Here is a 144,179-nt window from a genome sequence, read left to right as displayed (position 1 = left end):
AGTCAACCCATTTTATTTCGGTAAATATAGATTATAATGCTGAACAATTGGCTAAAGTTTATGTGAAAGAGATAGTGAGGTTGCACGGGGTGCCCCTTTCTATCATTTCAGACCATGGTACCCAATTCACATCCATGTTTTGGAGGAAATTGCATGATAAATTGGGCACACAACTCACTTTTAGTACAACCTTCCACCCATAGAAAGGCGGGCAGTCGGAGAGGACTATTCAAGTATTAGAAGACATGTTGAGGGCATGTGTGCTTGATTTTGGAGGGCATTGGGATAAATTCATACTATTGTGTGAGTTCTCCTATAATAATAGTTATCACTCCAGCATTGATATGACACCATTTGAGGCACTCTATGGAAGGGGATATAAATCACCCATATGATGGTTTGAGACTGGAGATGTGAAACCTTTGAGTGTAGATTTAGTGAAGGATGTTCAAGATAAGGTGAGGAGTATTCAAGATAAGCTTCTAGCAGCCCAGAGTAGGCAAAAGAAGTACACAGATCATAAGGTAAGAGACATGGCGTTTCAATCCGGTGAAATTATTCTTCTTAAGGTATCACCCATGAAAGGGGTGATGAGATTTGGTAAGAAGGGTACGTTAAGTCCTAGAGTCCATTTGAGATTCTTGAATATGTGGGACCGATAGCGTAGAGATTGACTTTACCTCCAAATCTATCGGGTGTTCATTCGGTATTTCATGTATCCATGTTGAAGAAGTATTATGGTGACGGGGATTATATCATTAAGTGGGACTCAATTATGTTAGACAAGGACCTCAAATATGAGGATGAATTGGTTGCAATTCTTGATCGTGATATGTGTAAGTTGAGGACCAAGGAGATTAAGTCCGTGAAAGTTCAATGGAAGCATCGTCTAGTTGAGGAAGCTACTTGGGAAACCGAGAGGGACATGCGAGACAAGTATCCCCAACTGTTCGTCGATTCAGGTACTACTTCATTCCTTCCTTAGCCTATTTTTCCTAAGTTTTGTCACTCGGGGACGAGTGATGGGTAAATTGATATCTATTGTAACGACATGTTCCCGTCGTTATAGAAAAGTCAATGGGGGAAAATTTGGGCCGAATTTTTTTTTTGTTGTATTTGGATTTTCCTAACCTTGTCCAGATTTGGATGAAATCGGATTCCTTGAGGTGTAGGGAAATCTGGTAACAATCGGGTGAAGTAATTATGTTATTGATTACATGAGTAGTTAGATAACTCGTTGAAGAATCCGTATGACTTTACGAAATTGAATTCGGGTGTGTAGAATTCCCAGAATCGATCTGGGCGTAAAGGGTATTTTCTGAGCGTCGTTGGTTAGATGTGTGTTATGAAATGAGAATCTTGGAATTCTTGAAATAACTCTCTGTCTCGCGTAACCTGCTTTGGCACTGAGTTTTGCCGCTCTGGCGGGATCACTACAGCGGGGTGACGACCGTTATGGCGGGCTCGACGCGAATTAAAGTCGTTAATAAACCCCTAAACGTCCTCATTATGCACTTTTCGAATTTTAGAGCGAAGGAACGAACCCCAGGCGACTCCTACTCATTTTTCACCATTCTTGAGGCTAAAGGTAAGCTTTTCACTTCCTAAATTCATTTTTCGATCCGTAGAATGTAATAGAATGGGTGAATATTGATGGGGGAGGTTTTGTTATAGATTCTATGGTGAAAACAACCCTAAATTGGATAATTGGGATCGTGGGTTTGATCTAGGGTTCATAAAATTGTTAGTAATTCAGGTAATTAGTGATTTCTTTTTGATTCCCGTATTATATTGATTGTTTGTAGACCAAGAACAAGTGGAACGAATTCGGAAAGGGAAGAATCAAGTTTCTTAGGGTTTCAAGCTTGTTTCGAGGTAGGTGATGGTTGTGATTCTATGATTGTGTGATGTATGCTTGTTTTTGCTTCATTATGATACTTGTATATGTATGAATGTTGCAATGTTGATCATACTTGTTGTAAATGAGATAGATGAATGATGATTGCCATGAATTCATGATTTAAATGTATGATCTTGATGATATACTTGTGATTGTGATGTGTTGAATGGATCGGTTGCCACGTTCCGTCATAACTAACTTGGATCGGTTGCCACATTCCGGCATAACTATGGGATCGATTGCCACATTCCGGCATAACTATGGGATCGGTTGCCACGTTCCGACATAATTATGAGATCGGATACCACGTTCCGGTATGCTAACTGTTTGGGTTTGGGTTCCATGAGAGGACCAATGATTTGATATAAATGTGAAGTTGTTCGTTGTTCGAAAATGTTGATAATATTGTATGTGTTGATATATATGCATGTGATTATAATGTTGTCTTGACTTGCTTATGTTGCACTAGTGGGATAGCCTCGTGATCCTACCAGTACACTGTGATTGTGTAATGATACTGCACTTGCTCTTATTTTTATTGAGTACAGGACATTTTCAAGCGGCTATTGACAAACCTCGCTTAGAAGATTAGTAGTCATCTCAAATTCAAGGGTGAACCAATTTTTCCGAGCTGCCATGAATTCTCTTTCTGTCTATGTCTACATTTCGGACTTAGACTAGTTCTTTAGATGCTTCTTATGTTAGTTGGGTTGTACCCATTTCTTGTTTAGACTTGGTGATTGTTAGTAGTTTTGGTACATTGACTTTCAGGTTCTAGGTAGTATTTTCGCATTTGTTTAGTTGTTAAACTTTTGTTGGATTTTATGGAACTCCCTATTTGTTTTTTAGCCTTTAACTTGCTTCCATAACTTAAATGTCTTAGTTTTGGTTAGTTCTTGGTTTGGGTTGTAGTAGTGGTTCTCCCACCGGATTGTTAGTGTGAGTGCCAATCACGACGGTCTGGGTTGTGACACTAATTGCCGCTAAAAATACATATTTAACGGCAATTGAGCAATTGCCATTAATTAATTACCGCTAAGGATCATTTTTTTTTAATGTAGTGAATACAAATAGATTATATTGATTGTGGACCATTTTATTTACGACCCTATCAATTGGCTTCATTTGTCAAAGGATGCCGTTAGCATTAATGTCATAGCTTGAAAATTATATAGAGGAAACATGTGGGTTAAGCGTAAACTACGTCAAAATTTAATGTATTCTCTTTCAAGTAGTAGTAATTCCCCCATCTAAATGAAGGGGTCTAAACGCTATACTTCTTAAAGTTACGTACTGAAAAGAGAAGGAAAGAAAAAATAAAAAGGAAACACAGAAAATAGTTTTGTCTAAGTCAATTATTTTATATTTACTTCAAGGGTTAAAGGGTTAAAAACATACATAAAATTATTTCACTTTATTGAATTTTCTACTTGAATTATTAAAAGTATGAGTTTTCTACTTGAACTATCATCCACCAGTTAGTGAAACACACCTAGATGTTGAGTAGACCAAATGTTTGTCTAAAAATACTTCTAGGCACGTTTGCCCATAAAATTTTCATCCACAGTCATATATAATATCTTTATTTTCTGACAAATTATCTTTTAAATTATATTTTTAATTGACTTCTTTAAAATTCTAAACTCTCCCCTTTCAAGTAGGAAATATCAATTCCACGACAAACACGAGACCACATCTAAGAAGGTGGAGAATATGGTGATAGTTTAACCTTTTAACCTAATATTAATTTATTTAGATTTGACATGGTGAAATTATTTCTTTGCATTGACTTTTTAAAATCAATTAATGGGTGTATTTTTTAAAATAAACTTAATTTGTTGGATATGTTCTGAATAAGTCTATTGAAAAATTATTTATTCATAAAATGCATTATTTGTTGATAATTTTTATACCAAATATCCATTGACGAAACTTCAACAATGATAATGGTGAAGAAGGTATAGTTGTATAGCTAAATGAGAAGAAAGAAAGAGGAGAAAAAATGCAAGTTAAAAAAAAAAGGCAATAATTCACGCTCTCAAAGAGAGTGAAATACACTCTCTTTGCCAACTCAACACTTAAGGAGTTATTTATACCATTTTATAGTAATCCAAGGGGGTAATATGGTTCCGTGAAATATAAGTGTGTAATTGAAAATTCGGTAATAGGCTGTGGGTCATTTGACTATTCAATGTTTGAAAATACTTAATATAATAGTTAAATGGTTAGCAAAACATCTGAGAAAGTACTAAAAACTAACTAACTTTGCCTGTCTATGGAACCTCTAATGTCTAAAGATAGGTGATGGGACAAGATCCACGAAACCTTAAAATACGACTAAAACCAAACAATAAACTGAAGTCCTCCGAAAGCAAAGAGGTCTCACCAAAAGTTGACAAGCGCATGATGTGATCTTAATGAATGTATGTTGATGATCCTAAGTACATTGGCTATACGAGTATGTAATAAGGTTGAATAAAATAAATAATTGAACTGAAGGGCTGAAAGCAACTCAACTGAATCAATATATGAATATGAAGTGAAAATCATTTAAACTTTACAATAAGATATGCAGTAAAAACAATATGAAAATAATATACTTTACTCTGTTGGGGAGTTTCTCTTATCGACAACCATCACTATAAGCCTAGCGATGATACAATGTTTCACCTACGTTAAAAGGGTCATCCTATACTTTACCGGAGTATAAGATGCTAACTATTACTATAGAGCCATCCAATAACTCTTCTTGAGGCAGAGAGGAGTCGTCCGAAAGTCGGTTCGATCTTATCCTATGCTGGCTAGGTAGTTTTGTGGGGTTCCGAGTTAAAAATAGACTCTTACCCAAATTGATGTTCGATACTACTCCAAGAATGATCAATATCAATTTGCTCAATAGTCCTTTGAGAGAACTTACTTTACATTACTTTCACTTTTCTTTGCTGAAGTACTTTTCATAAAATCAATTATACTTTTTCTCTTTCTGAACTGTCAAATAGTACATATGAAACCATTCATATCATTTTCTTTAAAAATTCATTTCAAAACATGCATTTAAAATGTATACTTTCAAACTCACCTTTTAAGTTCAAAATCGTTTATAAGAACTCTCATATATTAATCTTTATAAAAAAAATAGGGTTCATGTGATATGAAGCATGAACAACAATTTAGAATTCAATATGCATAACAAAAATCAAAATCTCAACGGTTAAGAAATTGAAACTCATAATAAGAAACACAACTGAATTCAGATTTCGAGAAAATTGGGGATAGAATTCTAAACATACCGTTTCACTGACTGAATTAAGATGTAGGGTGTAACTCTTTCTACGACTCATAGAAGTGATTCTTAAGTCACTGACTCAAAATACTTTGTTGTAGTTGTCACGATCCAAACTGAGTCATGAGTGACATTCACACTTAAAAACCAATGAATTCAACTCCAACTAATATTTATCATTCAACTTACAAAATACTAATCATAATGCGGAAGCTTAAATCTTATCAGTGTAAGAAACACAAATCCATTAAAGTCTACTTTATGTCATTCCCAAAACCTGAAAGCCATCGCATCAAGGACATCTAATCTTCAAATACTAAGTCTAAGAGTATTAAAGACACCAAAATAAAAGAATAAAATAGTTTATGTCTGAAAACTAAGGACAACATGCCATGACCAAGAGAATCCAACACGAGCTTGAATGAATAGCTCACCCTGGAACATGATATGCTGGAGACTGGCTAGAGCTGAGGGAAAGTCGAAGTCGTTGGTACACTCGTTGCACTCCACAAACTAAAAACAAAGAAAAACACAAGTAGGGCTCAGTACAGGGCAGCATGTACTGAGTAGATATCATTGGTTGACTCAAAATAGTAACTAATATGCATAAAGTAATAGTATAAAATCAACTATAGCACTTAGCGGGTGATAAATAACAAACAACATGAACAAGTGACAACTGAAGCAAGTACGTAATCAATCACAATATCAAGCACACACACGAGGACTCATGCCTCCACACCACGCTCGTTTGGGAAATGAGTTCTTTGAGATTGAGTACATTAAGTTAATTCAATATGTTTTCCTCTTTAATGTTACAGTGTTGGAACGTGACACTCTTATCCAATAATATCGTGTTGAAACGTGACACCCTGATCCAATAATACATTGTCTGAACGTGACACCCCGATCCAATAATACCGTGTCGAAATGTGACACCCCGATCAAATAATACCATGTCGAAACGTGATACCCCGATCCAATAATACCATGCCGGAACGTGACACCCGATCCAATAATATCGTTAATTTATCATTTATTATCACCACTTTTCACTTCATTAACAATAATTCATCAAGCCTTCTTTATTCAATGCATCACTTTGATAGAGAGGGTTTCATATTATAAATCTCACGGTCTCAGGATTTCAGACCAATCACTACACAACCACACAATCAAGTACATAGAGAACTTCACAATATCACTCAATGCATATCAATCACTATTAACAGTCTATCTATCACATAGAATAAACCATAACCTACCTCCACCGAAGAACCGAAGTCAAGCAAGCTACTTTTCCAAAGCTTTTCCTTTCCTCAATGCCTCCAAATGTTTACAATCTATTAAACATGCATAATTCATAAGTAAACGAGTCTATAGACACCCATGTTACAATATGTCTAGCCTAGACCCGAAAATTCATCCAATTCTATAATCAATTTTCCTAAAGTTCAAGCCTAAGGGTAAACCTTAATTCCTTCAATTAGCCTAACTTTAATGGTATTCGAATTATACAATACACCTAATATTTAATTATCTATTTCCATAATTTAAAACTTAAATTATAATGTGATAACTAAATAAATTATCTAAGGACGAACATCGAACAGGTGACAAACTAACATATTCCAATGTTTCCAATGTAGGCGTTATTCCACTCTAGTTATTAACCTAAATCATTATCCAATGACAGGGCAATCATTGTCTAATGATTGGCCGCATGAGAGCCATCCAATTCTTTACCCAATTTCCAATTTCCTTACCTTACCACTGACTTGTTTCCAACTTTTCTTATTCAACCCTTTTTATTCTCTTTACAACCAACATTATGACACACTAATTAAAATATGGCCCGAATATCTACACGAATTCACATGAATTTCATCACAGCAACGAATTGCATCGACAGTAACATACACGCCTAGTACTAGGCTTTCATCTTTGTACCCCAATATTATAATAATAATAACAATAATACGATCCCTATCAATATATCAAATACACAACTTTAAGCTTGATTACCTGATGGAACAATCGCTTCGTGATTGCTGCAGGTATGATTCCTCGCCTAAACCCTTATTCTTTCTACAAAACATTTACTCCCTAATTATTATATAAGAACAACTATAAAAGTGTGAAAATGGCCCACTATAAATTTTAATGTTATCTTCTTTAACCACCAACTAAAGTAATTATTAAAACTATCGATCCCACTAAATTCATAAATATAGTTACGAATAGTCCAAAATACTCATTTAAAATCTACCGGAATATTTTATGAAATAAAAAGTTCTAGTACTCAAAACGACCAAATGGGACGTTACAGTAGTAGTCTCTGGTAAAACAGTCATAACATTTTACTCTGAACTCAAAATGAGGCAAACTTGGTGGCGTTGGAAAGATGACTAATAAAACTTCAATTTCATAGGTAATGGGCCACCAAAATCATTATGTGCTGAGCAATATAATTATTTGAAGTTGACCTAAGTAGAATCTTGTATCAAAACTTAATTGGTGAGGAAGCTTTCAACTCAACTTTGTATTAGGGGATTCTAGTGACCTTAATTCATATCTCCCTCACTAAATAATTGACATTAACACCTAAGAGAAATTTAAGAATACTTGATACGACCTTATATGCAAAAGAAGAATGGTTCAGATCTTAACTTAGAAATTTTCGAGGTGTTACAGTTAATTCCAAATGTGACAAGTAAAAGTGAACCTAGAGCATATGAATATATTGGTTTTCTAGCTCTTTACTACTCCTAGTTCTTAACATTTAAGAATTTATCAGGATATTAAAAGTAATTTCATTTTGGATAATGACTTTCATAATAATATCACATCAAGAAGCTATTAATTTAAATAAACAATTATTTTATCTTTATCATCTTCCATCTGATTATGAGTCCGTTTGAATTGACTTAAAAATAGTTTTTAAGTCAAAAATAAAAAAGTCAAACTGAAATGACTTTTAAGTCAAAAATAAAAAATCAAACTGAAATGACTTTTAAGTCAATAAAATACAAAGTAGGGGGAGACCTACTTTTGATTTTTGACTTATTTTAAGCCATTTAAACTTATTTTAGGTCATTTTTGACCTTGCTAAACACTTCCTCATTTATTTTGTGTCATTTTTGTCTTATTTCAAGTTATTTTGTATATTTGCTGAACACTTCTAGAAGTCAAAACTGACTTAAAAATAAGTTTGACTAACTTTTAAGTCAATCCAAACACTCTTTATATCTTCTTGATTGAAACTAGAAAAAGTGCAATTTTAATTATCTCTCTGACAGTTGCTTATTGGGCTCTTGTCACATTTTACACATAAATGATCATGAAGGCAAAGCTAATATTTAGAAAAGAACTTGTCCTATCTTAAATTTTAAGAAGAGATAGTGTCAAACATTTAAAAGATAAGAAACAAAAGAAAAAAAGAGAAAACCATGTACATGAACAACTAATAAATGAAAAAAGGATAATTGAAGCTTGTACGAACGCATTAGAGCATCACATCCTCAAAATAAAAAAATCATAGAAACTATAAAGTAGCTAAACTTTTTTTTTCTGTGTCATTTATGAATTAGGACTTAGGTTAGCTAGTGGCTAAACAAACTTATATCCATATAAATAATATTTCATTGTAAATAATTTTGGCCACTCATCTAATATAAATAATATTTCCTTGTAAACAATATTGGTCATTCTTTAATTAAACTTTGTATTAGTCATGCAGACTACAAGTTTCTCCCAATTCAACATTCCATCGATCGTATGGGCCTCACCTCCCCCTACAACCACCATGCTCCGTCGCAAAACCACCTCATCGCGGAGGTTATCTCTGCTCTACGCAGTGGCTTCATCCGCATCTCGCCACCAGGTTACTCACTCAATGCCACCAGAAAAATTGGAAATTTTTAAGTCATTAGAATCTTGGGTCTCAAAAAATGTCCTCCCACTCCGCATGCCCGTAGAAAAATGTTGGCAGCCCATTGAGTTTCTTCCTGACCCATCTCAAGGGACCGAACAATTCGAAGAAGAGGTTCGGGCCCTAAGGCAACGAGTTTTAGGGCTTTCGGATGAATACTTTGTTATGCTTGTGGGTAATATGCTAACTGAGGATGCTTTGCCTACCTATCAGACCGCGATTAATACATTTGATGGAGTACGCGATGAGACTGGATCCAGCCCGTGTCCATGGGCAATTTGGACTCGGGCATGGTCCGCTGAGGAGAATCGACATGGTGATCTGCTACGAACTTATCTTTATCTTTCAGGGAGAGTGGATATGTTGATGGTCGAGAAAACACTACAATACTCTATTGGAGCTGGAATTGTAAGTGTTGCTCTGAACATTTTTATAAAATTATTTATTTAAGATAGACCTATATATAACATATAACCTAAATAATGCAATAAATAAGTTGAATGAAACCACCAAATATATTGCACTACTCCTAAAAGAAGTAACGAACATTCATTAAATATTTAATTTATTACCCTTTTGTTCCAAAATAATAATCCATCCGTTCAATTTTACATGTCATTTATTTCTAAGAGATTAACTTGTGTGCACTGACTACTGTGTAAAGTGTTTTACACCATCAGGTAAGTTAATCGATCTGTATGTTAATCTCTATTTCTAAAGAGTTTAAGATTTGTGGACGGTCAATGTATAAGATTTTCTACACCATTAGGTAATTTTTAAGATAAACATGGTAACTTAATTATGTAATTATTAAAATATCTTTTTTAATATAATTATAATTACAGTAAAATATAGTAAATGAAAATTGAGTCCTCTTTTCTTCTCTAACCAAAATTAATTCATATTTATCTTCTTAATTAATCAAGTTTATTTGTTTTCTACATTTGATTTTTTTTTTTCATCAGAAGTAATTTTCAATGCCACAAATAATTTCTTAATTGTCATTGTTTTTTCTTTTGAAATTTTGACAAAGTCATTATCTGTACACACAAGAAGAAGAATTAAAAAAAGTAGCAACTTATTATTATGATATGCAATATTACGATATCCCAAATATCCTAAAGATAAAAAAGTTGATAACAATATAATCACTAATACAAATATAATTACTATCCCTGAGAAAATTCACAAACAAGAAAACATGTTTTTTACTGAAAATAATTGAAAGATCAATACAACGAAGATGCAAAACTAAAAAAAATAGAACAAGAAGATAAAGAGATAGAACAAAAAAAAATCAGATTTAGAAAACCAAATAAACTTGGTTAATTAAGAAGACAACTATGAATTAATTTTGGTTAGAGAAGAAAGAGGACTCAACTTTCCCTTGCTATATTTTACAGTAATTATAATTGTATTCAAAAAGATATTTTATTAATTACTTAGAGCATGTTTGGCATTGCTGCTAAAAATTACTTATTTTTAGAAGCACTTTTTTTAAATAGCTTTTTAAAAAAGTGCTTTTGAAAAATAATAATTTGTGTTTGGTTAATTCATTTGAAAAGTGCTTTTGATAAGCAAATCGTGTTGGACTATTAGAATTTTTTTAATGAAAATATGCATATTCAAATTTTCAATCAATATTATACATAAATTAATTAAATATTAACATAATGACTTAAATATAATTCAAAAAATCAAGAAAAATAAATTTAAAAACTATACCACAAATTAAACCACTATATACAAAAAATTCACAACAAAAATAAATAAAATTCTTCATATTTTTAATCCTACAAAATGATGTTACATTTATTTTTGATTCTGTAAAATAAGACGTAAAATAATATATAAAATATAAAAGAGAAAATACATCATTACCCCATTCAACTATAACACTTCTTTTAATAAGACACTCAAACTTAACTAATTTAAAAGTGGTAAAAGTATCACATTTTTCAGTTAATCTCACCTATAAGAAAGAAAGTGAATACACACACCAACTATTACCTACCACGTGTCAGTTATTTTTAATTTTTATTTTCATTTATTTCTTATTTATTTTTTTAAAACAAAAATTCCCTCCTCTTCTTCAAAAGTATGTTGGACGACTGTAAATCCAACCTTTTCTCCTCTTCGCTGCCGCCGGCACCACTGCTACAACACCATTTCAATCATTTAATTTTCTATCATCCAATCAAAATTAATTTTTTTTAAAAAAAAAACTATCAACTCAATGGCATTGTAGAAGCAAATTTTTTTTCTCTTTTCTCCATGATTAATCTTTTTATTTTATTTTATGTACTTTGCCTTTATATTTTTACACAAAATCAAAATGTGTTGCAGAGAATGAAACTCTCTCCCTAACTCAAATACTCTCTCTGACTCAAAGATACCCAACGATTCTGCCTCCATCGTAGCCTCCAATTTCTCCGGCGCTTTTCTTATTGGCCTTTTTTGATCTTTCTCTGTCAGCTCACCCCGCTTTCATCTCTTTGTCTTTTCAATAATCTCACTAATTTTGGTCTCCCTCAGAAGTCCCCTTGGTAACCTCAGTCTACTGGGTGAAGAAGATAAAACGATAAGAATAATTGAAAAATTACGATAAAATAAATAGAGTAAAAAGAAACTAATATTTTTAATTAAATAAAATAATATTTTTTTGCTTATCTCACTCGCTAGTGGCGAGTGAAATACACTCTATGTGCCATGTAGGATCAAAAGGAGGTAATAAATTCACTTTGAACAAGAATAATGGGGTATCAGGACCTTTTCATAGTTGAATGGGTAATTATGTATTTTCTCAATATAAAATAATAATAATAATAATAATAGTATATAAACAAAAAATAAAAAAAAATAAAAAAAAATTCTTGTATGAAACTTAAGCAAATTTATGATATATGTTAATTAATTAATATGGGATATATTGGTAAATATGTATATATGGGAGGGATATTTTAGTCTTCAAGAAAATAATTTTTTGCTTCTACTTTTTTTAAGAAGGAGAAATTTTTAGCTTCTTCCCAACATCAGAAAAACTGTTTTTGCTTTCATTTAAAAGCAGTTTTGAGAATTTGCCAAACACTATTTATTTTTTTTTAAAAAAAGTGCTTTTATCGAAAAAATATTTTTGGCCTCCCAACAGCAATGTCAAACAGACTCTTAATCAAGTTACCATATTTATCTTAAAAATTACCTAATGGTGTAGAAAATCTTATATACTAATTGTGTACAAAACTTAAACTTTTTTCTAAAATAGATTTTTATTTTTATTTGTCACTTTTGACATATCAATAAAAAACAATTTTTTTTTTCATGTTTTACCCTCAACATCAAATACTTACTCCCTCTGTTCCTATTTAGTTGTCCACTTTAGAAATGATACATATATCAAGGCAACAATGATTAGCATAGTGAAGTTACAATTTTACCCTTATAGTACAAATTTACAATTCCAAAATAAATTTACTCAAGATAACTAGTCAATGCTCTGGGAAGTTCATAAGTTTATATTTATGACAACTTTTCACTTCAAAATTACAGCCACTTCTTTGAATTCAAGTGAAATAAATTGGAGGGAAACAACATACACTTTTACAATATGCTTAATTTTTCCCTTCGAATTGAATGCTTCTATTCGATCTTCATCTTTCCTTTATAAATTTTTGACTTCAATAATTTTTGGATCTTCAATCAATATAAGTGAGTCTTCTACTTTGATAGGATTATTAGTTGAAACTTCAAGTTTATTTCTATCTATTTTTTTTAGTAAAAAAATTGTTCAAAATATTTACTCATAAATTAACGAATTATTTTTTGGGTAACTTAAAGGATTATGTAACTCTCCAAGTATAATAAATGTATTGTCTGGTTCCAAAAATGATGAATTACAACTTAGAAATTTTCAAGAAGTTTAAATGAGGGTATAGTAAGAAATTTTTTTTTGTCCTTTCTTGATTTGTCAAAATGGAAAAGTAAATAGGGACAACTAAAAGAGGAAATATGGACAAGTAAATAGGGACAGAGGGAGTATTTTTCAAGACATCATTTAATAGGGGATAGTTTAGTAAAATACCGACATCATTAATTATTTTTTTAATGGGTATGTCAAGTCAAAATATGACAAGTAAGAATGAATGAAGAAAGTAATTAATGTTTTTAGTTTAGGCACACCACTTAATTAAGTATATTTTATTTATTTCTATGAAATTACCATCGCCAAAAGGCTGGGTCTTTGGCTTAAGGGGGTAGGCTTGCCCATTCAATCTAAGAAACTACACATTTCTAAAAATGAAAAGTGTTTTTATTAACTTAACTCTAAATAAGGAGTGTTAATAAATTTTAAGGGAAGAGGGTCTGATATACCTCACAACTTTGTCATTTAGAGCTGATATACTCTTCGTTATGAAAGTGGCTCATATATACCCCTACTTATATACAAATGACTCACATAGACCTTTTTCCTCTAACGAAAATGAAAAATTAATTTTAGTTTAATTTTTTATTATTTAAAAAAAAAACATATAATCCAATATGAGTATATTTTAATCCTCCTCAAACATATATATTTTTTTGACTTTTTTTTGGTTTCAATGACTAATTTAAATTTATTATTTTGATGGTCAAATTTATTTATGTTTCACTAATATTCTTGTATAACTTATTATAGATGACCAAATTTTTTTCTTTAAATAAATTTAAATTACAATATAGACAAAAAAAAATAGTTTAAAATAATAATATAGCCACAAAAAATAGTTTTAATTATTTTTTCTTTACACTAAGGAATGAAAGAAAAAAAATAAAATAAGAATAAGAAACTCAAATAATTATAATAAAAGAAGTCAAAAAATAATTTATGTATGAAAAAGTTTAAAATATACCTTGAACTTTGCTAGAAGAATCATTTATACCCCTAAATAATTTTTAAGAAAATTAAAAGTCATAATATAAATTTAACACTAATTTTTTCACTTCCGTTAAATGAAGGGTATATGTGAGCTCATTTTGTAACGATAAAGGTATATGTGAGCCGTTTGTATAACGGTAAGGATATATATGAGCCACTTTCATAACGAGGGACATATCAACTCCAAATGACAAAGTTGAGAGGTATATCAGACCCTTTTCCCTTAAATTCAAAGACCGCTCATTCCAAATTCAGTCGAAAGTCTTTGAATTTGGAATATTAAAGTTTGTGTATTAAAATCATATAAAAAGCAATTCCCTGCAAATTTTTGAAAAATACATATATTATAAATATAAATTGTCTATCACGTTTGCATCTTAGGACGTCGGTGCAGAGAACAATCCATACATGGGCTTTGTGTACACATCATTTCAAGAGCGAGCCACATTTCTAACGCATGGTAATATGGCTAGGCTAGCTATAGAAGGCGGAGACCCCGTGCTAGCACGTATATGTGGAACCATTGCAGCGGATGAAAAGCGTCATGAGAATGCCTACACAAGAATTATAGAGAAGTTGCTAGAAGTGGACCCAAACACGACTATGATAGCCATTGCGAATATGATGAAGAAGAGAATTACTATGCCGTTGCACCTCATGTATGATGGGCAAGATCCGAATATATTTGAGCACTTTTCTGCCATTTCCCAAAACCAAGGCGTCTACACATCTCGTGATTATGCTGAAATATTAGAATGTTTCATAACAAGATGGGAATTGGAAAAGCTTGAAGGCTTGACAGGGGAGGTGAGGCGTGCACAAGATTTTGTGTGCGGACTTCCACGTAAGATTAGGAAGTTGGAAAATCGAGCCAAAAAATTAGAATCACGTTCGGCGAAATTTAGTTGGATTTTTAACAAGCAAGTGAATGTTTAGATGTATTGATTTGTAATAAAGATGTAAAACTAAAATGTATCCTTTTACTTTTTACTCGTTACTAATAATAATAGTCTTTTTGGCTAATCTACTAAAAAATGAACTTGTCTTTAGTGAATAGTGGTTTGTATTTAGCTAAATTATTTTTGAGAAGTACTTTTATTAGTAGTTTGTGTTTGGTCAATATTTTAAGTGTTTTTAAATTTCAAATTACGAAAAATATAAATACTACTAATTAATTCGATAAATATAAAATTTTGATATGAGTAATCTTGTTCTAAAAGAATTATAAGTATTTATATTTGGAAGAACCTATATGTTTGTCAGACTTCAATAAAAATATTGAAAATCAGGGAAAACAAAGCTTGAAAAAATATGCTATAAGGAAGGAAAAGGAAATTGATGGTAGTAAAAGGGCCAAATTCGTCAAGACACGCAAATTATTTTTATAGGGAGCAACTGTATGCCTGTAACATACTTTTGTCAAAAAAAAAAAAAAAAAACTGATCTATTTTAATATTATTACAAAAATGCCCCAATACCAGAGACAAAGCAAAGGACATGCAAGCGCTTGAAGCTTTTATAAAAGATGCTTAGTTATTTTGTCATAAGAAAACTAATCGTTTGATAGAGTGTATTAAAAAAAAAAATATATGTATTAGCTTGTGTATTACTAGATCTGTTTGATATTCTTTTTCAATCTATGTATAATTAGTTATACACTCTATTGTGTATTAAAGTGTGCATTGCTAATACCATGAATTTCTAGGTATTAGCAACGCAATGATTTTAATGCATGCATTAACATGATAAAAGACTCAATTGCTCCTCAAAACCTTTTTTTACATTTTTTTTCCACTATAGTAGCGGAGGGTATTTTTGTAAATATTTTTTTATGCAATGCATGCTATTTCTAATGCATCAAACCAAACAAATCACTAAAATAATCTACGTATAATTAATGCAAGCATAACTAATAAATACATTGCTAATACAAGCATTATTAATACACTATATTTAACAGTGTTCTTATACACTCTGCCAAATGACTCAAAGACTTTTATGCTTATAGCTAAGCGTGGCAACGAGACCTGAACCGAGACTGACCGGAATCGGGCACGATGGGCCGGAATCGTACCTGAACCAGGAAGGACTGGAACTGGTAATTTGGGGAAAAAAATATGTATACCCGTCCCGGACCGGTAACGGACCGGACCGGAAACCGGGTCCCAACGGCTATATTTAAAAAGAATAAATTATTAAAATTAAAAAAAATTAGGAACATTACTCAAATAATATTAAAACTTTTATAATTTTAAAGTTAAAAATTTATACTTTTAAAAGTTTTAAATACAAACTTTAAAAGTATAAAAGTTTAAATTTCACACTTTAAAAGTTTGAAAATTTAAATTCAAACTTTAAAACTATAAAAGTTTAAATTTTACACTTTAAAAGTTTGAAAATTTAAATTCAAACTTTAAAACTATAAAAGTTTAAATTTTACACTTTAAAAGTTTGAAAATTTAAATTCAAACTTTAAAACTATAAAAGTTTAAATTTCACCCTTTAAAAGTTTGAAAATTCAAATTCAAACTTTAAAACTATAAAACTATAAAAGTTTAAATTTCACCCTTTAAAAGTTTAAATTTCACACTTTAAAAGTTTGAAAATTTAAATTTAAGACAATAATAAAAAAAAATAAGGCGAATAGCCTATACTTTTATTAATATTAATTAATTAGTACAAGTTGAGTAACAAAATATTGTTTGAATTAGGCCTCGAATTATCATACTCATACTAATAGACATTTAAATTTAATAGTTCATACTATCTAGGAAATCTTTTTTAAAATCATTTAACATTTCTCTAGTAACATGCTCTGGAATTGGTTGATTAGATAGTTCCTCCATTGCATCAATGCCGTCGTCACTAAAATCTTGCATTATATCATCAACGTCATTTTCAAATTTGGTCGGTAAAGATGGACGGCCATAACTCCTTCTCTCGCCATTAATCCAATCTCTAAATAGTACCGATATCTCCAAGCTATCTGCTGCTAATGAATATCTATGCTCTGCAATTTGAAATTTTGCTACAGTAAAAGCGCCTTCCGAAGCTACTAAAGATGCTTGAATAGCTAACACATCTCGAGCAACCGGTTGAAGTTTTGAAAATCCCTGGCCGCGATTGCTCCACCATTCTAGAAGATCAATAGTAGTAGGTTCTGTATTTTGATTAATATATGCATCAAAATCATTTCTATCATTATGAGAAAGTTGAAGATAACAATCTATCATATCATCAAGATCAGTTTCATTATATCTACTCCTAGAACTTTGAGGCTCTTCATTACATACTACATTCATTCTATTAGAATTATACAAGTCATACAATTTTCTAACTTCAATTTTTATACTATCTTTAACATCTTGACAACTAGGTGTTTCATCATCTTCACAATCAATACCCACATTAAAATATATTTTATCAATCATTCGTGATGCACCTTCATCTTTGTAATGTGAGTTTAATAAACAAGCGGTTAAATAAATTTGAGGAATAGGAATTAAGTATTATTTAAATTTTTCAATCATTTTCTTAACAGATTCTTCAAATCTTAGTTTATTTTTGAATTTTTAAAATTTACTAGAAATAGCACAAATATTAGGTAAAACAGAGTAAATAGTTGGATAATAAAGTGCATATATTTTTTTTGTAGTTAAATAAAAAACTTTTAAGAATTCTATAAGTTCTTTTACGTCATTCCAATCATTATCATCAAGTCTATATGTCATATTTGAATTATGAGCATTCCAAACCATTTGAAAAAGTTTCCTATATTCATAAGCGACTTCAAGCATTTCATATAAAGAATTCCATCTAATACACACTGATTTTGGAATTTTTCTAGGTAGAAGATTAAATTCACGACAACGATTTTTAAAATCTCTACATCTAGACTTAACTTGACATTTAAAAATAAAATGACATGCAGTTTCAACTTTTATGCAACCATCATTGTACATTGCTATACCATCTTTAACAATCAAATTATATATGTGTGCAACACACCTAATATGAAAGCCATTAATATAAATAGGGCAAAGAGACGGTTTTAGTATTTCAACAGCAGATCTATTATTAGAAGCATTATCTAAGGTGACACTACTTATTTGATCACAAATTTCATAATTTTGTAAAACATCTATAATTGTTTGAGCTATATAACTAACGATTTTATGCATTTCACAACATTTATAACCTAAAATTCTTTTTTGCAAAGTCCAATTTTCATCAATCAAATGTACAGTAATAGTGAAATAATCATTACCATTTACACTACGGCCCATATCAAAAGTAATAGCTATTTTACAATTATTATAATAAAATAAACAACGAAGATATTAAAAATGTTGAGCTTGATAATCAAAGATAACCTTTTTAATTTTATTTCTAGTAAAACCTTAAAATGTGGATTATACACAATTTGAATATAATGAATAAAATCGGGATTTTTAGCAAAACTAAATGGCAAACCCATAACAACAATTATTTTAGCTAATTCTTCAAGATCTTTTTCTCTACTATATGACCGTTGTATACTAGAGCCAGAAACATTAGAAGGATTTAATTGTGTTTGGACCATATTAGAGGCCCCCACTCCTACAGTTTCAGGAAGGGTGGTACAATTCTTTTTAGCTTCGTCTACAGCTTTAGCATGCGAAAATTCATTTATACAACATGACATTAAATGATTACTCAAATGTCCCGTCCCACCCTATTTTTCTACAGTTTTATGATTCATTCTATGTTTACATTTATTACAAATAGCTTGTGTTTTATCTTCATTCTGAGTCATAAATTGCCACACAACTGATTTTTAGCGCGTTCTACCTTAGGCCTAGGATGCACGGGGCGAACAGGAGCAGGACAACGACAAGAGCCGGGGAAGAGAGACTGGGAATGGGAGTAATAGCCGTAACTGGCTCAGTTTCATCATCATCATATTCATCAATATTATTATCAAAACTATCAATATAAATTAACATCATCATGTTCATCATCTTCAGGTAATTCCTCATCAAAATTCCCAAACCTTCTTTGTAATTGTTCATGATAAGGATCTAATTCACTATTACTATCAATATTAAAAACAGTTTCATTAACATGCGTATAATCATCCGTATTTATTCTTAATTGAGAAATTTTGTTAGTTTTAGATTTAGAAGTACTACCGGGTTTTTTTTTTTCTTGGATTTTGAGGTAGATAAATTAGTGAACGAATTAACTACAGTTGTTTTACCCTTTTCAATAATGTTTTTACCGAAATCCATATTCAAATATAAAAAGTGAGTAAATTATATATAATACGGAAATGTAATGCAAAGTTTTAAACAAAGAAATAACTAAATAAGTAGAGACTAGAGTCTAATTACTCACAAAATAAATAATTAAATGCAAACAAATAAATAACTAAATGAAAAGTGAGTTGGAACGAATGTACCAAACGTCTACTTAAAAAAATAGACGTGTATGCCGAAAATTGAAAGTTGAATTTTGAAGCTCCAATTTCCAAAGACCAAATTCGTAATTTTAATTTTAATGAGAGATTAGAGAGTGAGACTTTTGAGAATTGTTGAGAGAGTAGAAGATAATATTTTTGTGAGTGAAAAGAATGAAGGATTTGGGGTATTTATAGTTAAAAAAAAGGATGAAAATATAGTTTTTAGAAGGTTGGGGTGTTAAAAAAAGTTTGACGGGGTAGGGGGTGTTTTTGGGGAGTTGTGGGGGTAAAAGAGCCGTTGTGGGGCCCAAAAGATGTTGGCCAACGGCTCCTACAACGGCTAATTGCAATTTTTTTTTTTTTTAAAAAACACCGGACTGGACCGGGACAGAAACAGGGACTAATCGATAAATTTCGATTTTCGTCCCGTTACCCCTCTAAACCCGCTACTAACCGGACCTAACCAGTACAAGCCGGAATCGAGACGGAACCGGTAACGGCACCTCCTGGTTCCGTTGCCAGACTTACTTATAGCACAAGCATACAATGCAACAACATTAATGAAATAACTAATATGCTTTAAAATCGAGAAAATACATAATAAAAAATAATTCTGAGCTTGACAGCATAACTTACTTTAGCACTTAAACTACATAGACGTTTATTTACCCCCTAATTTCATTTCGTGTGAATTTAATACCATCTTAACAGATGACGTGCCAAAGATTTTCTTAATATTTTTCTTTTATAACCCCAAAAGGACATAATAAAGAAGGGCTACTGGTAATGAAACCAACATCCCAAATATAACCCTGCAAAACCAGAGAATAAAGTCATTTCAAAATTATATCTTTTATTTTGAAACTAAAGAATATTGATAATGCAAGGGCAGATAGGTATTTAAAAAATTGATTTATAAAGAGAAGTTTGACGATGTCAATGATTTTCATCCATTAATTATATACTCTATTAACTAAACTTTGACTAAAGACTTTTCATTCTTGAATCTTAGATGCAAAAAATGTCAAACTTAGTAATTTTCATAAATCTCAAACCCACCAAATTTTATTTCAAATGATAAAAGGTAAACTTCACACATGGAGTATCATTTATTTATCTATGTATTATGTTGTTGTTGTTGTTATTATTATTGAGGATAATATGTTTCTAGTAGTTGGGTTCATCTATATAAAGAGAAGAGGGCAGACAAATTAAGATTAAATTGTTTAAATATTTTACGTTGCCTCCGTTACACCTGAGGGCATTTTTGGCCCATTTCACAAATAGTCAAGCATAAATGGACCAAAGTATAAATAAAGGGCATTTTTTATCATTTCATTTAGTATAAAGACATTTTTGACTTTTTTTTACCCTAAAATATATAGTAACATATTTCTAATATAAAGGAGGCCAAAACACATATTTTAATAAATTGATGTTAGATGTGTTAAATGTTGGGTTTTAAAAGGTGTGAATGGAAAATGAAGAGTTGCGACTTTTATGAAGAGTTGCGACTTTTATGAAGAGTTGCGACTTTTATGAAAAGTTGCGACTTTGATGAAAAGTTGCGACTTTTATGAAAAGTTGCGACTTTTATGAAAAGTTGTGACTTTTATGAAAGGTGGTGACCTTTCCGAAAGATTGTGACTTTTCCAAAGGTTTGTGACCTTTCCGGTAAGGCACAATAAAAACCTTTTCACACTACCCTTTGTTTTCTATAAATTGAGAAATTTCCTCTCATTTTAAATATAGAATTTTTCTGGACTTCTTCTACTACTAAATCTAGTATTCTAAGTGTACTTTACTACCGTTGAGTGGCTCGCTGACACCAGCGTTTTGGGTATCAATACACTGGTGATTGAGATCATTCTATCCTGGGAGGACATATTCCAAATCAAACCTCGGATACTAGAGGGGAATAATTTCCTTAAGGGGACACTGTGCATTCAGTGGGCTTGATCTTCTTTCTGTTTTTCCAGATTCTGGTATGTGTTACAGATTTTAGATTTGTGAATTAATTTATGTTCTTTTGTTCTTCACTGGTTCATTAAACTTTGGTAACTTCGTGTTTCTGCAAAGTTTGTTGGAATCAGTAAGATTCTTTAAACACAGATTGACAACAATTCTTCTTTAAGAAAAAATAATATTTCGTATATTTTATCAAATTTGTTTCTGATTCTAGTTTCTCTACTAGTTTTAATTTTCTAGTTGTGAAAATGTTCTTAAACTTTATTGTGTCTTACCAAGTTCTTCAAAGTTTTGTTCTAAGTATCTTGGGAATACAAGACGAAAAACAATAATTATATATCATAATCGCAATAAAAATTTATCAATAACTAAGGAATCGAAAGTAATTAAGATGAACTTACCCTGTACTTAGTATGTCTTAGTATGTCTGGATGCAACCCATATTCTCTAGCGAAGACGAATGGAACGATTCTTTGTGGAAGAGCTGCCTAAATATTCGGTATAGAATTAAAATTTTATTTCCTATAGTTATCTTAATTTATTTAAACTTATAATATATGATAAAACTAGTTATTTCATTATATGTTGATGGTTGAGAAGACACTACAATACTTGATTGGAGCTGGAATAGTAAGGCTTCTTCTGAAAATCTTTATATATTCATCCTTCTTTTTTATTTAGTTAAATACTGTACACAGTTTTTTTTTTTTTAAATACAATAACACCAGATAACTAAAAGATGCCATAAATAAGTTAAATATATATATATATATATATATATATGAAAGTTGAAACCACCAAATATATGATATTTCTTTGCACTGGACAAGTAAAAAAAAAAGAAAAAAAAAGTATTGAATAGATAACCAAAATTAATAATATTGTTATAGTAAATGAAGCATGATAAATAAAGATATGCTAGATGAGAGTTACACATTAAATTAAATAAGCTTGAAGTATTTGTACGTTATTCATACTTAGTATACGTGCCAGCGCATTGCGCGGATAATATAAAGAATTATTAATCATATATATAATAATGACCTATTTCAATATATATCATTTCTCATTTTTTTAATCAAAACTTTTTTTGTTATCTATTTCTTAAATGCAATAGAATTAAATCTCCATGAAATTGAAGAAGAAATCACGTGATCATTTGATAACTTGTACAATATACTTGCTTTTGTTTATTACTACATTATTAACTACTTAATATCATGACATTATCGACTAAATTTTGATTATACATATATTCCTCCTAAAATATTAACAACTAATTTTTCTTTAATTAAATCTGTTATTTAAAAAAAAAAAAAAAACCACAAATCTCTTGTAATTTTTTTAACTGTCATTGTTAAAAATTAGTTTTTTGTTTTCTTTACATTACATTTACATCACCCTATTTTTAAAAATAATTATATACTTTTTAAAAATAATGAAATAGATGTCAATAAAGATAAGTATTCTACATATGATAAAAATAAGAATTCAAAATAACATAAACATTAGCCACATGTATAATCATTTAGATTTTAAAAAATGAAAAAAAGTTAAATTAATTGTGGTAACTATATTTAAAAAGATGATGTTAAATAAAATACTTAATACTATTGCAAATCCTATTAAATTTTTTAAAAATAAGTATAAAGAACCAAAACTAAATCCTATTGTATATTTTCGTGATTTTTCTAGTGGATTATATTAGGATTTTTTTGATTTTTTTAATCTTTTAATTAATTTATTTATTTTCCATGTTCCCATTATTTTTAGTATGTAGTTTACAGGAATATCCATCTTCATTTTTATAATTTTATTTAAGACTAAATAAAGAATATTAATTTCTAGTGTTTGTTATTTGGAGCGAAGATAAATGAATCATTGTGTTCCTATGATTTAGTAGAAGAGATTGCCCACATATTTAAAATTTGCCTTAATAATCTTAAAAATCAATTGCAGTAACAAATGGAGATAAATTAATTAATTTATAATCATAAGAGATAAAAATAAAAAAATCATACAATTTTCATCCATTTTAAATATTTAATTAAATGATTTTCAAACTAAAAATTCAAGAACAATTGTAGCGGGAACACGTGACTATATATATATATATATATATATTATTTATTGGATTTCAAAATGAAAATCGATGATCAAATACAATTATACTCTTTAAGAGTATTTTTATAGTTATTATTTTTATTCAATAATAGAGTGACACTTTAAATATGTGTAAATAATAAATTTTGTTGATTTTTTTATGCAAGTATTTTCACCTATTTTTATAGTATTGCTGGGATTAAAATAAAATAAAATGTGCAATATATAAATATCATTTTTTTGAAACTTTTTTGAATTACACCAAGGAGCATCAAATGTTGTCAATTTTTTTTTTTTAACTCCATACTCTAAAATGCAACAAACTTCAAAATTTAGTATCTTCACTCATAATTTGTATATTTTTTCTGATCTAATTTTCTTATACACAAAATACATTATAAATAAGATATAAATATAGATAAACAAATAAAGTAGATATTTAAATGCTTATGAGACAAAAATAGATAATAAGATGTAATAAATAAACAATACATACCAGAGTACAAATTGAATTATATTTGAGAGAGAAAGTAAGTAGTTTATTTCTAATTTTTATTTTTAATATCACAACTTCAATGTATTTGTGAATATTTCCTCAATCGATGTGTTTGATCATCTTCATATGAGATTTAAAGAGAAAGTTAAAAGATGAAGAAGTAAAAAAAAAGAAGAAAAAAGCTTGTATTAGATAGATTACCATAAAATCATAATTGTTAAGTTACTTTTCCTCATAAAATAATTCATCCTTGATTCTGAATATCTACTATATCATGCAAAATATGCGAAAAAATTTAACATTGAAGAACACAATTTATTATATTTTGAAAGTAATTGTATTATGATAATGATGAAAATGATAAACTTTAACACTGAAATATTAGTTATGAGTTTAAAGTTTTGTGTTTTATCATTATTGGATAAATTTTTATGCCGTCTAGTCCATTGTGATTCAAGCAAGTCTCCATCCTCAATATATCTTCAATATATATTGCATACAGAATGACCTCAAATATTCATACAATATATCTAGAATCTAACAAAAAATTAACAAAATTTCTGATTATAACTGAATTATCCTCAATTGAGACCGTAACTAAATCATACTTATCAAAAACGATCTCTTCACACGAGTAGAGCGACACATATATGCATGTCCAAAACACTGCTTACTCTGCACAAGAATGTTGGTGACTTCTTTGTGTTGCCTTACCATTGCAATTTTGCAATTTAGTGTGAGTTTGATTAGTATGTAGAATGTAGATGCCAGTTTTTTGAAAAAACTTTTTAATTGAATTTATTTATTTTTTTTATAAAAATTTAAAGATAAAGTGTACATGAGCAGTTGAGTAGTTTTAGGTAACCACTTTCAAATTCAAATAAAAAATAACCACTTTGTCATGTTATCCTTTTTTTTTTTCTACGTAGGTTAATTTGAATTTTTCTGTGTTTTCCATTTTTTTTATCCGTGTTTTCCATTCTGTTTTTGTAATTTTATTTTAAAATTTTTCTATGTTCTCATTTTAAATATATATATTTATAAGATTTTTATTTAATTATTATAATTTTATTTTTATGTTTTTACCGTGTTTTCATTCTATGTTTGCAATATTTTTATTTTCAACTTTATTATGTTTCCAATTTTTTATTTTTATATATATATATATATATATATATATATATATATTATACTAAACGTTTATTAATGAAGATCATCAAACTTGGTGGGAATTTTTTTTACCGTATTTAATATATATTCATTAAACTAAATGTACAGTTAAAATATCATCAAACTTTGTGGGAAATTTTTTTACCGTATTTAAGTTATAACTTTTAAAAAAAAAAAATTAAAAACAGTTTTCCAGTTACATGGGACTAATTTTCAATACTATTTTTAAATTATTTATATTTAATTATTTTAAAATTCGATTTTTTTGGTGCTGACACGTAGGCATTTTTTCATCTCCTATTATAGATTTTTAAATTAATTAATTTTGATAATTCATAAACTATAACTTCTACTGTTATAAAATTTATTTTTAAAAAAATTAGACAGTTAGCATTTTATTAGGATCAAACATATTTATATCTAATTTATTAAAAAAAAGAAATCAATACAACAGTTTTAACGTAAACATTTTTAAAATGATTTCTAATTTGTTTTTAAATTTTTTTTTGTTTTTTAAATTGTTATTTATTATTTAATATTTATACTAATTTTGTGGTGCTGACACATAGGCGTTTTTTCTTCTCCTATTATATATAAATAGATTATTATATGACCGTTAAATAATGACGTTATTCTTTTTTGAATATTGTTTTACCATTTTTTTAACCTGGTTTAAATGAGAATAAATAATCGACAGAGACCTATGGTCATCCAATTTTGAGTCTACCACACAAAAAATATTATTTATCATCATACATATGTATTAAATTCATTCAACTTTAAGATTATCACACATAATTCACTTTTTTATTTTTTGATACTTAAAAGTTATTTTACTTTAAAATTTATCGCACAAAAGACAAATGAAGCAATATATTTAAGGAGGTTTATGGAATTTCTCAGACACAAAGTAACTTATTTTGTAATATGGTGTCATATTTCTGGTACATAATATATAAAAAATGTTCAAGTGATATTTATTTTATAGTTAACTAAGTCAAATTAAGTTGAATAACTTTTATATGAGCAGTAATTATTTTACCATGTAATAAGTAGTTTTTGAAGTTGAAAATACTATAGTCAGCGTTACGGTTGCATGCAACTTCTTATAATTGTCATGTATTTTTGAAAATTCTTTGCATATGTTAGGACATTGGATTAGAGAACAATCCGTATTTGGGCTATGTATACGCATCATTTCAAGAGCGAGCTACGTGTTCGTCACATGGAAATATGGCTAGGCTAGCTATAAAAGGCGGAGACCCCATGCTAGCACATATATGTGGAACCATTGCCGCAGACGAGAAGCAACATGAACATGTCTACACAAGAATTGTTGAGAAGTTACTAGAAGTGGACCCAAATGCGACTATGCTAGCTATTGCACACATGATGAAGAAGAAAATCATAATGCCAATGCATCTCATTTATGATGGGCAAGATCCAAATATATTTGAGCACTTTTCTGCCATCGGTGAAAGACAAGGAATTTACACATCTCGACATTATGCTGAAATATTAGAATTTTTATAACACGATGGAAATTGGAAAAACTTGAAGGCTTGATTGGCGAGGCAAGGCGTGCACAGGATTATGTGTGTGGACTTCCACCTAGGGTTAGGAAATTGGAAAGTAGAGCCAAGAAAATAGAGCCACGTCAAGTGAAGTTTAGTTGGATCTTTAACAAACAAGTGAGTGCTTAGATGAATTGATTTGTCATAAACAGAGGCAAACCCAGGATTTGAAGACTCTGGATGCACTAATATTATCTTAATTTAAGCATTAGCGAAACTTTCAAAGGTCAAGGTGGATTTGTTCTACCGAATGATCATGGGTTTGAATCTCTTATTTAGCAATTTAATGTTATAAATAATCCCCCTTTAAATCCAAAACTTATAATAAAAACAGTAAAATATGGCTCAAACCTAGGTTGCAAGAGAGGACGCACTCCTTTACCAGCAGTACCAAGTGTCATCTTATGCTTTCCATGAGGGCATTGTTACTTATATTTAGTTTCTGTCAGTTTCTCAAGATAAATATTCATATATATATAATTTTTTCGAAAATTAACGGATGCACGTGGATCCCTATCTATACATGTGGGTCCACCTATGATCATAAAGACGTAAAACAAAAGCTTAATTATCCTTTCACTGATAATCTTTTTCGCTAAGCTGGTAAATTAAACTTATTTTGAGACATATATACTTCTTATAAAATATAGTTTAGTAAGTGTTCGAGAGAACAATAATATGTAATTGATTAAATCATTTGAGAAGGGCTTTTAAGTATTAGTTTGTATTTAACAATATTTTAAAAAAGTAATTTTAGATGTCAAATTGCGAAAAACATAGTTACCACTAATTAATTTGGTAAGTATGAATTTTTTGTTTGAATAATCTTGTCATAAAAAAATTAAAAGCACCTATATATTCAAGAATTTTTTTTTTTTGAGCGAGATACAACCAACAAAAATTGCACGAGAATTCACCAACTTTTTAACATGTGGATTGTGGCCTAATTTGTCCTTCAAATATGTACAAGAAATCAAAAGGAAAGAGAATATAAGTTTTGAGTGGAAATTAAAAAGAAATTGTGGGTCCACACCAAATTCCATTAAATATATTACTACTCCCTTCATTCCATATTAATTGAATTTTTGAGGTGTTTCACACTCTTTAAGAAAAGTAAATTAAGACATAAATTGAACATAGTTTTCCATTTTTATCCTTATTAATTATTGTTAATTTTATTGAAGTCATCATATTGAAAATCCAAATGAAGGGTAAAATTGGAAGAACACTCTAAAAGTAATCTTGAAAACTGAACAATTAAGTTAATTTGAAAAATGTAAAATGACTCAAAAATTCAATTAATATGGAGTGGAGGGAGTAGTAAATTATTGGATTAAATGTGCATTGTGGCGCTCAATTGTCACTCATTCCAACAAGAATTCTAGCACTCCTTTCTGACTTAAATGTGCATTGTGGGGATCAATTTATATTGAGATTTATAAAATTCAATATCACGCTTATTTAATAAATGAATAGTTTGTTCTGACGAGTTTAACGCCAAAGATTGCTCAGTTGTTTTAATCAACTGTTTATTTGAGATTTTATCAAACCAACCATAATCATAAATAGTTTTTATATTTACTTTTGGAATAGTCCATTTGTTTAAGAAATCAAGGTTTTGAGGTATATTTACCTCTTCTAATCGAGTACTTTTAATATCTTCTTGATCCATAAAAGAGAGAATATATCTATGCCGAAATTCTTCACATCAATTATATATATATACACAATATTATTATTATTATTATTAATTATGATTATGATTATGATTATGATTATGATTATTATTATGATTATTATTATGATTATTATTATTATTATGATTATGATTATTATTATTATTATTATTATTATATTATATTATTATTATTATTATTATTATTATTATTATTATTATTATTATTATTATTATTATTATTATTATTATTGATTATTATTATTATTATGATTATGATTATTATTATTATTATGATTATTATTATTATTATTATTATTATTATTATTATTATTATTATGATTATGATTATTATTATTATTATGATTATGATTATTATTATTATTATTATGATTATTATTATTATTATTATTATTATTATTATTATGATTATTATTATTATTATTATTATTATGATTATTATTATTATTATGATTATGATTATGATTATTATTATTATGATTATGATTATGATTATGATGATGATGATGATGATGATGATGATGATGATGATGATGATGATGATGATGATAATTATTATGATTATGATTATGATTATGAACTTACCTAGTACTTAGTATGTCTGGATGCAACCCATATTCTCTAGCGAAGACGAATGGAGCGATTCTTTGGGGAAGAGCTGCCTGAATATTAGGTATAAAATTAAATTTTCTATTTCCTATAGTTATCTTAATTTATTTAAACTTATAATATATGATAAAATAGAGTTGTTTTTTTCAAACCAAAATATTGCATTTTCAAATGAAAAAAAATGAAAATTCTCTACAACTAAAAGCTTTGAGTTCATGCATGCTCTGAAAAATGTTATTACAAACTTCAATAATTAACATCATGGTGCACGAATTGAACCACTAAACATGTAATTAAGTGTAAATATAATGTCCAAAACTTTTATGTCATATGATTGTTTGAATTAAATTTGATAACGGTATTATTATCAATGTTCAATTTAGAAAGAATTAAGTAACATATATTGTTAATGAGTTTAACTAATGTGCACCAGTAATGGAAAAAAAATTTACATTATTATGTCAAGAAAAAAAACTTAATAGTAGAATTTCTATAGTGAGTACACACAATTTAATCGTAAACAGTCATGCTATATTTATATATATTGTAATAGGTAATTATTTGCCTTCAAAATTACAAAGCTTATTTTTTTTTTATAAATATTTATCTATGAATATTTTTTTAGTGACCTGATAATTACCTGTACAATTGCGGTATGAAGTCGAACTCCTTTAAGTCCAACGGCAATAGAAGCGGCTGACATTACTAGAGGTCCACCTATAAATCCTATGGCCATCCCTATTGTTGCCATCTTAGTACCACACGCAATTATTTGAGGTTGAAGTGCCATGAACAACCCTATAAAAATACCATACACATATTGAATATAATGTTACGTTGCTAGGCTAGTACGGCTCGCTTGGCTCTTCGAGCAATTACTTACTAGTTATTTCATTGGGGTACGTAAATTTTGGTAATTATGTGACATACCTAAACTGAGCATTGCCATCCCAAGGCCTGCATCTGAAATTATTTTAATGGAATATTTTACCAAACTTGGCATCCCCACATTCCATCTTGCTCAAAAAGTTAGGCATCTTTGTTAGTAAGTACTCTATGATTCAAGGAAAGTAAAAGACTTTTTTTTTTCCTTTTCTGAAGATAGTACTAAAGTTTAGTCCCTCTATTTGACTTCTGAAGAGGTTGAACCATCATTTAAACTTTAACATCATTAAAATGACCCTTTATGGAGTACAATGCCAACAACCAGTAAAAAATTATATTAGTATATTATATTAACCAAAAGAATTAAATTACCTTCATTAAGTTTCAAAATTACATGGTAATATATTAAGAAGTACTATGTTTCAATTTGTTCGTCTGCTTTTAATTTGACACAATATATAAATGTGGTAATATATAAATGTGGGATTATTCTAACAAAATATAAACTTGTGGGTCAACTTTTGTATTTAAAAAATCTCAAATCATTATATGAAATTTCCAAATCATAATTTTTGGAGAATATGGTATTTCATCCATATAAATAGGATTTTCTTGTAAGCAATATATGTCACTCATCTAATAACACTCTTTAGCATTAAACTTTGTATTAGTCATGATGCAGACTACCTTATCACGGAGTCACCTCCCCCTGCAACCACCATGCACCGTCGCAAAACCACCTTATCTCCGGTCCTTGCGGTGGCTTCACCCGCAACTTCTCCATCACGCCACCAGGTCACACACTCAATGCCACCAGAAAAATTGGAAATCTTTAAGTCATTAGAACCTTGGGTTTCCGAAAACGTCCTCCCACTCTGCAAGCCCGTAGAGAAATGTTGGCAGCCCATTGAGTTTCTCCCTGACCCATCTCAAGGGCCCGAACAATTCGAAGAAGAGGTTCGGGCCCTAAGGCAACGAGTTTTAGGGCTTTCGGATGAGTACTTTGTTATGCTTGTGGGTAATATGCTAACTGAGGATGCTTTGCCTACTTATCAAACCGTAATTAATACGTGGGATGGAGTACACGATGAAACTGGATCTAGCCCGTGTCCATGGGTAATATGGATACGGGCATGGACAGCTGAGGAGAATCGACATGGCGATTTGCTACGGACCTATCTTTATCTTTCGGGGGAGAGTGGATATGTTGATGGTTGAGAAGACACTACAATACTTGATTGGAGCTGGAATAGTAAGGCTTCTTCTGAAAATCTTTATATATTCATCCTTCTTTTTTATTTAGTTAAATACTGTACACAGTTTTTTTAAAAAAATACAATAACACCAGATAGCTAAAAGATGCCATAAATAAGTTAAATATATGAAAGTTGAAACCACCAAATATATGATATTTCTTTGCACTGGACAAGTAAAAAAAATGAAAAAAAGTATTGAATAGATAACCAAAATTAATAATATTGTTATAGTAAATGAAGCATGATAAATAAAGATATGCTAGATGAGAGTTACACATTAAATTAAATAAGCAAGTATTTGTACGTTATTCATATTATTATATGACCTTTAAATAACGACGTTATTCTTTTTTGAATATTGTTTTACCATTTTTTTAACCTGGTTTAAATGAGAATAAATAATTGACAGAGACCTATGGTCATCCAATTTTGAGTCTACCACACAAAAAATATTATTTATCATCATACATATGTATTAAATTCATTCAACTTTAAGATTATCACACATAATTCACTTTTTTATTTTTTGATACTTAAAAGTTATTTTACTTTAAAATTTATCGCACAAAAGACAAATGAAGCAAAATATTTAAGGAGGTTTATGGAATTTCTCAGACACAAAGTAACTTATTTTGTAATATGGTGTCATATTTCTGGTACATAATATATAAAAAATGTTCAAGTGATATTTATTTTATAGTTAACTAAGTCAAATTAAGTTGAATAACTTTTATATGAGCGGTAATTATTTTACCATGTAATAAGTAGTTTTTGAAGTTGAAAATACTATAGTCAGCGTTACGGTTGCATGCAACTTCTTATAATTGTCATGTATTTTTGAAAATTCTTTGCATATGTTAGGACATTGGATTAGAGAACAATCCGTATTTGGGCTATGTATACGGATCATTTCAAGAGCGAGCTACGTGTTCGTCACATGGAAATATGGCTAGGCTAGCTATAAAAGGTGGAGACCCCATGCTAGCACGTATATGTGGAACCATTGCCGCAGACGAGAAGCGACATGAACATGTCTACACAAGAATTGTTGAGAAGTTACTAGAAGTGGACCCAAATGCGACTATGCTAGCTATTGCACACATGATGAAGAAGAAAATCATAATGCCAATCCATCTCATTTATGATGGGCAAGATCCAAATATATTTGAGCACTTTTCTGCCATCGGTGAAAGACAAGGGATTTACACATCTCGGCTTTATGCTGAAATATTAGAATTTTTTATAACACGATGGAAATTGGAAAAAACTTGAAGGCTTGATTGGCGAGGCAAGGCGTGCACAGGATTATGTGTGTGGACTTCCACCTAGGGTTAGGAAGTTGGAAAGTAGAGCCAAGAAAATAGAGCCACGTCAAGTGAAGTTTAGTTGGATCTTTAACAAACAAGTGAGTGCTTAGATGAATTGATTTGTCATAAACAGAGGCAAACCCAGGATTTGAAGACTCTGGATGCACCGATATTATCTTACTTTAAGCATTAGCGAAACTTTCAAAGGTCAAGGTGGGTTTGTTCTACTGAATGATCATGTGTTTGAATATCTTATTTAGCAATTTAATGTTATAAATAATCCCCCTTTAAATCCAAAACTTATAATAAAAACAGTAAAATATGGTTCTTGGGCTCAAACCTAGGTTGCGAGAGAGGATGCACTGCCTTTACCAGCAGTACCAAGTGTCATCTTATGCTTTCCATGAGGGCATTGTTACTTATATTTAGTTTCTGCCAGTTTCTCAAGATAAATATTCATATATATATAATTTTTTCAAAAATTAACGGATACACGTGGATCCCTATCTATACATGTGGGTCCACCTATGATCATAAAGACGTAAAACAAAAGCTTAATTATCCTTTCACTAATAATCTTTTTCGCTAAGCTGGTAAAATAAACTTATTTTGAGACATATATACTTCTTATAAAATATAGTTTAGTAAGTGTTCGAGAGAACAATAATATGTAACTGATTAAATCATTTGAGAAGGGCTTTTAAGTATTAGTTTGTATTTAACAATATTTTTAAAAAGTAATTTTAGATGTTAAATTACGAAAAACATAGTTACCACTAATTAATTTAGTAAGTATGAATTTTTTATTTGAATAATCTTGTCATAAAAAAATTAAAAGCACCTATATATTCAGGGAAAAAAAATTGAGCGAGATACAACCAACAAAAATTGCACGAGGATTCAATAACTTTTTAACATGTGGATTGTGGCCCAATTTGTCCTTCAAATATGTACAAGAAATCAAAAGGATAGAGAATATAAGTTTTGAGTGAAAATTAAAAAGAAAATGTGGGTCCACACCAAATTTCATTAAATATATTACTACTCCCTTCATTCCATATTAATTGAATTTTTAAGGTGTTTCACACTCTTTAAGAAAAGTAAATTAAGACATAAATTGAACATAGTTTTTCATTTTTACCCTTATTAATTATTGTTAAATTTATTGAAGTCATCCTATTGAAAATCCAAATGAAGGGTAAAATTGGAAGAACACTCTAAAAGTAATCTTGAAAACTGAACAATTAAGTTAATTTGAAAAATGTAAAATGACTCAAAAATTCAATTAATATGAAATGGAGGGAGTAGTAAATTATTGGATTAAATGTGCATTGTGGGGATCAATTGTCACTCATTCCAACAAGAATTCTAGCACTCCTTTCTAACTTTCTTCTTCTTCTTGAACATCAAAAAAAAATAAAAATTACATTCTTTTCCAGCAAATTAATTTCAATAAAAAGTCAAAGATGCATGTTCAACTATTGAAATTAAACATGCAATTTTCTTGAAGATTGGTGTTTCAACGTTGGGGATCTTGTCAATGTCAAAAAAAAAAAAAAAGTTGATAGTGTTGTTGATGCTTAAATAATTGAAAGTGGATGTTGATCTTGATTCTTCCCTCTAAATCTTGCTCAATCACTTTGATCTTCGTCTGCAATTTTTCGTTATTCATATTTTTCAGGTATGAATTTTTTTTTAGCATAATGATTTTCAGCCTTCAAGAAGATAGTGGGTTAAAGAGATTGTTTGTAAATAGTTTTGATTTAATTGATATTTAATTTGAATGCACAAGCTGTTGCAAGAGGGTCTTTTTACATGTCATTTCTAATGTCAAAATACCAAAAATCACATGCTATACAAATATTTACAACTAAATTACAGATATAATTTCCACATTTTCCTTTTAATTTTCACTCAAAATTTATGTTCTCTCTCCTTTTGATTTCTCTTCTACATGTTTAAAGGACAAATTGTGCCAACAATCCACGTGTTAAAAAATGAGGGGATCCTCATACAAATTTGTTGGTTGTACCTCGCTCAAAATAAAAAATTTCATATATTTGGGTAAATATCCACATAAATATTATGTGTCTTACTTGTTGTTTCGTAGTTTTTTTTACTTATGTTCTTACACCATTCTCAGTTAAGGACCTGATTTATTGACTTGTGGTGGATTCTCGCAAGCCATCAAGAGAAAATGACATTTCAATTGTTGATTTCTCAGATGGTCACTCAACTTATATGTATTTTATCAGAAAGTCATTTTCTTATTGAAAAATGAAAATCAAGAAAAATGTGACTTTATGTAATAATAACAATTAATTGAATGATTATCTGAAAAATTAACTTTTCGAATTCTAATAGGTGTGCTTGATCAATAAAAATAGATTATATTGATTGTGGACCATTTTATCTAGGGTTGGGCATAAAATATCGAATTACCGAATTGAATTAAAGTTTTTTGTAATTTGGTGTTTGGTATGGTATTTGAGAGTAAAATTTTAGAATTATGATATTTGGGTTTGGGTTTGGTATGAGACATTAGTACCATTTGGTATTCGGTATTTCCCGAATACCAAATTATTTACTTAATGAAGGTCATATATCAAAATATCCATTACTCATTAGTACAAGGCCAAAGAGAAAGTTAAAGAATAAGCATGTATAATAAATACATGTCTTTTAGTTGCATCAATTTGTTTTTCTTGATGTCTTATTACTTGTTGATCTTCTACTATATCGTGCATTCACATAAAAAAGAGAAATGATTTGAGAAATAGTATTAACTTTGTAATACAATCAGCTATAACTTCATACGGTATTACCGAATACCGTACCAAACCAAAGTTTAATTTACCATTTCCCGAATTACCAAACCGAAATTTAAAAATTTGATATTTGATATCTACTTTTAACTATCAATTACCGAATTATCAAACCCGAAATTTAAAAATCCCGAACCGAATACCGAATGTCCACCCTACTCTTATCTACAACCCTATCAATTGGCTTCATTTGTCAAAGGAGGCCGCTAACATTAATGTCAAGTAGAAACTGACACTCTCAATAGTTCGTGTATAAAACTCAAAAAATTAGAATAGTTTAGGTATATTTTTTACCCTTTTAACTCTTACTTCATATTTAATTTCCTTAAACCTTAGCCTTAGTAGCATTCTTTTATGTGATTACCCTTTACTGCTTGGTTGGATGATTCTTACATAATGTTTGTCTCGTATCTTATTGTTATTATTTTATGTAACGATCGATTTGATTTGATCGCTTTATTGATTTATTTTTTCCCTATGTTACCCTTACTAATTATTTAATAATATTAATTTACACTTTATTCTTTTTTTAATAATAATTCTACCTCGTATTGATTTTTTTTTCTTTATAATATTGTGAGTTTATTCTTTAAATTGTTGATGCATGATATTATAAAATGACGACCGAATTCATACAAACTATCCAAACGTTAATAATTAAAACATGAATCCCTACACCAATTTCAACAAATCCAAATGTAAAATCAAAGAACAAAATGATGATCCTTTTCAGCCTCATATCGTGAACGAATGTTTTATTTTCAAATCAGCTTAAAACATGGTCATAAGTTGATAAAAAGTCTAAAAGACTTCATCCAATTTCTAAGATTCCCCTACTATTGTCACAATTCAAAAATTGAGGTCATGATGGTACACACCCTGAAAATTTAATTTGGTGTGTAAGTCGAACGATATAACACATATGAGACTCCCAAAGGAAAGTCAAGCCAGAACTGAAGAGAAAAAAAAATACAACAAAGATGTTCTCAAAATCTGATATCATAAGAATAAAGAGCATATAATACACTTCTAGAATCTGAAGTACACCTCAAGTCTTTGAGGAGAAATTAGAGACGCAAAATGAATGATGGAGACCATTGGCAATCCGAGAAGCAGGATCTCACCACAGCTCTGAATGGAATCACCGGCTAGATCTGATCAACCACCACGAGGAACACCCTGACTAGGATTTGCATCAAGAGGATAACATAAGTAGGGTTGAGTACAATCCACATGTACTAGTAGGTTTGACCGACTGAGTATAAGGAAATCAATCAAACTTAAGAAATAAACTATGAAACATTTTCATCTGCATACAAAAGAGTCTCATTCCAGCATCAGTGCCACCAATTTATATAAGAACTGTGCAAGTAAACTAAACACATAAGACTACAAATAATTTCTCATATCAACGGGCAAATTACACAACAAACAAGGTTTTCCAATGCAATGCAATAAAATGACGTGATGGAACCAAGGTTATCGCACAACCTGTAGTATACACTTTGTCGAGCTTTAGCTTCCACACAACGATCCATTAGGAACTAGCAGTCCATATACCAATCTTGCAATCTCAATATCTCATTAACTTGCCACCTAGCTCTTGGTCAAGGATAAATGTAAGGTGTCTCATTTTCTTTCTCAAAATAATATATCTCCAGTTTCTCATATTCCCATGATCAATGGTATGATGATAGGGGATGAATGCATCACAACACATATAATACAAAGGCATAATCAAATCAATAAGTCATGAAATACACCATCACATGATAGAAATAGTGAAAGAATCGACTCAACCCCTAACTCGGGCATTACAGGTCAAACATGCCAAAAAAGTCATCTCAAATCCTTCTCTCAGGCAATCTCATGAATCACATGTTTTCAAAGCAAATACTAATACCACATAAGGCCCCCACACTATCAAAATAATACAAATAAGTCCTCACATAGGCAAAACAATAAAGTCCATAATTTCCAACATCTCAATAGCATATTACGATCTTATCACATAGTCTAATTCTAAGAACGATCAGTTACCCAACCCAGTTTAGAAGAAGGACAAACCAAAACCTACCTCAAAAGTCGAAACTTCACCTGAACCATTCTACCAAAGTCTTTCTTCCACCAAACGATCTCCAACGATTTTCAACTATCAAGAATGGAAAGAATTCATAAAGGATTCCAGCTATACCCATAATGCTGAGTTGAGAATCAGGGATAAAATAATCTAAAAATCTCTTCAAAATTGGAAAGGGTAAAATCAAATTGTTATTTGAAAAATATGCTCGACAAGTAACAAAAAAACAAGTAAAAATCGAGTTCCACATCATTAAATTGCCAATTTTCCAACTTAGGGGAAAAATCTCAAAATCCACATTGAAATCATGATTTAAAAGAGTTTTAAAAGATGATATACAAAGAAATCTATAAGGAATTGATAGAAGAAGCTTATCCACGTGAGTTTTCTGAAAAATACCTTTCAAAAATCGCATATCCTAAGCTCCAATCGATTGAAAATGGTGAGATATTAAAAATAAGAAGAATCCCAAAATTAGGTTCTATCCAGGTGAAAAATACTCATTGCGGTCTCGAGCCACTAACTTTTGCAATGGTGAAGAACACTGAAGTAGTGCATCGTGAACGCAAACTCAATGTCGCGAATGTGAAGCTCTTTGAAGAAGACTCTTCACGAACGCGAGTCTATATATCATGATCGCGAAGAGTACATGAGTGATACAACATGAAAATGCTTATTCGCGTAGCTCTTTTACCTACTCTGGGTTGTCACAAGATGTTGCTAAATCAATTTCACTATATCCATGAAATCTTTAAATAATTATGTACCCCAAGATCAAACCTCAATTGAATCAAAACATCCAATGGGAGATCTACCCCTCCTCCCATACAAAGCCTCAAATGGTGTCATACGAATTCTGAAATTGGTACCAATGACCACCAAAGTCCATGACATAATCTCGAAGCATATCCTTAAGTACCTAAATAGTCCACTCAGACTAACCATCAGTCTGAGGATGGAAAACGGTACTCACCTCACGCTCGGTATCCATCTGCTCCTGCATAGAACACCAGAAATGTGAGGTGAACTGAGTACCTCTTTCAGATACAATAGAAATAAACACTCCATATAACCGAACAATTTCTCAGATGTAGATCATACTTACCCAAAGTTAAGGGTAATCTAGTCAAAAAGTACATAGTAATGCGCTCCCACTTCTAATCAGGATTGGGCATTCTTTGCATCGTATCACCCGGTCTTTGATGCTTATACGTCACTTGCTTATAGATCAAACACTTGGCTATACAAAGTACATAATGTCACTCTTCATGTCACATCACCAATAGTGTTGCATCAAGTCATGATACATTTTTCTCCCCCTGGATGAATAGAATACTTTGAACAATAAGCCTCATACAATATCATACGTACCCGACCACCAATTCTAGGTACACAAACACAACCACAAATCCTCAAATCTCCCTCAAAATCAAGAGAAGTGGACTTAGCTTCACCTTTTAAGACTTTCTCATATCACTCTCAACTTGTCATTTACAAACTAGTGGGAACGAATCTGATCAATCAATGTAAACCTAGCCTCCACTTAGGCCAAAATACGTCGAGGTATCAAAATATCAAGTTGGACTAACTGCCTAGCCAAAGACTAAACCTCTAATATCAAAGGTCTCTCATCCATCTTTAGAAAGGTTAAGCTACCCAGGTAGGTGTTTTTCGACTCAAAGCATTTGTTACCACATTTGTCTTATCAGAATAATAAGGAATGGTTATGTCATAGTCTTTTAACATATCCAACCATCTATGTTGCCTCATATTTAAATTCAGCTAAAAAATAGATATTAAGGCTATGATGGTCGGTAAACACGTCGGAATGCACACTATAGAGATAATGCCTTTATAACTTCAAAATGAAGACCACCGACCCTAACTCCAAATCATGAGTAAGGTAGTTCTTCTCATGCACCTTAAACTGTCGAGAAGCATAGTCTATAATTCTCCCATTTTGCATCAACATTTTTCCCAAATCGACACATGAAGCATCACATAATACAATAAATACCACACCTTACTCGGGTAAATGCTAAAATAGGTGTTGAGGTAGATAACTCCTTGAGCCTTTGAAAGTTGGCCTCACACTCATCTGTTCACTGAAATGCTACACTCTTTTGAGTCAACCTAGTCAACATGGCTGCCATAAAGAAGAAACTCTGAACAAATCGATGATAATAACTGGCTAACCTAGTGAAATTTCGAATCTTGGTAGGAAAAGTAGGTCTCGTCCAATCATGAACTGCCGCAACCTTGGCTAGGTCAACCATAATCCCTTCCTTGGTCACCACATGACCCAAGAAAGCCACAAACTCAAGCCAAAACTCACACTTGGAGAACTTTGCATACAAACTTTCCTCCCTCAATATTTGAAGCACGGTCCTCAAGTGACAAAGGAATAAACCAAGATGTCATCAATAAATATAATCACAAAGGAATTCAGATAAGGTTGAAACATCTGACTTATCAACTCATAAAAGTGGTTGGGGGCATTAGTTAGTCCAAAGAACATGACCACAAACTTATAATGCCTAAAATGAGTCCTGAAAGCAGTCTTCATAATATCCAAATCTCGCACTCTCAACTGATGGTAACCCGTTCAATCTTGGAGAACATTGACGCACCTTGAACTAATCAAATAAATCATCAATGCAAGGAAAAAGATCCTTATTTTAATTGTGGCTTTGTTTAACTATCGATAGTCAATAGGCATCCTCATACTACATCTTTCTTCTTCAGAAATAAGATCAGTGTGCCCCACGGTGAAATACTAGGGCGAAAAAACCTCTTCTGCAAAAAGTCTTCTAATTGTGCTTTCAATTCTTTCAACTCCGCCCGAGCCATACAATAAGGAGAGATAGAAATGAGATTAGTGCCCGACTCTGAGTTCGTATCCGAAAGGAGTGATATCCTTTCTTCGTGCTCGTCACATGATGGAGAAGTGGTGTTTATCTTTACTATTCTTTCTAGACTTTGTATACATTTGAGTTCTCCATTTTCATTTTTAAACACAATCATTTTATGTGACATATTTTCCTTTTCGATTCATCTAATAAAATATGTTATCTCTTTAAAATTAGAAACAATTTAACTTTAAAATTCTACTTTTATCATTAATGAAAGGTAATGTCTTTCAAGGATGACACCTTTAACTAATTAATGTGAGAATTATTACTCCATTTGGTAGTCCATAAATGATCTAAAGTACTGCCTCCATTTTAAAAAAATAATCTAGTTTTCTTTTTAGTTTGTTTTAAGAAGAATAATCCCTTTACTTTTTTACAATACCTTAATTTCAGTTTTTCATGTATTATGTTAAAGGCCACAAGATTAAAGAGTATTTTAATACATTTGACATAACTTTAATTTAGGACCATGAAATTAATAGGTATTCTTTATTTTCCCAAATTTCGTACCAAATCAAACTAAACCAATTATTTTTTAAACGGAGGGAGTAGCATTTTTTGCTTTATAGGAGGACGACATAATGCACGAAGCAATCTGTTAAAGAAGTTATTAGGTATTCCTTTTCTTCACTTTTACTTGTCTATTATTCTAAAAATAAAACTTCATTTTCAATTGTTATTTTTGACATATCAAGAAAAGATACATTTTTTTTTTCAAGTTAACCCTTAGCATCAATGCCTTATTTCTCAAATCATTTTTCAAGACCTAATACTAAATATTAATTAATAGGAATAGTGTGGTAAAATCAATCAGTATATTTTTAAGAAGTCTGTTTTAATGTCACGCCCCGACCCTACACCATGGACGTGAATGACACTCGGAGACCATTGTCAGTCACGAGTGAATCCTTGACCTGGATAACTATGATACATACGACTCAATAGAATACGGGGAAGCTTTAATAGATGAACACTTAAAACTTTTACAAAACTTAAAAGAAAAAATGACCAAATGACCCCCAACCTATTATCGAATTTCCAACAACACACTTATACTTCACGGGGGGTCCTATTACCCCCTATGCTATTTTAAATAAGAATTATTTCCTCCCTAAAATGTCATTACCAGGCATGTGTCTTATGGTGAAATACACGCACTTGACACGTGTTAATAAAAAAAATCTCCTCTTTCCTCCTCCTTTCTTCCTCAATCATTTCTTCAACCCTAACTATAATAAACACCATTTTTTACCTCAATAAAATTTTATATCTCTAAAAATGTATAAGAACGAAAGTTCAGGTCGGCTTTTCATCCACTCTAAATCTCTAGAGCCTTGAAGATAGTAGTCTTAATCAAATCTTTCATTCAATTAATTCAATAATCTTTTCACATTTCATTTGATTTGCTTAATTAGAGCATTTCAGATACACATTGAATGAGTCATGAACATTCGAGATTAGATTCAACCTCCGATTCCATCGACGGCTCAAAATTATCACGGATGAGTAGACCAATTTGTAACACCAATTTGAGAAACCTCTCTCTCTTTCCCAATAATTCTCCCTCTAAAATTTTCATGATTAATTTATAATTTGAGTTTTTGATTTTGATTCTTCATGGGTTTTAGGAGAACATGTAGGGTCCACATTTAAAATGTAGAAGAAATTGTTTTGTTTCAGTTTCTTCATAAGTTTGAAAATCTTTTTTTAAAATTGTATTACTTCACTTTGACTTGTTACTCTTGAGTCCGTGACTTTTAAAAAATCAATTAATGGGTATATTTTTTTCGAATAAACTAAATTTATTAGATATGTTTTGAATAAGTCTATTGAAAAATTATTTATTCATAAAATGCATTAATTGTTGATAATTTGTATACCAAATATCCATTGATAAGCTTCAATAATGATAATGGTGAAGAAGGTATAGTTGTATAGATAACTAAGAAGAAAAAACGTAAGTTAAAAAAAAAAAAGGCAACTCACTCTCTCAAAGAGAGTGAAATACACTCTCTATGTCAACTCAACACTTAAGGGGCTATTTATATCATTTTAAAGTAATCCATGGAGGTAATATGGCTCCCGTGAAGTATAAGTGTGTAGTTGGAAATCCGGTAAGAGGCTGGGGGTCATTTGACCATTCATTGTTTGAAAATACTTAATATAATAGTTAAACATTAAGCAAAACATCGTAAAAGTACTAAAAACTATCTAACTTTGTCTGTCTATGAAGCCTCTACTATCTAAATATAGGTAATGAGACAAGACCCACGAAACCTTAAAATACGACTAAAACCAAAAAATAAACTAAAGTCCTCTGAAAGCAAAAAGGTCTCACCAAAAGCTAGCTGACGAGCGCATAATGTGATCTTAACGGAATGCATGTTGATGATCCTAAGTACATTGGATATACGAGTATGTAATGGGGTTGAATAAAATAAATAACTGAATTGAAGGGCTAAAAGCAACTCAAGTGAATCACTACATGAATATGAGGTGAAAATCATTTAAGCTTTACAATAAGATATGCAGTAAAATCTATATCAAAATAATATACTTTACTTTGTTGGGGAGTTTCTCTAATTGAAAACCATCATTATAATCCTAGCGATGATACAACGTTCACCTACGTTAAAAGGGTGATCTTGTACTTTGCAGAGGTATTAGATGCTAACTATAACAAGGAGTCATCCAATAAGTCTTCTTGAGGCAGTGAGGAGTCATCCAAAGTCGGTAAAATCTTATCCTATGCTGGCAAGGTAATTTTGTAGGGTTTCAAGTTAAAAATAGACTCCTACCTAAATTGATGCTCGATTCTACTCCTAGAATGATCAATATAAATATGCTCAATAGTCCTCTGAGAGAACATACTTTACATTACTTTCACTTTTCTTTAATGAAGTACTTTTCAGAAAATCAATTATACTATTTCTTTTTCTGAACTGTCAAATAGTGCATATGAAACCATTCATATCCTTTCTTTAAAAATTCATTTCAAAACATGCATTTAAAATGTATACTTTAAGACTCTCCTTTTAAGTGCAAAATCGATGTATAAGAAATCTCATATATTAATCTTTATAAAAAAAATAGGGTTCATGTGATACGAAACATGAACAACAATTTAGAATTCAATATGCAAAACAGAAATCAAAATCTCAACGATTAAGAAATTGGAACTCAGAATAAGAAACACAACTGAATTTAAATTTCAAGAAAATTGGGAATATAATTCTAAACTTAGTGTTTCACTGACTGAATTAAGATGTAGGGAGTGAGAACGGACTAGTCCATCACTATGAGTAGTCTTACATACCTGGAAGAACAAAGCACTTGAAGAGGTTTACAAAAGAACTTGATTAGAAACCTTGAATGCCTAGATTTTGTCTTCCTATCGGGTTTTTTTTAGTATGGGAGTTGAGAGCATAGAATTAAAAGAAAATTGATTACTTGGTGGAATATATTCCCATAATTGAAGTGGGCTTAGAAAAAGTGGGAAAAGACAAAAGAAACCCCACTTAGAAGATTGTTGAAAACCTTCCACGGGGACATGCATCTACGGTCCGTGAATTGATCTACTGACTCTATGTCATGCCCTGAACCTACACCCTGGACGTGGTCAGTACTCGAAGACCATTGTTGACCCCAAGAGAACCCTTGGCCTGGCTTACTTAACTCAACGGAAGACAATATTCATATAATAACTTAAATAAATAATATCTTAACCAAAATGGCAACTCAAATCTTAAACAATACAAATGAAATGAATAAGACTAAAGAACTAACATCTGGTTGTCTATGAAGCCTCTAATAACAACTGAAATGGATGTTGGGACAGACCCCACAACATCCTAATAAACTAAACTAGAAAGCAATGAAATGGATCCTCCAGAATGCAAGGAGGCTCACCAACAAACTATGAACTGATCACTGGATCAACGATGCGCCGGAATGTCGATCTTAGTTACCTGTGTCTGCAACATAAGACGATGCAGGCCAACTGACATCAGTACATTGAATGTACGAGTATGTGAGTTGGAATGCTAAACAACATAGACTGGAAAGAATCTGAGAGAAACAGAAGAACTTACCTGGCTCAACTCAACTCAACATGACTAAACTCATTTCAATATAAGTTTAAAAACAAGTGCAATATAAAGAAAAGTTGTTTAAAAACATAATATTAACTCTGTGTGTCCACGTCCTGTCCGCGACGCGCAGTCAATTTTTGTTCACTAGGGGAACAAGTCCGCGACGCGGACTTGTTTAACGAAGTCTGCTCGACTTTTTCCTTCTTCATTTTCCACCCCCAATTCGCCTAAACTCGAATATTTTCCTCAAATTCATTTTAGATCTCGATACCCAGTATATGTACTCAAGAACCTAACTAAAGGTAACTCTAAAACACAACGTAAAGATCTCAGAAACTCCACAATTCAACCCAATTCAAGAACAACATTCAAATTCTAGAATTCATGTCAAGAACATCAACATTCAAACTCTTTGAGGATGAACTGCGCTGAAATAAACATGTTTGATGCGTGGGTGAATGAACCCAACACTATGAGAGACTCGCATACCTTATAAGATCAATTCCTTGGCGAATCCACCACTAAAATCGATCGTTCTTGGCGAATCTTGCTTTTGTTTTTCTCTTTTCTCTTGCGTTCGTTCTCCAAAAACCCTAACTCTATATTTTTAAAAGCGTAAACTGAACTAACTCAATCTTGACCCCAATTATTTTACTAACAACGGATATAATTAATTGGGTAAGGAAAAGACCAAACTACCCTTTAAAACTCCGGATTTGGCATTTCTTTATTCAAACTGCCCAACTTCCAAAGGACGTAACTCACTCATCCGAACTCGGAATCGCACAAACTCGGCGGCGTTGGAAAGATAATTCCAAGAGATTTCCAACCATATCTGGAATCACACCTAAATCATCCTGAGCTAGGAATTATAGCCATTTGAAGTTGACCAAAAACTTACTTTAACTAACTTAAAATTTTCCAAATTTCCTCATTCTTTCCAAAAGTAACTATTTCCAGATTTTAAACTTCTTTCTAGTTATTTCTAGTTGCGGGATGTTACAATATCTCCCCCATGAGAACATTCGTCCTCGAATGAGATTACTCTTACTAAGCTTAGGGTGTAGCATCAAATTCAAACACCCAACAAGCAAATGCAAATAAAACAACATGCTCATTCATAACTTAAAGAGCACTAAGAAGAAAATTAGTACCTTGATCTGCACTTTCTTCGGATTCAAAGAGATGTGGATATCTCTTCTTCATATCCTCCTCAGCTTCCAAGTAGTTTCCTCAACAAATTGGTTCCTCCAAAAGACTTGGACTTATGCTAACTCTTTTGTTCTCAACTTGCGAACTTGGCGATCTAGAATCTGAACAAGAATCTCCTCATAAGATAAGCTATCCTTGATCCCAATATTTTCAGTTGGTATGATCAATAAATGATCGCCCATGCACTTCTTCAACATGGAGACGTGAAATACCGGATGAATAGTTGCTAACTCTTGTGGTAGCTCCAACTCATAAGCTACACTGCCAGTCCTCTTGGCTATGCGATAAGGTCTAATATACCGGGGACTAAGCTTTCCCTTCTTACCAAACCTCATAACACCTTTCATGGTTGAAACTTTCAAATACACTCAATCATCTACTTCGAACTCTAACGCCCTTCTCCTAACATCAGTGTAGGATTTTTGAGGACTCTGTGCCGTTTTCAATCTTTCTTGAATCACTTTAACCTTCTCCATAGCTTGATGGACAAAATCTGGTCCTATCAATCCTGCTTCACCAACTTCAAACCATCCAAAAGGAGATCTGCATCTTCTCCCATAAAGGGCTTCATATGGAGCCATTTGGATGCTAGAGTCATAACTGTTGTTGTAAGCAAACACAATTAAAGGTAAGAGATCATCCTAATTGCCTTTGAAATCAATTACACATGCCCTCAACATATCTTCTAATGTCTGAATGGTACACTCTGCTTGCCCATCTGTTTGAGGATGAAAGACAGTACTCAAGTTCACATTTGAACCCAAACCTTTCTAAAAATATTTCCAGAATTGTGCAATAAATTATGCACCTCTAACTGAAATAATGGAGAATAGAATCCCATGAAGTCTTATCACCTCCTGAATATATAACCTGGCATAACCCTCTGCTGAATGGGTAGTATTTACCGATAAAAAGTGGGCTGATTTTGTCATTCTGTCGACAATCACCTTTATAGAATCATGTTGTCTGCAAGACCTTGGGAAGCCTGTGATGAAATCCATATTTATCATTTCCCACTTCCATTCCGAAAGTTCTATATTTTGAGCCAAACCACCGGGCCTTTGGTGCTCTACTTTCACTTGTTGGGAATTTGGACACTTAGCAACAAACGTTGCAATGCCCTTCTTCATGCCATTCCACCATTACACTTCTCTCAAATCGCAATACATCTTTGTGGAACTCGGGTGAATGGAATATCTGGAGCTATGAGCTTCCTCCATGATCCTCTCTTGGAGTCCATCCACCATAGGTACGCACAATCTACCTTGATATCTCAATACACCATCTCCCTCTTGTTCAAAAGCTAATACTCTTTGCTTATGAACATTTGCCTTTAAGTCTAGCAAAATGGGATCTCGGTCTTGCTTTTCTTTCACTTTTGACACTAGTGATGATTCAACCCCATTCGTCACCACTATTCCTCCTTCTGTGGAATCCATAAGTCGGACTCATAAGCGTGCAAGTCTATGCACATCCTTCGCTAAATCTATCTTTTCTTCCTCAACATGGGCGGTACTACCCATAGATAACCTGCTTAAAGCATCAGCAACCATATTAGCCTTACCTGGGTGGTAAAGAATACTTATGTCATAATCCATAAGTAATTCTAACCACCTTCTTTGTCTGAGATTAAGCTTTTTCTGAGTAAACACATATTGATGGCTCTTATAATCAGTGAATATATCAATATGAACACCATACAAATAATGACGCCATATCTTTAAAGCGAATACTATAGCAGCCAACTCTAAGTCATGGGTTGGGTAGTTCTTTTCATGAACTTTCAATTGTCTAGAGGCATAAGCTATAACTTTTCCATTCTGCATTAAAACACAACCCAAGCCAACTCTAAATGTATCACAATACACCACAAAACCTTAAGTACCTTCTGGTAAGGTCAACACTGGGGCAGTAGTTAACCTCTTTTTCAATTCCTGAAAGTTTTTCTCACAAGCTTTAGACCATTGAAATTCACTATTTTCTGAGGCCACTTCATCAAAGGTGATGAAATGGACGAGAAACCCTCTCCAAACCTTCTATAATAGCCAGCCAAACCCAAGAAACTCCTAATATCAGTTGGAGATGTGGGTCTAGGCCAATTCTTCACTGCCTCAATTTTCTGAGTATCAACTTTAATTCCCTCTCTAAACACAATATGGCATAAGAATGCCACAGACTCAAGCCAAATCTTACACTTAGAGAACTTGGCATACAACTCCTTATCTTTCAAAGTCTGAAGAACTATTCTGAGATGACTAGCATGATCTTCTCTATTCCTTGAATAGATTAGTATGTCATCAATAAAGATGATAACAAACATATCTAAATAAGGTTTGAAGACCCTATTCATAAGATCCATGAACGTTGCAGGTGCATTGGTCAAACCGAACGACATGACCTTAAACTCATAATGACCATAACGAGTCCTGCATGCTGTCCTGGGAATATCATATTCCCTTACTCTCAACTGGTGGTAGCCTGATTTGAGGTCTATCTTCGAGAAACTGGAAGCACCCTAAAGCTGATCGAAAAGATCATCGATTCTTGGGAGAGGATACTTATTCTTGATGGTAACCTTATTCAACTGACGGTAATCTATACACATCCTAAGGAAACCATCTTTCTTTCTTACAAACAAGATCGGAGCGCCCCAAGGTGAGACACTTGGTCGAATGCAGCCCTTATCTAACAGATCATTTAACTGCTCTTTCAACTCTGTTGGTGCCATTCTATATGGCAGAATAGGTATGGGATGAGTATCTGGAAGAAGATCTATACCAAAGTCTATTTCTCTCTCAAGAGAAACTCCGGGAAGATCATCTGGAAAGACTTTTGGAAACTCTTTACTACTGGAACTGACTGAATAAGAGGTACCTTAACACTTGAGTCATTAACTCGGACTAGGTGATAGATACAACCCTTCAAAACTAACTTCATTGCCTTAAGGTATGAAATGAAACGACCTTTAGGCACTGCTGATCTGTTTTCCCACTCTAAGACTAGCTCATTTGGAAACTGAAACTTTACTACTCGAGTCCTACAATCAACTGAGGTATAACAGGCATGAAACCAGTCCATACCAAGAATGACATCAAAGTCTACCATGTCTAACTCAATTAAATCAGCCATGGTACCCTTGCGATTAACAGAAATAGAACAATCATGATAGACTCTCTCTGCTAGAATAGACTCACCAATAGATGTAGAAACACTGAATGGTTCTCTAAGTTGTTCAGGAATAACATCAAAATTCATAGCAATATATGTAGTTACAAAAGATAAACTCACTTCTGGATCTAGCAAGGCATAAACAGTAAAGTCAAAGACTTGAATCATACCAGTGACAACACCTGGCGAATCCTCTTGCTCTTGGCGACTAGTGATAGCACAGAGGCGGTTTGCTCCTCCGCTAGTACCGAAAGTAGCTCCTCTAGGTGCAGCTCTATCTGGTGGAGCGACTGAATAAAACTGAGCTCTATTTCCCCCATTACCATTTCCCTACTTGTTCTTTGGACACTCTCGCATGAAATGCCCACTCTGACCTCACTTGAAGCAACCAGTGGAGCCCTCACGACAAACACCTAAATGGTTCCTACCACACTTGGCGCAGGCAAGAGGCTTACTACCCCCTTGTGCCACGCTGCCCTGAGAATAGTCAAGCTTAGCTCTAGAATTCTGACCATAGTACTCACCCTTGTTCTTAGGTGCAGGTGCACTAGCAGATGATGGAGCATGTCCCTTATGTTTCTGTTGGAAAGATAACCGGTTGGCATTACTCTTCTGCTACCGGAACTCGTTCCCTGTCTTAGCCCTTTTGTTCTTGAACTCCTCTATATCTCTCAGCTTCTTTTCCTCTACCTGCTGCATATAGACCATCAACCTTGAAATGTCTATGTCCCCAATAAGCATTGCTGCTCGGCCCTCTTTGCTTTATAGACGGCCCAACTCAGCAACAAATAAGCTCATTCTACTTCTCATGTCCTTAACCATTTCCGGAGCATAACGGGATATTTGGGTGAACTTCAACCCATATTCATGAACACTCAGAGAATCCTGCTTAAGTGTAAGAAATTCTCGTACCTTAGCCTCCTTCAACTCCCAGGGAAAGAATCACCCCAAGAAAGCCTATTTGAAACATGCCCAACTCGTAGGTGGTGCAACATCAGCTCTACCCCCTTTCCACTTATCAAACCAAGTCCTAGCAACATTCTTCATCTGATATGCAGCTAGCTCAACTCTCTCAGTATCAGCAACACTCATCACATCGAATACTTTTTTCAGTTCCTCAGTGAAGTTCTCTGGATCCTCAGTAGTGCTTGAACCAGTGAAGCTTGGAGGATTCATCCTCAAGAACTCACGAATCCTTGAAGTGTCAGACTCTCCCTATCGAGCTCATTTTTGCTGCCCAGCTTGATTGGTCACAACTTGACTGAGCATCCTTATAGGCTCACAGAACTCAGCATTGGTCACTTCCCTTTGAGGTTGCACTTCAGGTGCATTGGGTAACTCTTTTTCCTCAACATTCCTCCTAGCTGGACGACCTCTAATTGCTCTTCGTGGAGGCATGATTATCTGAAACACGCGCAAGCACGAATTAGAGAGAAGTTTTTAGAGATTAAACTCTAACGCATGAAAAGAGTATGAAGGAAGTGAAGAAATTCCTAAATGTTGCAGCCTCCAAATTATAGATGTGGCACGCTTCACACCGATAACTAGGACTCTACATACATGGCTTCATAGACTCCCTAGGACTCTTGAACTCTGTGCTCTAATACCAATTTATCACGACCCGAGCCTACACCCTAGACATGACCGGCACTCGAAGACTATTGTTGGCCCTAAGTGAACCCTTGGCCTGGCTTACTTAACTAAGCGGAAGACAATATTCATATAGTAACTTAAAGAAACAATATCTTAGCCAAAATGGCAACTCAAGTCTTAAACGATACAAATGAAATGAATAAGAGTAAAGAACTAACATCTGACTGTCTATGAGGCCTCTAATAACAACTGAGATGGATGTTGGGACAGACCCCACAACATCCTAATAAACTAAACTATAAAACGATAAAATGGATCCTCCGAAATGCAAGGAGGCTCACCAACAGACTCTGAACTGCTCACTGGATCAACGACGCACCGAAATGCCGATCCTAGTTATATGTGTTTGCATCATAAGACGATGCAGGCCAACTGGCATCAGTACATTGAATGTACGAGTATGTGAGTTGGAGTGTTAAAACAACATAGGCTAGAAAGAATCTGAGAGAAACTGAAGAACTTACCTAGCTCAACTCAACTCAACATGACTGAACTCATTTTAATATAAGTTTAAAAACAAGTGCAATATAAAGAAAAGTTGTTTAAAAACATTATATTAACTCTGTGTGTAAGCAAAGATACAAATAACTCTGAGATATATGTAAAAATACAAATAACTGATGTATATAAAAATACAATACTTCTGTGGGAGTTTCTCTAACCGACAATCATCACATAAGAGCTATAGTGATGATACATCGATCTACCTCACGTTGCCATCGCATCCTATACCCGGCCAAAGGTATAGGACCTGAACTGCCTAATGGATCCACTAGTCTATTTCGAAAAGGATTCATCCAAAAAGTATGACTCTTTTCTACCCATGGTAGCTACATGGTTTTATGGTGACGTAAGTTATCTGAACTCATGCTAGTCCCCAATTCGGTGCTCAATACTACTCCCAAAATATACTAGCTCTTATGTTTTAAAAAAAAACATATTTCTTCTCTGATTTGATATTAGTTCTCAAAAACTTAGCTCAAAGGCTATCTTGGAAATCTCAATTTCCCTTCTTGCTGCATTTAGAAAGCTATTACTCCTCTCTGAAAACTAGCCTGAAGGCTCTCTGGAAATCTCACTTTTCATTCTTATTTAAATGTGAAATTTTTTTAAAATCTTTTTGGGGAAATACTTAGTCCCCATATGCTTCTTTGAAGAAAAGAACTTCTACTTTAAGCTTTACTGAACTCAAAACTTAAGTCTTAAAACAAAGTTAAAACATTTGTGAAAGAATTTTTGAAAACTTTAAGAATGTATCTTAACTTGACTCTTGACTTTTCTTGATTTTGATCTTAACTACTCTTGACTTGACTCTTAACTGATCCTTGAATTGAATTATGGATTCAAGGATTATGATTTGTGATTGGAAAGACTTCATGATGTTTCGAAATGATTTCGAATAGCTAAACTTGAGAAAAGCTTTGAAATCACCGTCTTGGAACAAGTCCGCAATGCGGAGATGTTTCTAAATAAATACTTGCTAAATTTAATTTTGAGACAGAGGAGTCCACGTCCTGTCCGCGACGTGGAGTCAATTTTTGTTCACAGGGGGAACAAGTCCGCGACGCGGACTTGTTTAACGAAATTTGCTCGACTTTTTCCTTCTTCATTTTCCACCCCCAATTCGCCTAAACTCGAATATTTTCCTCAAATTCATTTTAGATCCCGATACCCAGTATATGTACTCAAGAACCTTGGGTCTCATAATCATAATCATAATAATAATAATAATAATAATAATAATAATAATAATAATAATAATAATAATCATAATAATAATAATAATAATAATAATAATAATAATAATAATAATAATAATAATAATGTTCTTGATGATATAACTTGTTGAGATCTGGGGAAACTTTGACCTATTCTTTGTATAACTTGAGAAATGGTTCGAGCAATATTTTTATTGTTAGCCTGTGGTATGACCACCAGTTTAAAAACCAATTTGGTATAGGATTCGCAAATATCTTGGCACATACTTTTTTAAACCAAGTATGTTTATGCCTCTCATTGTTATAACAGAGAACTTTATTGGATGCCTGAATATAATCACAATAGGTAAAGCTTACCATGACTTTATGAAGATGATTTCTCTGAGGAAAATATCCCTACCAAATCTCGTCCTTGTCAGATGAATACCGAATTGGTTGAATTCTGCAAAAAAGAAATTGATAATTTATTACAAAAGGGTTTGATAAAGCCTTCCAAATCACCTTGGTCGTGTACTGCCTTTTATGTTAATAACGCAGCAGAAAAAGAACGAGGTGTTCCCAGGTTAGTTATAAATTATAAACCTTTAAATAAATTTTTAAAATGGATTAGATATCCTATTCCTAATAAAAGAGATTTATTAACCAGATTATATGATGCTAATATCTTTTCAAAATTTGATTTAAAATTTGGATATTGGCAAATCCAAATATTTAGAGACCATTCATATAGAACGACATTTAATGTTCCGTTTGGACGGTACGAATGGAATGTAATGCCTTTTGGGTTAAAAAATGCTCCCTCAGAATTTCAAAAGATTATGAATGATATTTTCAATCCCTATTTGGATTTCATCATAGTTTATATTGATGATATTTTGGTATACTCAAAGACTCTTGAAATGCATATTAAACATTTAGACATTTTTAAGAAAATAGTTATTCAAAATGGTTTGGTCATATCTAAACCTAAAATGAGTCTTTTTCAAACAGATGTTTGATTTTTGGGTCATTTGATTTGTCAACGAAAAATGACTCCTATTCAGCGATCTATTGAATTCGCATCGAAATTCCCTGATATTATTACAGATAAAACGCAATTGCAGCGGTTTCTGGGAAGTTTAAACTACATTTCCCCATTCTACAAGAATTTATCTCGAGATTTAGCTCCGTTATATGACAGGCTAAAAAAAGATCATAAAAAGCCTTGGACTAATAGTCTCACAGATCTTGTCAAGACTATTAAAGAAAGAGTTAAATCTTTACCTTGTTTAACCCTTGCTAATCCTGCTTGGCCAAAGATTGTAGAGACGGACGCGTCTAATATTGGGTATGGAGGTATATTGAAACAAATTAATCTGTATGATAAAAATGAATATCTTATTCGATTTCATTCAGGAAAATGGAGCGATGCTCAGAAAAAATATGCAACGGTAGCGCATGAAATGTTAACTATCGTTAAGTGCATTTTAAAATTTCAAGATGATTTATATAATCAAAATTTTTTAATAAAAACTGATGCTCAGTCAGTCAAATATATGTTTGATAAAGATTTTAAACATGATGCGTCTAAACTAATTTTTGCTAGGTGGCAGGCACAATTAGCCCCTTTTGATTTCGAAATTCAGTATAAAAAGGGAAGTGATAATTCCCTCCCAGACTTCTTATCAAGAGAATATCTTTCTTCTGATGGGTTTTCTTGACTTCTTTCATGATAAAGATTTGGTTACGATTTTCAATGCAGTTCCTCTTAATAGAGATTTAAAGGAACTTATATTATGGAAAATTATAGACGAAATGGTGATCGATATCGTCAATAATTACATGATTGAACAAGAGCTTTATGAAAGATTTTATTGTGATGAAGTTTATAACCTCTTGAGTGATTAAAATATATAACCTCTTGAATGATCAAAACTAAATGCTATGTTTGCAGGATAGATCCTCATTGGATAACCAAGGGTAGAGGAAAAGGCAGTTATACTCGCGGAAGGGGAAGATCATCCCCAAGTTTATCAAGATCATCATACGGATCTTCATCATCTAGTACTCCAATTATACAAAAAGGAGGAATGAGTTTATATAACTTAAACTCTAGAGCACAAGAAAAAGCTTCATCATCAATACATCTGGAAGAGATTCCAGAAAGTGATCCATTATATGCTAAACTATAGGAGTTTCTAACTCAAAAGCAAAGTGATTCTTTTGATTCAATCGCCAAAGAAGAAGTTGATGATATCAAAACATATGAAAAGGTAAAAAAAAGAGAAATGATATTTCTCTTAGAAAACTCTGACATCCAGAGGAGAGAAGAACCTTGGAAGATATAATCTAGAGGTATTTAGTTAATGGGCTTTATTTCCCGGGTGAGTCATACAAAACTCGGAAGTATTATGAGACTCTGCTGATAAATACAGGTGTTGAATTTCAACATTTTTCAGGATATAATACAAGTGAGAATGTTTATAACTTCTCTAAAATGATTATAAAACACGCCATTCATATTGAAGATTGGGGTATTTCCTCAATGACTGAAAGACAATTCAATCTAAACAAAGTCATGGTAAACTTTACCTATTGGGATTATATTCAGGCATTCAATAAAGTTCTCTGTTATAACAATGAGAGGCATAAACATACTTGGTTTATAAAAGTATGTGCCAAGATATTTGCGAATCCTATACCAAATTGGTTTTTAAACTGGTGGTCATACCATGGGCCAACAATAAAAATATTGCCCGAACCATTTCTCAAGTTATACAAAGAATGGGTCAAAGTTTCCCCAGATCTCAACAAGTTATATCATCAAGAACATATTTGTTATTATCAACAAATTGAACAAATATATTTTTTTATAGAATTCTCTGTTCCATGGATTCATAAATGGGTTTCGGAAGTAGATTTTACTGAGGAACAAATCCCTTGCCTATACAGAACTTATTATAATAATTTTTGGGACAAGTTGATGAAGAAAGATCCTCAAACAAAGTCCATATACGGACAAGAACTGCCGGATGTAATTATGAAAACCATACAAGATTATAAATTAATTCCTAATAAAGGAATTATGACTGATGACTCGACCTCCGTAAAACATATGGCTAGAAAAATTTCTAATCATGATGAAGGAGAACAAAATGAAATGATTATGAGATATCTAGAAGATTCTTCTAAATATAAGTCATTACGCAAAATCAGATTCTTCAATGCGTAGTGAAACAAGTGAAGATATGCACGAAGCCCAACAATATGAAGAAGAAAGTCCAGTGGATGCACTGAAGAAAGCTGAAGATTTTTCGGCAAAATTAAAGGACAAAGTGTAAAGCTTAAGCGCGTCGGTAGCGGGCCCGCACCACTGTAGCAACACTGTTCACCAACAGTAGATACACTGTTACCAGGACCTAGATAGGGGCCCAGTATCCTGTACAAAGATGCTTTCTTTTTTCTATAAATAGATTTGTTTTTCTCTTATTAGAGACAGGTTTTAGAAACCCTCTCTCTTTCTTCCTACTCTCTCTCTCCCCACTTGTAAAATATTTTCAAGTATTGTAAGCTTACCGGACTTTGGTCAGAGGAATAGTAAAGTGTGCTGTTTGTTACAAGGTACTTCTTTTTATTTTCAATTTTTATCTCTGAGTTAAGTCGTGACTATGTCCGGCTAAAAAATTATATCTATGCCGGATAACTAACTTCTCTTTTATATAGACCATGAATGGATCTAAGCTTTATTTAAATATAGAAGAATTTTAGTATAGCTTCTCGACTTGGTTCTGAGATTAAGGTACAATCAAATCTAGTACTACTTTTATTAGCTTTGTCTTTATGACTCCGTCTGATGAGCCGTGGTTTTTAGCCTGAAATTGAATTTGATAAGTCGGGCACCTCATACCCGGTTAGAACTATCAGACAACGGGCTTAATAAAAGTATGTATTAGCTTCTTGACAGGCCCTTTGCTTGGGTAAAATAATTAAACCATGCAGTCTGAGAAACTACGTTAAAATTCTTGTGTATTTTGATTCTTATGTAGTTGGACTACCTCTAAGGATATTGACTTGCTTGATCTATAACCAGGCGGACTACCGCCAGATCAGTGATCCTGTATCGTTGGTATATATATAATTGATGTGAAGAATTTCGGCATAGATATATTCTCTCTTTTATGGATCAAGAAGATATTAAAAGCACTCGACTAGAAGAGGTACATATACCTCAAAATCTTGATTTGTTAAACAAATGGACTATTTCGAAAGTTAATATAAAAACCATTTATGATTATGGTTGGTTTGATAAGATTTCTAATAAACGGTTGATTAAATCAACTGAACAATCCTTGGCGCTAAACTCGTCCGAACAAACTATTCGTTTATTAAATAAGCGTGATATTGAATTATATAAATCTCAGTATAAATTTTTGCATATTGGCATGGTTCAAATTGCTTTTAAACCTTTAACTCTTAAAGGGTTACCAGAGACTTTCTTAGCTGCTCTACGAGATGCGAGGAATTTAAATTTTCGTCAATCCTTGATGGGTTCGATAGAATCTACGGTGGCTTATGGTCCAGTTTATTTTAATGCTCAACCCAATTTACAGTTATCTTTGACTGATTCTAATATATTAGATGCTTTAACCTTGAATGTTAAAACACATGGTTATAACTATGCACCTGGATCTGAATTAATTTGATTGTCGTATAGAATCTATTATAAATTACTTGCTACTTTGAATCCTAGATGTAAGTTATATGATACATCTGATCAAACTATTTTAGTAGAAACTAATTTTGTCAGATCTAAGGTCACTACTAGAAGACCTATAAAATGGGAAGAAATTAATTTTCCTACCACTTGGATTTTAGATTCTGTTATACCCCCTGAGCAAATGACCGATGCTGTCACTAATTTTGAATATTCTCATATTAGTCAAAATTCCGATGAAAAAATTTGTATGCAGTTTGATGAAAAAAGTGTTCCTTATAGTAGACATTCTTTTACTTCTGATAGAAGATTGGCTATTCAACATATTTCTCCTATATAACCTTGTTATGGTCTAGCAAGAAATCGCGCTGCTTCATTACATACTTTATCAACGGTTATATCTGCAGAAAAACAAAAAATTAAATTTGATCCTCGGTTAAAATTGTCCAAACGAATGATAAAGCATCTGATATTTCTGATAAGGATATTCCTTCTGTATCCGAGATGGATTTTAATCTTAATGATACTTAATGATGAGTGAGCATCAAATTGATTTTAGTCCAGGTTCACTGGCTAGAAAATATATTCAAAACGAATTTTTAAATGAAAAATGGAACCGGTTTAAAACTTGGTTTTTTGACACTTATAGTAAAGAAGATTTAAATAATATTTCTCAAGAGTTTTATGAAACTTGTGCATTACATAATCATATTATGTTTTTTGTGCCTTGGTTTATAACTACTTATTTGCCCCTGTTCATCAACGTTCTTGAACGATCTTACAAAGATGAATCAGGTAATATTATTCAATCCATTTATCCTCCTCAAGCTCCGTTTATTTTACCTAATAATGCTAGTATTTCTTTTACTGCTTTTCATAAATTTATTGACAATGATGTCGCCGCAGTTAGTATAAATGAAATAAATCGTCTTATTTCTCAAAATAATTATTTGGGCCTATATGTCAAAGTTATTGGTGAACATATTTGTTCTCTAGACAAAAAATTAGATAGCCTGTCTAATCTGATTGTTCAAATTGATAGTAAGCTAAAATCTGTGAAACAAGTTTCGGAACAGGCTTCTTCGTCAAAACTGCCTGATGTCCATATTCAAAGGCCTCCTGAGATTCAGGATTTTATTATTAGACCTTTGCACGACCTTGAAAATCTTCTTGATAAAAAGTTTTCTTAATTTGGTGCAAGTGCAAAACCGATAAGTCTCGCTGAAGATTTTGCAGATGAAATGGAAGCCACTTTTGATTTCAAAACTCAAATGGAAATGGAAGTTAATAAACTTCATAGGTATCCAAAAAAGAATAGTGGTAATATTGCTTATGCTAGAAAACCTAGCATGCAAACATATTACTATCCCAGGCCTACTCCTCAAGATGTTTTAATAGAGGAAAGAGATTGGAATCAAACTAACACTTCTTATAGTGGAAGTGAGATTTATGAATGGAATCTCGATGGGTTAACTGATAGGCAGTTGACGATTATGGTTCATAGAATGCTTATGTATGCTACTATCTTAGTTTGAAGACATGAATATGTTCACTATCACTGCAGATAATGTGATAGAACTTCTAAAAGAAGTTACCGATAATACTCTTCGTGAAAAGATCATTCAATTGGCTGCTAGTAAAACTAGCTCTTCAGCTAGTATTCCTAGTGATAAAAAGGTTAAAAATGATTTTAATTATTCTGCTCCTTACTCCTTGTCTGAAGTTCATAATAGACTCTCTTCTAAACAAACCATGGTTATTCGTGATACCTCTTTTGATGATTTAAAAGGAGAAATTGAACATTTGAAGGAAGAAATTAAATTTCTTAAACAAAATCATATTATTTATGATCACTGTCTTACTCAGATTGAGTCTGCTAATAGCAAAGGAAAAAATAAGGTTGATGATGAATCTACTGCAGAAGAAAATAGTCTTGCCAACACTTTGAATATTGATCCGAAACAAAATATGTTTTTAGGAATGATGCAAATTGTTACAGCTCATAAATGGTATGTTAAATGTACTATATTAATTGATAATACTTTTTCTATAACTAACATTGTTATGATTGATAGTGGCGCTGATGTGAGTTGCATTCAAGAAGGTCTTGTACCTACTAAATATTTTGAAAAAACAACTCATATGGTTAAATCTGCATCTGGTCATGCTTTAGATATAAAGCATAAATTATCTAATACTCGTATTTGCCAGAATAAAGTTTGTATTCCTCACTTTTTTTTCTTAGTAAAAAATCAGTTATACCCTCCTATTATTCTAGGAACTCCTTTTATAAATGCAATTTATCCTTTTACTAATATAAATGCTAAAGGATTTTCTGCTACTTATAAAAATCAAGATTTTGAGGTATATCTACCTCTTCTAGTCGAGTGCTTTTAATATCTTCTTGATCCATAAAAGAGAGAATATATCTATGCCGAAATTCTTCACATCAATTATATATATACCATGAAAGTTCCAAGGCTTTGATACCAACAATACAGGATCACTGATCTGGCTGTAGTCCGCCAGGTCATAGATCAAGCAAGTCAATATCCTTAGAGGTATTCCAACTACATAAGAATCGAAATACACAAGAATTTTAACGTAGTTTCTTAGACTGCATGGTTTAATTATTTTACCCAAGCAAAGGGCCTGTCAAGAAGCTAATACATACTTTTATTAAGCCCATTTTTTTATAGTTCTAACCGGGTATGAGGTGCCCTACTTATCAAACTCAATTTCGGGCTAAAAACCACGGCTCATCAGACGGAGTCATAAAGACAAAGCTAATAAAAGTAGTACTAGATCTGGCTGTACCTCAATCTCAGAACCAAGTCGAGAAGCTATACTAAAATTCTTCTATATTTAAATAAAGCTTAGATCCGTTCAGATTGGGGTATTTCCTCAATGACTGAAAGATAATTCAGTCTAAACAAAGTCATGGTAAGTTTTACCTATTGGGATTATATTCAGGCATTCAATAAAGTTCTCTGTTATAACAATGAGAGGCATAAACATACTTGGTTCATAAAAGTATGTGCCAAGATATTTGCGAATCCTATACCAAATTGGTTTTTAAACTGGTGGTCATACCACGGGCCAACAATAAAAATATTGCCCGAACCATTTCTCAAGTTATACAAAGAATGGGTCAAAGTTTCCCCAGATCTCAACAAGTTATATCATCAAGAACATATTTGTTATTTTCAACAAATTGAACAAATATATATTTTTTATAGAATTCTCTGTTCCATGGATTCATAAATGGGTTTCGGAAGTAGATTTTACTGAGGAACAAATCCCTTGCCTATACAGAACTTATTATAATAATTTTTGGGACAAGTTGATGAAGAAAGATCCCCAAACAAAGTCCATATACGGACAAGAAATGCTGGATGTAATTATGAAAACCATACAAGATTATAAATCAATTCCTAATAAAGGAATTATGACTGATGACTCGACCTCCGTAAAACATATGGCTAGAAAAATTTCTAATCATGATGAAGGAGAACAAAATGAAATGATTATGAGATATCTAGAAGAAGTCAAGAAGAAGATTATTCTAAATATAAGTCATTACGCAAAATCAGATTCTTCAATGCGTAGTGAAACAAGTGAAGATATGCACGAAGCCCAACAATATGAAGAATAAAGTCCAGTGGATGCACTGAAGAAAGCCGAAGATTTTTTGGCAAAATTAAAGGACAAAGTGTAAAGCTTAAGCGCGTCGGTAGCGGGCCCGCGCTACTGTAGCAACACTGTTCACCAACAGTAGATACACTGTTACCAGGACCCAGATAGGGGCCCAGTATCCTATACAAAGATGCTTTCTTTTTTCTATAAATAGGTTTGTTTTTTTCTTATTAGAGACAGGTTTTAGAAACCCTCTCTCTTTCTTCCTACTCTCTCTCTCCCCACTTGTAAAATTCATCATGTTCGCAGTGACAAGTATCACATTGACATTTGCAAGCATCATTCGAATCTTGATGAACCTTAGAAGGCTTAGGTTGCTCATCCTCCGTTGCATAACTTGCTTCAGAATCATCATAATTTGATTCGGAACCAGAAGTATATAGAAAACTATAAATCTTCTCTTGAATATCATCATCAAGTTCTAGAGTCTTAAGCTTTTCCTGCTTACAATTTGGAGCTATATGCCCAAATTTTCCACATTTATAACACTTAATCTTATCAAGATTTCGCCTTGACCTATTCCTGGTAAATCTATGAGATTTACGATGAGTCCTATGCTCATCTCTTTCTTCTCTAGTCCTTCTTCTAGATCTTCTTTTCTTATGATGAGATCTATGAGATTCTGATTTAGAGGTTTCTCGGTTGGTGCTTTTTGAAGCATTCGGTAAACCGAATTGAGTACAAAAATCTCCTAATTGAGACTTTTCTCTAAGCTTATCCATCTTAAGCTGTCTTGAGAGTTTTAACTCATTGCACAAATTTATGCCTTCTTGTGTACAAGCCCCAATAAGATTTTCATAAGTAAAATCACTATAGGGAATAATTCCTTGAGGATTTCTAAGAGTCTTTTTTACTCTTTCTGCAAATAAAGAAGGTAAGCCATCAATAAATTTGGCTTTCCAGAATTCTAAACCGTTTTCGGGAAGTTCCATGACCCAACTTAAATAAGTGTCTTTATACAGCCTAAACTCACCTAAATGCCTACATCTAAGACCATTTAGAAGAGATCTAATGGTTTCATATTGATTGGTAAATCTACCACTAAAATGTTCAAGAATAGTCAAAATAAGTGTATACACAGCGTCTTCTCTATTTTGAACAAGGGCAAAGCATAAATTATCAACTCCTTCATTTACTGCCTTAGCATTAATAACTGCTGCTCTCGCATCAGAGGGCATATAATTATCCCACCATCCTCTTAGTTGACCAGTAAATCCTGCAATAATCATCTTGCAAATGGTCTTGTCAGTGTTACTAACACTTTTGCAGATAGTAGCCAGAAATTGTTCATGGTTCATCTCTTGATAGTCTAAACCCATTTGAGCAGTGCGATCAACCAAACGACGGACTTTTGATCGAAATAAATTGCAAGTCTGATTCCATCCTCGTATCTGTTGATCACAGGAGGCCACCATTTCTCTAGCACGTCTTTCTTGAGTTGAGACTGACTCTATTTCCTCTCGAAGTCTTCCCCTTTCACGGATCCACTGAGCTCTCTCTTGATCAAAATATGTCTGACTTTTCTGATCACATGTCCTCAATTGTTGTTGTCGAGATACCGCAAGTTCCACAACTTGTATTCCCCTAATTGTTGCCAGATCAACTTGTCCTCGGAGCAAGGTTTCTCTCTGAGTTGCCTTGGCTCTTTCCTCTTCGAACTCTGCTTGTTGTTGGGTTAGAGCGGCTCTAGCGAGCTCTAAATTTGCTCTTAACTCCTGATTTTCAGCAAGGTAATCACGCATAGCTAACTCGATTTTTATTTTCATCTCAGCCTCATGGTCTATTGGTTCTTTCACAGATCTCTCCGGCCTAACTTGTAATCGAGGTTGTTGCTCAAGACAATTGGAGTATTTCGGGTGAGTTTCTCATGTGTGTCGTTCTTTAACCATCGTTCCGATTCCCATGACTAAACAACCATCCTAAATTTTTTGGGCCAATCCTTCAGGAAGGGGAACCTCTGGTCCAACTTCGGACACAAAATCTTTCATATCCTCTGTGATAGGTAGAACTTGACGCCTGTCTAACTGACGTAAAATCCGCAACGGTACGTATGGTTGCACACCTCTAATACCCATCAACAATAAAAAAAGGGCGAACATACGACATGTGTATGACTTCTACCCAAGGGAACCAAGGATAATTCCAAGTGATCTTATCTTCCGTTAGCGAGCGAAAATGTTCAACCCATGCATTGATCCCTTCCGAACACCTGTATATCTCCACCCTTTTGGCATGACTTGTAATGTAATCGCTTTGATCCTGAATGAACCTCGCCACCGTAGGAGGTCGGTAAAGATGTTCTACTATCCATAGTTGAAGCAGTATGTTGCATCCCTCGAAAAAACGTTTCCCTTTCTGGCAGACAGTCAGAGCACGGTAGATATCAGCCAAAATCATGGGGACGATGGTATAATTCTTTTTCTCAATTAATACATTCATTACCCCGGTCAAAAGGATGTTAATCTTTCCTCTTCTCCTTGGAAAAACCATTGTTCCTAAAAAAGCTACCATAAAAGCAAAACGTCTATGATCTTTTCATGTTTCAAAACTTTCCTTGTTGTTGAGTGTCCTTCCAAATTTCTTGAATCCGTCCTCTTTTCCATACCTATAATACAAAAATTGTAATGAGATCCAACCTTTGTCTAATGATTGTTCCTTGACTTTGCAAATGTTCAAGTGTTGAAAAAATTTGTTGATGGATATGCCCCTTGGGGCTATAAGCCTCTGATGATGTAACTTCACTCCAAACCCGATAAAGCCAGCTATTTCCTCCAAGGTTGGGGTCATTTCAAAATTCGAGAAACGAAAAACATTGTTGGTGGGATTCCAAAAGGACAACAGTGCTTCGATCACATCTCTCTTAGGTTCCACTTGCATGATTCTAGTCAAGAAACCCAAATATTTGAATATTATGTCTTGTTCTATCAACCCCATGTCATTCCACCATGCCCACAACTGCAAGGGAGTACAATCTACAACCTGAAGTGGTACATTCGAATCTCTTTTCCTTTTCTGACACTTTCCACGACCGGGATGAACCATGTTGTGCCTATGGAAAAAGATACAGGGTCAAGAAATACTTAATTTATGGACCTCTTATATTTGGGAAAGGGAAAAAAGATGTGTTAAACTTATATAAAATGACGCAAAGTATTTTTCAAATAAAGACTTTAAGAAAAGGAAAAAATAAGCAACTTGTATTTATAAAGTGAATACAGTTTAAATGTTTGTCACTTGAAAAATCAGATTTAGAGCAATGTGGACAATAAATATCTAATTTATTTGGAAATTTCTTTTGATAAGCTACTTATATTCTCTCAAACAAGTGTTTATTCTATGAGTCCAATTGCAAAATAATTTCTAGTAAATGCATCTATAAAATCAAGGTTTAAATAATAATTTCCACTAAGTCTATTATTAGGAGTGACTATTACGAATTTTAATTTCAAGTGCTTGTAGATAGATCAAAGACATGTTGAAGACGACATACTTTTAATATGACTATGATTAATACTCCGAGTCAATATAAGAGTTATATATATGGTTTAATAAAGATTTTTTTTTTTTGTGTACAAATGGAAAAGAGAGAGGGAAAAAAAATCTCGAAATTGATTTTTCTTAAAATTATCGAAAATTCCAACATATTATTGGTAGGCACACCTATATATTAAAGCTTACTTTTATTTAGAGAATAGATAGCTATATATATATATATATTTCATTTCATTTTTTATTTTATTTTTAAAGAAAAATATATAAATCTTAAAGAATTTATTTTAGAGGGAACCTAAAGCCAGTCAACAATCGAGGTCTTCCACATAATATTTTATAAATAACACATAAAATGCACATGTTAGTCAAGAAGAGGGTCTCCTGTCCTGGATGGACCCGACCTCTGTGTCGAGTTCCAATAAGTCAAATGCAAACGATGCAAATAAGCAGAGTCTACTAGGGATACGCCTGTGTATGTTTCAGTTTTACTAGGTTCGAACCTAAAAGAAATAGGTATCTAGATTGGCTTACTCGAGTGGACAACTCAAGCCAAGGAGGGGCAACTTATCGGTAGCAGCGCTATTTCGACTTCATTGCTGGTCCAACTTTGCCTAACATTTGTGACTAAAATCCTTCACTGGGTGCCCAGACACTCCAGCTTTATCTCAAAAGAAATTGGGATGCATAAGTGCATTCCCTACTACCCTATTTTTAAAGACTCAGATGGTGTACGAGAAGACAGATTATATACAATTCAACAATATCAAAGCGATAAATGAGCAGCAAGTAGCACATTAGGTCATCAAAACAATATATCCAATGAAATAATATAATAAAATAAAGTAAAAGTCAAATATATAAAGCTCGAATTCTGGTTAGTCCCCAGGGGAGTCGCCAGAGATGTCACACCCCCTTTTGCGCACGGCGGCAGGGTTTTTCCAATTTAAGTGACAATATTGATTAAGGAATTATTTTATTTTTTCAAAGTCGCCACTTGGAATTGAGTTATGGTGTTCCAATTCACCAATTTGTTTAATCCCTAATCAAAAGGAAATGACTCTTTATTTGGTCTGCGAATTTGAGATTCGGGTAAGGAATTCTATTGACCGAGGGGAAGGTATTAGGCATCCCTCGAGTCCCGTGGTTCTAGCACGGTCGCTTTTATTGACTTACACTTAAGTTATTATTATTATTATTATTTGGATACATTATTACGGCCATGATTTGCTCTTATTTATTTTCATTGTTGAATTTTATTAATCTCAAATCGGATGCATGACTGCATTCTCAATCTTGATATTTAGAGACATAATTGTCTTCTTTTATCGAGTATCTCACACCTAATAATATCTATTTACACCTCTTGATTTAAATTAATGAAAGTTAATTATTAAAATAATTTGGCCAAGGTGCGCAACCGCATCTTTGAATTTGTCCAAGGTGCGTAACCGCATCCTTGAGTTTCTTAAGCATCTCAAAAAGATGTGGAACCACATTCTTGATTGAGATGAAATTTAATTATTATTGTTACATGAACTAACAAAAACTAAAAAAAAATAATTTTTCTAATACATAATGAGTTATTCTTATAATAGTTGTCAAATGTACTATATTTAAATTATTTTTTCTTAAATACTAGAGTGAATAGTTTCAACATTCTAAAGGTTTCATTGTTTAGTGATATGTAAGATTCAAACAATTGTATTTCAACATTGTAATACCAAAATTAAATACACCTAAAGTTCGAGCAATTTCATAACATTGGAATCAAGTCTTATATAATCATGAAATAAAACTATACAAAATTAAATCAAATTGAGTGTTACCTCTTGTGAAAATTATCTAATAAGGAACAACGAACTCAAAACAAGAAAAAGCAAACCTCGAATTCAACCTTTATTTAAGAGTGAAAAATATAAAGTGGGGGGTGATTTTTCTTTTCCTTTTCCGTGAGATCTTTTTTTTTTTTGTGTATTGAATTTTTGGTGAATGTTGTACGTGTTGGTTGTAAATATAAAATAGGAGTGTTGTATGATATGAATATTTTTTTTGTTCTGCTTCTCTCTCTTCTTAAATTTTTATAATTTAGTAATTTTTTTCTCTTGTTTTTCATGTTTTCTTTTTATAATATTTGTTTGACTTTCTATTAAACGTTTCTGTTATTCTTTTCCTTAAAATAAATTTAATTTTAAATCTTTTTTTTTTTTACGTTTTGTTTCCCTTTTTTTGTTTATATTTTTCTTTTGACATTCTGTACATTTTGTTTTATTTTCTTTTTTTTATCTATTTTAATTCAATTTGTTTCCTTCTCCTTATCCTAACAAGTTTATTATTATTATTTTTGTTAGAACCCTAAATATCAAGACAACACACATAGTATAGCATAAAACATGACTTGATACTTTTCTAAATACGATCAAACAAAGAATTCATTCAACTTAGTAAGACACAAACATAAAAACTTTGGTAATTAATTAAGGAAAAAGAGCGAGGAATGGACTCTTAAGCATGCAAGAAATACTCACATGTCATATAGCATGTTCGAATATATTTCAGTACACAACATTAATAATATTAACAGATTAAACACATACGAAATCTGAACAACATCAATATATTGAAATTAATTCTTGCACAATAATGACATAAAATTATGCAAAAAATAAAATACAAATAAATGTTACCTCTTGTGAAAATTAGTTAACGAGAAGAAAGAACAAATAATCAGGAGCCACGAACTTGAAACCACGAAAACAGATTTCCAGATCTTCAATCACAATGTGAGAAAGTACAATGTATGTATTGCTTTTTTAATTAATGCCTATATCTCTGTGTGTGCCTTTTATGTGTGTGTCTTCTTTTATGTGTGTATCTTCTTTTTTTTCCTGTATGTATGTGGGTGTATGTATATAGGTGTTAGGATAGGTGTAGGTGTGGGGTAGTGGGTTGTATTGTGTGGGGTGTGGAATGTGGAGGAAAACGTGAGGGAGTGGGAGTGTGGGGAAGTTGAGAGAAAGTGGGAGTATAACTTGCTGATGGTTTTCTTTTCTTTTCTTATTTATTTTTTAATTTTTGGAAAATAAGTCAAAAGCTTTTCTTTTTTTTTAAGTTTGTTCTCCTTTTCCCTTTTTTGTTTTCTACGTGTAGTATGTTTTGAATAGAAGTAGGAGTGGGTAGGTTTGTTAGATTATTTAGGTTATTTTTTATTTTAATTTTAGTTTTATTCTACTTTTAAAAGAATAATAACTAACTACAAATAATAAATTATAATAACATATCAACTAATTATTTAAAATTAATAAAAATCTAAGGAAAAGTCAACTGGCTATATATATAAAAAAAAACAACTAAATAATACTAGCTTATTTATAAAAACTTAATTTCAAATATAGATTTTTGTAATTTTTCATTTCTTTTTAAACAATTGACAATAAAACTTACCTTAAAAAGTGATTCTATTTCGTTGTTTTCAAATCTTTTTAAAATAAATTTAATAAAATAAGAGAAAAGTCAAAATATTTAATTTATATTTATAAAAATATTTTAGCTCTAAAAATGGTGTAAAATTTTAAGTTCGTTCAAAAATTACGTGTATACATGGAGTAATTTTTTATTGGTTGTTGGCATTGTACTCCATAAAGGGTCACTTTAATGATGCCAAAGTTTAAATGATGGTTCAACCTGTTCAGAAGTCAAATAGAGGGACTAAACTTTAGTACTATCTTCAGAAAAGGAAAAAAAAAAGTCATTTACTTTCCTTGAATCATAGAGTACTTACTAACAAAGTTGCCTAACTTTTTGAGCAGATGGAATGTGGGGATGCCAAGTTTGGTAAAATATTCCATTAAAATAATTTCAAATGCAGGCCTTGGGATGGCAATGTTCAGTTTAGGTATGTCACATAATTACCAAAATTTACGTACCCCAATGAAATAACTAGTAAGTAATTGCTCGAAGAGCCAAGCGAGCCGTACTAGCCAAGCAACGTAACATTATATTCAATATGTGTATGGTATTTTTATAGGATTGTTCATGGCACTTCAACCTCGAATAATTGCGTGTGGTACTAAGATGGCAACAATAGGGATGGCCATAAGATTTATAGGTGGACCTCTAGTAATGTCAGCCGCTTCTATTGCCGTTGGACTTAAAGGAGTTAGACTTCATACCGCAATTGTACAGGTAATTATCAGGTCATTCAAAAAATATCTATAGATAAATATTTATAAAAAAAAATAAGCTTTGTAATTTTGAAGGCAAATAATTACCTATTACAATATATATAAATATAGCATGACTGTCTACGATTAAATTGTGTGTACTCACTATAGAAATTCTACTATTAAGTTTTTTTTCTTGACATAATAATGTAATTTTTTTTTCATTATTGGTGCAAATTAGTTAAACTCATTAACAATATATGTTACTTAACTAATTTGAACACTGATAATAATACCGTTATCAAATTTAATTCAAACACTCATATGACATAAAAGTTTTGGACATTATATTTACACTTAATTACATGTTTAGTGGTTCAATTCGTGCACCATGATGTTAATTATTGAAGTTTGTAATAACATTTTTCAGAGCATGCATGAACTCAAAGCTTTTCGTTGTTGAGAATTTTCATTTTTTTTCATTTGAAAATGCAATATTTTGGTTTGAAAAAAAAAACTATATTTTATCATATATTAGAAGTTTAAATAAATTAAGATAACTATAGGAAATAAAAATTTAATTTTATACCTAATATTCAGGCAGCTCTTCCCCAAGGAATCGTTCCATTCGTCTTCGCTAGAGAACATGGGTTGCATCCAGACATACTAAGTACTGGGTAAGTTCATCTTAATTACTTTCGATCCCTTAGTTATTGATAAATTCTTATTTCGATTATGATATATAATTTAACACATCTAACATCAATTTATTAAAATATGTGTTTTGGCCTCCTTTATATTAGAAATATGTTAAGTATATTTTAGGGAAAAGAGTAAAAAATGCCTTTATACTATATGAAATGATAAAAAATGCCATTTGTTTATATTTTGGTCCATTTATGCCCTTACTATTTGTGAAATGGACCAAAAATGCCCTCAGGTGTAACGGAGGCAACCTAAAATATTTAAACAATTTAATTAATCTTAATTTGTCTACCCTCTTCTCTTTATCCGATGAACCCAACTCCTAGAAACATATTATCCTCAGTATAATAATAATAATAATAATAATAATAATAATAATAATAATAATAATAATAATAATAATAATATAAAAAACAAAGTGTAAAGCTTATGCGTGTCGGTAGCGGGCCCGCGCTACTGTAGCAAAACTGTTCACCAACACTGTTACCAGGACCCAGATAGGGGCCCAGTATCCTATACAAAGATGCTTTCTTTTTTCTATAAATAGGTTTGTTTTTCTTTAGTTGAGAGCATGTTTTAGAAACCCTCTCCCCTTCTTTCTACTTTCTCTCTCCCCACTTGTAAAATATTTTCAAGTGTTGTAAGATTACCGGACTTTGGCCGGAAGTGGTGTTTACTATAAGGTACTTCCTTTTATTTTCAGCTTTATCTTTTCATCTCTGAGTTAAGCCGTGACTATGTCCGGCTAAAAAATTATATCTATGCCGGATAACTAACTTCTCTTTTATATAAACCATGAACGGATCTAAGCTTTATTTAAATATAAAAGAATTTTAGTATGGCTTCTCTACTTGGTTCTGAGATTGATGTACAGTCAGATCTAGTACTACTTTTATTGGCTTTGTCTTTGTGATTCCGTCTGATGAGCCGTGGTTTTTAGCTCGAAAAAGAGTTTGATAAGTAGGGCGCCTGATACCCGGTTAGAACTATGAGACACATGGGTTCAATAAAAGTATGTATTAGCTTCTTGACAGACCCTTTGCTTGGGTAAAATAATTAAACCATGCAGTCTGAGATTGAGGTACAGTCAGATCTAGTACTACTTTTATTGCCTTTGTCTTTGTGACTCCGTCTGATGAGCCGTGGTTTTTAGCTCGAAAAAGAGTTTGATAAGTAGGGCGCCTGATACCCGGTTAGAACTATCAGACACATGAGTTCAATAAAAGTATGTATTAGCTTCTTGACAGATTCTTTGCTTGGGTAAAATAATTAAACCATGCAGTCTGAGAAACTATGTTAAAATTCTTATGTATTTCGATTCTTATGTAGTTGGACTACCTCTAAGGATATTGACTTGCTTGATCTATGACTGGGCAGACCACCGCCAGGTCAGTGATCCTGTATCATTAATAATAATAATAATAATAATAATAATAAGAAGAAGAAGAAGAAGAATAAGAAGGAGAAGGAGACGGAGACGGAGAGGAGGAGGAAGACGAGGAGGAAGAAGAGGAAGAGGAGGAAGAGGAAGAACATAATACATAGATAAATAAATTATACTCCATGTGTGAAGTTTACCTTTATCATTTGAAATAAAATTTGGTGGGTTTGAGATTTATGAAAATTACTAAGTTTGACATTTTTTGCATCTAAGATTCAAGAAAGAAAAGTCTTAGTCAAAGTTTAGTTAATATAGTATATAATTAATGGATGAAAATCATTGACATCGTCAAACTTCTCTTTATAAAATCAATTTTTTAAATACCTATTTTGCCCTTGCATTATCAATATTTTTAGTAAAAGATATACTCCCTCCGTCCTATTTTATGTGGCAACATTTCCTTTTTGGTCAGTCCCAAAATGAATGTCACATTTTCTTATATGGTAAGTATTTAAAGGTACAATTCTTTTTTTATCCTTGTTGGTCCCACTTAATCTTAAAATAATACTTCAATACATTTATTAGGAGAGAGAAAAGTGAATCTACTTTTTAAAGGGCAATTTGATAAACATTTCAAAGTCTTCATTTATTTCTTAAATTCCGTGTCCTGTCAAATGTTGCCACATAAAATGGGACGGAAAGGAGTATATTAGTACATTATATTAGCCAAAAGTATTAAACTACCTTTATTAAGTTCCAGAATTACATGGGTAATATGTAATAATTACTCTCTCTTTCAATTTGTTTGTATACTTTTAATCCGATACGAAATTTATGAAGAAAAAAAGAAACTTATAATTTGATGGTCTTAAGTGAAAGATATGTAAATTATAATGTACCAAAAGATCATTTAATATTGTGGCTAAAGAGCTGTCAAGAAAGGAAAGAGACGTCCTTATCGGATCAGACCAATTAAAAAGAAAAATAAAGCAAATAATTTGAAACGAAGGGAGTTAGATTTTAGGGTGTTTAAAGAACTTACTTGAATGAGATAAGAGACCATAGATGTCCTAAAATACTGGAATAAGTATTTGGATTACGAGAAAGTTTTCTCCCAACCATAACGATAATGAGCCTTAGCATGACTGAAGCATTTGGCATTTCTTGTTTAATAATATTATTTGTATTTGATGAATCTGCAGCTCCAACTTCTTGCACTGGGAAATTTGATATATCTCTGAAGCTGATTTCCTTTTCTGGTTTAAACAAATCATAACTTGTTGTTAGTGATTAAAGAAAAAAAATTTACTTAACCATCAAAATTCATTGGTCTGACTAATCCAAATTCATTAAAATAGTGATTACACTAATCACTTTTCGGCTCTTTTTTTGAAAAATAATAAATCCAGAGTTTCAAATTTCACAAGTCTAATTCCAAGAATATCATGAAGTTTTACTTTATTGTGGATTTTGAAATTTTATCATCAAAGGAGTGATTTCTACTAGGAATTTCTTTATTTAAGGCTCCAACTGAGTTGATCGACTTGTTAAGTATATAGAAATTTCATTTATTTCATCACAGTTGACGAGACGAAGTAGGTTAAGAGAAGCATAAACAAAAGTGGGCAACAATGGAGTGGAGAGATGATGATTTATCAAAGTTGTGTTTATGAGTAGCAGATTGAAAGTGCGCTCTATCAAATAAGTCTCTCCATCAAAACACACGTGCTTTAAAGTAATGATACTGTCTATATATGTTAAAGTCTGGTCCTATTATTATTTTGCCCATTTAAGAGGAAATTGTTGTTCTCATTTCCCTTTTTGAGTTTTTCCATTTTATTTTTGCTTTTTACTTATATCCATATTTTTTTATGAAAATAAAACTCGATGCTATAGATTGCACTTTTTTCAGGATAGACAAGTCCCTGTTTAGGAAAAGTGGCAATGAAAATCAGTCTCATACACTTCTCAGTGTTTTAATAAATTATTACTTTAAAATAAAAATATTTTCTTATCATTTAGCAACTAAAATAATTATTTGACCCAATAAGTATTCTTCGGACCAAGCTAAATTATATATGTACCACTCTCTTTGTCATGAAATTTAAAACAGAAGGCAAAAGTTATAAAATTATTAGTCTAAAATTATCTTTAAATAGTAGTGCTTGTGTAACTATAAATTATGTCATGATTAATGAAATAATTAATGATCAATACAAGGGAGATGCCACCAACAGGGCTAATTATATAAAAAGTAATAGTATAAAATATCTCATTAAAAAATTTTAAAATTAAAATTATCTTAAATATATAAAAGTGATATAACTTTTGGGACAGGTAAGAATAATAATAATAAAAGAAGTCCAAGTCTGTTGATGAGCTTTGTGACGGACTATATTTAATCGAAGCTATTAATAGATCGAACCAATCAATTAAAGTATATAACCTACTAAAAATAAAAATTGTGTATCTGACATAAATACTATATGCACAAATATACTGAATAATGCAATGTACAAATTCAATTTGGTATAATTTGAAAAGAGTAGTTATAATAATTCAGGTACTTTGAGTGGTCGAATTTATTGAAGATTTTGGAGTCATTATAAGAATCAACCAATTTGTTGTATTTGATATGTCAGGTCACAGGTGATATGTGTGGTAGACAGATAAATGTAAGAAATATGAGAGTGAAAAGGGTACAACATGTGAGAATCTAGGGACTACACATTATTCTTGGGCATGCCAATCAGAAAGCTTTTATTTTCAAAATGTAATCATCATATACTCTCTATGTCAATTTATATAACAAATTTTTATTTTTAGTTTGCCTCAAAAGAATGATATTATTTTTATATTTGTAATATTTTTATTTTAAAATATCAATTTTAATATCAATAAAATGATTTATAATCAAACAAATATTTATAACTTATTTTAGACCACATGTTTCTAAAGTCTTTTTTTTTTAATTTTATATCAAATCAAGCTACATCATCTCTGTACCCTTGTCCCTCTCCATTTAGACATGACGACTCCCACGCCATTTTACTAGATGGAGACGCCTGCTTAAACACCTTACCCGCCACTGGGGACATCACCCACATTGGGGTATTCCCACTTGTTGTCACAATAATTGTATCCAATTCATTGAAATTCGAGCCCCCCAGCCCTCCAGCCCCCCTCTTATCCCAAAAAAATATAAAAACAATTTTTAAAAAAAACCTTTTTTTTACCACTTCACCCCTTGTAACTTTTTTTTTTTTTTTTTGAATGGGCATCTTTTACCCATTTAATCTATTTAACTATCCACTTTTAATGGGTAATATGAGTATTATTCATTTTTATCCATTTTGAAAGAAGAATCAAGAGAACAACAGAATTGTACTCACAATATTCATCAATAAAAATCACATTTTCTTTTATTTATTTTGCTTATAGTTAATTTTAATTTTCAGCTCTTACAGAAATTTGTTGCGAACAGGGCGGTCTCATTATAAAATTTGAACAATTCTCCTTTCTTTGAGTAGGATCCATCTCACCCGAACTTTAAAGATCCCTGCCCAAATTAAATTGCAAAACAATGATGGAAACTATAGAGTAGCTATACATTTTTTTCTCTGCATCATTTATGAATTAGGCACAAATTATATATCCATCTATATAAATAAGCTTTCCTTGTAAACAACATTGGTCACTCTTTAATTAAACTTTGTATTAGTCATGATGCAGACTATAAGTTTCTCCCAATTCAACATTCCATCGATTCTACGGGCCTCACCTCCCCCTACAACCACCATACACCGTCGCAAAACCACCTCATCACGGAGGTTATCTCCGGTCCTCGCGGTGGCTTCATCCACAACTTCTCCATCACGCCACCAGGTCACTCACTCAATGCCACCAGAAAAATTGGAAATCTTCAAGTCATTAGAACCTTGGGTTTCTGAAAACATCCTCCCACTCCGCAAGCCCGTAGAGAAATGTTGGCAGCCCATTGAGTTTCTCCCTGACCCATCTCAAGGGCCCGAACAATTCGAGGAAGAGGTTCGGGCCCTAAGGCAACGAGTTTTAGGGCTTTCGGATGAGTACTTTGTTATGCTTGTGGGTAATATGCTAACTGAGGATGCTTTGCCTACCTATCAGACTTTTTTAAATACGTTTGATGGAGTACGCGATGAGACTGGATCCAGCCCATGTCCATGGGCAATTTGGACTCGCGCATGGTCAGCTGAGGAAAATCGACATGGTGATCTGCTACGTACTTATCTTTATCTTTCGGGAAGAGTGGATATGTTGATGGTTGAGAAGACACTACAATACTCTATTGGAGCTGGAATTGTAAGTGTTGCTTTGAGCATTTTCATAAAATTATTTAGTTAAGTTGACCTATAACATGAGATAATATAAATAAAGTAGTAAATAAGTTCAATGAAACCACCAAAAAAAATAAAAAAAAATAAAAAATATATATATATATAGATAGAGCCTTTTGAATAGAAGGAAGTGGGAGAGCAGAATTCCCGGCATATTTTTTGAAAATACATCTTATAAATATAAGTTGCTCATCATGTTTGAATTTTAGGACATCGGAGCAGAGAACAATCCATACATTGGCTATGTGTACACGTCATTTCAAGAGCGAGCCACATTTCTAACGCATGGTAACATGGCTAGGTTAGCTACAGAAGGCGGAGACCCCGTGCTAGCGCGTATATGTGGAACTATTGCAGCGGATGAAAAGCGTCATGAGAATGCCTACACAAGAATTATAGAGAAGTTGCTAGAAGTGGACCCAAACACGACTATGATAGCCATTGCGAATATGATGAAGAAGAGAATTACTATGCCGTTGCACCTCATGTATGATGGGCAAGATCCGAATATATTTGAGCACTTTTCTGCCATTTCCCAAAACCAAGGCGTCTATACATCTCGTGATTATGCTGAAATATTAGAATTTTTCATAACAAAATGGGAATTGGAAAAGCTTGAAGCCTTGACAGGGGAGGCGAGGCGTGCACAAGATTTTGTGTGCGGACTTCCACGTAAGATTAGGAGGTTGGAAAATCGAGCCAAAAAATTAGAGTCACGTTCGGCGAAATTTAGTTGGATTTTTAACAAGCAAGTGAATGTTTAGATGTATTGATTTGTAATAAAGATGTAAAACTAAAATGTATCCTTTTACTTTTTACTCTTTACTAATAATAATAGTCTTTTTGGCTAATCTACTAAAAAATGAACTTGTCTTTAGTGAATAGCGGTTTGTATTTAGCTAAATTATTTTTGAGAAGTGCTTTTATTAGTAGTTTGTGTTTGGTCAATATTTTAAGTGTTTTTAAATTTCAAATTACGAAAAATATAAATACTACTAATTAATTCGATAAATATAAAATTTTGATATGAGTAATCTTGTTCTAAAAGAATTATAAGTATTTATATTTGGAAGAACCTATATATTATCAGACTTCAATAAAAATATTGAAAATCAGGGAAAACAAAGCTTGAAAAAATATGCTATAAGCAAGGAAAAGGAAATTGATGGTAGTAAAAGGGCCAAATTCGTCAAGACACGCAAATTATTTTTATAGGGAGCAACTGTATGCCTGTAACATACTTTTGTCAAAAAAAAAAAAAAACTGATCTATTTTAATGTTATTACAAAAATGCCCCAATACCAGAGAAAAAGCAAAGGACATGAAAGCGCTTGAAGTTTTTATAAAAGATGCTTAGTTATTTTGTCATAAGAAAACTAATCATTTGATAGAGTGTATTAGGAAAAATAATATATGTATTAGCCTTGTGTATTATTAGATCTGTTTGATATTCTTTTCCAATATATGTATAATTAGTTATACACTCTATTGTGTATTAAGGTGTGCATTGCTAATACCATGAATTTCTAGGTATTAGCAACACAATGATTTTAATGCATGCATTAACATGATAAAAGACTCAATTGCCCCTCAAAATCTTTTTTTACATTTTTTCCACTATAATAGTGGAGGGTATCTTTGTAAATATTTTTTTTATGCAATGCATGCTATTTCTAATGCATCAAACCAAACAAATCACTAAAATAATCTACGTCTAATTAATGCAAGCATAACTAATAAATATATTGCTAATACAACCATTATTAATACACTATATTTAACAATGTTCTTATACACTCTGCCAAATGACTCAAAGAGTTTTATGCTTATAGCTAAGCGTGGCAATGGGATCGGAATCGGGACAGACAAAAATCGGGCACCATGGGCCAGAACCGTACCAGAACCGGGACGGACTGGAACTAGTAATTTCGGAAAAAAATATGTATACCCGTTCCGGACCGGTAATGGACGGGAAACCGAGTCCCAACGGCTATATTTAAAAATAATAATTATTAAAATTTAAAAAATTAGGAACATTACTCAAATAATATTAAAACTTTTATAATTTTAAAGTTAAAAAATTATACTTTTAAAGTTTTAAATACAAACTTTAAAAGTATAAAAATTTAAATTTCACACTTTAAAAGTATGAAAGTTTAAATTCAAACTTTAAAACTATAAAAGTTTAAATTTTACACTTTAAAAGTTTGAAAATTTAAATTCAAACTTTAAAACTATAAAACTATAAAACTATAAAAGTTTAAATTTCACCCTTTAAAAGTTTGAAAATTAAAATTCAAACTTTAAAACTATAAAACTATAAAAGTTTAAATTTCACCCTTTAAAAGTTTGAAAATTTAAATTCAAACTTTAAAACTATAAAACTATAAATGTTTAAATTTCACACTTTAAAAGTTTGAAAATTTAAATTTAAGACAATAATAAAAAAAATTAAGGCGAATAGCCTATACTTTTATTAATATTAATTAATTAGTACAAGTTGAGTTACAAAATATTGTTTGAATTAGACCACGAATTATCATACTCATACTAATAGACATTTAAATTTAATAGTTCATACTATCAAGGAAATCTTTTTTTAAATCATGTAACATTTCTCTAGTAACATGCTCTGGAATTGGTTGATTAGATAGTTCCTCCATTGCATCAATGTCGTCGTCACTAAAATCATGCATTATTTCATCAACGTCATTTTCAAATTTGGTCGGTAAAGGTGGACGACCATAACTCCTTCTCTCTCCATTAATCCAATCTCTAAATAGTACTGATATCTCCAAGCTATTTGCTGCTAATGAATATCTATGCTCTCCAATTTGAAATCTTGCTACACTAAAAGCGCCTTCCGAAGCTACTGAAGATGCTTGAATAGCTAACACATCTCGAGCAACCGGTTGAAGTTTTGGAAATCCCTGGCCGTGATTGCTCCACCATTCTAGAAGATCAATAGTAGTAGGTTCTGCATTTTGATTAATATATGCATCAAAATCATTTCTATCATTATGAGAAAGTTCAAGATAACAATCTATCATATCATCAAGATCAACTTCATTATATCTACTCCTAGAACTTTGAGGCTCTTCATTACATACTACATTCATTCTATTAGAATTATACAAGTCATACAATTTTCTAGCTTCAATTTTTATACTATCTTTAACATCTTGACAACTAGGTGTTTCATCATCTTCACTATCAATACCCACATTAAAATATATTTTATCAACCATTCGTGATGCACCTTCATCTTTGTAATGTGGGTTTAACAAACAAGCGGTTAAATAAATTTGAGGAATAGGAATTAAATATTTTTAAAATTTTTCAATCATTTTCTTAACAGATTCTTCAAATCTTGGTTTATTTTTGAATTTATAAAATTTACTAGAAATAGCACAAATATTAGGTAAAACAGAGTAAATAATTGGATAATAAAGTGCAAATATTTTTTTGTAGTTAAATAAAAAACTTTTAAGAATTCTATAAGTTCTTTTACGTCATTCCAATCATTATCACTTAGTCTACATGTCATATTTGAATTATGAGCATTCCAAACCATTTGTAAAGGTTTCCTATATTCACAAGTGACTTCACATATAAAAAATTCCATTTAGTACACACTGATTTTGGAATTTTTCTAGGTGGAAGATTAAATTCACGACAACGATTTTCAAAATCTCTACGTCTAGACTTAACTTGACATTTAAAAATAAAATGACATGCAGTTTCAACTTTTATGCAACCATCATTATACATTGCTATACCATCTCTAACAATCAAATTATATATGTGTGCAACACACCTAATATGAAAACCATCAATATAAATAGGGCAAAGAGACAGTTTTAGTATTTCAATAGCAGATCTATTATTAGAAGCATTATCTAAGGTGACACTACTTATTTTATCACAAATTTCATAGTTTTGTAAAACATCTATAATTGTTTGAGCTATATAACTAACGATTTTATGCATTTCACAACATTTATAACCTAAAATTCTTTTTTGCAAAGTCCAATTTTCATCAATCCAATGTACAGTAATAGTGAAATAATCATTACCATTTACACTACGGCCCATATCAGAAGTAATAGTTATTTTACAATTATTATAATAAAATAAACAACGAAGATATTAAAAATGTTGAGCTTGATAATCAAAGATAGCCTTTTTAATTGTATTTCTAGTAAAACCTTAAAATGTGGATTATACACAATTTGAATATAATGAATAAAATCGGAATTTTCAGCAAAACTAAATGGCAAACCCAAAACAACAATCATTTTAGCTAATTTTTCAAGATCTTTTTCTCTACTATATGACCGTTGTATACTAGAGCTAGAAACATTAGAAAGATTTAATTGTGTTTGGACCATATTAGAGCCCCCTACTCCTACAGTTTCAGGAAGGGTGGCACCATTCTTTTTAGCTTCGGCTACAACTTTAGCATGCGAAATTTCATTTATACAACAGGACATTAAATGATTACTCAAATGTCCCGTCCCACTCTATTTTCCTACAGTTTTATGATTCATTCTTTGTTTACATTTATTACAAATAACTTGTGTTTTATCTTCATTCTGAGTCATAAATTGCCACACAACTGATTTTTTAGCGTGTTCTACCTTAGGCCTAGGATGCATGGGGGGAACAAGAGCAGGATAACGACGAGAGTCGGGGAAGAGGGACTGGGAGTGAGAGTAGTAGCCGTAACTGGCTCAGTTTCATCATCATCATATTCATCAATATTATTATCAAAACTATCAATATAATCATTAACATCATCATGTTCATCATCTTTAGGTAATTTCTCATCAAAATTACCAAACCTTCTTTGTAATTGTTCATGATAAAGATCTAATCCACTATTACTATCAATATTAAAAACAGTTTCATTAACATGCATATAATCATCCGTATTTATCTTAATTGAGAAATTTTGTTAGTTTTAGATTTAGAAGTACTACCGGATTTTTTTATTTTTCTTGGATTTTGAGGTAGATAAATTAGTGAACGAATTAACTATGGTTGTTTTACCCTTTTCAATAATGTTTTTACCGAAATCCATATTCAAATATAAAAAGTGAGTAAATTATATATAATACGGAAATGTAATGCAAAGTTTTAAACAAATAAATAACTAAATAAGTAGAGACTAGAGTCTAAGTACTCACAAAATAAATAATTAAATGCAAACAAATAAATAACTAAATGAAAAGTGAGTTGGAACGAATGTACCAAACGTCTACTTAAAAAAGTAGATGTGTATGCCGAAAATTGAAAGTTGAATTTTGAAGCTCCAATTTCCAAAGACCAAATTCGTAATTTTAATTTTAATGAGAGATTAGAGAGTGAGACTTTTGAGAATTGTTGAGAGAGTAGAAGATAATATTTTTGTGAGTGAAAAGAATTAAGGATTTGGTGTATTTATAGTTAAAAAAAAAAGGATGAAAATATAGTTTTTAGAAGGTTGGGGTGTAAAAAAAGTTTGAGGGGGGGGGGGGGGGGTAGGGGGTGTTTTAGGGAGTTGTGGGGGTGAAAGAGCCATTGTGGGGCCCAAAAGATGTTGGCCAACGGCTCCTACAACGGCTAATTGCATTTTTTTTTAAAAAAACACCGGACTGGACCGGGATCGAAACAGGGACTAACCGATAAATCCCGATTTCCATCCCGTTACCCCTCCCGAAGCCGCTACTAACCGGACCTAACTGGTACAAGCCGGAATCGAGACGGGACCAGTAACGGACCGGGACGAACCGGAACCGAAACCGGCACCTCCCGATTCCATTGCCAGACTTACTTATAGCACAAGCATACAATGCAACAACATTAATGAAATAACTTTATGCTTTAGAATCGAGAAAATACATTTAAAAAAAATCCCTGAACTTGGCAGCATAGCTTACTTTAGCACTTAAACTACATAGGCGTTTATTTACCCCCTAATTTCATTTCGTGTGAATTTAATACCACCTTAATAGATGACGTGCCAAAGATTTTCTTAATAGTTTTCATTTATAACCCCAAAAGGACATAATAAAGAAGGGCTACTGGTAATGAAACCAACATCCCAAATATAACCCTGCAAAACCAGAGAATAAAGTCATTTCAAAATTATATCTTTTATTTTGAAACTAAAGAATATTGATAATGCAAGGGCAAATAGGTATTTAAAAAATTGATTTATAAAGAGAAGTTTGACGATGTCAATGATTTTCATCCATTAATTATATACTCTATTAACTAAACTTTGACTAAAGACTTTTCTTTCTTGAATCTTATATGCAAAAAATGTCAAACTTAGTAATTTTCATAAATCTCAAACCCACCAAATTTTATTTCAAATGATAAAGGTAAACTTCACACATGGAGTATCATTTATTTATCTATGTATTATGTTGTTGTTGTTGTTATTATTATTGAGGATAATATGTTTCTAGGAGTTGGGTTCATCTATATAAAGAGAAGAGGGCAGACAAATTAAGATTAAATTGTTTAAATATTTTACGTTGCCTCCGTTATATCTGAGGGCATTTTTGGCCCATTTCATAAATAGTCAGGCATAAATGGACCAAAGTATAAATAAAGGACATTTTTTATCATTTCATTTAGTATAAAGGCATTTTTGACTTTTTTCCCCTAAAAATATATAGTAACATATTTCTAATATAAAGGAGGCCAAAACACATATTTTAATAACTTGATGTTAGATGTGTTAAATTATATATCATAATCGCAATAAGAATTTATCAATAACTAAGGAATCGAAAGTAATTAAGATGAACTTGTTAGGGTTTTGCCCTGATTTTCTTACCATAATTTAAGATTTATTTTTCCTTAAAGAAAAGACAAAACATTACCATAAATGTTTTTACTTTTCTTGAAAGGAAAATATAATATTATTTCATATTTGATTTATTCTCTCCTTTTAGGACTCTTTTTCTAGTAAGAAAAGATTTTAGGACTTTATAAATATAGGTTTGTTTTCTTCTAACACAGAACAATAACATCCACAATGTAGTAGTTTAAGAGTCTTGTTTATGGGGAGATCTATTATCTCTAAAGTTTCAATATTTTTCTTTATATTAGTTTTGATATAATAATATTTTGATTTTTAGTATAAGTTTTTTTGTTAGCTGAATTATCAACTATATGATTTGCAAATTGTAAGTTTCGCATGACGCCCTAATCACCCTTTCGAACCCAACAAGTAGTATCAGAACACATGGTTCAAAGAACACATGATTCAATGATTCAATGGTTCAACAAGATTGAAGAAAGGTTCAAGTGGTTTCAAATCAATTTGCAACAAATTTGATGATAATGAAGAATTTTTTTTTTGCTATTACATGTGGAGAAAAAAAATTTCAAATATATTTTCAACAATATCCTGCTGCTTCATCCTTAAAAACAAAATCAACTTTCAACCCCAACAATTTTTAATGTTGGGGCTCCACTTTTAACTCATGCATCTTACTTTTAACGCATGAGCTCAACTTTCAACCCTGCTTATAACTTTTAACACAGGGCTCGAATTTTTTAACCCATATCAATTTTTAAATCATGGTAAACAACAGTGATACATGAAGATTTTGTGAAGAACAAGATTATCATGCAATGAAAAAGACAGATCAAGCTTTGTCAAGAAAATCCAGCCAAAAGGGGAGATTTGTTAGGGTTTTGCCCTGATTTTCTTACCATAATTTAAGATTTATTTTTCCTTAAAGAAAAGACAAAACATTACCATAAATGTTTTTACTTTTCTTGAAAGGAAAATATAATAATATTTCATATTTGATTTATTCTCTCCTTTTAGGACTCTTTTTCTAGTAAGAAAAGGTTTTAGGACTTTATAAATATAGGTTTGTTTTCTTCTAACACAGAACAATAACATCCACAATGTAATAGTTTAAGAGTCTTGTTTATGGGGAGATCTATTATCTCTAAAGTTTCAATGTTTTTCTTTATATTAGTTTTGATATAATAATATTTTGATTTTTAGTATAAATTTTTTTGTTAGCTGATTTATCAACTATATGATTTGCAAATTGTAAGTTTCGCATGATGCCCTAATCACCCTTTTGAACCCAACAGAACTTACCTAGTACTTAGTATGCCTTAGTATGTCTGGATGCAACCCATATTCTCTAGCGAAGACGAATGGAACGATTCCTTGTGGAAGAGCTGCCTGAATATTCGGTATAAAATTAAAATTTTATTTCCTATAGTTATCTTAATTTATTTAAACTTATAATATATGATAAAACTAGTTATTTCATAGGGGTAAATTTTGGTAATTATGTGACATACCTAAACTGAACATTGGCATCCCCACATTCCATCTGCTCAAAAAGTTAGGCAACTTTGTTAGTAAGTACTCTATGATTCAAGGAAAGTAAAAGACTTTTTTTTTTTTCCTTTTCTGAAGATAGTACTAAAGTTTAGTCCCTCTATTTGACTTCTGAACAGGTTGAACCATCATTTAAACTTTAACATCATTAAAATGACCCTTTATGGAGTACAATGCCAACAACCAGTAAAAAATTATATTAGTATATTATATTAACCAAAAGAATTAAATTACCTTCATTAAGTTTCAAAATTACATGGTAATATATTAAGAAATACTATGTTTCAATTTGTTCGTCTAGTTTTAATTTGACACAATATATAAATGTGGTAATATATATAAATGTGGGATTATTCTAACAAAATATAAACTTGTGGGTCAACTTTTGTATTTAAAAAATCTCAAATCATTATATGAAATTTCCAAATCATGATTTTTGGAGAATATGGTATTTCATCCATATAAATAGGATTTTCTTGTAAGCAATATTTGTCACTCATCAAATAACACTCTTTAGCATTAAACTTTGTATTAGTCATGATGCAGACTACAAGTTTCTCCCAATTCAACATTCCATCGATTGTACGGGAGTCACCTCCCCCTGCAACCACCATACACCGTCGCAAAACCACCTTATCACGGAGGTTATCTCCGGTCCTTGCGGTGGCTTCACCCGCAACTTCTCCATCACGCCACCAGGTCACTCACTCAATGTCACCAGAAAAATTGGAAATCTTTAAGTCATTAGAACCTTGGGTTTCCGAAAACGTCCTCTCACTCTGCAAGCCCGTAGAGAAATGTTGGCATCCCATGGAGTTTCTCCCTGACCCATCTCAAGGGCCCGAACAATTCGAAGAGGTTCGGGCCCTAAGGCAACGAGTTTTACGGCTTTCGGATGAGTACTTTGTTATGCTTGTGGGTAATATGCTAACTGAGGATGCTTTGCCTACTTATCAAACCGTGATTAATACGTGGGACGGAGTACGCGATGAAACTGGATCTAGCCCGTGTCCATGGGCAATATGTGTTAAGATCAGTGAAAGTGAAAGAGAAAAATTATATTGAATGAGTGTAATATGTTACAAGCTATCTATTTATACAGAAGGGAAAAGTACTGATCCTAACTAACTAACAGTGACTCACAATTTGTTAATTTATTCTAACTAACTTCTAACTAATCAACACCTGTACATTTAACTAATTGCTCAACATCCTCCCTCAAGCTAGAAGTATGGAAGACATTCTTCATTCCTAGCTTGGTAAGCAAATATGTGTGTTGTAGATGAGTGAGTCCCTTAATGAATAAATCTGCAGGCTGTTCTGTTGTCTTCAGATACATAGGCTGAACCATTCCCTGTTGTACCTTTTCCCTTATGAAATGACAGTCGATGTCTATGTGTTTGGTTCGTTCATGGAAAACTGGATTGGCTGCAATCTGTATGGCAGATTTGCTGTCACTATATATAGGCACCGGCAACTTTAGTTCCACCCATAACTCCTTAAAGAGACCAACCAGCCATATAATTTCTGCAACTGTTGAAGCCAAACTCCTATACTCAGATTCAGCTGAGCTTCTTGAAATTGTATCCTGCTTTTTTGACTTCCATGAGATCAAAGAACCTCCATATGTAACCATGTAACCAGTGATTGATTTCCTGTTGTTTGGACATGCAGCCCAATCTGCATCATAGTATGCAATTAACTGGTTAGTTGTATTGACTGTCATAAGTATTCCCATCCCTGGGGCTTGTTTGACATATCTTACTACCCTTATTGTTGCTTCCATATGAGATGTTTTAGGGTTATGCATGAATTGGCTTAGGAGCTGTACTGCAAAGGCTATGTCTGGTCTTGTTATTGTTAGGTAAAGCAACCTTCCTACCAATTTCTGATACACACTAGGATCATCCAGCACCCTATCATTTCCATTACCAATAGGAAATTGTAAGTCAAACTCTGTAGTTGTGAGCTTCTGATTCAGCTCAATAGGAGCTGCAACTGTCTTTGAGTTAGACAATCCCATGTCTGAGATTAGCTCAAGATAATATTTCCTTTGATGCATAAGGATCCCTGATTCATTTCTGGCAAATTCGATTCCCAAAAAATATCTCAATTCACCCAAGTCTTTAATCTTGAACCTGTCCTTGAGAATATCTTTTGTTTCCAATATCAACTTGTGATCATTCCCTGTAACAAGCAAGTCATCAACATATATCAACACCATTACTAAACTCGATCCTTTGTGCTTGGTGAATAATGAGTAGTCATAGTGACTCTGCTGAAACCAGAATCAATTAGAGCTGCAGTTAGTTTAATATTCCATTGTCTGCTAGCTTGTTTGTGCTTGAAGAAATGCATTGAACACATCCATCTGATGGATTTGCCAATGATGTGCAGCAGAGAAACTTATGACAACCCTGACAGTTCCTATTTTTACTACAGGTGAGAAAGTCTCTTGATAGTCTAGCCCTTCCTTTTGATTGTAACCCTTGGCTACCAGCCTAGCTTTGAACCTATCAACCTCATCATCAGCCTTATACTTTATTTTGTATACCTATTTACATCCTATGGCCCTCTTGTCCTCAAGCAACTCAACAATCTCCCATGTGTGATTATTTTCCAGTGCTTGTATCTCATCTTTCATAGCTTGAATCCATCTAGAATCCTGTAGGGCCTCAGTATATGAAAGTGGTTCCCTTTACTGAGAGAACTTGGTCACATAACTTCTATAAGCTGGTGAGATGCTTTGATAGTCTACTACATTAGCAATGGAGTGAGAGCAATCTCCAGAAGTGGTCTTCTTCTTTGTCAATATATAGTTTGTATGCCAGATAGGAGGCTTAGCAGGCATGTTGGATCTTCTGGTCACAACAATATGATTAGGAATAGACTGTACTAATGGAACTTATTTCTGATCCTGAGAATTAATTTGAGTAGGTGCAGGTTGTACTGAGGTTATCTGATTCTGAGAATAATCAACATGTGTGTGTGTTTCTATGGAGGGCTCAATAGTGATAAATGAATCATGGTCTGCAGTATCATCAGCCCCATACTGATCAGTTTGTACCGTATTCCTGAAGACAACACATGGTGTAAGGCCATCATCTGCCATACAAGCACTTTTCTGAGAATTCTCCATTATCTTGTTGTTCTTATTCAATACATTGAAGATCTGATTAAGTTGTGTTGGTGATGAGTTTTTAATCATTTTCAGTAATTGCTCTTGTGTGACTTGACCTCCTCCTTGTGATTGCTCCCTCATGGCTGTGTGTGCTTTCCATTCCATGTGATCCTGTATATGATCCTGCATATTTTGCATCTGTTTTTGTGTGTTGTACAATCTCCCATCACTGTATTGACTTTCCTCTTACCCTTGAAGTTATCAGGATATCCAATAAGCAAATAGCAATTGTCCTTCACATGACCAGTTGCATTACAATTATCACACTTCTTCAGTTTATTACAATCTGCTCTAACATGCCCTTTCATGTTGTAGAAATCACAATACAAGGAATGAAAATTCCTTCCAGGATATGACTGCCTGTTATTATTGAATTGTGGTGACCCAGTAGCTCTACCAGAGTACATATCTAAGGATTCCATTCCCTCATGAATAGAACCAGCAATTCCTTTTTGACTTTCATCCTGTATGATTAATGCATATGCTTGATTTACAATAGGAAGGCAGGACATCATCAGAATGTGACCTCTTGCCTGTGAATAACTGTCATTCAGCCCTATTAGAAATTGGAGCAATTTCTGATACTGCATTTGTTCAACATAATCCTTTGCTTTATGACAGTCACAACTAGGTGGAGGTAGAATCGAATCATACTTATCCTATAGACTCTTCAATTTAGTAAAATAAGCAGACACAATCAAAGTTCCTTCGGTGAGAGTGAAGATGTTTCTATGCAATTGGAAAAGCCTAGATCCATTGATTTTGTAAAATCGTTCCTTGAGATCAAGCCATACCTGATTTGCACTTGAAGAATAGAGAATATCACTGAGCAAGTCTTTACTCACGTTACAAGTAAGCCAGGTGATCACAATCGCATTGCAACGATCCCAGATTTTCTTCAAAGGTCCATCGAAATCACTTCGTAAAACAGAGCCATCAATGAATCCCAATTTGTTACGTCCAAGCAGAGCAATCTCCATTGCGCGACTCCATAATGTGTAATTCTCCATGCCTGTCAATTGAATTCCAACAGAGAGAGCTCCAGGTACATCAGATGAGCTTAAATGCAGTGGGTGATTGTGATCAATTGTCACAAAACCTCCATTGATTCCATTATCACGATCTGTGGAAGCTCTGTCAGTAGATGCTCCCGTCAATCCATCCTCATTCACCATTCTGAAATAATTCCGACAGAATCTCTCGATCTTGATAAATTCATAGAATCGCCTTCCCTGCTCTGATACCAAGTTAAGATCAGTGAAAGTGAAAGAGAAAAATTATATTGAATGAGTGAAATCTGTTACAAGCTATCTATTTATACAGAAGGGAAAAGTATTGATCCTAACTAACTAACAGTGACTCACAATTTGTTAATTTATTCTAACTAACTTCTAACTAATCAACACCTGTACATTTAACTAATTGCTCAACAATATGGACACGGGCATGGACAGCTGAGGAGAATCGACATGGCGATTTGCTACGGACCTATCTTTATCTTTCGGGGAGAGTGGATATGTTGATGGTTGAGAAGACCCTACAATACTTGATTGGAGCTGGAATAGTAAGGCTTCTTCTGAAAATCTTTATATATTCATCCTTCTTTTTTATTTAGTTAAATACTGTACAGTTTTTTTTTAAAAATACAATAACACCAGAGAGCTAAAAGATGCCATAAATAAGTTGAATATATATATATATGAAAGTTGAAACCACCAAATATATGATATTTCTTTGCACTGGACAAGTAAAAAAAAATGAAAAAAAGTATTGAATAGATAACCAAAATTAATAATATTGTTATAGTAAATGAAGCATGATAAATAAAGATATGCTAGATGAGAGTTACACATTGAATAAGCTTACGTTATTCATATTACTAGTATACGTGCCCACGCGTTGCGCGAATAATTTAAAATGTAATATTTTATAATTAAAAATAACTAATAAAATGTACAATGCACTTAATAATATATTTAATTTATTATAATAATAATAATATATAATAACAATAATAATAATAATAATAATAATACAAATCTTTACCTTGTGTATTTGAGCAATATTAAATTAATATTATTAGTACACAATCTAATTTATTATATATATATAGAGTTTATTCTTTTTATGTTGTTTGAATAAAAATAAATTATGTTAATAATTTATCAATTCTAACCTTCCATATGAACTATTTGATATCATAAGACTAAATAACATGTTGAAACATTTTATATATGTTTTATTCAAAATTAAAAGATTCAAAATATTATTTATTGTATTAGTTTGTGTAAAATATAATAGAAAATTGATATAAAGGTAAAAATAATCTTAATTAGTACAATCGCTATATTAGATTTAATCAATGTATGTAGAGGATATATTAAATTTTAATTTGAATATATCGTAAAACATATAGATATAAAGGAGAGGTTGTTTATTTGAATTTTATCCAATAAAAGCATATTATGTGTAATTATAGCTATCTTTGAATTCAAATTTAAAAAGCTAAAAATTGAAAATTAAAAACTTATCGTATATTTTAAAATTGCAATTTTCAACTTAATTTAATGTTGTCATATAATATTGTGAATAGTTTTAAATTTGCTAAATGACTTATAATAATGATATTGTTCAAGATAGAATTTAACGCTAGCTAGATATGGATAAATATTATTTATCTTAAATTCAAAAGTTAAATTTTATTTCTCATAAAATTATTTTCCAATTTTGAAATTTGATTGTCCTTTAAAAGTAATATTATGAAAACATAACTTAATGCCTTCTATGTTTATGATAGTGATAGAGATTATCATTTTATAATTTTTTCTATGACAATTCCTCATTTATCTTGTGTTAAGGTTGAAAACCTGCAAAAATAAATAAATAAATAAATAATAATAATAATAATAATAATAATAATAATAATAAACATAGAAGACATTAAGTTATGTTTATCATAACATTATACTTGGATTAATATTATTATTATTAGTTCTATTTTTTAGATTATAGGTTATATCTTATTAAAAATATATTTATTTTAAAAAGAAAATAAAAAAATCTGAAATAAAACTTAAAATATTAAATAATATTTAAATGATAAATTTTAAAAGAAACTTCCTTGGGTTTTTTTTTAAATAAATAATTTTAATTTAAAAGTTTTTCAATTTGGTTAGAAGTAGGAGTGTAATGGGAAGTTTTAAAACTCCCTATTTAGTTGGGTAAATATTATTTTTTTTCAAAATAAAAATTAAAACACCTTTTTTTTTCCATAGGTGGTTTTTTCTTTTTTAATAAATAAGTTTATTTTAAAAGTTTTTCAATTTGTTTAGAAGTGGGACTGTGGGAGTGTAATGGGAAGTTTTAAAACTTCCTATTTAGTTGGATAATTATTACTATTTTTTTTTCAAAATAAAGATTAAAACGACATATTTGGTTGGCTTTTTTTAAAAATAAAATAATATATTATAATTATTATAATTATTAGTATAGATTATTATTAATTATTAGTTCAATTTTTTTTTTATCAATAAAAGGTAGAACATAGAGATTATAAGTTGTATTTTTCTTAAAAATATTTATTTTAAAATGTTAATAAAATAAATTGATATAAAACTTCAAAATTAAATATATTATTTAAATGATGAATTTTAAATGAAACATCCATGCGTGGGTTTATAATATGAGTAATTAGATGTCATTTTTAAATGATAAAATTAAATTAATTTTTAAGTGTAATTAGATTTAATAATTTAAATTAAGTTATTTCAAAGGATAATACTTGATAGTTCCACAAAATTAGATAATGCTTGATAGTTCCATAAAATTAGGCTCAAAAACTAAATTTCAGATGCATAACTTCCGCGCGTTTTTTTATTTTTATTTTTTAGATTTTCAAAGTTTAATTTTTTTATTTTAAACTTGAAAACCACAAAAAATTAGCATTTCTATTTTGAAATTTAATTTAAATATTTCTGTTTTTTTTAAAAAAAAAAAATTAGGATTCGAAATTTTATGGTAGGATTCAAAATTTTATAATATATTATTTAGTGAAAATATTTACACTTTTTACAAATTGATTAAAAAAATTGTTCAGAAATAGCAAGGTAGTGGAGGTTTTAAAACTACCTATTTAAATTATAATTATCAACATAATTAATTTAAATTAAGAATAAAAATTGAAAAATTGAATGAATTGTTTTTAAATTCAAAATTCTAACGGAATATATAAATAGAAAATAAAGAAAAAAGAAGAGCAAAAAACTACGTTTTAGTATCTAAAAAAGAGGTGCTTTCAAGGATAAAGATAAGATTAGTTACTTATGTTTTAAAATTTAAATTTTAAATTAATTATTTAGACAATTTTGATAATATTTTATATAATTAGCATAATCAAAATTTTTAAATATTCGCTTATTTTTCTCCCTACACAACTCATCACCCACGTTTCCAAAATTATTTGTTTTAGACTTTCATTATATATAATATAAATATATAAAATAATAGATTGGAGAACAATAATTAAAAAGATGAGTAGATGTAATATTTAATATTTTTTAAATCCGAAAATTTAAGAATTTTTATGGTGCTAACATATTTAATTTTATATTCAATATTTAATTTTATATAAATATATTTTAATTCCTAAATCATTGCACTCTTATATGGGTACATGCAATATATTTTAAAAACCTAAATTAAAGCACCATTACTTGTACATGCAATTATCTACCAGATATTTTATCGTAATATAATTTACATAACAATAGGCTAAATTGATTTGTTTTTTAAAATTTATTTAAATGTAAACATAAATGTGTTATTCCTAAACTTTAGCAGAACATTATTGGGGTAGTTATATATGTATTTTTTTTAAACGTGAGAATATTTTTTTTTAAAAAAATGATACAATTATTTAATAGAGAAATTTGCACATGATCACTTCTTAACCTAATATATGAAAATGAGTAATAGGAAATGAATTTGCATTTACCATCACAATCGAAAAGAAAATCCAATGCCGGAATTGAGAAGATCTTCATCATTCTCAAGAATTATCGGCTAAGCACTTGATTTATGAATTTGCATTTACCATAAATCTTGTTTTTTTTATATTATCTTTTTTTTAAAAAAACTTTAAATTTAATTTAACTCATTAAAATTTCCAAGTGGTAAAAGTTGGATTTTGTCCTAGTATATATTTTTTTCTTTTTGAATAACGCAGGAAGTTATACAATTAGTTTGTTAGAATTGGTGTAGTTAACGTAAACAGATTTTAAAAACTGTTTTAAATTTATGTTTTATTTTTGAACTGTTTTATTTTTTAAATTGTTTTTTATTTAATATATATAAAAATTTTGTGGTGTTGACACGTATGCGTTTTTTCCTCTCCTATTACATATAGACAGATTATATGACCGTTAAATAACGACGTTATTCTTTTTTGAATATTGTTTTACCATTTTTTTAACCTGGTTTAAATGAGAATAAATAATTGACAGAGACCTATGGTCATCCAATTTTGAGTCTACCACACAAAAAATATTATTTATCATCATACATATGTATTAAATTCATTCAACTTTAAGATTATCACACATAATTCACTTTTTTTATTTTTTGATACTTAAAAGTTATTTTACTTTAAAATTTATCGCACAAAAGACAAATGAAGCAAAATATTAAAGAAGGTTTATGGAATTTCTCAGACACAAAGTAACTTATTTTGTAATATGGTGTCATATTTCTGGTACATAATATATAAAAAATGTTCAAGTGATATTTATTTTATAGTTAACTAAGCCAAATTAAGTTGAATAACTTTTATATGAGCGGTAATTATTTTACCATGTAATAAGTAGTTTTTGAAGTTGAAAATACTATAGTCAGCGGTACGGTTGCATGCAACTTCTTATAATTGTCATGTATTTTTGAAAATTCTTTGCATATGTTAGGACATTGGATTAGAGAACAATCCGTATTTGGGCTATGTATACGCATCATTTCAAGAGCGAGCTACGTGTTCGTCACATGGAAATATGGCTAGGCAAGCCATAAAAGGCGGAGATCCCATGCTAGCACGTATATGTGGAACCATTGCCGCAGACGAGAAGCGACATGAACATGTCTACACAAGAACTGTTGAGAAGTTACTAGAAGTGGACCCAAATGCGACTATGCTAGCTATTGCACACATGATGAAGAAGAAAATCATAATGCCAATTCATCTCATTTATGATGGGCAAGATCCGAATATATTTGAGCACTTTTTTTTCATCGGTGAAAGACAAGGGATTTACACATCTCGACATTATGCTGAAATATTATAAATTTTTATAACATGATGGAAATTGGAAAAACTTGAAGACTTGATTGGCGAGGCAAGGCGTGCACAGGATTATGTGTGTGGACTTCCACCTAGGGTTAGAAAGTTGGAAAGTAGAGCCAAGAAAATAGAGCCACGTCAAGTGAAGTTTAGTTGGATCTTTAACAAACAAGTGAGTGCTTAGATGAATTGATTTGTCATAAATAGAGGCAAACCCAAGATTTGAAGACTCTGGATGCACCAATATTATCTTAATTTAAGCATTAGCGAAACTTTCAAAGGTCAAGGTGGGTTTGTTCTACCGAATGATCATGGGTTTGAATCTCTTATTTAGGAATTTAATGTTATAAATAATCCCCCTTTAAATCCAAAACTTATAATAAAAACAGTAAAATATGGTTCTTGGGCTCAAACCTAGGTTGCAAGAGAGGATGAACTGGCCTTTACCAGCAGTACCAAGTGTCATCTTATGCTTTCCATGAGGACATTGTTACTTATATTTAGTTTCTGTTAGTTTCTCAAGATAAATATTTGTTATATATATATATATATATATAATTTTTTCGAAAATTAACGGATGCATGTGGATCCCTATCTATACATGTGGGTCCACCTATGATCATAAAGACGTAAAACAAAAGCTTAATTATCCTTTCACTGATAATCTTTTTCGCTAAACTGGTAAAATAAACTTATTTTGAGACATATATACTTCTTATAAAATATAGTTTAGTAAGTGCTCGAGAGAACAATAATATGTAACTGATTAAATCATTTGAGACGGGCTTTTAAGTATTAGTTTGAATTTAACAATATTTTGAAAAAGTAATTTTTGATGTCAAATTACAAAAAACATAATTATCACTAATTAATTTGGTAAATATGATTTTCTTATTTGAATAATCTTGTCATAAAAAAACTAAAAGCACCTATATATTTGGGAAAAATGTTATTTTGAGCTATGTACAACCAACAAAAGTTGTACGAAGATTCACTAACTTTTTAACATGTGGATTGTGGGTACAATTTATCCTTCAAATATGTACAGGAAATCAAAAGGAGAGAGAATATAAGTTTTGAGTGAAAATTAAAAGAAAAATGTGGGGTCCATGCCAAATTTAATTTAATATATTAGTAAATTATTGAATTAAATGTGCATTGTGGGGCGCATTTGTCACTCATTCCAACAAGAATTCTAACACTCCTTTCTGACTTTTCTTCTTCTTCTTGAACATAAAAAAAAATTACATTTTTTCCAGCAAATTAATTTCAATAAAAATCAAAGATGCATGTTCAACTATTGAAATTAAACAAGCAATATTTAGATTGGTGTAACGTTAGGGATCTTGTCAATGTCAAAAAAAACAAAAGTTTATAGTGTTGTTGATGCTTAAATAATTGAAAAGTTGATGTTGATCTTGATTCGTCCCTCTATATCTTGCTCAATCACTTTGATCTTCGTCTGCAATTTTCCGTTCATATTTTTCAGGTATGCATTTTTTTTAGCATAATAATTTTCCGCCTTTAAGAAGATAATGGATTAAAGAGATTGTTGATAAATAGTCTAATTTAACTGATATTTGATTTGAATGCATAAGCTGTTGCAAGCGGGTCTTTTTACATGTCATTTCTAATGTCAAAATACCAAAAATCACTTGCTACACAAATATTTACTACTAAATTACATATATAATTTCCACATTTTCTTTTTAATTTTTCACTCAAAATTTATGTTCTCTCCTTTTGATTTCTCTTCTACAGGTTTAAAGGACAAATTGGACCCACAATCCACGTATTAAAAAGTGAGGGGATCCTCATACAAATTTGTTGGTTGTACCTCGCTCAAAATAAAAAATTTCATATCTTTGGGAGAAACTACGTACGCAAATATTATGTGTCTTACTTGTTGTTTCGTAGTCATTTTACTTATGTTCTTACACAATTCGCAGTTAAGGACCTGATTTCTTGACTCGTGGTGGATTCTCATAAGCCATCAAGAGAAAATAATATTTCAATTGTTGATTTCTCAGATAATCACTCAACTTATATGTATTATATCATAAAGTCATTTTCTTATTGAAAAATAAAAATCAAGAAAAATGTGACCTTATGAGATAATAACAATTAATTGAATGATTATCTGAAAAATTAACTCTTCGAAATCTAATAGGTGTGCTTGATCAATAAAAATAGATTATATTGATTGTGGACCATTTTATCTAGGGTTGGGCATAAAATACCAAATTACCAAATCGAACCAAAGTTTTTGATAATTTGGTATTTGGTAATTATGTATTTGGTATGGTATTTGAGAGTAAAAGTTTAAAATTATGATATTTGGATTTGGGTTTGGTATGAAACAGTAGTACCATTTAGTATTCAGTATTTCCCGAATACCAAATTATTTACTTAATGAAGGTCATATATCAACATATCCATTACTCATTAGTACAAGTCCAAAGAGAAAGTTAAAGAATAAGCATGAATAATAAATACATGTCTTTTAGTTGCATCAATTTGTTTTTATTGATGTCTTCTTGCTTGTTGATCTTCTACTATATCGTGCATTCACATAAAAAAATTGAGAAATAGTATTAACTGTGTAATACAATCGGCTATAACTTCACTACGGTATTATCGAAGACCGTATCAAACTGAAGTTTAATTTACCATTTCCTGAATTACCAAATCAAAATTTAAAAAATTGATATTTGATATCTATTTTTAACTATCAATTACCAAATTATCAAACCCGAAATTTGAGAAACCCGAACCAAGTTTAATGTACGGCCCTATAAATTGGCTTCATTTGTCCAAGGAGACGTTAACATTAATGTCATAGCTTGAAAATTATATAGAGGAAACATGTGGGTTAAGCGTAAACTACGTCAAAATTTAATGTATTCTCTTTCAAGTAGTAGTAATTCCACCGGCTAAATGAAGGAGTCTAAACACTCTACTTCTTAAAGTTAGGTACTGAAAAGATAAGAAGATAAACAGAAGGAAAGAAAAAATAAAAAGGAAACACAGAAAATAGTTTTGTCTAACTCAATTCATTTATATTTACTTCAAGGGTTAAAAGGGTCAAAAACACACTTAAATTATTTTATTTTATTAAATTTTCTACCTGAATTATTGAAAGTGTAAGTTTTCTATGTGAACTATCATCCAATGGTTAGCAAAACACAACTAGACGTTGACTAGACCAAGTGTTTGTCTAAAAATGCTTCTAGGCACGTTTGTCCATAAAATCTTCATCCACCAGTCATAAATAATGTCTTTATTTTCTGACACATTATTTTTTAAAATATATTTTTAATTGACTTCTTTAAAATAATATCCTTTCAAGTCGGAGATATCAATACCACGACAAAGACGAGACCACATCTAAGAAGGTGGAGAATATGATGATAGTTTTAACCTTTAACCTAAGCGAGACAAGTATCCCCAGCTATTCGACGATTCAGATACTACTCTACTCATACTTTAGTCAGTCTTTCCTAGTTGATCACTCGGGAAAGAGTGATAGGTAAATTTGTATCTATTGTAACGACATGTTCCCGTCGTTAGGGAAAAGCCAATAGGGAAAGAATTGAGGCCAGAAAACTTTTGAGTAGTAACTTGGAAATTCCTAGCCTAGTCCAGATTTGGATGAAATATGAGTCAGTGAGGTCTAGGGAAATATGGTAATGAATGAGAGATCTAATTGTGAATTTGATCACATGAGTAGATAGGTAAGACATTAAGGAACCCGTACGACCTTATGAAATCGAATTCGAGTGAGTAGTACTCCCGAAACTGATCTTAGCGTGAGCGGGTAGTTTCTGAGTGTCATGGGATGAAGGTGTGTTGTGAAATGGAGGTTTGAAACTCTTAATTCGACTCTTTGTTTTCGTGCAAGCCTCCAAGGCGGGATTAATTCCGCCAGGGCGGGCCACTGTGGCGGGACTGGGTTCGCTATAGCGGGCCAGTCGCGACTTAAGTCAGGATTAAACCCCAAAAATGTTATTTTGTGCAAGTTTCATTCTTGAGAGCTAAAAGATGACACAGGGCTATTTCTTGAAGGTTTTACACCTCTTCTAGCACTAAAGGTAAGGATTTTACTCCCCTAATCCGCTTTTCGATCAGTAGAACTTAGATTTATAGGTGATTATAGATGGGGGAGGGTTTTGACCTGAAAACTAATGGTAGAAAAAGCCTTAAGTTGGGTATTGGGATCTTGGGTTTGGCCTAGGGTTGATAATTTTGATTGTAATCCGGGTAATTAGGGCTCGTTTATTGATCCTTGTATTAAGTTGTTGTTTTAAGACCACAAACAAGCGAAAAGAATCCGGAAATGGAAGATTCAAGTGGCTTAAGGGGATTCAAGCTTGGTTTGAGTTAGGTGATGGTTTGATTTCATGTTTTGTGTGATGTATGTTGGTAATTGCTTCATTGTAATGCATGTATGTATGTGAATGAAGTCTTGTTGATCACACCTAATGTAATTGAGTATGAACGAATGATTGTATGCCATCAACACTTGATTGCATGATTATGAGAATGTACATTGTGATTGTGATTGTGGCTTGTTAAATGGATCGGGTGTCACGTTCCGACATACTAACTGGGATCGAATGTCACGTACCAACATACACATTGGATCGGGTGTCACGTTCCGATACACTAACTTTGATCGGGTGCCACGTTCCAGCGCATATATGGAATCAGGTGTCACGTTCTGGCATACTAACAGTTTGGGTATGAATTCCATGAGAGGACTATTGAATTGGGTTCCATGAGAGAACCATTGATTTGTTATATCTACTTGTTATTGAAAATGTGGAATCGTTCATTGCTCCCGAAATGATAATTGATGTGTATATATATTCTGTTCATGTATGTGTTTACCTTCTTGTAATTTTGATATATGTTGTGCTTATTGGGATAGCCGTGTGATTCTATCAGTACACTGTGGTTGTGTACTGATACTGCACTTGCTTGTTCTTTGTTGAGTACATGGCATCTTCAGGCGACTATTGATAGACCTCGACTAGGTGACTATTGCGTGTGACCGGATTCAAGGGTGAGTCAATTCTTTCAGGCTATCATGGATCTCTCTTGTTTAAGTCCACTCTTTTCGGACTCAGACTATTTGTTTAGGGTGTTTGTTTAGTTTCGGGGATGTGCCCCCTTTTCTCAGACTTGTTGCACTCTAGATGTTTTGGTACAATGACTTTCAGGTTCTAGGAGTTATTTCCGCATTAGTTGTTAGATGTTAGTTGAACTTCCGAATTAGTTATGTTCGTTATTATACAATCAACATCCTCACAGTAATGTTGACCAAACACAAGTATGTTGTAAGGATTTTATTTGTTCAACCACAATTCATTCTCATACATCTCTTATTATTATACCCAATTTACGCGGACTCTTATATGATCATATGACTTGTTTAAACTCATTTAATTGTGTACATTTTAATAATTTATTTTTTTATTTGTTAACTATTCTCTTTTTAAAACTCTACTAGTTAAAGTCTATACATGTGTATCATAATCTAGTAAGTTTATTATGGATGAAGGTCTTAGTATAGGCTAGACTATACTTAGTTTAGTCCTCGACTTCTTATAGTCTAACCTATCCTAAGACCTTCATCCATAATAAACTTACTAGGTTAGGATACATATGTATAGACCATAACTAGTAGAATTTTAAAAAGAGAATAATTAATTAATAAAAAAATAAACTATTAAAATTTATACAATTAAGTAAGTTTAAACAATTCATATAATCATATAAGAGTGGACATATTGAAGATAATGATCAAATATGTATGAGGATGAGTTGTGGTCGAACGAATGAAATCCTGACAAAACATACTTGTACGTTAGTAAACATTATTCGAGGATGTTAATTGTATAACCACTATCCATCATCATACATCTCTGATCGTCGTTCCCAATTTACGTGGACTCTTATATGATCATATGATTTGTTTAAGCTCATTAAGCTGCGTAAAAGTTTATTAATTTATTTTTTTATTAATTAATTATTTTCTTTTTTGACAATATGCTAGTAAGAGTTATAAACTCATACAATATATTATTGATAAAAACGTGTAGTTTAGATATACAATGAATTCAGTTGATGGTCCTCGATATAATATAATTTATGTAGTTATTCACTTTTTTGTTATATACTAATATTTTGTTTATCATTGCACCAACCAGCATATATCTTACAAATGATGGAATGCCAATCTATACAATCCATCATCTACCAGCTGATGTTCGACGTAATCAACTGACACTAATTCGGTTCAAGTGCCAAACTATCACGTGTAGTGATATAACCCAACCAAGGTTTGGGATCGTTCCCATAGGGAGTGGTTTTGAGAATTAGTAGAAAAATAAAATCAACTTCTAATTGGTCATAGCTATATATATTAACGAATAAAAACATACTAAATCTAAGGAGAGACGCAAACGTCAATTATCAATGAGGGGTTTGTATTAACTAATCAACAAAAAAACCCGACAAAACTATAAGGAAACACGATAGGGAGACGGGATTCTTTGGATATGATAGGAATACGGGTTAAACTAGACTATCGGGTACATGCTTTTGATAGTCAATTGTTGTGAATTTGTGACTAGGCTAGACTATAGTGGGGTAAATTCTCTCCCGAGCAACTTACCCTGAATCAACTCGGTTTCTCTTGAACACCGAGTTGCCGCGTTAAGCACAGCCTTCGCCTAGCCCATTCACTCTCTCCAGCTGAATGTGTGGAAAAGGACTAGGATTCACTCTCTCGAGCTGAACCCATGTCGACCTAATACCACCGACTATTAATTTAGTAGTCTTAGTTTTACGACCTCTCTCTCGAACAAGCTAAAAACACTAAGATGAAATCGTATTTGTAACTACAATCCCATTAAGTTCATACACAAATACTAAACGAAATCACATTTAAACAACAAATAAACCATCAACAAGCAAGACCCAACATATAATTTTGCCCATATTCACAAAATCACACCCCAAGAATTGGGGTTTTAGCTAGACATATAAAAGAGATAAAAATTTATACCAATATCAATTTTCATCAACTGGGTATGAAGAATTAAGTCTTAAAACACGTCAAGAGTGAAGAATCTATGAGACCCATGTCCAATTTCTTGGAGTTGAAACCCTTTGAATCTTCAAGGTTTTAGAACAAAGTCTCCAAAACCCTCTACAACTTAAACTCTCTCAAAAATTGTGAAAAGTTCGAATCCTAGAAGTCCTATGATATGATATTTAAACAAGTATTTAGTGTTTGAAAATTTGTATTGCAGAGGACCTTTCGGCGCAGTTAGTAGGGATCATCGATACGTTCGGCGATCCGCCTTTCGGTCGATTTCATCGCCTTTCTGCTTTAGCCTTCAGCCTCTTCGCGTTTTGAGTCGTTAGGCGATATGGTACTGCTTCGCGGAACTAATCGGCGACGCGTCAACTGCTCCATTTCATCGCCAACTTGACCTTTTCCTTCAGGGTTCAGCACACTGGAATAAAAAGCGATCTCCAGGCCCATCGGCGACTCGCCAACTGGGCTCAGCGACCTTCAGGCCTTCATTTCTTCGTTCTTTTCAGCCGCATTGTTCCTTCTTGCCAAGTAGTGTCCATATTTTGCCTCAAACTCAAAATACCTGAAACTTAAGAATTTTCATCAGATATTGAGACAAAATATGCATTTGAGGACACTAATTCTATCAAAATATAGCCCTAAATGAGTCCAAATTATGGACTCATCAACATCCCCAACTTAAACTTTTGTTTGTCCTAAAGTAAAACTCAAGCTCGGCAATCTAAAATGGATGTCTCAAACAGTGCTACACAATACTCAACCATGAATATACACAACAAGACTCAACTTACACATGCAAGAATCAATTGTATACTCAAAGACTCAAGTTGTGACACACCATTATCAAAGATTCTCAAGCTCACTATACTTTCTTCAAATGCAATTTCGAGCTCAACAAAGGTATTCAAATGCCATCACACAAAGAATGATTCCATATTCACACACAATGGTTTAATTATTTAAAATTCTGGAATCAAACGCAACGCTCACTCTCACAAAGAAGAACACAATGCATGTTTTCACCCATAGGTTTGCCCGTATTTTCCGATCAACAATTGTTTCGGCTCACTCAAGATCAAAAAGGTCTTTTCAAGGCTTGTAATGGGGCTGAGTGCAAAGGTATGGTCATTTAGGCTCAGTGACTTTCATCCTCGTGAAATGTGGTGCTTTTAACACTCCATTTACTCTTCTTTCATCAATTTCTTTAGTGCTCATAAGTCATCCCATTATTCACTTCCATGGATTGTTCAGAACCTCATTTCTTTTGACATTTCTCATAACTTTATTTCACAACTTTTTCTTTTTCTTTTCTCTTGTCTTTTCTTTTCTTTTTTGTATGGAGGGGTTCCATTTTTCTCAACACCATGGGTTAAAAGGGACTTTTCTTGCACTTCTTGACTTGCCTTTTCTTTTCACCACACCCCCAACTTAGGCTTTTGGCCTAAGTTGGCTATTCAATCAACCACAAATCACGAGGATTATGGGTAGTGGATTTAATAAAGGTCATGTTTTCATCAATATTATTCTAAAGAAAGGTAAGGCTCAAGGGGTGTTTAAAAGAGGTTCACACACTCATAAGGTAGGCCACAAAAGAGGTATATGTCAAATTGGCTCACACTCTTTCGAAATTGCCTAAGATCATATCAAGAGATAGCCTTACTTAGTCGTTCGGACCAATGGGACAAATTCTAGGTGTTATCATGCATGGTTCACAGTAAGTTCATCACACAAGGCATCGACACTAAAGTCAAACAAGAGTCCACACTTTCACTAGTGTGCACCGTTCATTACAAGAGAATCAATTCGATAATTGGCTAGTCACAACGAGATGCAAAGAGTTCACATATTGGCTATGTAACCTCAATTGGTCTCATCGTAGCCGCACATTCATGTTTGTTCGATTATGAGCACTATTTGAGTCATCGATATTGATTAAAACCGAGACTCAAATTTGTTCAAGGACAACCACATTCCACACGTACAAGAGGTGGCAAAAATTTTAAAATTTTTCAAAAGGGTCAAAATCATTTACAATTTAAAATAAAATGAGCCACAAGCTCAAACATCCATAAGAAGCAGTGTAAGACACAATGTTAAGCAGAACGACTCAAATATATAAATAAAACATGAGCATAATCAGCACACAAAGGTGGGCCTCACCCTTCCACAAACAAAAACTATTTGTCCTCAAATGCAAATAGGAATTATTCAACAGTGAAGTAAAGCAAAACAGAGAGGGAGGTAAAGATGGGATCATGTCTATGCAGTCTCTTCATTTGCCTGGTCATTAGTGCCCGATACCTCACCCTGAGCCTGGGCACCAGTAACTGAGGTTACCTCAAGAGGAACAACAGTACCAGATTCACCAAGTTCTGTAGAGTATGAGTCTGCTAGAAAGACATGCACCGCCCTGCAGAATCCCTGGGCCCATGAAGGAATATTAGGGTCTAGGGTAATGGTTTTCCTGGCAGAAGTGGGCCTCTAGCCCTTGCCTTTCCTAGTAGTTGTAGGTAGTTTCATAGCTTTGCCTTTCAACGTAGCTGCATCCTCATTTATCATAATCCCTTAGGATTTCTCTTGGGCTGGTATTTAATTCAGCAGCTTTTGATTTAGTCATGTCTGCAAAATCTAGAAGAGAAGTTAGAAAAACCTAAACAAAAGCACAGCAGAACAATTTCAGACAGGTTCGCCATACCAGAGGGCGAATCGCCAAATTTCTTGGGTGAGCTAGATCAATCTTGCCGAAGGAATCAACTCTAAAAACTACGGCAAGTAGGCGACGGAGAGATCCACTCGGCGTGCTGCTGATAGCTTTCGGCGAACAAGGATAGGCTCGCTGAAAGTTCCAATGCACAAAGGTTCAGGGGTGCAGACAAAGGGTGACTGAAAAGCTTTTCAGTGAGTCGCCGAGTGCTTTCAGCAACCTCAGGCTTCTCGCCAAAAATTACAGACTTCAACTACTCACTTAGCAAGAAATTAAAGGCGAGATAGGGGCACTCGGTGAACCGTTGAGTGGTTTGGTGAGCTCGACCCAGCTCGCCAAACGACCCAATGTGCCTACCTTCAACCCATCTTCTCAAATTCAACCCCGCAACCTCTGAAAAGAAAATCAAAGCATGTTCTGGTTCAATTTAGCTCAGACCCATCACACCCAAACACGACCCCTCGAATTTTAATCCAGTTTAAGGCATACAATTACGGGATGTCAACAATTTAACTTAGTAAGGGAAAGATCATCAAATCTAAACAGGCAATCAAAAATTCTAATCCTACCAGAGGCCTAGTACACATCAACAAAATGATATTATTGCATTTGAGTACAACTTTTGATAAAAGAAACTCAGGGCTCGGAAACCAACCTTAGATGCCGATTAAGATGCTATTGATATGCTAGGTGGCAATGCAATCCAATCCCGAGCACAAATCAGCACTAAAAATACTCTAAAAATGCAAAAATATAGGTACTAGTGTGCGGGTGTGAGTTTGGGAAAATAAGAAGTGATGGAAAGTGAATGAGTTAGGATTTTTAAACCTTTGGCCTGCAAAATCGTCCAGTTTTTGCCCATTTGGCGACATTAGTCGAGCTCGCCTAACCTCTCGGCGATCCACCGAGTGTTCATTCAACTCGCGTATATTACAGAACTTCCAGTGAGTGTAGGGGACCCCAACGGCGGTCTCAATCGAGATCGTTGACATGGTCGACGATTCTCCAATAATTTTCTAAGCTCGCCGAGTTTTACAGACTCTAATTTGAAGATGTCTTGAGTCCAACGGCGAATTCCGACCTCTTCGACGACTCGTCGATTGGACCTGTTGCTCGCCACCCAACACTTTTTTGCACACTTATCAATCTTCAACCTGTACAAACAACACACCATTATTTCACCAAAACACAAATAAAAAACAGTAAGGAGTTTTTGGTTGCATCCCAAATAGCGACTTAGTTAACGTCGTGGTACAACGCAAGTTCACCTTCAAAGCTAATTCTTGGGGTTAGCCTGAGTATCACTAGGCAAACCCCCCTGCTGTCTCGGATTAAGATGAGACGATATATGACCCATTTGGGTCTCCAACTGCTTTATCGACAATGAATAGGAGGTGACGGTCTGGCTAAGGGTGGACACATCTTCTTTCATTTCTTTCAAAATTTTGTCTGACCCTTCAACTTTGTTGAGGATACGATAGAGCATATCCTTAGACCTACCACATTCTGAATCCTTCTGGTTTTAGTGCTCATAGGGAGGGACATACATGTCCTTTTCCCCATCCTTCCAGTTAGGATTTTGGTCCCTTCATTCTCTGTTGCGATCCTTCCAACCATCTTCTCTAGCCCAACCTTGGTTACCACCCTGCCTTGGGTAGTTTGAACGATAATCACCACCTTGGTTGACTAGTAAATTTACCTCCTCATTATACAAAGTTTCGAACTTTGTCTCCTTAGGATTTTCACACCCGATACCCACGACATTGACACCCCGAGCACCAGCTCCCATGACATTTTGGACAAAATGTCAAGTTGTGTCATGATCTTGGCCTTGTTTTGGTCCCTCTCCTAATTTTTTTCCATCTGCTCCTTGGTTAATTTAAATGTAAGAGGGGAGACTTGATCTTCACGGGTGTACAAAACCTGATTTATCGTGGTCATGCAATCCAATAGTTGAGCTGCTATCACGTAAGGCTGTTGCATCAACCCTCCTGGAGAAAGTTGTTCAACAACACCCTTGTTCACCGAATCTAGGCTCCGATAGAAATATTGCAATAATACGTTGTCAGGAAAGCCATAGTTGGGCAATGGAGCACCAACTTCTTAAATCGCAGCCAAGTCTCATGAATTGGCTTGCCCTCCAAACGCTTAAAGCTTTAGATACTGTCCTGAAGATTCATAATCTTCGAGGGAGGAACAAATCGCACATTAAATGTGGTGACAAACTCCTCCCAAGAAGTGATGGATTCGCGTGCCAACTCCGCCAGCCACTTGCATGCTTCTCCCATCAACGAGAAAGGGAATAACCTTAACCGGACTGACCTCTAAGAGATGTTTTTTGAAAGAGAATGGTCCACAAACATCCTCAAAGTTTCGAAGATGCTCATGAGCTAATCCACTGAAAAGTCCCTTTAGTTACAACATAGTGCTCATTATATGGAACACTGTATTTCCCTCGGCTGGAGGTAAACAGATGGCCCCAATACCTCCTATCAGATGGGGGTCATTAATAATGGGCACTTGGACATCATTGAGATTTTCGATGTCGTCTTGGTGGCCCACCTGCCTGTCATTGTTGTCATTAACACTCATGCTTTCTGAAATATTTACACAAACAAACAAAACTAAACTAAAAATTAAGTAAGTAGAACTACAACTAACAAGAACGAAAATCCTACTTAACTACAAATTCTCAACTAACACCACACCCCGGCAGCGAAGCCATTTTGATGTTCGACATAATAAACTGACACTAATTCGGTTCAAGTGCCAAATGATCGCGTGTAGCGATATAACCCAACCAAGGGTTGGGATCATTCCCACAGGGAGTGGTTTTAAAATTTAGTAAAAAAATAAAATCAAGTTCTAATTAGTCATAGCTATAAATATTAACGAATAAAAATAAACTAAATCTAAGGAGTGACGCAAGCGTCAATTATCAATGGGGGTTTGTATTAACTAATCAACAAAAAAAATGACAAAAATATAAGGAAACGTGATAGGGAGACGGGATTTAGGGATGTGATAAGAATACGGGTTAAACTAGACTATCGGGTACATTTTTTTTATAGTAAATTGTTGAGAATTTGTGACTATGCTAGACTATAGTGGGGGTAAATTCTCTCCCGAGCAACTTACCCTGAATCAACTTGATTTCTCTCGAACACCGAGTTGCCGCATTAAGCACAGCCTCCGCCTTAGCCCATTCACTCTCTCCAGCTGAATGTGTGGAAAAGGACTAGGATTCACTCTCTCGAGCTGAACCCATGTCAATCCAATACCACCGACTATCAATTTAGTAGTCTTAGTTTTTTATGACCTCTCTCTCTTTCGAGCAACCCAAAAATACTAAGATAAAATCGTATTATTAACTTCAATCCCATTAAGTTCATACACAGTTACTAAACGAAATCATATTTAAACGACAAATAAACCATCAACAAGCAAGACCCAACAGATAATTTAGCCCATATTCACAAAATCACACCCCAAAAATTGGGGTTTTAGCTAGACATGTAAAAGAGATTAAAATTTATATCAATATCAGTTTCCATCAACTGGGTATGAAGAATTATGTCTTAAAACACGTCAAGAGTGAAGAATCTTCGAGACCCACGTCCAATTTCTTGAAGTTGAAACCCTTTGAATCTTTAACGTTTTAGAACAAAGTTTCCAAAACCCTCTAAAACTTAGACTCTCTAAAAAACTGTAAAAAGTTCAAATCCTAGAAGTCCTATGATATGATATTTAAACAATTATTTATAGTGTTTAGAAACTTGTGCTGCGGAGGACCATTTGGCACAGTTAGTCGGGGTCGCCGATACGCTCGGTGATCCGCCTTTCGGTCGATCTCATCGCCTTTGTGCTTTAGCCTTCAGCCGCTTCGCGTTTTGAGTCGTTGGGCGATATGGTACTGCTTCGTTGAACTGATCGGTGACACGCTGACTGCTCCATTTCATCGCCAACTTGACCTTTTCCTTCAAGGCTCAGCACACTGGAACAAAAGGCGATCTCCGGGCCCATCGGCGACTCGCCAACTAAGCTCGGCGATCTTTCGGCCTTCATTTCTTCGTTCTTTTCAGCCACCTTGTTCCTTTTTGCCAAGTAGTGTTCATGCTTTGCCTCAAACTCTAAACACCTGAAACTTAAGGATTTTCATCATATATTGAGGCAAAATATGCATTTGAGGACACTAATTCTATCAAAATATAGCCCTAAATTATCCAAATAGTGGACTCATCACCAGTCACATGAGAAATAATTGATTATATTTATGATGTACAATACTAACAAAATTTAAATATCCACTTTTGCAACGGTAGTAAAGTACAACTCAAATTACACCCAATCGTAATATCTAACTTTTTTGTATAAAAAAATCAATCTTTGTTTTAACTCCGTCATTTTATTGACTTCATTTTTATTCAATTTTAAATAACTATGATGTCTCAAACATCCAACACAAAAATTATTGTTCTATCTAAGTAAAAGAAGAATGGGTTGCCTTCTGTTATATTGTTGTTCCATCTATATAAATGAGGAATGCACAGAGGAAAATTTGAAAACTTTCCAGCATTCTTTTTTATATATATAAAAATGAAGGGAATCTTTGTTTTAACTTTCTCATTTTATTGACTTCATTTTTTGTTCAATTTTAAATAACTACAATGTATTAAGCATTTCAAACATTCAATGCAAAAAAATTATTGCTCCATCTAAGTAAACGAGGAATGCGCAAAGTAAAATCTAAAGACTTTTTGGCATATTTTTCAAGATGAGGGAAAGTCTCATTATCCAACCCTGCAATCAAGGGAAGAATAAATAAATTTATAGAGTCTAAGTATTACTGCATTAACATATCAGAGTTTATAATAAATCGATAAGATGATAGATGATGAGTACCAAAATGCCTAGATAAATTTGTATAAAGCGTACAATGCATTATTCTTCTTATTAAAAGTTTTTTTCTGTTTGTTCGAATCAATCTTCTTCTTCAAACAACTCTATGCTAGTCCAATCGACTCTTTTCCTAATGGACAAGTGTCGAAGAAATTTTAATCAATCACTATTTTGATTTGGTTTGAATCTGCTTTCTCTGTCGAATCCCTTGCCAGCAGCACCGAGTGCACGAACCAAACTAAAACGCACTTTAACTTTTGCTCCTTTCTTAATTGACTTCATTTGATCAAGCTTATCAACCTATCAATAGTAATGTTTTTATTCTTGGTCACCTTGAAATAAAATATTTCACAATATTGAAGGACTTTGCTCTTTTTTATTCATGGGGTATGTTAACAATTCATCCCCATAATCAAAGCTAATTTCTTTAAGCTGAAACAAGTTGGCTTATCGTTCACATAGAACCTGATGTCATGTAACTTTTTTTTATTCTTAGTACATCGCAACAACATATAACAGATGATTTATTTATTATATTTAAAATGCTTCAACAAATACCTTAAGCGAAACAAATTTATTTGGAATTAGCATAGAACTTTTGATCAATAATGAGTCCAATATTTGGACTCATTTAGGGATTTGTTTTGATAGTTTTAGTGACCTCAAATGCCTAATTTATGCTCTAAACTGATGTTAAAGTGTTGATTTGCAACATTTGAGGCTAAGGAGCAAGGCAAGAACACTACCAAGCAAAAAAGAACAAACATGCTGAAGAAGTGAAGAAAAGCGATCCTAGTGATTGCCAAGACCACTCGCCGATCCGCCGAGTGGCTCTTTAGCTCGCCTAAAGTTCCAGTGTGCCATCCCTGGTGAAGAACAAATTTGGCGACAAAAATGGGCAATCGGCGGATCGTCGAACGACTCCGCGCTGGCAACTCTGATCACCTAAAGTCACAGAACCCTGAAGACAAATGGCCAATGCAAAATGGCGATGGAATGGAGCAAAGGGTGAATCACCGACCTGTTTAGCGAGTCCCGACTTATTCTGCTCAATGGTCTTTCAGGCCAAATTTTGGACAACTATAACTTATAATTTTAAATGAAATTTAGGGTGTCTCCAGTTTCCAGAGATTTCTGATTCCCAATTTTTAGAGTTAGAGTTTTCTCATAGGTTTTGAGTTCTTATTGTAGACTTTGTAAGATTTCTAAGCTTAATTTTGAGGATTTGCAAGTGGGTTTTTGAATTTCTTCAATTTGAACCATTGTAAAGACTTGGGGAACCTTTACCCAGATCATGGCTAATGTATTTGGTAATTGCTTCTCTATTTTTATAATGTGTAGCTAAAACCCCAATTCTTGGGGGTGTGATCATGTGATTATGGGTTGAATTAGCGTATGGGTATTGTTACTTACTGATTTAAATTCTTAATTGAAATGGGTTTAATTGATAGCTGTGTTTTAAACTAAGAATTGTAGTTGCAAATGCAATTCGAACTTAGAATTCTGGGCTTGCTTGAAAAAGAGGTTTTAGAATCAAAATTTTCAAGTGATGATTGTATTTATTGGGCTGATATGGATTTAGCTCGAAAGAGTAAATCCTAATCTCAATTCTACCTATTTAGCTCGAGAGAGAGCAGATGAATTAAGGTGTGGGTTGTTCTTATTTGTTAAGTTTGTTGATGTTCGAGAGAAATCACTTGAATCGTGATAGTTGTTCGAGAGAAAATTATCTCACTTATAGTCAAGTCTATCTACTGACATTTAGCTATTTATTAGTAGTTTCAATTACCCATATAATAAAAATTGCCTATAATCGATCACATACCAAGAATCTCTCTGTATATTGTTATTTCCTTCGTGTTTGATTGTGTTGTAGCTGATAATTGACAATCCAAACCCCCCATCTGACATTCGCTGTCATCCTCGTAGACTTGTTTACATGTCTTTTCGATAAATTATATTCCTATAACCGAATAGACCAATTTATAACTTCATAACTGAATTTAGATACGTACCGCTCTTTGTGGGTTCGACCCCAACTCTTTGTTGGGTTTTATACTAGTTAACGATCATTTACACCTAGAATCAGATGAGGTTTACTTGAAACGTTAATCAATCAATTAGAATTTTTCTAAAGTGATCACAATAAAACCGTCATCCTTACCCTTACAGAATTTTTTGTAAAAGTGATCAACTTCTTTAGCTTTACGTTTCTTACTGCTGCAAGCAGTAGAAACATATTACTAAATGATTTTCTATCTTTAGCCATATTTTACAGATAAGAAAAAAACAAATTGTAGTGATCAATCTATCGATCACTGGTCTATTAAGTACTTTATCAAACATTCAAAACAAGAAGCAATAATTCTAGAAAGGAAGAATGAAAAAGAAAGCAACCAGATTACCATTAATATGTACTAAAGCATAGGAAAAAAAATCAAAATCAATATATAATATAAATATAAAAGTTCAAAAAAATTCTAATCATTATCCAAAGCAAAATGCAATTAAAGATGCGGAATCAAGAACATGAACTCAAAACATATCAATTTTTGACAAATTTAATCAAGAACAATTGAACTTTTGTAAAAATTCAAATCCACTAAACTAAAATGCAACAAAAAATAGTAAAATGGAGCAAAAACTATTCGGGAAAGAAAAAATGAACTTACCTGAGCACAAGAGGTTTCGACTTGGGGAAGAAGATTGGAGAAAAAAAAATTCAAATCTTTGAGGTACTCAAGAAAATAGGGAAGAAGAGAGGTTAAGAAGAGAGAGGAAAGTTATAAAATAATTAAATGAATTTTAAAAAATAAAATATTTATAATAAATATAAATGGGGCTTGGTTGAATTTTTATAAACATCTATTTTATACCCAAGTTTCTAAAAATGTTAAAATGGTCCATGACTCCACAACCATACCCCACTTTTTTCCACCTTTTCACTTTTTCATAACCTAACCCTAAAAAATAAATCAAAAAGAAATTTAGTGCCTATTGTTCAAATTAAGTTTTGGGAGTGTCCCCCATGCCAATTAATCTCAGGTTACTCACTCAATGCCACTAGAAAAATTGGAAATCATGAAGTCATTAGAATCTTTGGGTCTCAAAAAATGTCCTCTCGCTCCGCATGCCCGTAGAGAAATGTTGGCAGGCCATTGAGTTTCATCCTAACCCATCTCAAGGGCCCGAACAATTCAAAGAAGAGGTTCGGGCCATAAGGCAACGAGTTTTAGGGCTTTCGGATGAGTACTTTGTTATGTTTGTGGGTAATATGCTAACTGAGGATGCTTTGCCTACCTATCAGACCGCAATTAATACGTTTGATGGAGTACACGATCAGACTGGATCTAGCCCATGTCCATAGACAATTTGGACTCGGGCATGATCCGCTAAGGAAAATCGACATGGTAATTCGCTACGAACTTATCTTTATCTTTCAGGGAGAGTGGATATGTTGATGGTCGAGTAAACACTACAATACTCTATTGGAGCTGGAATTGTAAGTGTTGCTCTGAACATTTTTATAAAATTATTTAGTTAAGATAGACCTATATATAACATCATATAACCTATATAATGCAATAAATAAGTTGAATGAAACCACCAAATATGTTGCACTACACCTAAAAGATGTAACGAACATTAATTAAATATTTAATTTACTACCCTTTTATTCCAAAATAATAATCCATCCGTTCAATTTTACTTGTCACTTATTTATAAGAGATTAACTTATGTGCACTGACTGTGTAAAGTTTTTTACACCATCAAGTAAGTTAATCGATCTCTATGTTAATCTCTATTTCTAAAGAGTTTAAGATTTGTGCACGATCAATGTATAAGATTTTCTACACCATTAGGTAATTTTTAAGATAAACATGATAACTTAATTAAGTAATAAAAAATATCTTTTTAATATAATTATACTTACGGTAAAATATAGTAAATGAAAATTGAGTCCTCTTTTCTTCTCTAACCAAAATTAATTCATATTTATCTTCTTAATTAACCAAGTTTATTTATTTTCTACATTTGAATTATTTTTTTCATCAGAAGTAATTTTCAATGCCACAAATAATTTCTTAATTGTCGTTGTTTTTTCTTTTGAAATTTTGGCAAAGTCATGATCCTTACGCACAAGAAGAAGAATTAAAAAAAAAGTAGCAACTTATTATTATGATTTGCAATATTACGATATCCCAAATATCCTGAAGATCAAAAGGTTGATAACAATATAATCACTAATACAAATATAATTATTATCCCTGAGAAAATTCACAAACAAGAAAACATGATTTTAACTGAAAATAATTGAAAGATTAATACGACGAAGATGCAAAACTAAAAAAATAGAACAAGAAGATAAAGAGATGGAACAAAAAACAATTCAGATTTAGAAAACCAAATAAACTTGGTTAATTAAGAAGACAACTATGAATTAGTTTTTGTTAGAGAAGAAAGAGGACTTAACTTTCCCTTGCTATATTTTACAGTAATTATAATTGTATTCAAAAAGATATTTTATTAATTACTTAGAGCTTGTTTGGCATTGCTGCTAAAGCTGCTTATTTTTAAAAGCATTTTTTTTAAAAGGCTTTTTAAAAATGTGTTTTTGAAAAAAAAAGTAATTTGTGTTTGGCTAATTCATTTGAAAAGTGTTTTTGATAAGCAAATCGTGTTTGACTAATCTTTTTAAAAAATATTTTTGAGAGTCAAATTACGAAAAAGGGTAAGTATCAATGTACTTTTAATACTAAGATTATTTTATAGAGAGAAACTATTTTAAATATCTATTAGAATTTTTTTAATGAAAATATGCATATTCAACTTTTCAATCAATATTATACATAAATAAATTAAATATTAATATAATATTAACATGATGACTTAAGTATAATTCAAAATATCAAGAAAAATAAATTTAAAAACTATTCCACAAATTAAATCACAGTATACAAAAAATTCACCACAAAAATAAATAAAATTCTTCATATTTTTAATCCTACAAAAGTGTTGTTGTTACATTTATTTTTTATTATGTAAAATAAGAAGTAAAATAATATATGAAATAAAAATAATAATAATAATAATAATAATAATAATAATAGTATATAAACAAAAAATAAAAACTTATTATCTAAAAATAAAAAATAAAAAATAAATTCTTGTATGAAACTTAACCAAATTTATGATATCTGTTAATTAATTAATAAGGGATATATTGGTAAATATGTATATATGTGAGGGATATTTTAGTCATCAAGAAAATAATTTTCTGCTATTGTTTTTTTAAGAAGCAGAAATTTTTAGTTTTTTCCCAATAACAGAAAAATTGCCTATGCTTCCATTTAAAAGCAATTTTGAGAATTTGCCAAACATTATTTTTTTTCAAAAAAAAGTGCTTTTATCGAAAAAATATTTTTGGCCTCCCAATAACAATGTCAAACAGACTTTAATCAAGTTACCATGTTTATCTTAAAAATTACCTAATGGTGTAGAAAATCTTATATACTAATTACTGTGCACAAAACTTAAACTTATTTCTAAAATAGATTTTTATTTTTACTTGTCACTTTTGACATATCAATAAAAGACTATTTTTTTTCCATGTTTTACCCCCAACATTAAATACTTATTTTCAAGACACCATTTAATAGAGGTTAGTTTCGTAAAATACATATATCATTAATTATTTTCTTAATGGGTGTGTCAAGTCAAAATATGACAAGTAAAAATGAACGGAGAGAGTAATGTTTTTAGTTTGGGCACACCACTTAATTAAGTATATTTTATTTTATTTCTATGAAATTACCATCGCCAAAAGGTTGGATCTTTGGCTTAAGGGGGTTGGCTTGCCCATTCAATCTACTCAAATCTTAAGAAACTACTCATTTCTAAAAATAAAAAGTGTTTTTATTAACTTAGCTCTAAATAAGGAGTGTTAATAAATTCAAAGACTGCTCATTCCAAATTCATTCGAACAATGTGATACGTAGTCTTTGAATTTGGAATATTAAAGTTTGTGCATTAAAAATCATATAAGAAGCAATTCCCTGCAATTTTTTGAAAAATACATATGTTATAAATATAAATTGTCTATCATGTTTGCATCTTAGGACAACATGAGTTTTGTGTACACATCATTTCAAGAGCGAGCCACATTTCTAACGCATGGTAATATGGCTAGGCTAGCTACAGAAGGCAGAGACTCCGTGCTAGAGCGTATATATGGCACCATTGCAGCAGATGAGAAGCGGAATGAGAATGCCTACACAAGAATTATTGAAAAGTTACTGGAAGGGGACCCAAACACGACTGTAATAGCCATTGCGTATATGATGAGGAAGAGAATCACAATGCCACTGCACCTCATGTATGATGGGCAAGATCCGAAGATATTTAAGCACTTTTCGGCAATTACCCAAAAGCAGGGGTTTACACATCTCGTGATTATGCTGAAATATTAGAATTTTTCATTACAACATGGGAATTGGAAAAACTTGAAGGCTTGACAACGGGGGAGGCGAGACGTGCACATGATTTTGTGTGCAGACTTCCACGTAAGATTAGGAAGTTTGAAAATCGAGATAAGACATTAGAGTCACATCCGGTGAAGTTTAGTTGGATTTTTAACAAGCAGGTTTGTGTTTAAATGTATTGATTTGTAATAACTATGCAAAATTAAAACTAGTACATCCTTAAATTATTCATAGCTAATTTAACTAATGGGAGTAGAACATATAGCGAATATGCTTGCAAACGAAGAGGCAAAGAGACTATTTTTATTTTATATTAAAAAATAAAAGTTACCACCCCATGCCCCCCCCCCTTTTTTTACTGCACCCCACCCCTTATCACTTTTTTTCTTTTAGAGAAAAGATATAAAGTCACCACTGAAGTTGTCTCGATTTTTCAAAAAGACACGTTAACTTTGCAATCGTCCTATTACCCCACTAAACAATTTTGAACAGATATTATTATATCATTTTTCGATCAGCCCCAGGTTTTAAGAAGCAAGTGTGTTCACACACTAATCATTACATGACACGTGTTGATTTAATTAAAAATATAATTTTTTTTCATTTAAACTTTTTTCTTTATCTTTTTGTTTTTCTCTCTCTCTCTTTTACTTTTTGACTTATTTTAATTTTGATTTCATCTTAAATTTCACTTCATCTTCAACCTCCCACCCTCACCCCACCCACCACGTCAAGTTGAACCTCACTCTCATTTTTTTTTTTCTTTTCTTTTTCTTCTTCTTCTTTTCCGGTCAAATTCTTTATAGAATTCATACTATTTTTTAGACTTAATTGAATTATTGATAACAAAATTAATTATTTTTCTAAGAAAATTTAAAATTTTGAAGATATCATCTACTACTCCTTTTCATATAACTTCAAAATTAGAAATGATAATTTTAAAAGAATCAATGAATTTCCCGAAAATTGAAAGAACTTAATTGAAATCGGATAAAAAAAACTATATGATACTTCCTAATCATCTTGAAGTCTAATGAGTTTATCAAATTGTTCGAAATGTAAGAAAATATTAAGTTAAAATTTTAAAATTAAAGAGAGTAAAATTAATAGTAGTAAAAAAGGAAGAAGGTGAAGTTGTGATAAAAATGGTGACATTGAAAGTGAGAAGATTCAATGGAGATGACAATGAAGAAGAAAGAGGAAAAAATAAAAAGGAAAAAAAGTTAAAATAATAAGAAAATATATTTTATAATAAAGTACTTGTAAAAATAAAATTATATTAGTTCATTTAGGTTGCTCACTCTCTGTCAGGTAGACGAAAAATGATATAATAATACCGGTTCAAAATTGTTTAGTGAGGTAATAGGATGATTGCAAAGTTAATGTGTCTTTTTGAAAATCTGGAACAACTTCAGTGGTGCCTTTATGTTTTTTCTCTTTCTTTTATGAATAAACATCTTTTACCCATTTTATCCATTTAACTACCCACTTTTAAATGGTTAATATGAGTATTATTCATTTTTTTTCATTATTCATATGAAAAGGATAGAATATATGAAGATCTCATCCCTTATCTTATAAGATAAATATTTTATTTAAATCAACTAACATTTGACTCTAAATATTTTGTCACTACATTTCATATTTTTTAATTAGACGAGAAGCCAATAAAATGTTGCTTATTTTTTAACAAGTCACGATATTCTTGGGCAAGCCAACAAATAACACTACATGTTGTTGTTGTCGTCGTTGTTGTCGTTGTCGTCACCATATTTTAATTAATTAGAAGCCCAAAATTCTGAACTTTCCCTATTCGTTTGTAAATTTTTTTACTTATTACTAGCTCAATTGGACATTCATTTGTTCCTATAATTATTTATTTAAATAATTTGATATTTATTTTATATGTTTTAAAATTATGGTCTTAAAGAGGTGATAGACAATACTTCTTTAAACTGGAAATTATATTTATCACTCTCCGTCTCATTTTATGTGAGGTAGTTTGACTCGGCACGGAGTTTAAGAAAGAAAGGAAGACTTTTAAAACTTATGGTTCAAAATAAATGATAAAAATTTGTGTGGTTGTAAATTATTTCATTAAGTGTAAAATAGTCATTTTATAGTTAAATTGTTACTTAATATAGAAATGTGACATTCTTTTTGGAACTGACTAAAAAGGAAAATAAATCACATAAATTGGGCTTTTAAAAAATCTACCAATTAATAAAATATTTTAAAAATACAATTGCTACTAATTAAAGTAAATTTCAATGAAATTATTTATAATCATGCCAAGCGCGATTTAGTTTACTAGCTAATAATAATAACAACAGGAAGCAACTATGTCAACTATTGAGCTACTTGTTCACTCTTTTAATATGAGAGAGAAATAGTTATGGTTACAAATTACAATAACATAATAACAATTTATTCCCTTTCGGTTACTAAACTATATTATATTGTACTAAAGAAAGTAAAGAAAACAGTAAATTTCTTGGCACAAAAGATCTTTTACATAATTTTTCTATCACTATCTAAGTGGACACTAATAATAGTGATGATTTAACTTTCATAAGTCAATAATCTTCATAACTTTTACAAAATTGGAACCCAAGAAAAGAAACTTGATCCATGTATGAGAACTCTAAATATATAATTACTTGTTAAAGTGCTGGTTAGATCAAAGTAAATACACCATAATTATCCGCATGGGGGGCAAAGATTTTCTTAATATTTTTTCTTTTATAACCCCAATAGGACATAATAAAGAAGGGTTACTGGTAATGAAACCAACATCCCAAATATAACCCTGCAAAACAAGAGAATAAAGTCATTTCAAAATTATATCTTTTACTAAAAATATTGACAATGCAAGGGCAAAATAGGTATTTAAAAATTGATTTTATAAAGAGAAGTTTGACGATGTCAATGATTTTCATCCATTAATTATATACTCTATTAACTAAACTTTGACTAAGACTTTTCTTTCTTGAATCTTAGATGCAAAAAATGTCAAACTTAGTAATTTTCATAAATCTCAAACCCACCAAATTTTATTTCAAATGATAAAGGTAAACTTCACACATGGAGTAGCTTTTTTTTTTTTTTTATATTATTATTATTATTATTATTATTATTATTATTATTATTATTAAACGGATCGCACAATAAAGGCTCTGATACCAATATGAAAACGGATCGCACAATAATTAGATTATTAGGAACCTTTACGCTCATAGCTAACCCTGGCAACAGTGTATAAAAGAGTCCCTACCATCCGGGTCCGCCCGGGTCCACCCTTCACATGGGTAATCCAACGGGTAATCCAACGGATTTCTTCGGCTATCTTTCATACACTGGCCTGGATTATCTATGACTGACCTTAATCTAACTTGTGTAATCTGTCAACATGATAGACACAACGCCACCTTATAATAACTTAGTATGCTATAGCTCAACACAAACAATTTAGCCCATCATTGGGCTGATGAACATAAAGAAATATAATAAATAAGGATAAAAATAAGAAACAGTACCTTCTAGTGAAATCTTCAAACCAAATTTGCAAACTTTTATTGAAATTACTCGAAAATATTACAAAGGGAGAGAGAATTTAAAAGAGAGAGAGAGGGGGTTCTAAAACCTGCCTCTTACTAATACAAACTTCCTCTTATATAGAGGTTTCGAACTAAAAGCGAATAAAAAGAGTGGCCCACATCTTTTTACATTGGCCAATAACCACACGATAAGACCGACAAACCCCTATGGCTTTCACATGGTCTTATTTTTATTTAAGATGGCCGACAATGCTTTCGGCTATTCTTTATAAGAGTAGCTTTAATTTATTTTTTTTGGCCTATTATGACATGTGACCAAATAATAACGATTCTTTATATCTTGCCTTTTCCTTTATCGCCAGCTATGCTTGCACTAGAAGATTCTTCTAGTTGTTGTTGATATTTCTTGAGAATAGTCTCAAGATCTATTTCTTCATCATCAATATCTTGTCCTTCTCCAGCAATACATATATCATCTTCTTCATTAGTATGACTGGCTGAAGCCATGGAAATATCATCTTTTATCTCAATATCAAGATTTTTCATTAAATCTTTCTTTACTTCTTCCATCTATATGGCAATAGCTTCTGACTTAGAGATAAGTCCTTTCTTCATTTGAAGTTTTCTTGTAATCTTCTTGAATGGACTTAAATCTTCTATGATAGACGATTCCATAGTAATAGCCTCATATTGACTAATTTTAACATTTATTAAATCAATAATCTCTTGGCCATGTAACTTGCCTTCAGGATTTTTCTGAAGTAATTTACTCCAGAACTTAGTATAAAAAGTCCTCTGCAAACAAGGAAATCCTTCTGAAGTATTATTAACTTCTATTGACCATTTCATGATCCAAGGAATTGAAAATTCAATGAAGAAATACATCAAGGATATTCCCTCGAAGAATACATTCTCTTCCTGCAACTTTATTAATTTTGGGGATATGTCTACCCATTCCAAATATAATTTCTTGTATGATTCTGGTAAGATTTTTACCGAAGGACCATATAAAGTCCACCACTTACAAAACCAATTAGGAATATGTCTATTAAATATGTTGGAACATATTTTAATAAACCATGAATGCTTCCTATTGGCATTCTCATAAAGGAGGACTTTATTAAATCCATCAATGTAGTCCCAGTAATTGTATTTTACTGCAACCTTTTGTTCTGGATGGATATAATCCAATTCCTTCAAAGTACTCATACCCTATTCCTCGGGTGCTATAATCTTTTTTATAATCAGCTTTGAGAAATTATAAACTTTCTTTGTGTTGGCGGGGTAGAAGTGCTGAAACTCACACCCTGTTGATGAGAGTATTATCTCGTAGTGCATTCTGTATTTGTAAACAGTAGTAGTATAAGATATTGTATCCAAATACCTAGCCATTATCTGCCATGGCTCATTCCTCCATTTGAGACCATTTTCTTCTAAAATAAGTATAACTTCTTTCTTATCATTCATATCAAAAACTTCTATGTTCTCATCATCTATTAAAATTGAAGAGTATGACGGTGGATTATTATTATTTGACTCTTTCTTGGATTTCATAAAATCCATAAATTCCTTATACATCGGGTGGTTTATATCAATACCACTGGTTCCACTTGATGAAGCAGTTGAATTACTAACATTAAATGATGTTAGTGTTCTGCTACCTTGTTGAGCGAGGATATGACCTTCTCTTCCTGGATTTGTTCTTCCTCTTCCTCTCCTGGATGGAGGGGGCCAAGCTGGTCTCATCCTGAAAAGAAAATAATTATTAGTCTAGATATTCTCTAGTAAGAAAATCAGGAAGACTATTATCTTCGCCTTTCTTATACTGTATTTTGAAATCGAAAGGTGCTAAAAGAGCTTGCCATCTAGCAAACATTTGTTTAGAAACATCATGTTTACAGTCTTTATTGAACATAAACCTAGCATCTTGGCAATCATTTTTTATTAAAAACTTCTGATTATAAAGATCACCTTGTAATTTAAGAACGCATTTAACTGTAGCCAAAATTTCTTTAGCTATAGTAGCATAATTCTTTTGTGCATTATTCCATTTGCCAGAATAAAATTGAACAATATAATGACGCTTATTATTAGGACAATATTGAGTTAATACTCCCCCATAACCTATATCTGAAGAATCAGTTTCCACTGTTTTGGCCCAATTAGGATTTGCCAAAGTCAAACAAGGAAGGTTTTTAACCTTTTCCTTAATCTTTTTGACAGCTTCAGTATGGTCATCTGTCCAAGCCTTAGGATTATTTTTTAACCTGTCATATAATACAGCAGTGTCTTTTGCTAAATCTTTAATAAAAGGAGCAACATAATTAAGACTTCCAAGAAATCTTTGTAACTAAGTCTTATTAGTAATTATATCAGGAAACTTTGAAGCAAATTCAATACTTCTATTAATAGGGCTAATATTACCTCTTTCAATATTATGACCAAGGAATCTGACATTCATTTTAAACAAAGCCATCTTAGGTTGGGATAAAACAAAACCATTTTGCATAATAATTTTCTTGAATAATTCAAGATGTTTAAAATGAGTTTCCACATTTTTTGAAAATACTAAGATATCATCTATATAAACAATTATAAAATTTCTATAAGGAATGAATATATCATTCATAATCTTCTAAAATTCAGAAGGGACATTTTTTAAACCAAAAGGCATAACATTCCATTCAAACTGTCCCATAGGCACATTAAAAGCTGTTTTAAACCTGTCTGATTCAGCTATCTGAATCTGCCAATAGCCTGATTTCAAATCAAATTTAGAAAATATAATAGCATCATAAACACTATCTAATAAATCATTTTTTATTAATTAGGAATCGGATACCTAATCCATCTTAAAGCTTTATTAAGAGGTTTATAATTTATTACCAATCGAGGTGCCCCCCTTTCTTGTTCGGCATGTTTATTAACATAGAACGTCGTACAAGACCATGGTGATTTGGATTGCCTTATAAGGCCTTTTTGTAATAAAGAGCTAATTTCTTTTTTGCATAACTCTAAATATTCAGAGTTCATCTGACAAGGTCTTGCTTTTGTAGGAATATTATTCTCATCAAAATCATCTTCATATGGAAGACTTACAACATGCTTTTTCCTATTCCAAAAAGCATTGGGGTGATCTCCACAAATTTCAAGAGAGAATTGATTGGCCAAGATATTAATTTTATCTTGTAATTTAGGATTTTGTAAAAGATTATTATTATTATTATTATTATTATTATTAATATTATTACTATTATTATTATTATTATTACTATTATTACTATTATTACTATTATTACTATTATTACTATTATTACTATTATTACTATTATTATTACTATTATTACTATTACTACAATTACTACTATTATTACTATTATTATTACTATTATTATTACTATTATTACTATTACTATTATTATTACTATTATTATTACTATCCGGGACCCGGGAGGACCCGGATAGTAAGGATTTTCATAATATTGAAAGAGGTAATATTAGTCCTATTAATAGAAGTATTGAATTTGTTTCAAAATTTCCTGATATTATTACTAATAAGACTCAGTTACAACGATTTCTTGGGAGTCTTAATTATGTTGCTCCTTTTATTAGAGATTTAGCAAAAGATACTGCTGTTTTATATGACAAATTAAAAAATAATCCTAAGGCTTGGTCAGATGATCATACTGAAGCTGTCAAAAAGATGAAGGAAAAGGTTAAAAACCTTCCCTGTTTAACTTTGGCAAATCCTAATTGGACAAAAACGGTTGAAACTGATGCTTCAGATATAGGATATGGGAGAGTATTAACCCAATATTGTCCTAATAATAAACGTCATTATATTGTACAATTTTATTCTGGCAAATGGAATGATGCCCAGAAAAATTATGCTACTATAGCTAAAGAGATCTTGGCTATAGTTAAATGTGTTCTTAAATTCCAAGGCGATCTTTATAATCAAAAGTTATTAATAAAAACTGATTGCCAAGCAGCTAGGTTTATGTTCAATAAAGACTGTAAACATGATGTTTCTAAGCAAATGTTTGCTAGATGGCAAGCCCTTTTAGCACCTTTCGATTTTGAAATACAGTATAAGAAGAAGATAATAGTCTTCCTGATTTTCTTACTAGAGAATATTTAAACTAATAATTAATGGTTTCAAGAAATAATTTTATCAATTTTGTCATGTAAAGAGACAATATGATCACCCAGAATACTCATATAAATATTAGCATAATTATTCTGCTTAATCATGACGTTAACATGTTGAGCAGTCACTAAAGCAGCGTCATTTCCAAATAATTTAGAAAAGGCATTAAAATTCACAATCCTATCATTTTTATTAATTTGGAAAGATTGTTGAGGAGGAAAGACTGATTTAGTAATTTCTCCATTACTTAAGGTGAAATCTCTTCCAAGCATAGAAATATAGTTATGAACATGTTTGCACATAAACCATGGAAAAAATGCAACTAGACGATTTATTCTTGAATCAATAAGATCTTTATAAAATTCTTCTTGAAAATCATGTTGTTCAACTTTAGTAAAGTTTTTAAAAACCATTTTCTAAAAAGTTTCCATTTCTTTCGCTCAAAATCTTTAGCGATACGAGCTCTTGCTGGAGACCCCGGACTAAAATCAATAATTTTATCAGTCATTAAGAACCATTTTTAACCTGTTATTCCATTTGGAAAATTCATTTCAGATTCAGTTATATCTAAATCAGAACTAGCTTTATGGATAGGTCTAGCTATATTATCTTTATCAATTTTTATATTATCACATCTAAAAGTTTCTCTAATTTGAGAAGTAGAATCCCGAGAAGGAACCTGTACAAAGTAATCAACAGGGGATATATAAGAAGAGTTAGATCTAGTTATTCTAGAAGACATGCTACTATAGGTGTTATGGCTCAACACAGTTTCTTTAATAAATATCATAAAGAAAAGGTCTACTGTTAAAAACAGTAGAAAAGAAGAATATGATATACCTCAACATCTTGATCTACTTAATAAGTGGACTATTCCTAAAATATTACCTAGAATAATATATCAAATGGGTTCTTTTGAGAAACTAGGTCTCAAACAGGCGGTTAAAACCACGGAAGAAACTATCACCATTGATAGTGATAATCAGACTTTTAGATTATTATCTGATAATGATATAGCCCCTTATAGGGATATTTATAGATTCATGCATATAGGTTTAGTGCAGGTTGGTTTTAAGCCTCTTACTTTACAAGGGTTACCAGAAAGCTTTATAGAAGCTATACGTGATGGTAGAAATCATAATTGGAAGAAGTCTCTTATAGGGACAATTCAAACTAGTCTAGCATATGGACCAGTCTATTTTAATTATGATAAATGGTGTAAGTTACAATTACGAATTTGGTTTGAGCATTCAGATTAAGGTCATACATAGATTATCCCGGCGAAATTATGAAAAATCGTTGAATTAATCCAATGGATTACCTGTTGGAGTACCCATGTATAGGGCGGACCCTGATAGTAAGGATTTTCATATATTATAGCCAAGATAAATCTATGTTTAGTAAAGATTCCTCACAGTCTGAATGTGCGATCCACATTTGTTTTGCAAACCTGTTGTTATCATATCAACAATAGTCTTATCATTATTTTTGTTGGTTTTACAGATAGTATTGTACATTAGCATTCTATGGACAGTTGTATAAAATCAAAACAAACGCGGATCGCACATTCAGACTGTGAGGAACCTTTACTAAACATAGATTTATCTTGGCTATAATATATGAAAATCCTTACTATTCGGGTTCGCCCTCCACATGGGTACTCCAACGGGTAATCCATCGGATTAATTCAGCCAGAACAGAAGATCGTAGTAAAATACAATTACTGGGATTATATTGACGGATTTAATAAAGTCCTTTTATATGAGAATGCTAATAGAAAGCATTCCTGGTTTATTAAAATATATTCTAATATATTTGACAGGCATATTCCTAACTGGTTTTGCAAATGGTGGACTTTATATGGTCCTTCGGTAAAAATCTTACCAGAATCATACAAGAAACTATATTTAGAATGGATAGACATATCCCCAAAATTAATAAATTTGCAGGAAGAAAATATATTCTACGAGGGAATATCCTTAATGTATTTTTTCATTGAATTTTCAATTCCTTGGATCATGAAATGGTCAATAGAAGTTAAGAATACTTCAGAAGGATTTCCTTGTTTGCAGAGGACCTTTTATACAAAGTTCTGGAGTATGTTACTTCAGAAGAACCCTGAAGGCCAAATGCATGGCCAAGAGATTATTGATTTAATCAATGTTAAAATCAGCAAGTATTATGATACTGCCACCTCAGAACCAAAAGTAACAGAGGATTTGAGTCCATTCAAAAAAATCACAAGAAAACCTAAAATGAAGAAAGGACTTATAACCAAATCAAAAGCTATAGCATTATATATGGAGGAAGTAAAAAAGATTTGATGAGAAATCTTGACATAGATATAAAAGATGATATCTCTATGGCATCAGCAAGTCATACAAATGAAGAAAATGATAAAGAAGATACATGCATTGCTGGGGAAGGACAAGATGTTTATGAAGAAGAGATAATTATTGAAACTATTCTCAAAAGATATCAACGACAAATAGAAGAATCTTCTAGTGCAAGCACAGCTGGCAAAGGAAAAGAAAAAGCATAATATTGCAGCTATTATTTGGTCACATGTCATAAGAGACCAAAATAATTAAAGTTACTTTTATAAAGATAGCCGAAAGCATTGTCGGCTTACAAAAAATAAAAGAGGATCATTTGACGACCATAGGGGTTTGTCGGTCTTATCGTTTGTTTATTGGCCAATGTAAAGGTTGTGGGCCACTCCTTTTATTTATTTTTGGTTTGAGACCCCTATATAAGAGGAAGTTTGTGTTAGTGAAGAGGTAGGTTTCAGAAACCCCCCTCTCTTTTAAGAATTCTCTCTCTCCCTTGTAATATTTTCTAAAGAAGTTTCAATATAAGTTTGCTATTCGGTTTGTTTGGGAGATTTCGTCCAAAGGTACTATTTCTTACTTGTTATATTTCTTTATGTTCATAAGCTCAATGATGGGCTAAACTGTTTGTGTTGAGTTGTAGCATACTAGGTTACTATGATTAATGGTGTAAGTTACAATTATGAATTTGGTTTGAGCATTCAGATTAAGGTCATACATAGATTATCCCGGCATAATTATGAAAAATCGTTGAATTAATTCGATGGATTACCCGTTGGAGTACCCATGTTGAGGGCGGACCCGGATAGTAAGGATTTTCATATATTATACCCAAGATAATCTATGTTTAGTAAAGGTTCCTCACAGTCTAAATGAGCGATCCACGTTTGTTTTGCAAACCTGCTGTTATAGGAACAGTTGTATAAAATCAAAACAAATGCGGATCGCACATTCAGACTGTGAGGAACCTTTACTAACCATAGATTTATCTTGGCTATAATATATGAAAATCCTTACTATACGGGTCCGCACTCCACATGGGTACTCCAACGGGTAATCCATCGGATTAATTAAGCAATTTCTCATAATTATGCCGGGATAATCTATGTATGACCTTAATCTGAATGCTCAAACCAAATTCATAATTGTAACTTACACCATTAATCATAGTAACCTAGTATGCTACAGTTCAACACAAACAATTTAGCCCATCATTGAGCTTATGAACATAAAGAAATATAACAAGTAAGAAATAGTACCTTTGGAGGAAATCTTCCAAACAAACCGAATTGCAAAGTTTTATTGAAAATTCTTTAGAAAATATTACAAGGGAGAGAGAGAATTCATAAAAGAGAGGGGGGTTTCTGAAAACCTGCCTCTTCACTAAGACAGACTTCCTCTTATATAGAGGTCTCAAACCAAAAACGAATAAAAGGAGTAGCCCACAACCTTTACATTGGCCAATAAACAAACGATAAGACCGACAAACCCCTATGGTCATCACATGGTCTTCTATTATTTTTTGTAAGCCGACAATGCTTTCGGCTATCTTTGTAAAAGTAACTTTAATTATTTTGGTCTCTTATGACATGTGACCAAATAATAGCTGCAATATTATGCTTTTTCTTTTCCTTTGCCAGTTGTGCTTGCACTAGAAGATTCTTCTATTTGTCGTTGATATCTTTTGGCAGAGGTTAAAAATCTTTTATTAGAAAGGTGAAAGATGATAAGTTCTCCTACTCCAATCAATTATTTGAAGGAAGAGATTAATAATCTCAAAGAAGACAATACTCGTCTTAAAGAAAAGAATATTGTTATTGAGGTGAGGCTTGATGCTATTCAAACTCTCCAAAATTTAGGAAATGCCTCTGATTCTTCTTCTTCTCTTGAAGGAGAAAACAATAGTCTCGATTTTATGAAAAATCTTTATTTACAAAATGATAAAAAAGACTTCCTATATAGTATGAAGGCTTTTACTTCCCAAAACTTTTATACAAAAATTACTTTATTAATAGACTATAATTATAAAAAAAGAATTTATTGCTCTTATTGATAGTGCAGCTGATTTAAATTGTATTCAAGAAGGTCTTATACCTTCAAGATATTTTCACAAAACTACCCATAATCTTCGATCGGCTAATGGTAGCAAAATTAATATTGAATTTAAATTACCAAAAGTTTTTATTTGTAAAGGGAAAAGTTGTGTCCCTCAAAGCTTTGTTTTAGTAAAAAATATCACCAATCAAATTATTTTGGGTGTACCTTTCATAAATGATATTTTCCCTCTTACTTATTGAGATAATAATAATAAAATTATTGAAACTTGAAATAACAAATCATTTATATTAGAGTTTGTCACCAAACCATTTACTAGAATGATAAATGATTTAACTGCAAAATTATTGGTTTCAAAAAATAATCAAGTTAGTTTTATAAAACAAGAGATCAATAGTATAGAAGTTGATCATATTTTATAAAACCCTAAATTACAAGAAAAACTTGTTCTTCTATCTAACCAATTCTCTCTTGATATTTGTGGAGATCACCCTAATGCTTTTTGGAACAGGAAAAAGCATGTAGTTAGTCTTCCTTATGAGGATGACTTTGATGAAAATAATATTCTCACCAAGGCTAGACCTTGCTAGATGAACTTTGAATATTTAGAGTTATGCAAAATGGAAATAAGTTCTCTACTTCAGAAAGGTCTTATAAGACAATCCAAGTCACCTTGGTCTTGTACTGCATTCTATGTTAATAAACATGATGAGCAAGAAAGAGGAGCGCCACGACTGGTAATCAATTATAAACCTCTTAATAAAGCATTAAGATGGATCAGGTATCTCATTCCTAATAAGAAGGATTTATTAGATAGAGTTTATGATGCTATAATATTTTCCAAGTTTGATTTTAAATCTAGTTATTGGCAGATTCAGATAGCTGAGTCGGATAGGTTTAAGACTGCCTTCAATGTGCCAATGGGGCAGTTTGAATGGAATGTTATGCCTTTTGATCTTAAAAATGCCCCTTCTGAATTTCAGAAGATTATGAATGATATATTCATACCTTATAGCAATTTTATAATAGTTTATATAGATAATATTCTAGTATTTTCAAAAAATGTGAAAACTCACTTTAAACACCTTGAATTATTCAAAAAAATTATTATGCAAAATGGGCTGGTTTTATCACAATCTAAAATGGCTTTGTTTAAAGCTAATGTCATTCTTTGGTCATAATATTGAAAGAGGTAATATTAGTACTATTAATAGAAGTATTGAATTTGTTTCAAAATTTCCTGATATTATTACTAATAAGACTCAGTTACAACGATTTCTTGGGAGTCTTAATTATGTTGCTCCTTTTATTAGAGATTTAGCAAAAGATACTGTTGTTTTATATTACAGGTTAAAAAATAATCCTAAGGCTTGGTCAGATGTTCATACTGAAGCTGTCAAAAAGATTAAGTAAAAGGTTAAAAACCTTCCCTGTTTAACTTTGGCAAATCCTAATTGGGAAAAAACGGTTGAAACTGATGCTTCAGATATAGGATATGGGGGAGTATTAACCCAATATTGTCCTAATAATAAACGCCATTATATTGTCCAATTTTATTTTGGCAAATGGAATGATGCCCAGAAAAATTATGCTACTATAGCTAAAGAGATCTTGGCTATAGTTAAATGTGTTCTTAAATTCCAAGGCGATCTTTATAATCAAAATTTTTTAATAAAAACTGCTTGCCAAGCAGCTAGGTTTATGTTTGATAAAGACTATAAATATGATGTCTCTAAGCAAATGTTTGCTAGATGGCAAGCCTTTTTAGCAAATTTCGATTTTGAAATACAGTATAAGAAGGGTGAAGATAATAGTCTCCCTGATTTTCTTACTAAAGAATATTTAAACTAATAATTATTTTCCTTTTCAGGATGAGACCAGCATGGCCCCCTCCCTCCAGGAGAGAAAGAGGAGGAAGAACAAACCCAGGAAGAGGAGGTCATATCCTCGCTCAACAAGGCAACAAAACATTAACATCATTTAATATTAATGATTCAACTGCCTCATCAAGTGTAACTAGTGGTATTAATATAAACCACCCGATGTATAAGGAGTTCATGGATTTTATGAAATCCAAAAAAGAGTTGGATAATAATTCACCATCATAATTATAATTATTATTATTATTATTATTATTATTATTATTATTATACAGGGTCACTGACCTGGCGGTAGTCCGCCCAGTCATAAATCAAGCAAGTCAATATCCTTAGAGGTAGTCCAACTACATAAGAATCAAAATACACAAGAATTTTAACATAGTTTCTCAGACTGCATGGTTTAATTATTTTACCCAAACAAAGGGCCTGTCAAGAAACTAATACATATTTTTATTGAGCTCATGTGTCTGATAGTTCTAACCGGGTATCAGGCGCCCTACTTATCAAACTTTTTTTCGGGCTAAAAACCATGGCTCATCAGATGGAGTCACAAAGACAAAGCCAATAAAAGTAGTACTAGATTCGACTGTACCTGAATCTCAGAACCAAGTCGAGAAGTCATACTAAAATTCTTCTTTATTTAAATAACGCTTAGATCCGTTCATGGTTTATATAAAAGAGAAGTTAGTTATCTGGCATAGATATAATTTTTTAGCTGGACATAGTCATGACTTAACTTAGAGATAAAAAGAAAAAGCTGAAAATAAAAGGAAGTACCTTATAGTAAACACCACTCTTTATTGCTCCGGCCAAAGTCCGGCAAGCTTACAATACTTAGAAGATTTTACAAGAGAGAGAGAAAAACGTAAACAAAAAGAGGTGGTTTCTAAAACCTACCCTCAATTAAAGAAAAACAAACTTATTTATAGAAAAAAGAAAGCATCTTTGTACAGGATACTGGGCCCCAATCTAGGTCCTGGTAATAGTGTATCTACTGTAGGTGAACAATGTATCTATTGTAGGTGAACAGTGTATCAACTGTAGGTGAACAATGTTGCTACAGTAGTGTGGGCCTGCTACCGACGCGGATAAGCTTTACACTTCTTTTTACATCTTGTCCTTTAATTTTGCCAAAAAATCATCAGTTTTCTTCAGTGCATCCACAGGTGCTTCTTCTTCATATGGTTGTGCTTCGTGCATATCTTCACTTGTTTCCCTACGCATTGATGAATCTAATTTTGCGTAATGACTTATATTTAGAAGAATCTTTTTCTTCACTTTTTCTAGATAATTCATAATCATTTCATTTTGTTCTCCTTTATCATGATTAGAAATTTTTCTAGCCATATTTTTCTAGTCATAATTCCTTTAATAGGAATTGATTTATAATCGTGTATGGTTTTCGTTATTAGATCCAACAGTTCTTGTCCGTATAAAGACTTTGTTTGAGGATCTTTCTTCATCAACTTGTCCCAAAAATTATTATAATAAGTTCTGTATAGGCAAGGGATTTGTTCCTCAATGAAATCTACTTCTGGAACCCATTTATGAATCCATGGAACAGAGAATTCTATAAAAAAGTATATTTGTTCAATTTGTTGAAAATAACAAATATGTTCTTAATGATATAACTTGTTGAGATCTGGGGAAATCTCGACCCATTCTTTATATAACTTGAGAAATTGTTCGGGAAATACTTTTATGGTTGGCCTGTGGTATGACCACCAGTTTAAAAACCAATTTGGTATAGGGTTAGCAAATATATTGGCACATACTTTTATAAACCAAGTATGTTTATGCCTTTCATTGTTATAACAGAGGACTTTATTAAATGCCTGAATATAATCCCAATAGGTAAAGCTTACCATGACTTTGTTCAGACTGAATTGTCTTTCAGTCATTGAGGAAATACCCCAATCTTCAATATGAATGACGTGTTTTATAATCATTTTAGAGAAGTTATAAACATTCTCACTTATATTATATCCTGAAAAATGTTGAAATTCAACACCTGTGCTTATCAACAGAGTCTCATAATATTTCTGAGTTTTGTATGACTCACCCGGGAAATAAAGCCCATTAACTAAATACCTCTGGAATATCTTCCAAAGTTCTTCTTTTCTCTGTATGTCAGAGTTTTCTAAGAGAAATATCATTTCTCTTTTTTCTACCTTTTCATATGTTTTGATATCATCAACATCTTCTTTGGCGATTGAAGCAAAAGAATCACCTTGCTTTTGAGTTAGAAACTCTTGTAGTTTAGCATATAATGGATCACTTTCTGGAATATCTTCCAGATGTATTGATGATGAATCTTTTTCTTGTGCTCTAGAGTTTAAGTTATATAAACTCATTCCTTCCTTTTGTATAATTGGAGTACTAGATGATAAAAATCCGTATGACGATCTTGATGAACTTGGGGATGATCTTCCCCTTCGGCGAGTATAACTGCCTTTTCCTCTAGCCTTGGTTATCCAAGGAGGATCAATCCTGCAAACATATCATTTACTTTTAATCATTCAAGAGGTTATATTTTTAATCATTCAAGAGGTTATAAACTTCATTACAATAAAATCTTTCATAAAGCTCTTGTTCAATCATGTAATTATTGACGATATCTATCACCATTTCATCTATAATTTTCCATAATATAAGTTCCTTTAAATCTCTATTAAGAGGAACTACCTTCAAAATCGTAACCAAATCTTTATCAGGAAAGAAGTCAAGAAAACCCATCAGAAGAAAGATATTCTCTTGATAAGAAGTCCGGGAGGGAATTATCACTTCCCTTTTTATAATGAATTTCGAAATCAAAAGGGGCTAATTGTGTCTGCCACCTAGAAAAAATTAATTTAGACGCATCTTGTTTAAAATCTTTATCAAACATATAGTTGACTGACTAAGCATCAATTTTTATCAAGAATTTTTTATTATATAAATCATCTTGAAATTTTAAAAAGCACTTAACGATAGTTAACATTTCATGAGCTACCGTCGCATATTTTTTCTGAGCATCGCTCTATTTTCCTGAATGTGATATACCGTGAGTTTACGGTATTTCTAATACATTTCACTTACAAGTTGTGTGTGTCTAGGGCCTTTTTATATTGGTTTTTATATGTTTTATCATGTTTTGCAGGAAAGGTATTCAGGCGCGGAAGTTTAGAGACAGCTGAAGGAAATGCAGAAAAAGGCATCCACAGAGGTCATCTACGGACCGTAGGTCCATTCACGGTCTGTAGGTGATGACCGTAGATCAGCAGGAATGTGTTGAGGACAAATCAGGGAAATCTGACCAAGTGTGGAACCACGGTGCCCATTGACGGTCCGTAGATTGATCTACAGACAGTACTGTTGATCCGTAGAGTGAGACTGCGAGGGTTCCAGTACCTGATTTTTGAAGATGCTAAGTATGGAGCTACGGAAGGGATTGACGGACCGTAGGTCGATCTACGGTCCGTGCTGCTGGTCCGTCGTTTGCTTCAGAGAAGCTGATTGTTGGATGCTGAAATATTTTCTAAGTCCCGAGTGATGGAAGGGACTTACGGACCATAGATCCATTGACGGTCCGTAAGTCAGTCTCGTGGATCGAAGACGCGTACCTGAACAAAACTTTCCTTAATGTGTTTCCTTTTTTATTTAGGATTTGTTTTCTATAAATAGGACATGTAAACCTCGTTTTTGGGGGTTAGACATTATTATTCTATTTTTGCTTTGTAACTTTGGAGATTAATTTGCAACCCTAGCAATTATTGATTTCCCAAGTTCGTTTTGAAGATTTTGGCTTTGCAATTCAAGTTAATTTTCTGGGTTTGTTATATTCTTTACGTAAGTTCATGATTTCTTCATCTACAATTATGAATTGTGTTCTTGCCAATATGAGTAACTAAATCCACAACTAGGGTTGTGGGAACCATGATCAATTAACAAAGTATGACTAGTAAATAAACAATTCTTGACTAGTATTTTGCATGCATTGATAATTCTTTCGTTTAGAAGTCTTTTTAACGGTGGCCAACGTTAGAACTCGCCTTGTTACTACTTGCCGGACCAAGGAGGTAATTAACAAGAAAAGAATTATCAACATAGATTTAGTGTGATACTATCTAATAGGCTAGTGTCGTTTGGTGCGAAGTAATAACTAAGCCAAACATCGATTATGATGTCTAATATGAGGTAAAGGTAAGGGTTAGTAAATTATACACACGTAGCCAGACCAAGGTGCGGGGTGAAATTCTCTAGATGCCGGACCAAGGATTTAGAGATACATAACTTATCACTTTACATGTAAAACACTAGAAAAGGATTGCTATTACTAGGATTATTGCGTTATGAGATTATGGGGAACACGTGTACCCTAGTTATTTCTCTTATCTTGATAACAACCAAAGTTGAGTTTAATTATTGCTTACAATATTAAGTCTTACTATTTGTTTCACACAAGCACAACCCCTCTTTTTATTACCTGTTTCTGGAAATAATTTGACTAATTGAATATAATTGTTGGTTAAAAGTAAAGTCTAAACCATTTTCCTCGTGGGATCGATCCCAACCTACAAGTTGGGTTCTTTACTTGATAACGATCGCTTATGCTTCTGAAAGGAGGTGTAATTTGAGCGTATCAGAATGAAATCGAATAAGATATTCATTTTTATCATGCAGATTAATTTGTTTCAATATACCTCCATACCCAATATTAGACACATCCGTTTCTACAATCTTTGGCCAAGAAGAATTAGAAAGGGTTAAACAAGGCAAAGATTTAACTCTTTCTTTAATAGTCTTTACAAGATCTATGAGACTATTAGTCCAATGCTTCTTATGATCCTTTTTTAGCCTGTCATACAACGGAGCTAAATCTCGAGACAAATTCCTGTAGAATGGGGAAATGTAGTTTAAACTTCCCAGAAATCGCTGCAGTTGCGTCTTATCTGTAATAATATCAGGGAATTTCGATGCGAATTCAATAGATCGCTGAATAGGAGTCATTTTTCCTTGACAAATCAAATGACCCAAAATCTAACTTCTATTTGAAAAAGACTCATTTTAGGTTTAGATATGACCAAACCATTTTGAATAACTAGTTTCTTAAAAATGTCTAAATGCTTAATATGCATTTCAAGAGTCTTTGAGTATACCAAAATATCATCAATATAAACTATGATGAAATCCAAATAGGGATTAAAAATATCATTCATTATCTTTTGAAATTCTGAGCGAGCATTTTTTAACCCAAAAGGCATTACATTCCATTCGTACTGTCCAAACGGAACATTAAATGCCGTTCTATATGAATGGTCTCTAAATATTTGGATTTGCCAATATCCAGATTTTAAATCAAATTTTGAAAAGATATTAGCATTATATAATTTGGTTAATAAATCTTTTTTATTTGGAATAGGATATATAATCCATTTTAAAAATTTATTTAAAGCTTTATAATTTATAACTAACCTGGGAACACCTCGTTCTTTTTCTGCTGCGTTATTAACATAAAAAGTAGTACATGACCATGGTGATTTGGAAGGCTTTATCAAACCCTTTTGTAATAAATTATCAATTTCCTTTTTGCAGAATTCAACTAATTCGGTATTCATCTGACAAGGACATGATTTGGTAGGGATATTTTCCTTAGAGAAATCATCTTCATATGGAAGAGTTACAATATGCTTTTTCCGATTCCAAAAGGCACTAGGATGATCAGCATACATATCAATGGCCATCTTTTCAGAAATGAGTTTAATCTTTTCCTGTACTTTAGCAGATTTTAAAGTATCGAATATATTCATACTAAATATCTCAAGCTGTAAATAATCAACATGTTTTTGTTTCATGTCAATTAGAGCATTAATATCTCTAGAAATAGGCTCAGTGATAAAAGTATAACTAATATCTTGATTTTTATAAGTAGCAGAAAATCATTTAGCATTTATATTAGTAAAAGGATAAATTGCATTTATAAAAGGAGTTCATAAAATAATAGGAGGGTATAACTGATTTTTTACTAAGAAAAAGAAGTGAGGAATACAAACTTTATTCTGGCAAATACGAGTATTAGATAATTTATACGTTATATCTAAAGCATGACCAGATGTAGATTTAACCATATGAGTTGTTTTTTCAAAATATTTAGTAGGTACAAAACCTTCTTGAATGCAACTCACATCAGCGCCACTATCAATCATAGCAATGTTAGTTATAGAAAAAATATTATCAATTAATATAGTACATTTAACATACCATTTATGAGCTGTAACAATTTGCATCATTCCTAAAAACATATTTTGTTTCGGATCAATATTCAAAGTGTTGGCAAGAGTATTTTCTTCAGCAGTAGATTCATCAACCTTATTTTTTCCTTTGCTATTAGCAGACTCAATCTGAGTAAGACGGTGATCATAAATAATATGATTTTGTTTAAGAAATTTGATTTCTTCTTTCAAATGTTTAATTTCTCCTTTTAAATCATCAAAAAAGGTATCACGAATAACCATGGTTTGTTTAGAAGAGAGTTTATTATGAACTTCAGACAAGGAGTAAGGAGCAGAATAATTAAATTCATCTTTAACCTTTTTATCACTAGGAATACTAGTTGAAGAGCTAGTTTTACTAGCAGCCAATTGAATAATCTTTTCACGAAGAGTATTATCGGTAACTTCTTTTAGAAGTTCTATCACATTGTCTGCAGTGATAGTGAACATATTCATATCTTCGAACTGAGATTGCAGCATGTAGAAATCATCATGTTCGCAGTGACAAACATCTCCATGACATTTGCAAGCATCATTCGAATCTTGATGAACCTTAGAAGACCCAGGTTGCTCATCCTCTGTTGCATAACTTGCTTCAGAATCATCATAATCTGATTCTGAACCAGAAGTATATAGAAAACTATAAATCTTCTCTTGAATATCATCATCAAGTTCTAGAGTCTTAAGCTTTTCTAGCTTACAATTTGGGGCTATATGCCCAAATTTTCCACATTTATAACACTTAATCTTATCAAGATCTCGCCTTGATCTATTCTTGGTAAATCTATGAGATTTACGATGAGCCCTACGCTCATCTCTTTCTTCTCTAGTCCTTCTTCTAGATCTTCTTTTCTTATGATGAGATCTATGAGATTCTGATTTAGAAGTTTCTCGGTTGGTACCTTTAGAAGCATCTGGTAAACCGAACTGAGTACAAAAATCTCTCAATTGAGACTTTTCTCTAAGCTTATCCATCTTTAGCTGTCTTGAGAATTTTAACTCATTGCACAAATTTATGTCTTCTTGCGTACAAGCCCCAATAAGCTTTCCATAGGTAAAATTACTATAGGGAATAATTCCTTACGGATCTCTAAGAGTCTTTTTCACTCTTTATGCAAATGAAGAAGGTAATCCATCAATAAATATTTTGGCTTTCCAGAATTCTAAGCCATTTTCGGAAAGTTCTATTACCCGACTTAAATAAGTGTCTTTATACCATCTAAACTCACCTAAATGTCTACATCTAAGACCATTTAGTAAAGATCTAATGGTTTCATATTGATTGGTAAATCTACCACTAAAATGTTCTAGGATGGTCAAGACTAAAGTATAAACAGCGTATTCTCTATTTTTAATTAAAGCAAATCCTAGGTTATCAACTCCTTCGGCCGTAGCCTTATCATTAATGACTGTTGCCTTTGCATCAAGGGTCATATAATTATCCCACCAACCTCTTAATTGACACGTAAAACCTGCAATAATCATTTTGCAAATAGTCCTGTCAGTGTTATTAACGCTCTTGTAGATGGTAGCATACATAAGTTTGTAGGTAATATGCTAACTGAGGATGCTTTGCCTACTTTTCAAACCGTGATTAATACATGGGACGGAGTACGCGATGAAACTGGATCTAGCCCGTGTCCATGGGCAATATGGACACGGGCATGGACAGCTGAGGAGAATCGACATGGTGATTTGCTACGGACCTATCTTTATCTTTCGGGGAGAGTGGATATGTTGATGGTTGAGAAGACACTACAATACTTGATTGGAGCTGGAATAGTAAGGCTTCTTCTGAAAATCTTTATATATTCATCCTTCTTTTTTATTTAGTTAAATACTGTACACAGTTTTTTTTTTTAAATACAATAACACTAGATAGCTAAAAGATGCCATAAATAAGTTATATATATATATATATATATATATATATATATATATATATATATATATGAAAGTTGGAAACCACCAGATATATGATATTTCTTTGCACTGGACAAGTAAAAAAAAAATGAAAAAAAGTATTGAATAGATAACCAAAATTAATAATATTGTTATAGTAAATGAAGCATGATAAATAAAGATATGCTAGATGAGAGTTACACATTAAATAAGCTTGAAGTATTTGTACGTTATTCATATTATTATATGACCGTTAAATAACGACGTTATTCTTTTTTGAATATTGTTTTACCATTTTTTTAACCTGGTTTAAATGAGAATAAATAATTGACAGAGACCTATGGTCATCCAATTTTGAGTCTACCACACAAAAAATATTATTTATCATCATACATATGTATTAAATTCATTCAACTTTAAGATTATCACACATAATTCACTTTTTTTATTTTTTGATACTTAAAAGTTATTTTACTTTGAAATTTATCGCACAAAAGACAAATGAAGCAAAATATTTAAGGAGGTTTATGGAATTTCTCAGACACAAAGTAACTTATTTTGTAATATGGTGTCATATTCTGGTACATAATATATAAAAAATGTTCAAGTGATATTTATTTTATAGTTAACTAAGTCAAATTAAGTTGAATAACTTTTATATGAGCGGTAATTATTTTACCATGTAATAAGTAGTTTTTGAAGTTGAAAATACTATAGTCAGCGGTACGGTTGCATGCAACTTCTTATAATTGTCATGTATTTTTGAAAACTCTTTGCATATGTTAGGACATTGGATTAGAGAACAATCCGTATTTGGGCTATGTATACGCATCATTTTAAGAGCGAGCTACGTGTTTGTCACATGGAAATATGGCTAGGCTAGCTATAAAAGGCGGAGACCCCATGCTAGCACGTATATGTGGAACCATTGCCGCAGACGAGAAGCGACATGAACATGTCTACACAAGAATTGTTGAGAAGTTACTAGAAGTGGACCCAAATGTGACTATGCTAGCTATTGCACACATGATGAAGAAGAAAATCATAATGCCAATGCATCTCATTTATGATGGGCAAGATCCAAATATATTTGAGCACTTTTCTGCCATCGGTGAAAGACAAGGGATTTACACATCTCAGCATTATGCTGAAATATTAGATTTTTTTATAACACGATGGAAATTGGAAAAACTTGAAGGCTTGATTGGCGAGGCAAGGCGTGCACAGGATTATGTGTGTGGACTTCCACCTAGGGTTAGGAAGTTGGAAAGTAGAGCCAAGAAAATAGAGCCACGTCAAGTGAAGTTTAGTTGGATCTTTAACAAACAAGTGACTGCTTAGATGAATTGATTTGTCATAAACAGAGGTAAACCCAAGATTTGAAGATTCTAGATGCACCAATATTATCTTAATTTAAGCATTAGCGAAACTTTCAAAGGTCAAGGTGGGTTTGTTCTACCGAATGATCATGGGTTTGAATCTCTTATTTAGCAATTTAAAGTTATAAATAATCCCCCTTTAAATCCAAAACTTATAATAAAAACAGTAAAATATGGTTCTTGGGCTCAAACCTAGGTTGCAAGAGAGGATGCACTGGCCTTTACCAACATCGGGATGGCACCTTATGAGGCTTTGTAAGGGCGAAAATGTAGGTCCCTCATCAGATGGTTCAAGGTAGGTGAGTCAGGGTTGATTGGACCCGACTTAGTACAACAGGAGCAAGTTAAGCTCATTCGGGAAAGGTTGCTAACAGCTCAAAGCCGACAGAAGTCATACTCAGATGTGCCACGAACGGACTTAGAGTTTTGTGTCGATGACTGGGTATTCTTAAAAGTTTCGCCTATGAAGGGTGTTATGAGATTTAATTTGGCAAAAAAGTCAAGCTTAGTCCAAGATTCATTGGGCCATACCGGATCCTTCGGAGGGTAGGACGGGTAGCTTATGAGTTAGAATTGCCTTCGGGGCTAGAATCTGTTCATAAAAAAATTAAAAGCACCTATATATTCAGGAAAAAAAAAAATTGAGCGAGATACAACCAACAAAAATTGCACAAGGATTCACTAACTTTTTAACATGTGGATTGTGGCCCAATTTGTCCGTCAAATATGTACAAGAAATCAAAAGGAAAGAGAATATAAGTTTTGAGTGAAAATTAAAAAGAAAATGTGGGTCCACACCAAATTCCATTAAATCTATTACTGCTCCCATCATTCCATATTAATTGAATTTTTGAGGTGTTTCACACTCTTTAAGAAAAGTAAATTAAGACATAAATTGAACATAATTTTCCAATTTTACCCTTATTAATTATTGTTAAATTTATTGAAGTCATCATATTAAAAATCCATTTTTTTACTATCATACTTTAGAAGTGGTGGTTCCTCAACTACTACCAAACCAATCAAAAATTGCCACATGGGGCTAATTAATATTTCTTTCTTTTATATAATATTTTCTATTTCTACTTTCTATTTCTTTCTATTAATATTTCTTTCTTTATATAATATTTTCTATTTCTACTTTCTATTTCTTTCTATTATATTCTATTTTCTATTCTACTTACCAAACCAATCAAAAATTGCCACGTGGGGCTAATTAATATTTCTTTCTTTTATATAATATTTTCTATTTCTACTTTCTATTTCTTTCTATTAATATTTCTTTCTTTATATAATATTTTCTATTTCTACTTTCTATTTCTTTCTATTATATTATATTTTCTATTCTACTTCTATCTATTTTTATTTTTATTTTTACTTACTATATATCATCATCATACTTCATACTATATAAGTGGTGGTTCCCTTGGACTACCAACTTACTATATATCATCATCATACTTCATACTATATATATATATATATATATATTCATCATACTATATAAGTGGTGGTTCCCTTGGACTACCAAGGGTATTTCCGTCATTTCCTTCCTTAAAAGAGCTCTGATACCAAAACAAATACAGTAAATACAGAAAATACAGAAAATACAGAACAAATACAGAAATATTGAACAAATACAGAAATATTGAACAAATACAGAAATATTGAACAAATTCCCAAACAAATACAGAAATATTGAACAAACACAGAAAATACAGAAAATACATAACAAATACAGAAAATACTGTAAATACAGAAAATACAGTAAATACAGAAAATACAGTAAATACAATAGATTTTAGATTACAGAAATCACAGAACTAATACAGCGGAATAACAGAAATCGGCAAATACAGCAGAATAGCAAAAATTCAGATTTTTGTAAATCCTACTCAGTACTCCCTCTTACTCGTGTCTGGTCATGTTTATCTCATATATATCCTGTTTTTCCTTCTTCTTCTTTTTTTAAGTTACTACCCCGTTCATCTCTTCCTTTTAACTTATATTCTTAAAAACTTCTTCATTAACCCCACCCCGGAGACGGCCAACAAGACGTCCTAATTTTCAGACTTTTTTAAGGCTTTAGAAACATCCTAGGACTTTACAGGTTAATCCATCGTTGTTATTAAGAAGTTAAAAGTCTAACCATATACTAAGGGTAGTTTTATACTACAAACATATTTACATATTAAAACAAACATGATTTAAAACAGACATACTTTACATATATTTTTAGGGAAAATTACAGGAAACATATGAGACTTACATGACTTAGACGGAGAGAGGTTTCCCTTTTGGGAACCCCGACTGACTCTTACACACTTAAAACAAACATTTTTACAAGCTGAATATTACAAGAGGGTTTTTTAGGAGCTTTTGGATTGAGTAGTGGAGATTATTTTTCTGAACATTGGGAAGGGGAATATGTTGTGTGTTTTTCTCTTTCTGGTTCTTTTTTTTTTTTAAGTGTGGAGGAGTGTCTTTATATAGAGGTTGAGGGGGACTTAGCATAAAGCGTGGAGAAATCCTAATGGCCAAACGTGGCCGACGCACTAAGATAATGGAATAAAAAGTAACGGCCTAAAATTGGCCAAGGCTTTTACAAGATTAGCTCAAATAATTCATACCGGGTACACATTTGGACCCCATCGCACATGCATTATTCTCACTTCTCAAAACTTTTACACAAAATAAGACGCGTGCTTATCAGTTTTTTCCTCCTTGGAGGATAGTGATAAAGTAAGCACTCACACGACAATTGTGGGCATACCCACATGGCACACTTTTATTCCTACTTTAAATTATTGTCTTGTTTTGTCTTGTTCTTCTTCTTATTTCTTCAGTTTGTCTTCATGTATCAAGGTTGTGAAGGGTTTCGGAATCAAAACTCATTCCTGAATCATCATCTGCATTGTGATTTTGAGCATCTTGATAATAGGAATGTTCTCGATAGTCTTCTTCTCCTGAACTGTTGGATCTGGTTATGTTATTATTATTATTTCTTGGACTAGTATTATTTCGTTCTGTATCTGGTACTAGTCTATCTCCGTTTGGATCTGGATTTGGTGGAGTAATTACATGTTTATCTTGTCCCTGTTGGAAAAACTGTTCTAAAGTCTTTTTTATTATGCTCTCTATTTTATCATTCTTTTTCTATTTATGGAGCATAGTTTTCTTTGTTGTCGTCTCTACCTGAATAAATGATCTAGGTAACCTTCGCCTGGATGAAGAACCTTCACCTTCACTTTTTGGCTGTAGTGTTCTTTAATATCTTTACTAAATATTAAGATATCATCTACATATACTAAGACAAATCTTTTATAGTCACCAAATATAGTGTCCATTTTTCGTTATATCTTCTTATTTAGTAGAAGAATCATCATTTATTATATTCTACTCCACCTTAATTGTACCATCAGAGTTTTAAGAATAAACATTAAATTTTAAATCGAAATAAAAAATCATTGAAAAATGACAGAAAAAATAATAATAGTATATGAAAATTAAAATAAGGTGCAAGAAAAGCCTTTTCACGATAATTTTTTAAAATATATTGATAACAATTAAAATGAAGTTGTTATTTTATCTTTAAAATTATGTTTGATTGAATTGAATTAGTACAATGAGAAAAAATATTAAACTAATAACTTTTTAATGTTATTAAATGCATTTTCTTTTTAATTGAGTAGTAGATTAAAAGTTCCGAATTAGGATATTAAAATAATATCTTACTCTCTCCTTAATTATTATGGTATTGCAAACATTTATTTTGCTTAAATGGTGATTCATTTTTCATTTACAGTTATATCCAATTAATTTCTAATGTATTGAATGTGGTTATGGGATATTGAAATAATATATTTATCTTTCCTTAATCATAATAAAATTATAATTTAACATTTATTTTCTGAAATGATAATTTTGTTTTAATTCCTAGAACATATTGTTTACTATATTGAATGTACTTATAATAAAACATATTGTATTTAGTATGACAAAAGAACTAAAAAAATTGAGAAATTAGATAAATAGTAATCTTAGCTTCTAAGAAATGTCACATCATCATTTACATATCCAACTTTATATATATAAAAGAGTTAAAAAGGAAAAAAATAAGTGATTTAAGAAAATTATATAAATAACATTAGTGATCAGATGAAGATTAAGAAAAAACGTCAAATAAATTAGTAGTATTGATGATGATAAAAGTTAAATAAATCATTTTTTGTATTATTTAAATTTTTAACATAAACTTTCCAATCTTTTAAAATTAAAAATTTTAAAAAAAATCGAGGCAATAATTATTTTAAAGAAAAATATAACCAAAATTGTCAGAAAAAATTGATAAAAATAAATAAGTATCTATTACTAAGAATGGTGTCACTACATTTTCTATTTTAACTTTATTGTTACATATGGATAGAAACTTTTAGAAGAAGAAATGATTCAAAAATTTAAAAATAATGATTCCTTAAATGGTGATTCCTTTTCCATTTACAGCTTTTCAATTAATTTTAATATATTATATATGGTTATGGATATTGGAATAATGATTTTAGCTTTCCTTAATCATAATAAATTATATTTTAACCTTTGTTTTTGTGAAATGATAATTTTCTTTTCATTCGTACAACATATTCATTAATATATTAAATGTAATTATAATAAAACATGTTGTATTTAGTATGACAAAAGAGTTCAAAATTTTAAAAAATTAAATAAATAATAATCCTAACTTCTAAGAAATGTCACAAATATATATATATATATATATCTAAGAAAATGATATAAATTACATTAATGATGAAATGAAGATTAAGAAAAGAAGTAAAACAAATTAATAATAATATTGATGATGGTAGGAGTTAAATAAATCATTTTTTATTTTTTGTAAATTTTCAATATAAATTTTTCAGTCTTTTAAAATTAGAAAATGCTAAAAAAAAAAACTAAAACTAAAAATCGAGGCAACAATTATTCTAAGGAAAAAATAACAAAAAATGTCAGAAACATTGATAAGAATAAATAAGTATCTTTTGCTAAGAAGGTGTCATCCCACATTTTCTATTTTAGCTTTATTATTACATATAGATAGAAACTTTAAGATGAAGAATGATCCAAAAAAATTTAAAATAACAAATCAATTATGTAAAAATACATGTGTAATTCTTATAAAGTTATAATAACTAATTTCTTCAAATGAATAATTAAATGAAAGAAAAAAAAGTAATTAAGAAAATAATATAAATAACACTTATTATGAGATTAATAGCACTGATGAGGAAAGGAACTAAATATGATCATCTTTTTAAATTCTTTTTTAAGAAAATATATATAAACTTTAATTAAAGATAAATAAGAAAAAAAAACTTTAAAGATACAAAAAATCAAGACAAAATAAAAGAAGAAAGAAATTAGAAGAATAATGAGGTTGAAAGAAATAATATCTAATTTCTCTCTTTTCAAATCACAAAATCAATTTTTGATTGTTCTCCTCCTAATTTGATACGAATTCCATAAATAGAATAATTTTTTCTCCAAATAATTTTTCTTACTCTTTGAAACACTAATCAGCCTTCTTATAAAATTGTCAACCACAATGAATTTTCTCTCCTTGTAGGAGGAATAAACATTTTTTCAAAAAGTCTTATATTTTGAAAAGAACTTTTTGTTACATAATCTCTTTCTTTACATCAATGTCTTCACAAGAATCATGAGATATTCTCTCTTTCTCTTTTGTTAAAAAAGTCAAATGACCTAGAAATTTGATGGACATCTTAGCGACAGAAGTTGATACCATATATTGATCATCATCATCGTCAGAAGAAGAAGAGCCAAAGTGAAGAAATTTGTTCTTATTTGTTACAAATGGTTAACTATTTTTTTTATTTTATAGGTTAAATAATTAAAAACAGTTATGAAAAATGAATAGTTTTTATCTTTTCATCTTCCATTTTCATTTACTTAAATCTATATTAGTGTATTGGATGTTATAAAGGGAATAATTAATCGGGTATGATAAAAATACTTTTTTTTTTAAAATACAAATAAGAAATACAAAACAAAGATAAAATGTCAAAAAAAGGAGAAAAAAGATGAATAGAAATACTGGTCATAGAGAGATGCCACATCAGATTGTCTATATTCAGCTTTATATATACATATATAGATTCATGCCCTTAGATGTTATTTTATTACTTTAGCTGACATCGACATTTTTGTAAATCTGATATCTACTTTGGAACATTTTATAATGTGGCATAGGCTAACAATTGAGATCATAAATTTAAAAATAATAAAATTTAATTTAATATAATACTAATATCAATATCATAAATATATATATATATATATATCATTTAAAAAATATATAAAAAGTATTATAAATTGTAATAATTAACTGCTTTATTTTTTAAAAATCATATAACTAATCTGATTTACACTCCAAAATTCATATGTGTCACATAATTTAGACATTTATTCTTCATTACTCAATATATGTAATTATATCAATGACATATAAATTGAAATAAAAAAAATTACATATTTTATTTGAAAATCACATAATAGTACTATAAGGTATAATAATTAACAACTTAACATATTTTAAAATTTTAGTTGACTCTCCAAATTCCATATGTCTCATGTAACTGAGACAGAGAAAAACATATATTGGTTTAAAATTAATAAAAATATTATAAATTATAATAATTAACAACTTAAAATTTATAAAAAAAATCCTTTAAAAAAATTTAGTTGGCTCTCCAAATTCAATCGGTATTAGAATAATTAAAACATAGAAATTAACATAGATTGGACTCCTGCTAACATTTATGTTTCCTTTTTTAAAATTTTTTCTTTTATACTTTATATAAATAAATTTTTTATGTAAAAAGTATTATAAATTATAATAATT

The 144,179-nt window shown here is 31.7% G+C and overlaps 2 protein-coding genes and 4 pseudogenes across 2 annotated transcripts; all 6 read left to right on the top strand.

Moving 5' to 3' along the window:
- Positions 1-8,905: 8,905 nt before the first annotated feature.
- On the top strand, positions 8,906-14,962 carry LOC125838275 (stearoyl-[acyl-carrier-protein] 9-desaturase 6, chloroplastic-like). Its single transcript, XM_049517353.1, has 2 exons — positions 8,906-9,522; positions 14,408-14,962. Exons 1-2 carry the CDS (start codon positions 8,917-8,919, stop codon positions 14,960-14,962), a joined length of 1,161 nt encoding a protein of 386 aa, XP_049373310.1. The 5' UTR covers positions 8,906-8,916.
- A 7,054-nt stretch (positions 14,963-22,016) lies between these two features.
- LOC125837946 (stearoyl-[acyl-carrier-protein] 9-desaturase 6, chloroplastic-like) lies at positions 22,017-26,906 on the top strand (annotated as a pseudogene).
- A 3,781-nt stretch (positions 26,907-30,687) lies between these two features.
- Positions 30,688-32,654, top strand: LOC125837945 (stearoyl-[acyl-carrier-protein] 9-desaturase, chloroplastic-like; annotated as a pseudogene).
- Positions 32,655-74,008: 41,354 nt separating this feature from the next.
- Positions 74,009-75,555, top strand: LOC125838273 (stearoyl-[acyl-carrier-protein] 9-desaturase 6, chloroplastic-like). Its single transcript, XM_049517352.1, has 2 exons — positions 74,009-74,657; positions 74,902-75,555. Exons 1-2 carry the CDS (start codon positions 74,040-74,042, stop codon positions 75,454-75,456), a joined length of 1,173 nt encoding a protein of 390 aa, XP_049373309.1. The 5' UTR covers positions 74,009-74,039; the 3' UTR covers positions 75,457-75,555.
- An 8,403-nt stretch (positions 75,556-83,958) lies between these two features.
- On the top strand, positions 83,959-137,222 carry LOC125838278 (stearoyl-[acyl-carrier-protein] 9-desaturase 6, chloroplastic-like; annotated as a pseudogene).
- Positions 92,277-113,929, top strand: LOC125838198 (stearoyl-[acyl-carrier-protein] 9-desaturase 6, chloroplastic-like; annotated as a pseudogene).
- Positions 137,223-144,179: the final 6,957 nt, after the last annotated feature.

The sequence above is a fragment of the Solanum verrucosum genome, unplaced genomic scaffold, assembly GCF_900185275.1.
Source record: "Solanum verrucosum unplaced genomic scaffold, falcon-dt-bn FXZP01000079.1, whole genome shotgun sequence".
Taxonomy (NCBI): Eukaryota; Viridiplantae; Streptophyta; class Magnoliopsida; order Solanales; family Solanaceae; genus Solanum; species Solanum verrucosum.
Note: the sequence above shows the minus strand (reverse complement) of the source record. Positions and strands in the feature narration are given on the sequence as shown.

Bases quoted from the DNA above. Each gene is read 5' to 3' on its own strand.
- LOC125838273 (XM_049517352.1), top strand. From the start codon at position 74,040: ATGATGCAGACTATAAGTTTCTCCCAATTCAACATTCCATCGATTCTA. The intron at 74,658-74,901 runs GTAAGTGTTGCT...TTTGAATTTTAG, and splicing joins ACTCTATTGGAGCTGGAATT to GACATCGGAGCAGAGAACAA.
- LOC125838275 (XM_049517353.1), top strand. From the start codon at position 8,917: ATGCAGACTACAAGTTTCTCCCAATTCAACATTCCATCGATCGTATGG. The intron at 9,523-14,407 runs GTAAGTGTTGCT...TTTGCATCTTAG, and splicing joins ACTCTATTGGAGCTGGAATT to GACGTCGGTGCAGAGAACAA.